General features: G+C 43.0%; 5 protein-coding genes across 5 annotated transcripts; 3 read left to right on the top strand and 2 right to left on the bottom strand.

The window, feature by feature from the left end:
• Positions 1-34,430: 34,430 nt before the first annotated feature.
• rab38c (RAB38c, member of RAS oncogene family) lies at positions 34,431-41,193 on the bottom strand (the record flags this gene model as incomplete). Its single annotated transcript, XM_083760456.1, has 4 exons — positions 34,431-34,604; positions 37,684-37,821; positions 38,593-38,723; positions 41,001-41,193. 4 exons carry the CDS (start codon positions 41,191-41,193, stop codon positions 34,431-34,433), a joined length of 636 nt encoding a protein of 211 aa, XP_083616582.1.
• A 2,837-nt stretch (positions 41,194-44,030) lies between these two features.
• On the top strand, positions 44,031-61,149 carry p2rx5 (purinergic receptor P2X, ligand-gated ion channel, 5). Its single transcript, XM_083786201.1, has 12 exons — positions 44,031-44,277; positions 49,127-49,277; positions 51,263-51,334; positions 53,226-53,301; positions 53,973-54,057; positions 54,297-54,377; positions 55,057-55,198; positions 57,291-57,424; positions 57,533-57,626; positions 57,718-57,783; positions 58,530-58,618; positions 59,546-61,149. The coding sequence occupies exons 1-12, from the start codon at positions 44,132-44,134 to the stop codon at positions 59,796-59,798; spliced, it is 1,389 nt and encodes a 462-aa protein (XP_083642327.1). The 5' UTR covers positions 44,031-44,131; the 3' UTR covers positions 59,799-61,149.
• A 1,879-nt stretch (positions 61,150-63,028) lies between these two features.
• On the bottom strand, positions 63,029-64,015 carry emc6 (ER membrane protein complex subunit 6; the record flags this gene model as incomplete). Its single annotated transcript, XM_083786223.1, has 1 exon — positions 63,029-64,015. The coding sequence occupies one exon, from the start codon at positions 64,013-64,015 to the stop codon at positions 63,683-63,685; it is 333 nt and encodes a 110-aa protein (XP_083642349.1). The 3' UTR covers positions 63,029-63,682.
• A 1,594-nt stretch (positions 64,016-65,609) lies between these two features.
• Positions 65,610-72,799, top strand: shpk (sedoheptulokinase). Its single transcript, XM_083773644.1, has 7 exons — positions 65,610-65,929; positions 66,173-66,314; positions 68,001-68,175; positions 69,509-69,661; positions 70,212-70,387; positions 71,407-71,607; positions 72,376-72,799. Exons 1-7 carry the CDS (start codon positions 65,738-65,740, stop codon positions 72,780-72,782), a joined length of 1,446 nt encoding a protein of 481 aa, XP_083629770.1. The 5' UTR covers positions 65,610-65,737; the 3' UTR covers positions 72,783-72,799.
• Positions 72,800-75,287: 2,488 nt separating this feature from the next.
• Positions 75,288-114,432, top strand: trpv1 (transient receptor potential cation channel, subfamily V, member 1). Its single transcript, XM_083766102.1, has 17 exons — positions 75,288-75,383; positions 78,271-78,529; positions 79,070-79,194; positions 79,999-80,151; positions 82,171-82,308; positions 87,063-87,361; positions 89,446-89,625; positions 96,150-96,302; positions 96,940-97,035; positions 97,820-97,890; positions 100,054-100,219; positions 101,143-101,209; positions 107,087-107,324; positions 108,024-108,168; positions 111,147-111,274; positions 112,713-112,828; positions 114,011-114,432. Exons 2-17 carry the CDS (start codon positions 78,300-78,302, stop codon positions 114,139-114,141), a joined length of 2,436 nt encoding a protein of 811 aa, XP_083622228.1. The 5' UTR covers positions 75,288-75,383; positions 78,271-78,299; the 3' UTR covers positions 114,142-114,432.
• Positions 114,433-125,488: the final 11,056 nt, after the last annotated feature.

Raw genomic sequence — 125,488 nt, 5'->3', positions numbered from 1 at the left:
TAAAAATATATATAATTTTAATATAAAAAACGATTTTTGCATCTGCCGCTTGAGATGACCTGAGATGACTTGATTGATTGACATCAAAAAGGGCCTGTCAGCTCAAACACACAATGCAATACTTGTTGTTTAAGAAGGTCTGACCAGATGCACTCCACCGTCCTCCATCTGAAGGTGTGTGTGTGTGTGTGTGTGTGTGTTTGTTGGGAGAAGACCAGGGGCCTATTTCACGAAACTTGGATTAACTAATCCAGGATTTAGGCCAAAGCCAGGCTTTTTAAATCCTGATCTTTATAGCCTGGTTTATTCCGTTCCACTAAAGCCAAGCGAGGCTCCGAATTGGTGGATTTGGCGAGCCGGGATCAGCAAGCCAGGCTTAATAGACAGTCTGGCTTTTTGTCTCTAGACCCCTTATGTGGATCACAGATTTACTGATCCTTCTTCTTCATGGGGTATTAAGGCAGTTTGCATCCTTAATAGTTGCATTACAGCCCCCTTCTGTATATCTCATTATCTTTACTAATCTATTCAAGACTTACTGATACAAGGACTTAAGCTTCTAAAATAAATACTGCTGCTGTAATTAAAGAGAGAACATACTCTCAATAGTGGATAGACTGAATGATTAACTACCCCAAAAATATAGTTTACATTTTACCACTACTATTAACTTAAAACAGAATTGTTAATATTGTAAGCATAATGATATTGTCGCATTGTGATATTTGGCCATAACTCCCTCCTCTGAGGGAGCTACCTTTGGAGAAGGGGGTTGTGGTCCAGACAGGGCCGGGTCATGGTTCATGTAGCATGCCAAAGTTTGTGCTGTTGCCATTGAGAATGCATTGGGCGTTTAAGTTAAATAACTCAGAAACTACAAAACATTTCAAAGTAAAAAGTTCCAGCATGTGTCTCCACAGTAAGCTGAATTTTACAAAGTGTGAATGGAGTTTCTAGGTGAAAGTGATTTTTTTAAGTGCCACTATCTGCCTATAAATGTCTCAAATTTGAAAGCACTATATTTCTAAAACTATGAAACATTTCAAAGATTCCTTTTCAGTCACACATGTCCACCGTAGGATGAACCTAAATAGGTTTGAATGGGGTTTCTAGGTGTAAGTATGTAGGACTAGTAGTGGGTGAAACGTTACAATGGTAATATGTTGTAAAACAATGAGTAATGGTAATATTTAGTGGTTTTCACTTTTACAAAAAAATAAAAAAATAATATAATATAATATAATAATTCTTCTTAACCGTGCACTTGCACGACAGCAAACCTATTCATGGGGAACATTCACCAAAAGCAGCTGATCTACAAGCTCACAAGCTGTCATGATGTTGTGCAGCCTATATATTTTGGTTATTTGATTTTATATAGTGCTTAAATTAGTCCTTTAATGCAGACCGATACAAATAAGGCAACATAAAACCATAATAATTGAATAAATCTGGAAAACATCATTGGTTTGTGATCAGTTTGACTGCTTAATGAACAGTAAAGACATCAGGATTAGGTTAAACCTGGCTGTTAGCCTGGTCCGGAGCAGGCTAAGTCAAAAGCATTAGTTTCCATGGTAACTTATGTAGCATCACTTTCATGAAACCGAATCAAGCCTCAACATATCCAGGTTAACTGGTTAAATTAATCTGGCAAGATCAACCAGCTTTCATGAAACCGGTTAAGCACTGATCCAGGATATATTAAGCCAGGATATGTGTTAAAGCCCGGCTTAATCTCTAATCCAAGTTTCGTGAAATACCCCCCAGGATGACGAGGAGACTTGTTGCGTCAACGTTGTAAATGCTGAGCGCTGTGCTCTGTGTCAGAGACACAGCACCACAATCCAAAAACTATCATGATCTTCATGGTGACCTCAAGACGTATGTGGACCTGGCCATCGTGGCAGGGAACGAACAACTGGACTACGGCCATCTGAACTTCGAAGAAATCTTTCAATTAGCGGAGGTGACGTTGTTGCATTATGTCCTATAATACAAGTGACTTGAACTTAAAAAAAAAAAAACTTTGGTCATTTTAACGTCTACTCAGGCTTATGTGAACACCCAGGGCAGTTCTTAAGTTGCTTGATTCAGTAATTATATATTTGATATTAATTTTAGCTGCCCTGCCCCCTTCCTATACAAACCCATCATAACTTCAAACTCCATTTGAACCATGATAGATTAATCAAAAACACCTTTTTGCTCCTCCTCACAAAATCAAAAAGAATAATTAAAAATAAATGAAAACAGTAAATGACAAACCACGGCCCCCTCACGTATTAGAAGGACAATATCAGTCAACAGAAAATAGGTCGGGTGTTTTCGATGAATCTATCATGGTTAAAGTGGCGGGGAAGCTAAAATGAATATCAAATATATAATTACTGAATCAAGCAACTTATAAAGAACTGCCCAGGGTGTTCACATAAGCCTGAGTAGATGATGCAATGACCAATTTTTTTTTTTTAAGTGAAATATCCCTTTAACCATTCGCTAAGGGCTGTGCATCTGTCACCCATTGTGATGAGTGATGACACACAAGAAAGATTATAACTGAGCAGGTGAGACGAATAACCATCTAAGTCCATAATGTATTCTTTCTGACCCCTCCCCCGAAAAGGCCTTTTTGTCCTGACCATCATCTATACACCATGGATAATTACTATGGACGTTATTCGTCTCAACTGCTCATGGTCTAGGCCAGGGGTGGGCGAGGGCCAAAATATTTACACACTCACACCACAGGGCCACAGTGCATATTACTGTCGTAGCAAAAATAGCCGATCTACAAGCTCAAAACACGGCGCAATGCGACGCGTTTTGAGCTTGTAGATCAGCTATATTTTTGCTATATTTGAATTGAAAACCTGAATATTTCTTTTTGCTATTTTTGAATTGGAATCCTGAAGAGTAACCATTTTTAATTTAATTTCAAATGCATTTAGTTATAGTTATGTTAACTTTATGAACTGTTAACATAACTACATTAGACACAAAAAGACAATAACATTTTAATACTAGTCATTAAGTACTAGTAATTTAATACTAGTCATGCGGATTTGGAATTGTAACAGCTGAAATCAATACTATATATAATATGTATTCTGATATCAAGTGAAGGTGGGGGCCGCCGGTTTCCCACCCCTGGTCTAGACATCATTGTAGCACATACAGTGTTCATGTCCATCCTGAGAAGATAAATTGATGCTTTTTGGTTCATTTCTTGTTCTCTTGCAGATCTCGTCACACCGAGTGAGAATAGACGTCCGTTTACGAGCAACGACCTGTGGCAAGGCCAGCGGATCTGCTACACATCGCTCTGAGTGTCCGTTCAAAAGGGTACGTGTGTGAAATAGTGTAGATCATCAAAAGGTTACGTCCTAGTTGAAGAGAAGTTTGTATTGTAAAATTGTAAAATAAATGAGCTCTGCCTGCCTGCCTGCCTGCCTGCCTGCCTGCCTGCCCCAGGTACGGTGCATGGTGTGTGGCTGGTGTCCAGACAGCATCGCCATCGACTGTGTTAACAGAAGATTCGAGGAACAGGTCAGCTCCATATATGGATAAAGAGTGGCAGCGGGGGAAGTGTCTTGAATGCACAGGGTTTGATGAGGGCCCAGATAGGGCCAGGCCTTCATTTTCGGGCCTGTTGAGAACTGTAGTTTTCGCCGGCTGCCGGGCGCTGCTGCACTAATAACTTTGGGGCGGGCCCGTCTAGAGTTTAAATTGACAGGTATATCAGTCAAAAGGGAGACATCGAGGATGGATGGGAAGAGGTTCTGACAATTATTATTATCCATATACTAATATTGATGACATCAGGGATCTCCATATATGGGCTTAATTGCGACAGCAGGTCACATTTACTATGATCCGCCGTAGTCTGAAACCCACCTTCTCAGACTCCATCATGGCCCATAGCACTTACCCTACCCCCTTAGATAGCATTTCTGTAGTCTTAGCTAGCATTTCATACAGACTTATAGCATGTTATGTAGACAGCACTATAATTGCATTGTATGTAGTCATAGCACGTCATAGTACATATGTATAGCATAGTAGTATATGTATAGTTTATATGTATAGTTTCATTATATAGATATTCCACTGTTACTTTCTTATCTTACGCATGTTTCATGATAAATGTTTTTATGTGATGTATTCCCATGCTTTTTTGTTCTTGCTTAATTTAAGTCGCTCTGGATTAAGAGCGTCAGCTAAATGCCTAAATTGTAAATTGTAATCCCTGATTTACTATCATCCTGATGTCACATGATGTCACAAGACCTGGGCACCATACATGGGGGCTTTCCCCTTGTATGGGGATTTTGAGTGATACACTGACTGACTGACTGACTGACTGACTGATTGACTGATTCACTGACTAATTGACTGGCTGACTGACTGGCTGACTGACGGGAAATGCACGCTTCCATAGTTATTTATTATCATCATTATTATTTTTCTATTTCTGGAGTAACCTACCTAACTTCTGCTGTGATGGCTTTGCATAACGCTTCTAGTAGCAATTGGCTGTTGTTGGTTACGTAACCAATCTATGGTTTACTATCGGTTATAAAGACATAAATTCCCTTGCATGGGCAGAAGACCAAACTATTCAAGTGTTATAGACATTTTCTAATTAGGGAGGGGCCTATGTAAGCGACTGCGGCAACCACAGTTTGCAATTTTTCAAAATTGTGACTTTTCTAATTATTATTATTATTATTATTATTATTATATTTTTATCATCATCATCATTATGATAACCTCTATAACAGTGGTTCCCAAACCTTTTCATGTCAAGGACCCCCAAACTGACACTAATTAGCCCGCGGACCCCCATTTGAAGAGACATGCCAGGGACCCCCATAAGAGAAGATTTTTACGGTTCTAGCAGTGATTCTCAACCGGTTTAATTTCAAGGACCCCGAGTTTGACATGCATTAGTCTACGGACCCCCATTTAATGACATTTCTATCTCTGGTCACAATAGGTTTCGTTGGGGTTGACATTCCTGTCATAGATTTCATAGTATCCCATGCCTTTTTGTGATCATTGGCATTAAACGCATCCTCCAGACGCTGTCTATGTGCCAATTTTGCCTGCCTCATTTTCATTTTTAACTTTTTTTCGGCCAATTTAAGTGGACCAAAATCTTTGTTTATGAATCTTTCCTTTCATTTATATTTTTTTTTATATCCTTCGTCATATATGATTTGTTATCTCCTTTGTAGGAACAACCAGCTGTACACAAAAATTAATATAATCATTTGTAACTGTGGTAATTTCATCTCTGAATGTGTTCCAATCAGTCCAGTCCAGGCATGCTTGTAGTCCATGTCCTAACTATCTTCTTCTCTGGCTTCCCTCTTTTTATTTAAAAAAAGTCATGGAGGCATGTGTGCATGACTGGAGTCATGCACACATGACATTGTGGTCAGAGGTCTCTATCGGTGGCCCAATCTTGGCTACATATGCATTTGGAATGTTTACATAGCACTTGTCCAAAATATAATATTTTCTTGTCGCATCCTTGACGTATTGTTCAAATCCCGGCAGCACAGTGTGTCCAGATAACACTGGTTTAAGTCTCCAAGCACGACTGCTGTTACATTGCTACCAATATAAATGTTACCATCGCACTCAGTGTGCAAGGATGTTTTGTGTGACGTTCTTTTTTGTGGATTTCGGATCTGCAAAACACAGCGAAAATAGCAAATACCTTTACTGCTCAAAACAGGCTATGACTGCCGTCGAAAATGTGCATGCACTGGGTCTGTCTGTATGCCTTATAATTATGCCCATACATGGAGATATCTATATCTGTCTGTCCTTGTCCCTTGTATGCCCATTATATGTTCATGGAGATCCCTGATGTTATCAGTATGGGCATATATGGGCCTGGCCATATATGGGCATACGGGGTGGAATTGGCAGTTGTGGAAAGTCCCTGTGAAGGCAGTGATAAACGTCTGTGGAGAATGTGTGAAGAATGTCTGAAGAGTGCAAATTGACGGTGAAAAGGGGTGCATACGTTTGTTAGACATCAGCCCGACAATTACTCCACCGTTGCTCCCGACATGCCCGGCTGGTTACAACTAAACCCGTGGCCGGATTGAAATTCACCTGTGGTTCCTGACACGTGTGGATGGATGGATGGATGGATGGATGTCATTGATTGGACACAAGTGTACAACGAAATTAATCTGTTGGCATCAATCCAAATGCAATACAAAGAAATTGTCATATAGTACTGCAATAGTTGTTAGTATTGGCAAGAGTAAAAACAGTAGGAAAAAATACAGTTTATGTACAGTCAGGAGTTCATATGTTGACCTTGGGGGGGGGTGGGGGGACAGACAGACTATCGTTTGCTTAAAGTGTTCAGGAGAATAATGACTGAGGGGAAGAAGCTGTTTCTGGATCTGGTGGTTGAGGTCTTGAGGCATCTGTAGCCCTTTCGCCTCTGTGAATGGGAGGGGTGGAACAGTCTGTTGTTGGGGTGGGAGGCATCCTTTATGATACTAAGGGCCTTAGACCGGCAGCGCTGCTTATAGATGGACTCTATTGTTGGCATTGAAGAGCCCATGATACGCTGCGCAGTTTTCACCACCCTCTGCAGTGTTTTATTTTCCGCAACAGTACAGTTGCCGTACCAAGCTGTAATGCAGTAGGTGAGTGTACCCTCGATGGTACAGCGGTAGAAGTTCTCCAGAGTCTGGTGGGAAAGCCTTTCCTCAATCTCCTCAGGAAAAAGAGACGCTGGTGGGCCTTCTTTATCCGGGAGGAAGTGTTTTGTGTCCAGGAGAGGTCTTCCGATATGTGGACCCCCAGGAACTTGAAGCTGCTAACACGCTCCACCTCCACACCATCGATGAGGATTGGAGCGTGCTGCCCCCCTCTGCTCCGTCTGAAGTCCACAACCAGCTCCTTTGTCTTGGAGGTGTGGAGGCGAGGTTGTTTTCTGCGCACCACCTCACCTGGTGTTGTACCTCCTCCATGTAGGCACGTTCATCGTTGTTCTTGATGAGGCCAATCACAGTAGTGTCGTCTGCGAACTTGATGACATGGTTTGAGCCATGTGCAGTCGAAGGTGAAGAGGGAGTATAGGAGGAGGCTCAGGACACAACCCTGCGGGAGACCAGTATTCAGGGTGATGGTTGAGGAGGTGAGGTTACCTATCCTGACCTGCTGGGGTCTGTTCACAAGTCCAGTCCAGTATCCAGTTACAGAGCAGGGGGTCAATGTCAAGGTAGGTAAGTTTTTTAATCAGTTTGGAGGGGATGATTGTTTTGAATGCTGAGCTGAAGTCTATGAATAGCATTCTCACACAGGTGTTGTCAGTATCCAGGTGAGAGATGGTGAAGTGTAGGGCTGTAGCAATGGCATCCTCTGTGCTCCTGTTTTCCCGAAAGGCAAACTGGTCTAGGGTTTGTGAGATGGTGGATTTCACATGAGCCAGGACCAGCCTCTCGAAGCACTTCATTATGATGGAGGTGAGTGCGACAGGGCGGAAGTCATTCAGCCTTACAGCAGAGGGGTGCTTCGGTACCGGTATGATGGTGGTGGTTTTAAAGCACATACTGTAGGAACAACCGCTTGGGCCAGGGACAGGTTGAAGATGTCAGTCAGAACCCCAGATAGCTGTACGGCACAAGCCCGGAGGACCCGTCCAGGGATTCCGTCAGGCCCAGCAGCCTTCCGTGCATTTGTCCTGCACAGTACTGCCTGCACGTCAGTAGTGGTGAGTATGAGGGGCTGGTGGTTTGCAGGGAGGACAGCTTTGGTGGCTGTCTCCATGTTCTCCCTATCAAAACGAGCATAGAACGTGTTTAGCTCGTCAGGGTCACACACAGCAGGTTAAAACTAACCTGTGGCAGGTCAAAACTAACCCGTGGCCCCTGACATGCGTGGCAGGTTACAACTAACTCATGGCAGGTTAAAACTGACCCGTGGCTTTCTGTGAGGTTAGGTTTAGGATTGGGTTTTGGGAAGGGTGTCGGACGCATGACTGTAGGACTGTTAGTACGTTGGACTAAACACATGCACACCTTTGAAAAGTGGACCGACAAACTAATAAAATGGCAAGTGTGGGGAATTGGCTCAGGTAGAGCCTGGGAATTCGACAGGTACAGTATGTGGGGACTTAAGCTCATAGCGACCGAAAATTGCAGATTACTATTCCGATTACTATAGGCGTGACTAGATTGCTATTCCGATGACTATATGCCGAGTCGTGACATCACGCCTTGTGACACGCTCCGACCGAACGACTGTTGCAAATGAACCAAGTTGGTACAACACATGGATCTCCATGTGGAGCTTCAATTATATGGAGCCGGCGAGCGAATCTCCATCTGACCTCACTGACACCAGATTAATAGTTTAACTTGTGCATCTCAACTGTGCCATATTCAGAAGCTCTGTTGTTTCAAGATTTTATTTTTCCATATATGGGCATTCCCAGATGATGCCCTTATACAATCCTTAAAGGAGAGGAAGAACATCTTAAAATAAAGTAAGTAGCGGAGCTCTACATACTGGTGTGGCCTGAATATAGGCATTGAGATGTGCACACAATCTTCTCTGTGAACTTATACAATCCTTATAATGCCCATATATGGAGATCCCTGATGTCACCACCAATATTCAGGCCATTATGGGAATGTCGCAACGCAAGTCACACTTGCAAATGAACCAAGTTAATTTGGAAGTGTGGAGCTGACTATCACCTGGATCTCCATATAGGAAGATCACGACACTGACCTCATCAAACCCTGGATATCCATACATTGAGAAGACTGGATCATCACCTACACCTGGATCTCCATAATGAAGATCACAACACTGACCTCGTCAAACCCTGGATAGCCATACATGGTTTGACATACTAGATCTGCGTATATGGAGCCTGCCAGCAACTCTACATCTGACCTCACTGACACCAGATTCATCGTTTAACTCCTGATTCTCAACTGTGCCATATTAAGAAGCTCTGTTGTTTAAAGGGCGAGGTTGCTTCTCGCCCTCAGTGCGTCTTACTGGTTAGGTGCACTGGCATAGCCTGACCAGAGCCTCTTCTGGTGGTTCTGGACAACCGTGTATCCAACCGACTCAAGAGTGGGCACTGCACTCCATGTGGTGGTGTGGAACACATTGTCGAATTTGAAGTAGGTGGGACCAACTGTTCTCGAGTTACATGGATTGCAGATGTACACACACTCATACAGAGTCGGTGCATTTATTGTTAAGACAACGTCTGTAAAAAACATGCTTTATAATGAGTGAAATTGCTGGAATGATTTGTTTATTTTCTGAACACAATTATATGACACAATCTTTATCCAGGGGGATATAGCGGCATCTAGCAGCAGTGATGTCAGACTTTTGGTTCTCTACTGACTGAAATAACAGATCGCAGAATGAGATGCATATTGCAAAAACAAATCATCTCTTCAATGTCGTTAATGCAACTAGCTTGTACACCATTGTCAACTTCAACAATCAGTTAGTGCATCGGGTCCATGGGATGCAACATTCATCATGGATCTGCAGATTGTGCAGAAAGGACAGCTCGGCCATAGGGGAGGGAGGGGGGGAATATTCTATTGGCGCACAGTGAGGGGATGGAGACGGGGGCTGATACGTCACACTTCCTACTCTAATAACCAACACAAATTCTTCTTCATCATCATAATCATCATCATCATCATCCAATTCGATAGCTGTATCAGCGGGCAGTTCAATTTCTATTCCTGACTGGGTCACAATTGCCTCTTCCTCCTCATTCCCTTTGATGTTGTCTTCAAGCTGTTCATTTTGTGTTTCCGGTTGGGTCACAAATGCCTCTTCGTCCTCATTCCCTTTCATTTCTTCTTCAAGCTGTTCATTTTCTGTTTCCGGCTGGGTCACAAATGCCTCTTCGTCCTCATTCCCTTTAATTTCTTCTTCAAGCTGTTCATTTTCTATTCCCGGCTGGGTCAGAGGCCACTGACATCTGCTAATGTTATGGCCGTCCTGCTCAATCACTGGAGCCCTCCTCTTTGTCACATGCGCCTTGTCAAGCTTTCCCTCAGCCTTGTCGTTTTCCACCTTTCGAATTTGACTACGTACCACCTTCCCCGTACTGGCACATGGCTCTCGTTCAGAGCCAGAGGCCCCCAAGGGTTTGCTCTCCTTCTCCTCCTCATCCTGCCGTTTTCTTTTCCCCCCAGGTTTAGAGCACGCATCCAAATAAGGTCTAGAACTATCAACGAGGCGGGGCTTGTCATCGGGGGTCAAGGCATGTACGGGGGGAACAGTTCGAATGGGTCCACGCCCACCACCGACACACTTGTGTGACTTAAGGTGGCATGACTGATTGAAATGCCTGTCACACTGCGTACATTGGTAGGGTTTTTCCCCAGTGTGGATACGCTGGTGTGTCTTCAGGTTACCCAAGTGTTTGAAACTCTTGTTACACTGTTGGCAAGGAAAGCGTTTTTCTCCGCCACACACATGCTCCTGTGTCTTCATGTTACCTGACTGACCGAAACTCGCGTTGCCCTGTTTACTCTGGAATGTCTTTTTCCCAGTGGAAACACGCTCGCGAGGCTTCAGATCAGCTGAATGATTGAAACTCTCATCGCGACCTGTGCAGTGGAAAGATTCGCCTCCGACGTCGAGACGCTGGTTTCTGCTCACGTTATGTAACAGCTTGAAACTGTTTTTACCTGACCGATAGAAACTCTTGTTACACAGTTTACAGATGTGGGCTTTCTTTCCTTTTATGGAAATCAGCTGATGTGTCTTTACTTCTGGTTGAATCAAAGCCTTAGTCGCCAATGGTTGATGAATGTGAGATCTTGATTCATCTGGTTCTCCTTGCTTCTGTCTGGTTACAGGGCTATTGATTTCTGGCTGGCTGGCTGCTGAGATATTTACTTCTGTTTGAGTCAAAGCCTTATTGGTTAACAGTTGATGATTGCGAGATCTTGATTTGTCTGGTTCTCCCGGTTTCTGGCTGCAGGTTACAGGGCTCTTGATTTGCTGGCTGTCTGCTGGGATATCTCCATTCCTCAACATCTTAAAGTAGAGGTCATTGTGGTTCCTTTTCAAATGGGTAAGGAGATAATCTCGGGATGTGAAGCACACGTCACACTCAGAACAAGAGAAGATCTGAGACTGGGAGGATTGGGACTTTGCTCCTTGCAGGAGCGGCAGTTTATTGTCAAAGTTTCCTTCTTGTTGTTTCCGACTGGCATCACAGTTCCTTAGCCTTTGGGTGTAGAGCGCATTGTGGCTCCTCTTTATGTGTTTATCAAGGAAAGCCTGAGATGTGAAGGCATAATCACACTCAGTACAATCAAAGACCTGCTTTGCTTGGAGGGGCGGCTGTTTATCGGCAAAGCTTTTTGCTGGGTTTTCCTGGATGGATGCAGAGCTGCTTATTTGTAGACGTGCTGAACTTTGTTTCGGCACTCCATGGTAGAGGTCATCGTGGCCTCTCTTCATGTGATTGTGGAGGTGTTCCTGAGACTTGGAGCCATATGGTCGCCCAGGAGATGTGAAGAACTGAGATTTGGAAGATTGGAATCCAACTCCTTCCAGGAGAGACGGGTCAGAACTTTTGTTCCACATGACCTGTGAGCGGCTGTGTAGGTGATGAAAGATTGATTGGTCTACCTGAAAATTCCCACAATCTTGATATGTGATATCTCTCACACTCTCTCTCCACCCGCTATCTCTATATGTAATGATGTACGTTTGCTTGCCTTCGCTCGATCTTCCTCTATCCCACTCATCTCATGGGACTCAACTTATATAGCTCTGTTCTGATGTCATACATACGTAATGTTGCCATGACAACAGGTAACAGCATGATGTCATGGCAGTGACATCGCCATGACTATAATAGAGCCTAGGTAGAAGGTTAAGGGCAGATAGACATAGTGATTAATAGCAAATAATATCAAATAACACCACAAACTACAGTACTTCTACCCTCAAGATACCATAGGCCAAGTGTCTCGGCTCTAATAATCGGACTCATTGTAAGTCTTGATTATACCTAACAACGCCAATTTGTACAGCTTCCTTTGCCTTTGTTTGTCAGGAAGTAGAGCATGTCTGCCCAGCAAATATTAACCATCATAAAAAGGGGTAGGGAAAAAAGAGGAAAAAAAACACTGTTCTTTTAATAATCTAGATGTTTGGGTTTTGGCTGGGTTTGTACAGATGTCTGTCTGTCTGTGTTCGTTATGCCCATATTATGGAGACCCCTGTCCCTGATTCGGTTCACAGACATTTCGTGCATTTTCAACCAGTTTTATAACACAGAAAGGCCCTTTTGCCAACCCCGCCTCGGTACTGATGAGGCGGAGGAGAGGACACTCCACCAGCGCCCACAGTGTCCCGAGCGGGAATCGAACCCAGACCTTCTAGCTGTGTGGCGACAGCACTACCGACTATGCCACCGTGACCCCGCCTAGTTCATTCTTGCCGCATCACTCACTCAATCATCAGCAATACACAAGCGGAGTTTGAAGTTGATCAGCTCTCAGGATATGCAGGGGCAAATAGCTGGACGGACGGACAGACACAGTCTGTGCCACTTTTATGTCCATATGGAGGTCTGTTTCAATTGTATATGCCCATATATGGAGATCTCTGTATTATGTCTGTGTGTGCCTTTTATGCCCATATATGGAGCATATGACATCAGGGTTATCCATATTGGCATAAAAGGGACAAAGACTGACAGATATAGACATCTCTATATATGGGCATATCTTACAACACCTACCATCAGCTCCCAGTATACTTACAGCTTCTGTATGGTATTATTGTGTGTCTACTGTTTGTTCCAGGGGTCTCCTACGCGAGCTCGCCCCAACAAACCACTACAGCACACTGGCCTTTGCTGCTTGTGCAGCTCTTGCTCTTCCTGGCCCTTTTGGGGGCACATAAACAACAAACAGCATCTGTGCCTGGACTGAGAGGTCAACAACACATCAGACGGCCAGGTCCACCCAGACAGGACAGTCAACCCGGACTGACCGGACCAGGTGATCCCAGAACAGCAGGATGCAGATTCTTTGAAGGTAGCGATTATTCATTGCTTTTGGGAAATATAATTATTGTGATTTATAAACACATATATAAGGTCCTGGGTGTCGGTATCAGCCAGAGTGCAGGAGTTTATTCCAACACTTACAACACCTACCATCAGCTCCCAGTACTTACAGCACCTACCATCAGCTCCCAGTACTTACACCACCTACCATTAGCTCCCAGAATACTTACAGCACCTACCATCAGCTCTCAGTACTTACAACACCTACCATCAGCTCCCAGTACTTACAACACCTACCATCAGCTCTCAGTACTTACACCACCTACCATTAGCTCCCACAATACTTACAGCACCTACCATCAGCTCCCAATATACTTACAACACCTACCATCAGCTCCCAGTACTTACAACACCTACCATCAGCTCCCAGTATACTTACAACACCTACCATCAGCTCCCAGTACTTACAACACCTACCATCAGCTCCCAGTACTTACAACACCTACCATCAGCTCCCAGTACTTACAACACCTACGATCAGCTCCCAGTATACTTACAACACCTACCATCAGCTCCCAGTACTTACAACACCTACCATCAGCTCCCAGTACTTACAACAACTACCATCAGCTCCCAGTATACTTACAACACCTACCATCAGCTCCCAGTACTTACAACACCTACCATCAGCTCCCAGTATACTTACAACACCTACCATCAGCTCCCAGTATACTTACAGCACCTACCATCAGCTCCCAGTATACTTACAACACCTACCATCAGCTCCCAGTACTTACAACACCTACCATCAGCTCCCAGTATACTTACAACACCTACCATCAGCTCCCAGTATACTTACAACACCTACCATCAGCTCCCAGTATACTTACAACACCTACCATCAGCTCCCAGTATACTTACAACACCTACCATCAGCTCCCAGTATACTTGCAACACCTACCATCAGCTCCCAGTGCTTACAACACCTACCATCAGCTCCCAGTATACTTACAACACCTACCATCAGCTCCCAGTACTTACAGCACCTACCATAAGCTCCCAGTATACTTACAGCACCTACCATCAGCTCCCAGTACTTACAACACCTACCATCAGCTCCCAGTACTTACAACACCTACCATCAGCTCCCAGTACTTACAACACCTACCATCAGCTCCCAGTACTTACAACACCTACCATCAGCTCCCAGTACTTACAACACCTACCATCAGCTCTCAGTACTTACAACACCTACCATCAGCTCCCAGTACTTACAACACCTACCATCAGCTCCCAGTACTTACAACACCTACCATCAGCTCTCAGTACTTACACCACCTACCATTAGCTCCCACAATACTTACAGCACCTACCATCAGCTCCCAATATACTTACAACACCTACCATCAGCTCCCAGTACTTACAACACCTACCATCAGCTCCCAGTATACTTACAACACCTACCATCAGCTCCCAGTACTTACAACACCTACCATCAGCTCCCAGTACTTACAACACCTACCATCAGCTCCCAGTACTTACAACACCTACGATCAGCTCCCAGTATACTTACAACACCTACCATCAGCTCCCAGTACTTACAACACCTACCATCAGCTCCCAGTACTTACAACAACTACCATCAGCTCCCAGTATACTTACAACACCTACCATCAGCTCCCAGTACTTACAACACCTACCATCAGCTCCCAGTATACTTACAACACCTACCATCAGCTCCCAGTATACTTACAGCACCTACCATCAGCTCCCAGTATACTTACAACACCTACCATCAGCTCCCAGTACTTACAACACCTACCATCAGCTCCCAGTATACTTACAACACCTACCATCAGCTCCCAGTATACTTACAACACCTACCATCAGCTCCCAGTATACTTACAACACCTACCATCAGCTCCCAGTATACTTACAACACCTACCATCAGCTCCCAGTTCTTACAACACCTACCATCAGCTCCCAGTATACTTACAACACCTACCATCAGCTCCCAGTATACTTACAACACCTACCATCAGCTCCCAGTATACTTACAACACCTACCATCAGCTCCCAGTGCTTACAACACCTACCATCAGCTCCCAGTATACTTACAACACCTACCATCAGCTCCCAGTACTTACAGCACCTACCATAAGCTCCCAGTATACTTACAGCACCTACCATCAGCTCCCAGTACTTACAACACCTACCATCAGCTCCCAGTACTTACAACACCTACCATCAGCTCCCAGTACTTACAACACCTACCATCAGCTCCCAGTACTTACAACACCTACCATCAGCTCCCAGTACTTACAACACCTACCATCAGCTCTCAGTACTTACAACACCTACCATCAGCTCCCAGTACTTACAACACCTACCATCAGCTCCCAGTACTTACAACACCTACCATCAGCTCTCAGTACTTACACCACCTACCATTAGCTCCCACAATACTTACAGCACCTACCATCAGCTCCCAATATACTTACAACACCTACCATCAGCTCCCAGTACTTACAACACCTACCATCAGCTCCCAGTATACTTACAACACCTACCATCAGCTCCCAGTACTTACAACACCTACCATCAGCTCCCAGTACTTACAACACCTACCATCAGCTCCCAGTACTTACAACACCTACGATCAGCTCCCAGTATACTTACAACACCTACCATCAGCTCCCAGTACTTACAACACCTACCATCAGCTCCCAGTACTTACAACAACTACCATCAGCTCCCAGTATACTTACAACACCTACCATCAGCTCCCAGTACTTACAACACCTACCATCAGCTCCCAGTATACTTACAACACCTACCATCAGCTCCCAGTATACTTACAGCACCTACCATCAGCTCCCAGTATACTTACAACACCTACCATCAGCTCCCAGTACTTACAACACCTACCATCAGCTCCCAGTATACTTACAACACCTACCATCAGCTCCCAGTATACTTACAACACCTACCATCAGCTCCCAGTATACTTACAACACCTACCATCAGCTCCCAGTATACTTACAACACCTACCATCAGCTCCCAGTTCTTACAACACCTACCATCAGCTCCCAGTATACTTACAACACCTACCATCAGCTCCCAGTGCTTACAACACCTACCATCAGCTCCCAGTATACTTACAACACCTACCATCAGCTCCCAGTACTTACAGAACCTACCATAAGCTCCCAGTATACTTACAGCACCTACCATCAGCTCCCAGTACTTACAACACCTACCATCAGCTCCCAGTACTTACAACACCTACCATCAGCTCCCAGTACTTACAACACCTACCATCAGCTCCCAGTACTTACAACACCTACCATCAGCTCCCAGTACTTACAACACCTACCATCAGCTCTCAGTACTTACAACACCTACCATCAGCTCCCAGTACTTACAACACCTACCATCAGGTTCCCAGTATACTTACAGCACCTACCATCAGCTCTCAGTACTTACACCACCTACCATTAGCTCCCACAATACTTACAGCACCTACCATCAGCTCCCAATATACTTACAACACCTACCATCAGCTCCCAGTACTTACAACACCTACCATCAGCTCCCAGTATACTTACAACACCTACCATCAGCTCCCAGTACTTACAACACCTACCATCAGCTCCCAGTACTTACAACACCTACCATCAGCTCCCAGTACTTACAACACCTACGATCAGCTCCCAGTATACTTACAACACCTACCATCAGCTCCCAGTACTTACAACACCTACCATCAGCTCCCAGTACTTACAACAACTACCATCAGCTCCCAGTATACTTACAACACCTACCATCAGCTCCCAGTACTTACAACACCTACCATCAGCTCCCAGTATACTTACAACACCTACCATCAGCTCCCAGTATACTTACAGCACCTACCATCAGCTCCCAGTATACTTACAACACCTACCATCAGCTCCCAGTATACTTACAACACCTACCATCAGCTCCCAGTTCTTACAACACCCACCATCAGCTCCCAGTATACTTACAACACCTACCATCAGCTCCCAGTGCTTACAACACCTACCATCAGCTCCCAGTATACTTACAACACCTACCATCAGCTCCCAGTACTTACAGCACCTACCATAAGCTCCCAGTATACTTACAGCACCTACCATCAGCTCCCAGTACTTACAACACCTACCATCAGCTCCCAGTACTTACAACACCTACCATCAGCTCCCAGTACTTACAACACCTACCATCAGCTCCCAGTACTTACAACACCTACCATTAGCTCCCAGTACTTACAACACCTACCATCAGGTTCCCAGTATACTTACAGCACCTACCATCAGCTCCCAGTACTTACAATACCTACCATCAGCTCCCAGTATACTTACAACACCTACAATCAGCTCCCAGTACTTACAACACCTACCATGAGCTCCCAGTACTTACAACACCTACCATCAGCTCCCAGTACTTACAACACCTACCATCAGCTCCCAGTACTTACAGCACCTACCATCAGCTCCCAGTACTTACAACACCTACCATCAGCTCCCAATACTTACGCACGACAAGCCATGCTATTATGCTGAGTTGGTGGTTCCCGTGATCAAATCCATGAGGCTGCACAAGCTACCCAGACATAATAATAATAACAACCAGTAAGACGCCTGAGGGTGAGAAGCGACCTCACCCTAAAGGACGAAGTTGCGTGCACGCATCCGCCTCGTTGGCGGCAGACTGCTGGGCGAGCGCTGGCGCTTTGACATGGGGGGGTCAGATCAACATGGAATGAATTCTATACCGGCCATATAAGGAGCATGTCTTGAGTGTACATGGTTTGATGAGGTCAGATGAACATATGGAATGTCAGAACAGGTCAGCTCCATATATGGAGATCTAAGGGTGGCAGCGGGGACATTCTCTTGAGTGTACACTGTACAGGTGTACTTGCCCAAACTGTACTGTTTGAGCAAGCCAGCAGTGGAGGACCTATAGTCTATAAACAAATACGAATAATATAGCTTCAAACAGCTGTTTTGGTACTGTAGGCTACATATCTGCCGTTTCAGCCAATCACCTCCGTCTTGTTTCAGATCTGAAGGTGGTCATCAGCGTCTCCCCCAACATGAAGAGTGTTTGTGAGGGCCAGCTGCACGGGCGGCAGGTGAACATGGTTTCTGGGGACGGACGGCAGGAGCGGCAGGTGTCGGAGGGTTCCAGCTTCACCATTGGCTGCTCCCTCCACGGACGGCGTGGGCCCGTGGAGAAGCAGAATCCGGAAGGTCCGATCTAGATGGGCTCATGTTCCTACTTATATTGGTCCCAAATGTCTTGCCATGGGCTCTGTTTAGTAGAATCGTCCTTCTCGTCCAGTTTACCCAGCAGACCTCATAGCATAGAGCATCGCTTTTTTTTAATGCATCAATGTTGTTTTTAGCAGCAAAGTTCTATTTTACTTTAGTCATAGTCTTTGGAATGAAACTTCATTTAGTTTTAGTCAAATTGTTGTCACCTGGACATTCCAGGTGACAACAAATTGAATGTTTTAGTGTACACATGTATATTGTATAATATATAATATAGTTGACATAGATACTCCACTGTTACGTTCTTAGTTTATACATGATTCATGATAAATGGTAAATGGTGCATTTATATAGCGCCTTTATCCAAGGCGCTTTTACAGAGATTGTGCATTACATTCACCCATTCATACACCGATGGCAGCGGAAACCATGCAAGGCACCAACTAGCACATCGGGAGCAATTAGGGGTTCAGTGTCTTGCTCAAGGACACTTCGACAGTAACTCTGGGGGAGCCTGGGTTCGAACTGGCAACCTTACGGTTACCATCCAGGCACTCTACCCCTGAGCCACCGCCGCCCCTAATGATAACTACTTGTGATGTGATGTATGCCATGCTTTTTATTTTGCTTATTGTAAGTCGCTCTGGATCAAGAGCGTCTGCTAAATGCCTAATTTGTAGTGTTAGTCTAGTTTTTATAAAATTTTAGTCGACTAAAATGTAATTTGACGGGCCTTAATGCCGTCTTAACGGACAATTTTAACAGACAAAAATATTCAAACCCAGGAGATATGGATTGAAAGTCTATTGCCTAACGAGACATGCTACGAGCTGGCTGCTGGAGAATGCATTTCCAGAGTCTACTACATTATAACACGCCCAACTCATGTAAAAGAAAAGGAAAAACCCCGCCCAGTAGGGGAGGGGATGGGGAGAGGAAGCCAACACCCATCCCCTCCCATATGTCTCAGAGATATAGACCGATTCCGTACCGGTTTCATGGTCGCAGCCTACGTATTTCCTGTAGGCGGACTCGACGTAGCTGCGGGGGTAAAACCCTCACCAGGCGCATCTCTTCCACTACAGTGAACGGCAGAGTGACTGATGTTAGTTTGCCTCAAACTTTACTCCTTTACCTGCTTTTTTACTAACACTAACATTACAAAGATGCCCAGAACATCGAGATGAACCTGTGTAGTTTATGGCTGCTCCAACAGTAGTGGCAACATAACAAATAAAATAAAACGGAATGTCTAATATCCACCGCGATGGCTGAGACCAGAGCCATTGAGTAATGGTTGAGACAAAGCAGTGAAGAATCCTGCAAGATACATAATTTCAGTCTTACCCAATACCCAATCTTTCTGTTTTATGAACACAAGGCTGCTGTATTTTATACCTCATACTAAGCATTTAAAGTATGAGGTATAAAGTACAGCAGCCTTGTGTTAATAAAACATAAATATTTGGTATTGGGTAAGACTGGCGTTATGTATCTTTCACTGCTTTGTCTCAACCATTACTCAATGGCTCTGGTCTCCGCCATCGCGGTGGATATTAGACATTCCGTTTTTATTTTATTTTTATGTTGCCACTACTGTTGGAGCAGCCATAAACTACAAAGGTTCATCTCGATGTTCTGGGCATCTTTGTAATGTTAGTGTTAGTAAAAAATCAGGTAAAGGAGTAAAGTTTGAGGCAAACTAACATCAGTCACTCTGCCGTTCACTGTAGTGGAAGAGGTGCGCCTGGTGAGGGTTTTGCTCCCGCAGCTATGTCGAGTCCGCCTACAGGAAATACGTAGGCTGCGACCATGAAACCGGTACGGAATCGGTCTATAGCTCAGGTGTGATTTCACCCTACACCGTCATGCATTGGCCAGAGAATGTAAGAGCACTCACCAAAGTAGAAGCTGGGGCCATCTTGTGGCTGGAAGAACTTCCCACAGGCTTTGGCGTGTACATCGGCTCCTTTCTTAACCAACAGCTCCACATAATACTGACTCCTCCTCTCAATAGCAATATGGAGAGCTGTTTGACCTGGTGGATTCACACATCAATATGGAGATATCAGTCTACAACACATGTGCACCTAAATATGCAAATAGTCTCCAGGGGTAGGGCGGGGCCCTACAAGCCTATGGCTTCTCCTTAGCTCCTTTTCGGATATTTGGACAGGATACAAGCAACAGACACTCAAAATAAGGGGAAAAAAACAAAGAAAAAAAAAGAATTTTATTTTGTTATACTGTACGTCCAACATTCTGAACTGAACTGAGAGCTGTTTGACCTGGTGGATGCACACATCAATGCATGAGTCATTCTAAGGACTTACTGTTCCCCCCTGAAATGTCAAATAATACAATACTAAATCATGCACTTGGTTGGAGAAATGAGGAAATGAATCGAATTCATTTAAAAGGATTATATTATAAATATCCGAAAGGCATAAAAATATTGATAAAAACTAAAACTAAGGGTATTTTTTCTATCATTTCAGTTAGTTTTGAGGACACACAATATAGTTTCAGTTAACTTTTTTATTTATTCTAGTTTTCGTTTTTTTAGTTAGTTTTAGTGAACTATTATAACCTTGAGTAGGACACCAGTTTTGAGATTGTGAACAGTGGTATAATTGAACAAGATCAATCTCATAGCCTTTCAGAATGTATCTGAGGCCATACAATGGAGTTGTGAGAGACAGGGTCAGGGACATAGACGGATTCATAGTCCCTGTGCACCAATCACAAAGGCCTCCCAAAAGTCCCCCAATCGAATATCGCCCGTTTTCAAGATGTTTTAGCCATTATCTCTGGAACGGAAAGTCCAATCTGCTCACTTCGTAGCTTGTTGGAAGCGTGACAGACAGGTAGCCTGGCTAATAATAAGCCAGACGCGAATCAGCCGTTGGCAAAAAATAAAATTGCCTATACAGTGTGATTAGCCAGGCTAACAGACAGCCCCCCCCCCCCCCCCCCATTAGTGCAGGGCCCCTCACTTGGCACAAGCCATAATCTGTGCCTGGTCAGGGGACAGACTGTAAGAAAGACTAGCTGAAAGACAAAAACGAGAGACACGAGCGACAAATCTTGAAAGCCTGTGGCGTGCACACATTCACCACGAGCTTGTGTAAATCTGCAATGTTTTTTAATCGTGAAAATGTGTGCAAATCTTTTGAATGTATTCTTTCACAGTGAACGTTTTTAACTCAAATATTTGCTTCTTGGGTAGTTCCTGGAACAACAACCTATTTTTCAGATGGGGGTCGGCGGCCAAATAAAGATAATCATGGGGGTCCTTGACATGAAAAATCTGAGAACCACTGAGTATAGAAACAACAAAATGTCATGATTTAGAAGACATTTTGTAGAATCTGGTCTCGGGTCTCAATCGAGAGAGAACAGCTGTTGAACTATGACAATAGACAGTGTGTCTCACACTTCAGGTACTGATGAAGGCCGTCCAGCTTCATGACATCCCCGCTGCCCGCAGCCAGCTGATGTGTCTTTACTTCTGGTTGAATCAAAGCCTTAGTGGCCAATGGTTGATGAATGTGAGATCTTGATTCATCTGGTTCTCCTTGCTTCTGTCTGGTTACAGGGCTATTGATTTCTGGCTGGCTGGCTGCTGAGATATTTACTTCTGGTTGAATCAAAGCCTTAGTGGTCAATGGTTGATGAATGTGAGATCTTGATTCATCTGGTTCTCCTTGCTTCTGTCTGGTTACAGGGCTATTGATTTCTGTCTGGCTGGCTGCTGAGATATTTACTTCTGTTTGAGTCAAAGCCTTATTGGTTAACAGTTGATGATTGCGAGATCTTGATTTGTCTGGTTCTCCCGGTTTCTGGCTGCAGGTTACAGGGCTCTTGATTTGCTGGCTGTCTGCTGGGATATCTCCATTCCTCAACATCTTAAAGTAGAGGTCATTGTGGTTCCTTTTCAAATGGGTAAGGAGATAATCTCGGGATGTGAAGCACACGTCACACTCAGAACAAGAGAAGATCTGAGACTGGGAGGATTGGGACTTTGCTCCTTGCAGGAGCGGCAGTTTATTGTCAAAGTTTCCTTCTTGTTGTTTCCGACTGGCATCACAGTTCCTTAGCCTTTGGGTGTAGAGGGCATTGTGGCTCCTCTTTATGTGTTTATCAAGGAAAGCCTGAGATCTGAAGGCATAATCACACTCAGTACAATCAAAGACCTGCTTTGCTTGGAGGGGCGGCTGTTTATCGGCAAAGCTTTTAGCTGGGTTTTCCTGGATGGATGCAGAGCTGGTTATTTGTAGACGTGCTGAACTTTGTTTCGGCACTCCATGGTAGAGGTCATCGTGGCCTCTCTTCATGTGATTGTGGAGGTGTTCCTGAGACTTGGAGCCATATGGTCGCCCAGGAGATGTGAAGAACTGAGGTTTGGAAGATTGGAATCCAACTACTTCCAGGAGCGACGGGTCAGAACTTTTGTTCCACATGACCTGTGAGCGGCTGTGTAGGTGATGAAAGATTGATTGGTCTACCTGAAAATTTCCACAATCTTGATATGTGATATCTCTCACACTTTCTCTCCACCCGCTATCTATTATGTAATGATGTACGTTTGCTTGCCTTCGCTCGATCTTCCTCTATCCCACTCATCTCATGGGACTCAACTTATATAGCTCTGTTCTGATGTCATACATACGTAATGTTGCCATGACAACAGGTAACAGCATGATGTCATGGAAGTGACATCGCCATGACTATAATAGAGCCTAGGTAGAAGGTTAAGGCAGATAGACATAGTGATTAATAGCAAATAATATCAAATAACACCACAAACTACAGTACTTCTACCCTCAAGATACCATAGGCCAAGTGTCTCGGCTCTAATAATCGGACTCATTGTAAGTCTTGATTATACCTAACAACGCCAATTTGTACAGCTTCCTTTGCCTTTGTTTGTCAGGAAGTAGAGCATGTCTGCCCAGCAAATATTAACCATCATAAAAAAGGGTAGGAAAAAAAGAGAAAAAAAAACACTGTTCTTTTAATAATCTAGATGTTTGGGTTTTGGCTGGGTTTGTACAGATGTTTCTGTCTGTCTGTGTTCGTTATGCCCATATTATGGAGACCCCTGTCCCTGATTCAGTTCACAGACATTTCGTGCATTTTCAACCAGTTTTATAACACAGAAAGGCCCTTTTGCCAACCCCGCCTCGGTACTGATGAGGCGGAGGAGAGGACACTCCACCAGCGCCCACAGTGTCCCGAGCGGGAATCGAACCCAGACCTTCTAGCTGTGAGGCGACAGCACTACCGACTATGCCACCGTGACCCCGCCTAGTTCATTCTTGCCGCATCACTCACTCAATCATCAGCAATACACAAGCGGAGTTTGAAGTTGATCAGCTCTCAGGATATGCAGGGGCAAATAGCTGGACGGACGGACAGACGGACAGACACAGTCTGTGCCACTTTTATGTCCATATGGAGGTCTGTTTCAATTGTATATACCCATAAATGGAGATCTCTGTATTATGCCTGTGTGTGCCTTTTATGCCCATATATGGAGCATATGACATCAGGGTTATCCATATTGGCATAAAAGGGACAAAGACTGACAGATATCGACATCTCTATATATGGGCATATCTTACAACACCTACCATCAGCTCCCAGTATACTTACAGCTTCTGTATGGTATTATTGTGTGTCTACTGTTTGTTCCAGGGGTTGCCTACGCAAGCTCGCCCCAACAAACCACTACAGCACACTGGCCTTTGCTGCTTGTGCAGCTCTTGCTCTTCCTGGCCCTTTTGGGGGCACAAACAGCATCTGTGCCTGGACTGAAAGGTCAACAACACATCAGAAGGACAGTCAACCCGGACTGACCGGACCAGGTGATCCCAGAACAGCAGGATGCAGATTCTTTGAAGGTAGCGATTATTCATTGCTTTTGGGAAATATAATTATTGTGATTTATAAACACATATATAAGGTCCTGGGTGTCGGTATCAGCCAGAGTGCAGGAGTTTATTCCAACACTTACAACACCTACCATCAGCTCCCAGTACTTACAGCACCTACCATCAGCTCCCAGTACTTACACCACCTACCATTAGCTCCCAGAATACTTACAGCACCTACCATCAGCTCCCAGTACTTACAACACCTACCATCAGCTCCCAGTACTTACAACAACTACCATCAGCTCCCAGTACTTACAACACCTACCATCAGCTCTCAGTACTTACACCACCTACCATTAGCTCCCACAATACTTACAGCACCTACCATCAGCTCCCAATATACTTACAACACCTACCATCAGCTCCCAGTACTTACAACACCTACCATCAGCTCCCAGTATACTTACAACACCTACCATCAGCTCCCAGTACTTACAACACCTACCATCAGCTCCCAGTACTTACAACACCTACCATCAGCTCCCAGTACTTACAACACCTACGATCAGCTCCCAGTATACTTACAACACCTACCATCAGCTCCCAGTACTTACAACACCTACCATCAGCTCCCAGTATACTTACAGCACCTACCATCAGCTCCCAGTACTTACAACACCTACCATCAGCTCCTAGTATACTTACAGCACCTACCATCAGCTCCCAGTATACTTACAACACCTACCATCAGCTCCCAGTACTTACAACACCTACCATCAGCTCCCAGTACTTACAACACCTACCATCAGCTCCCAGTACTTACAACACCTACCATCAGCTCCCAGTTATTACAGCACCTACCATCAGGTCCCAGTATACTTACAACACCTACCATCAGCTCCCAGTGCTTACAACACCTACCATCAGCTCCCAGTACTTACAACACCTACCATCAGCTCCCAGTTATTACAGCACCTACCATCAGGTCCCAGTATACTTACAACACCTACCATCAGCTCCCAGTGCTTACAACACCTACCATCAGCTCCCAGTACTTACAACACCTACCATCAGCTCCCAGTACTTACAACACCTACCATCATCTCCCAGTACTTACAACACCTACCATCAGCTCCCAGTACTTACAACACCTACAATCAGCTCCCAGTACTTACAACACCTACCATCAGCTCCCAGTATACTTAGAGCATCTACCATCAGCTCTGAGTACTTACAACACCTACCATCAGCTCCAAATATACTTACAACACCTACCATCAGCTCCAAATATACTTACAACACCCTACCATCAGCTCCCAGTACTTACAACACCTACCATCAGCTCCCACTACTTACAACACCTACCATCAGCTCCCAGTAACTTCATCAGAAGATCCTGATTGGCGACTACAATACGGATATGCGTCGTAAGGAAGCTCCTGTGTTCAAGTCATTTAGTCGGTTTTGTGATCTGCATGGTGTCAGTCAGCTAATTACCCAACCCACAAGAGTGTGTGATTCTACTCAAACTGTCATTGATCTCATTCTGACCTCGGACAAATCCAGAATCTCAAAGAAAGGGGTTATTGTATGTGGGCTCAGTGATCATTTTATGATTTTCTGTACCCGCAAAATACAAAAACTAAAGTTTGACTGTCACAAAACAGTCATATCTAGGGACCTCAAAACCTACTCTAGTGAGGCCTTTAACCTGGAACTGGAGAATCTGGATTGGTCCGATGTGCTCAGGAGCTCACTAGTCGAAGAAGCATGGCTTGGCTTTAAAACCAAATTTACATCAGTACTAAACATCATGGCTCCTTTGAGAACCGTCAGGGTCAAAACCCGCTCGGAGCCATGGATGAATTCGGACATACTGACTGCAATGAAAGCCAGAGACAACAAATGCTCTGAACTTCTTAAATGCAAGTCCAAACTAGCCAAGTGCAAGCGCTTCGACAGTGATCTCCAAACCAAACTGCACAACCTAAAAGCCCAGTGTAACAAGCTAAGAAACGGTGTAATTGCCATGACCAAATCAGCCAAATGTAACTTTATCAATGATAAAGCCGAGGAAATCAAAAACAATCCTCGGGAGCTATGGAAGTTACTAAACAACCAACTAGGCTGTGGTCGGAAACTAAAAACCAGGTTTACTAACATAAACATCAAATCGAATAACACCCTCATCACTGACAAACTCGATGTAGCCAACCACTTGAACATCTTCTTTACAAACATTGCAACAAAGCTGGTTAGCAAACTGCCCTCCCACTCTGGGCGTTTTGGTGTAGAGCACATCAAAGCCTTCTACAAAAACCTTGGTGTTTGTAAAGATGATTTTAAAATGGCAATGGTAACAACCGAGGAGGTAAAAAACTGAGTGCCCTCCAACCCCACAAGGCCACTGGCCATGACAATATTCCCTCCAAATTTCTCAGAGACTCAGCCTTTTCCATAGCTCCAGTCATCACCCACATAGTTAACCTCTCCATCAAACAGGGACAGGTCCCCCAAGATTTTAAACTGGCCAAAGTAACCCCCTTGTACAAAAAAGGGAGTAAATTAGAACCCGGCAACTACTGCCCTATTTCTATTCTAAGCTCCATCTCGAAAGTGATGGAAAAAATAGTCTATGAACAGGTTGAAAAGTATCTTGCCACTAATAAATTGCTGTACGAGTTCCAATCTGGTTTCAGAACATCCCACTCCACTGACACATGCCTCCTCTATTTGAGCGATCACATCAAACACGAGGTGGATGCTGGAAAATACTGCGGCATGGTCATGCTGGACCTCCAAAAGGCTTTTGACACCGTGAACCACTCCATACTGGTTAACAAGCTTAAAGCTATTGGTTTTGATAGCACATCAGTGAGCTGGATGCAATCCTACCTGGAGGGGAGAGAACAGATGGTGGAGGTGAACGGAACACTGTCCCCTCCCCTCCCAGTGAGCTGTGGTGTCCCACAAGGAAGCATACTAGGGCCTTTACTGTTCCTAATTTATGTTAACGACATGACTTCAGCTTGTGACTGCAACTTGTTCCTGTTCGCAGATGACTCAGCACTGCTGGTCTCGGACAGGAACAAACTGCAGGTTGAAAAGACCCTCAGCTCTGAACTCGGTAGAATCTGCACCTGGCTCGCTGATAACAAACTATCCTTACACCTGGGAAAAACTGAATCCATCCTCTTCGGATCAAATAGTAAACTCAGCAAGGCAGATGGCTTCTTGGTTAGAGTGGGTGACAATATTATCACACGAAAAGATCAAATTACCTACCTAGGTTCCATCCTGGAGGCTAATCTTTCCGGTGATAAAATGGCCACCAACGTAATCAAAAAAGTCAATCAAAGAACAAGATTCCTTTACAGGATCTCCTCACTGGTCAGCAAAAACACCTTGAAGACCTTAACAGGAGCCCTCGTACAAGGTTTCTTTGACTATGCATCCACCTCTTGGTACCACAGCACCTCAAAGGCCCTTAAAACAAGGCTCCAGACCTCCCAAAACAAACTGGTCAGGCTCCTACTTGGCCTCACCCCCCGAACCCACCTCACCCCTGCCCACTTTGACAGGCTGGGATGGCTTAGGGTCGTCGACAGAGTACAGCATCTTGCAATGGGTCTGGTCCACAAGATTCGATACACCACCAAGATACCCATGTACCTGTCTAAATACTTCCTTAATGTAAACGAAGTCCACACCCACAACACCAGAGGGAGTGCAACAAACCATGTACAACCCAGATTCGGCACAAACAAGGGACTAAATTATTTTCGCTCCTATGCCACCAAAATGTGGAACGCCCTACCAACAGTCATTAAGACATGTGAATCCCTTGACTCCTTCAAAACCGCTCTCAAAGGGCACCTACGGATGGCTGCAATTCGAAACTGGCCTCTGTAAAATCTGAATCCCCCCCACCCCCCCACCCCATTTCCCTCACTGTATATTTTCCCAGTGCTTGTATATTTTCCCTTTTTTGCTTCCCATATGATGAATTCCTGTTCTTTAGCTACATAGAAATGTCTATTTGTATGTCTCTAAATGGTTGTATGTCTTTAAATGTTTTGATGAATTGAACAATGTGGACCCTGTTGTAAACAAGTGTAATGCTTAATTGGGTCGTCCACTCACAGTTGACAGTCTTTGTATTGAGTTTGTGCTTAAAATGTACTGTAAATTCTACAAACTGTTAATAAATATTTCAATCAATCAATCAATCAATCAATCAATCACCTACCAACAGCTCCCAGTACTTACATCACCTATTATCAGCTCCCAGTACTTACAACACCTACAATCAGCTCCCAATATACTTACATCACCTACAATCAGCTCCCAGTACTTACAATACCTACCATCAGCTCCCAGTATACTTACAACACCTACCATCAGCTCCCAGTACTTACAACACCTACCATCAGCTCCCAGTACTTACAACACCTACCATCAGCTCCCAGTACTTACAACACCTACCATCAGCTCCCAGTACTTACAACACCTACCATCAGCTCCCAGTATACTTACAACACCTACAATCAGCTCCCAGTACTTACAACACCTACCATCAGCTCCCAGTACTTACAACACCTACCATCAGCTCCCAGTACTTACAACACCTACCATCAGCTTCCAGTACTTACAACACCTACCATCAGCTCCCAGTACTTCCGCACGACAAGCCATGCTATTATGCTGAGTTGGTGGTTCCCGTGATCAAATCCATGAGGCTGCACAAGCTACCCAGACATAATAATACTAACAACCAGTAAGACGCCTGAGGGTGAGAAGCGACCTCACCCTAAAGGACGAGGTTGCGTGCCCTGTACATTTTTGTACAGGGCAACAATGTGGTTATGACTTTTTGGCAGGATATCATTGTGCTAATACAAGCAAGTGCTTACTGTAGGTACAGTATGTGAACGTGTCTGTTATTTGTATGCAGCTGTGACTCTGTCTCCAAGACAAATTTTTCCCAAGGGAGACAAATAAAGACAACCTTGAACCTTGTGCCCTCAGTGATGTTGCTAGGTAATCTCTGTCTGTTGGCTCATATAATAATGGAATAAAATGCCCTTAAAAGAGTGAATTACTTATCACAGAGCTACTACTTTTTTATTTTTTTATCCCACAATTTTGTAACCCATTTTTCACCTCGGTGTCAATTATCTAATTGACCCAAGGACAGCGGACTGACCTCATGCTTCCTTCTATGCACGAGGAGTCCAAGCTGCTTCTTTTCACCTGAAAGGGGGGGATTTCCCTGGTTGGACGTAGCGCGTTGAAGGAACACGTTATTCCAACCAGTTCCCTCCCCCCCCACCGGCTGGCCAGGGGGAGGCAGTTTAGAGACCAGGATTACTGCATGTTTTTTGTGAGGTATACCTACCATAGGGGACACAGGGAGAACATGTGAGGGTACCTACCCTAGGGGACACGGGGAGAACATGTGAGGGTACCTACCCTAGGGGACACGGGGAGAACATGTGAGGGTACCTACCCTAGGGGACACGGGGAGAACATGTGAGGGTACCTACCCTAGGGGACACAGGGAGAACATGTAAGGGTACCTACCCTCGGGGACACGGGGAGAACATGCTAGGGTACTGTGGCAGTTCACCCTGCCACTAACAGCACATCACACTCATAACACTCCACTACAATACACCATGACACAATAGCCAGGGGCCTTGTTCATTAGTTTGGTGAGTGCACACACTAAAACTGGTATTAACATTGTTCCTGTGCTGTTTTCCAAATGCATTGTTATTTCTTTCTTTATTATTTACCATTGTATGTATCAAGGTTATGACTTTTGTTTCTTGTTGTGTGGATTTTGTTTAAGAGAAGAGTTGTTATATGAATACTTGTTTGAGTAATATGGTCAACTGACCAGGTGTTAGACTACATGGTGTTTATACCATTATGGGAATTATATATATTGTCTTTGGACATGGGCTAAACTGGGTTGTAACTTGTAAGTTTCAGACAGGGATGGTTTGGTCTAGTGGGAGGGGCCTGGCCTTTATAAGCAGGAAACCTGCCACTGCCCAGGAGTCATTGTAGGGCTGTACCTGGAGCTGAGAGGACCTGTAGCCAACCTGGCCAGTTTATGTGTACAGTTGTTTGACGGGAAACCACCTCCATGTTTGTTTCTCTGGACACAAATAAGGTGAATAAAAGCAATTGATTGCATCAAGTGACTTTGTCAATACTTTGAGTATTCCAACTAAGTGGAAAATGTTTGAGTAACTTTTTGAGTATTTTTGAGTATATTTTTGAGTATGAGTATTTTTTGAGTTTTTCTTGGAGTACTTTTGAGTACCTTGGCGATTTCTTTGACTTTTTGAGGACTATAATTCAAGTGCCTATGGCACATTCTACCCGCACTCAGCACAGAGTGTGACAGGTACCTACCCTATGGGGACACGGGGAGAACATGTGAGGGTACCTAACCTAGGGGACACGGGGAGAACATGCAAACTCCACACAGAAAGGCCCTTTCGCCAACCCCGCCTCGGGTATATGGGCACTGATGACGTGTGGCGTGGGAGGGTACACGGGTGCTGTTTTTCCTTTATTTTTTGACGATGGGTTCTCAGATTGTTATAGATGTGACTGTGGCTCCACGCATGCACTGCAGGCACAGGAGCATAGGGACAATAAAAGGGCCCTGTTGTTGTGAAAACTAGCACTTAAAATCACAGATACAAAAAGAGGTGTCTGAGATCCTCCAGTGTGGAAGTTATGTATTATTAAAAGTTTTTATTTTCTTTTTTTTGCATTGATTCTCACAGAGAAAATATTGATGTCTAAATTGTATTTAGATACGGCAAAGATGCAATGTTGAATGTGCTGCACCAAAATTGGAACGATACATTTATGAAAGATGCATAAACGCAATATTAGTTTTGATCATCATGGCGATCATCATGGCGATCGGCAATTCATCTGAAATGCATTCCTTCCTTTAGTCCAGGGTTTGATTTTTTTTTCACAAAACAAAACAAAAAACGACATGCCAAGCAAAAATAGCAGAACTACAAGCTCACAAGATGTCACAATATGACACGTTGTGATCCTGTAGATCTGCTATGTTTGCAAAAATAAGACTCATTTTGACACGTCTTCACAAATGTTTAATTGGTTTAATGTGGTTAACATGCATTTTTATATATCATATGTTACATTGTGATGTATATTTTATCAAACATGCAGTAAAACATAAATATCAAACATATCAGATAGTTCCCAAAAGAAAATGAATGTATTAAACTGAGTCTGGCCAGAATTGTGGTTAAAACATGGCCCCCTTCATTGACTATTTCAATAGGTGCACGCTAACCCTTCCTACACAATAGATAGATTCCTACATAATCGAAATTCTTTTTGTGTTTTTTCTTTTCTTTTTTTCATAAAAAAAATGTCTGTAATTCAGTTGACAAGCAAAACAATGACAACAGGACAGACACTCTTGCTCTCAAACTTTCCCAACAAGTTGTTGTAAACTTGTTGGGAAAGTTTGAGAGCAAGAGTGTCTGTCCTGTTGTCATTGTTTTGCTTGTCTGTTAACATTTGTCACTGTCAAAAGTTTTTGACAGTTTTTTGTTTTTTCTTGTTTATCACATTTATATACCATTTTATTTATTATTGTAGTTGGAACATTTACACTACCTGTCACTATTTTTTTCTTTTCGTTTTATATATTACTTAATTACTCATTATCTGTCAATGATATTCTGAAGGTATGTCATATACAAAATGCCTAATAAAAACAGTATTAAAAAATAAAACATAGCCCCCTGCACCGGTCATAAATATGAATGACCGGTGATAGCAGGAATCTAGAGGCATAATGATTATAGACCCCACCCTCTCCTTCCAGTCCCACGTCAACCAAATCATCCTTTGTCAAGTCCCGCCTGTGGTTGTGCCCCTCTTCGCACCCATTGGTTGCCGTTTCGTGGGTTGGACAAAAATCCAGTCTCTCCATCCACTACCATTGAAATAACGTGTTTTTCAGTTTCTTCGTATTGATATTCTGTGCATTCAATTCTTATTTTAAACATGCGGTGCAGCATGGTGACTGGGCATATTATGTTTGTTTTTAGTTTTTCCCAAAAATGATGTTTTAGCAAATTCAACATAAACGCAGCACGTAACTAGGCAGAAAGTGCTTGCTGCTGGTTAGTCAGTCAGGGACCAATCAGATGGCTGACAAATGGTGAATTATTTCGCCTCCCTAACATTGCCCGCCTTCGTCCCAACAAGCCTATCACACATTGCCGCCGAGACATTCATCCATGCCTTTATCACATCCAGACTCGACTACTGCAATAGCCTCCTGTAAGGCCAAGGTTCTCAAAAAACTACAGTAGGCCTATGTTCAAAACTCTGCCTGCTCACCAGAACCCGAACCGGGGACCACATCACACCAGTCCTCCGGGAACTCCACTGGCACAGAATTTCAAAGAAGTACAGAATTGACTTCAAAATACTCACCGTTACATGAAGCCCTCAACCACCACGTTCAAAACCACAGGAATTCACTCACCCCCAGCTCACATCAGAGCTACCCTCACCACATTCAAAACCACACACAAAAAACACCCCCCTATACATAACTGCAATTTACCTTTCTCTTAGTTTTTAGCCTTTTTAACTTTAACTTTAACTTTTTTTTTTCCTTTTTATTCTCTTTGTCCTGTAAGGCGACAGAGAGAGGGAGATGAGGACAGCCCTCCACATGGACTCCCCCGCTATAAAGAGTATAGTTGCAAGGTTGCATCGTGACCTTCAAAGCTAAACCAATGTCTTCGCAATGTTGGAGAGAACCAGGTGTGAACCAGGTGAGTCGTCATCATGCATGGATAATGGCTCCAAAAATGATGTAGTTTTTAACAAACAACTCTATCATAATACATTTTAATTCTAATCTAATATTTACATTTAGTCCTCATGATTCTATTTGTACTATAGATGTAGAAAAATGTGAAATTTTCATTTCTCAGAGGAAAAAAAAGAAATTACTGCACAATGCCACACGTTGTTAGCTTACAAGTTTTCTCTATTCGTCACACAACAACGTAGGTTACAGGACAAAAGTGCAAAAAAAAATTTAAGATAAACTTATTGACCTGTTTATTTCTAGACAGAGAAGTGCCAGTATCAGTGTCATTATTTCCAAGTAAGGATACACTCAAAACATTTCAGTTGTGTTAAGATTCTACAACTGTTACACTCGTATGTGCAAACATACCTGGTAATAAAAAACTATTCTGATTCGAACTTCTTTCCTTTAAACTTAAGCCCTATAACCACACACCAAAGGGTCAAGACGGTTTTAGCGTTGTCCTAGCGGTGTGATATGTCCTGTTGCACGTTGACCCACGTTGACCCTCGTGATTCAACGCATGGAATTCAACGGCCCCAAACCACACCAAAGGGTCGAGACGGTTTTAGCGTTAACTCCTTGCAACCGTTTTGACCCAAGGACTTGCATGGTGACCCTTTGGTGTGGTTAGGGCGTTAACAGCAAAAAACAAGGCCTTGTTTACATTAAAAGATGTGTATGCATTTCAAAACTTGAAATGGCACATTCTGCATAGTGAGTACTTCTTTCTACTTTTGGTCCCTTTAAAGTAAACGTTGATACCAAAACTTTGGTACTTTTACTCAACTAGATTTTGAATCCCGGACTTTCACTTGTAACGGACTTGTCCTATACATTGCAGTATTGATACTTTTACTATAATAAGTAAAACAATTGAGTACTTTTTTTTCTTCCCACCACTGCCCAAATCCACTATACTCCTCTCCCTGATTCTCTCTCCCTCCCATGTTGGCTTTCTTTCCACTCCCCCCCCCCCCCCCCCCCCCCCCCCCCCGATGGTCAACATGCATTAACCCATTTTGCGTGGGAACCCCTTTTGGTGTTATAGCATTACGTTGTGCTTTAGCTATTGAAAAATCGCAGATCTACAAGCTCGTAGCGCGCCACTCGGTGGCGCGCTATGAGCTTGTATAGGTCTGCTATTTTTGAAAGAAATCGAAGAGCGACTGACACATAAGAGACATTTTTTTAGAATCTGATCTCAGGTCAGAATGGAAAACTGTCAGGATGTATAGAAGACATTTTTTAGAATCTGATCTCAGGTCAGAATGGGCCATGGTCAGGTCAGGATTTGGCACAGGCCGTGCAGCCGCCCGGCCGCTGCTTCTTGCCGGCGGCGCTGTGAGACGAGAGGACCAGCGACCCGGCGGCCTCGGCCTGCGCCGTCACGGCGTGCACCTCGTTGGCCAGGATGTGTCCCACCAGGCACCGCACTGCCTCCTCGATGTTCGTGTTCTCCTATGGGAGGAGGAGAGAGACGTGGAAGAAGTAGACCATTATTATTCTGGGGTTTCTTTGTACTTTAAAGACACTCCTTGAGCTAAAAACGGCCATAGGCCCGTCTTCACAAAATGTGATGAGGTCATCACATTTGGGCCCAAGGAGTGTTTTTCATGCAAAACGAATGCTTGGAATGGGTTCAGAATCATGAATAACCCATAGTTTGACATGTCACATGCTAATTAAAGCATAATTCCTATGTGAAATAATACAGGAGCTATCATACAGTATCTTTCATCTTTTTTTAACCCATTTTGACCTGAGATCAGATACTAAAAATGTCTTCTATACATCCTGACAGTTTTCTGAAAAACCTATGTTTCTATGTCAGTCCTTTCAAAAATAGCAGACCTACAAGCTCGTAGCGCGCCACTCGGTGGCTCGCTATGAGCTTGTAGATCTGCTATTTTTCAATAGCTAAAGCATAACATAATGCTAGCACCAAAAGGGGTTCGCGCCCAAAATGGGTTTTTTAATCTCTGCAGTTTAGCACTGCTACACTTTAATGAAGACAATAATTCATGATGACGTCAGTATAGCTTTTGTGAAAGACTTTGTCTTTAGTCTTTGTCCTGTTTGCTGACCGGGTCCACGGTCCTATTTATTCCATAAGCAGCTCACGCCTCGGTGTGTAACTCATTAGATAGTCGGTGAGGTTGAGTCAAAGGCAGCTACACGTTGGACTATGTCACACCAGACTGCAGACATTCTGCTGGCTGGTGTCCGAGAGCACAGCAATCCATGTATCCTAACCCAGTGATTCTCTAGCTCCGTGGTTCCCAAACTTTGTCACGGCAAGGACCCCCATATTGACACGAATTAGCCCAGCGGACCCCCGTTTGAAAAGATATTCCTGCAGGGAATTCCCATATAAGAGAAGATCTTTATGGCTCTAGCAGTGATTCTCAACCCGTTTAATTTCAAGGACCCCCCAGTTTAAAATAGAAAGGAGACGTCGTATACAGCTCGTAGTCCCGATGCCAAAAATACTGTATTATTGGACCCCCAGTTTGACATGCATATTAGTGTACAGACCCCCATTTGATGGCATTTCTATCTCTGGGACCTCAATTTATATTGTAAAATCAATGTTAATTTAACTCTGAGAGTGTACAAATGGAACCAATTCCATTTGTACTCTCTCAAGAGTTAAAGACCCATAAGGGTCCATTTTGGTTACAAACTATCATTTAGGTGGGGACCCCCGGTGGTGTAGTATTTGCACCACCATGCCCCAAGGGGGTTTAAACTCTTAAGTGGTTACATTAAGTGGACCCGGAAATCGCCTATATCTATACAAAGCCCACAAACACATTGCGATGTGACATGTTGTCGTGTGCTTGTAGGTTTTCGACAAACCACACCAGGGGTATTCAACTAGGCAGAGGGGCCACAATTGTTAAATGACTTGAAGTCGGGGGGGCCGCCCACAAGACCATGTTCCCTGGCATGAAAGTGTCTTTGTGAGAAAATTGGAAGCAGGCGGCATGGTGATTAAGTGCTTACATGTTCGTATTAAGGACATATTTTTCCTTTCTTGTTTTTTTTAGCATCCGTCGGTCTATCAGCCGGATGCTAGAGCCTTATCAAGGGCACAGGCTCTTTTGTTGTGTTCTATTATTAATCAATAATGGAGAGTTAGAACATTATTCAGCCCGGGTCACTGTTGAGGATGAATGAATCATACTGTGTGAATGGAGATGTACAAATTGGAAGATGCACAAAACCCACTCAAGAGTAATTATCAAACCACTTGACCACTGTTTTGTTTCGTCGACGTAGATGCGGCTGACGTAGACAGCTATGATATATTTTCAGAGAATTTTGACAATGACATAGGTAGAGGATTACTGTGGATATAAAAGTGTTACGTTGTGGGTTTTACTTTATACAGTAGGTCTGACAGTGGTACAGAGACTAACAATGACGATTTTTTTGTGGCTTTTCTGCCTTTATTGATAGTTTCAAGTGGAGATTGACAGGAAAGAGGGATAGAGAGAAGGGGAGAGACATGCAGCAATGGTCGTCATGAACGGGACTCGAACACGCGGTCAGGCCAAAGCCTATAGGTGGCTGGAGCGCTAGGCCAGCGGGCGCCCCAGATCTTTCGGTTTTAATAGAGCAGGTGTCATCTCATCTATATGAAGTACTCACTTCACAACTATGGGAGCTTTTGGTTAACCAACCCATTAACGAGCTTCGGTTAACGGTTATATGAAAAACGTTCAAAATGGACATTCTTTTTTTTTAAATATATTCTTTATCCCACGATTTTGTAACCCATTTTTCACCCCTGTGTCTATCATCTAATGTGATCCTGGGCTCTACACACCCTCCACCAACCTAGTCCCCATATATGGGGGACAAGGGGAGAGCAACGGACTTGAACTCATGCTTCCTTCATGTCCAAGTTGCTCCTTCACAACTGACAGGGGGGAGTTTCCCCCCTGGACATTCTGTATATTAACCAACCATCTAATGATAATTTGGTACATTTATCTTTTTTACATTATGGAATATGGAATGTGTTCCAGCTGGGGGCCACAGGAAAGCGGAGCTGGGGGCCAGAGGTGGCCCGACGGGCCGCAGGTTGAATATCACTGTACTACACCATCGGTGTCAAATTATGCCAACAAAAAATGACTGTGCACCTTTGCTGCGCATATATAACTTTTCATGGAGCTTGTCGATCTGGTGAACGGTCCTCCCCGAACAGCTAGAGGCCGAGGTTCATGGGGTTGAAGTGCTTAACCCATTCTGAACGGGCACCCATTTTGGTGTCGGCATCATGTTATGCTTTAGCTATTGAAAAATAGCAGATCTACAAGCTCATATCGCGCCACCGAGTGGCGCGATACGAGCTTGTAGGTCTGCTATTTTTTGAAAAATCGAAGAGCGACTGACATTTCTAGAATCTGATCTCAGGTCAGAATGGGTTAATCAGACCAGTGTGTGTCCAGTGGAAACCTCGTATGAATCTGATCTCAGTTCAGAAGTGCTTAAAAAGCAATCCCACGTGCAGGCCGATTTAGCATACCTTGGCCGAGGTCTCGAAGCAGCCGACGAAGCCATTGTCCTTGCAGAAGGAGTCCATTTTGGGCATCTGGGCGACCATCTGGTCAGACTTGTTGGCCAGCAGCACGGCCGGGACGGGCACGCCATGGGGCAGTGTCACCTTAGGACAGAGCAGTGAGGCGTTGTGCACGCACGCACGCACGCACACACGCACGCACACACACACACACACACACACACACACACACACACACACACACACACACACAAAGCTCATACACAGCATGCTCTGGGTGCAGTGGTGGGAAAACGTACTATTTTCTTTTTGCTAAAGTAAAAGTATCAATACTGCTACTCCGTTATTCAGGGCTAAATCTATTCATGTGTTATTTTCTGGTAATATTCATGTCCGGTCATTTTGCATGTCCGTGGCAAAAGTGGAATGTTGACCAAAAAAAGGCCACCGCAAGCCAAAATGGCGATGACCCCTGACCCCTGGATGACCCCTCGGGCCGTGACCCACATTGAGCAGCGTGTGAAGTTCCGACCGACATGGTCGCGGACAAAGACGGCCATTGTGATCATCAACCAAGGGGCATAGCAGTGGTTCCACTGAAAAATCATTGATTTATACGAAACAAATGTTTACATCAATTAAGTTAAGCCTATTAGAATCAAGCCATCAAGGATCCTGGTGAATCATGGCCATAAAACCTTTGATTCTGTGAAAATGTATTGGATGGATTCTGTAAATGAAAACCGCCAAAGAAATGGATGGCTTGATTCTAGGCTTAAAATAATTGATATAAATATTTTTTTTGTAAATCTCTATGGGGGAAACATGAACGGCCGATTTGTCAGTGGAACCAGGAAACCACCCCCGGCCACTGCTATGCCCTATCGGGGCCCTGACTGACGTCACGTGACTGACCTTGGTGTCCAGGTCGTCCTTCCACTTGAGCACGGCCTCGAACGTGGAGGCCCGGGTCACGTCGAACACCACCAGCGCCCCGACCGCCTCCCGATAGTACACGCGGGTCATGTTCCCATAGCGCTCCTGCCCTGAGAGAGACAGACAGACAGACAGACACACACAGACAGCTAGTACATGTTCCCATAGCGCTCCTGCCCTGAGAGAGACAGACAGACAGACAGACAGACACACACAGACAGCTAGTATATGTTCCCATAGCGCTCCTGCCCTGAGAGAGACAGACAGACAGACACACACAGACAGCTAGTACATGTTCCCATAGCGCTCCTGCCCTGAGAGAGACAGACAGACAGACACACACAGACAGCTAGTACATGTTCCCATAGCGCTCCTGCCCTGAGAGAGACAGACAGACAGACACACAGACAGATAGTACACGTGGATCATAGACAGACAGGCAGGCAGGCAGGCAGGCAGGCAGGCAGACAAGACAGACTTCTTTGCCTTTTTTCACATTTTTGAAGCTCACAACAAAAAAAAAAAAAGGCAAAGGAGTTTAGGGATAAGGGGTTTAGCATGGACGAAAACAGGGCCCTAGGAGACAAATCGTCCATCTGTCACAGACACAGGCCGACGCCCGACGCACATATCGCTGCGTGACTACACGGACCAACTCGGGTGTGTCATCTTCTCACATGGATGTTCAAGTCCGTGTCATTGAGCAGCTCACACAAAGCACAGCGTTATTAGCAATGGTGGGAAAAGTACAATGTAGAACTACTCCGTCACAAGTTAAAAAGTCTGGAATTCAAAATGTACTTGAGTAAAAGTACAAAGGCATGAAAGTAGAAAGTAATCACTATGCAGAATGTCCCATTGTAAGTTTTCAAATGTATACAAATATTTGTTTAAATAGCTGATCTACAAGCTCACAATGTGTATCGCAATGGCACATTGTGAGCTTGTAGATTGAATGGCCCAAAATGTATAGGTTGAAGTGGTTACTGTATATGTTTTGTACTAACAATCAAAGTAACTATCAAATAAATGTAGAGGAGTAAAAATACAATATTTGCCTCTGAGATGGGAGTACAAGTAACAGTATTGCCGTTCACTCAAGTAAAGTACAAATAACTCAAAATTGTACTTAAGTACTTGAGTAAAGGCCCGGGCGGCTAGTGTAGCGGTCCAGGCACCTATAGGCTGCTAAGCCAGCCTGACGGCGTGTCGCGGGTTTGAGTCCCGATCCCGACGACCTTTGCTGAGTGTCGCCCCCCATTTCCTGTCACCATGTATGTACACCAGTGGTTCCCAAACTTTTTCATGTCAAGGACCCCCAAATTGACACTAATTAGCCCGCGGACCCCCATTTGAAGAGAGATGCCGTGCAGGGACCCCCATGAGAGAAGATGTTTACGGCTCTAACAGTGATTCTCAACCCGTTTAATTTGAAGAACCCCCAGTTTGACATGCATTAGTCTACGGACCCCCCATTTAATGGCATTTCTATCTCTGAGACACCAATTTACATTTTAAAATCAATGTTAATGTAACTCTGAGAGTGTACAAATGGAACCAAATGGACCCTAATTTGTACACTCTCAGAGTTACAGACCTATAAGGGTCCATTTGGTTCCAGACTATCATTTAGCTGCTGGGTACCCCCTGGAACTCCCTCAAGGAGCCCTGGGGTTCCCCGGACCCCACTTTGGGAACCACTGCTGTACACTATGCAATAAAGGCTTTCTGAAAAAATATATCTTTAAAAAGAAAGTAGTTAGAGTTAGAGTAAAGTACTTAGTTACTTTCCACCAGTGATTATTAGTAGCGAGGACAGCAGGCGTCTTCATGTGACTGATCTAATGAGCATTAAGGACCCGATGAGTCTTGGTCATGTGTTTTTGTCTTTTGTACAATGTTAGATATGATCTCGTCAACACGGTCATCATGTTACTCCTCTGATTGTATGTGCAATACATTTATAACTACTTTTAGCTGAGGACCATACACCGGGCCGGAACCCCTTCCCCCCCCCCCCCCCTCTTAGGAATCCACATCGGACCCCAAGATGTGAACCCACTACAGAAATGGAATGAGTGCAGACATGTCACAAGACTCACAACACCATTTAGTACATGAGTGTCAAACAAGACCGGTCCTTATTAAGATAGGCTATGTGTCCATTTACTGAAATTAAACTTTGAATGAAACAGTATGCTCAGCAATAACTTTGTTTTCAATGATTCAGCATGTAAAAAAAAAAGGTTTGTAGGCCTAGGCTAAGTAATAAATAAAATATACAACACACATTTTGTCATAGTTGTTATAGTAAGCCCTTCGCCCACCGTTCTAAGCATTCTTTCTTTGTTGTAAAAAGATATAGGAATGATTTTTTTTTAACAAACCAGCGATGTCCCAGAGCTGCAGGCGGACCACAGCGTCATTGTCCCAGTGCAGCACCTTCAGGGCGAAGTCCACTCCGATGGTGGCGCGGTAGTGCTGGGAGTAGATCTGGTGGACGTAGCGCTTGATGATGGACGTCTTCCCCACTCCCAGGTCCCCGATGACCAGGACCTTGAACAAATGCTCCTGTTGCATGACGGTGGAAGCCGGCACACCCATGCGAACACTCTGCTGTGCTCCGCTGCACTTTTCACAAGTGCCGGCGACTTCTTCTCGGTCAAGTTGAGACTATGGAAGACTTCAGAGCCTCGTTGTACCAGTAGCAAACTTTGCCATGAGTGACAAACCCAGCAAACGCCTTATACGGCATGTCCTTCCATTGAACTAGCCTATCTGAGACAAATTGTTACGATCTGAGGCTGCATTGAAGAAGAAGCCACAACCCACTACAGATATCTAGGCTAATCAATTTACAGCAGCAGCACCCATGCATGCACTCTGCAGTGTGCACACATGCAGATATGTGTGGGGTTCCCAAGCTTTTTCAGCTTAAAATAGACATTTGGTGTCTCCCCGGGACCCAAACATGTGATTAATCACACTTAAGCACGATTACAATATTTGTTATAAAATAGGTTGACCATAATAGTAAATACTGACATCATGCTGACATGATACTGACATGAATATACTGACCATGATACTGAAGAAAAGCAAGGGCTTTTATTCACAATCACAGCAGGCAGGACATGCGTTTCGACTGGTATTGGTCTTTTTCGACTTCAAAAAGCACTGTTTTATTTTATTCTGAAAGACTGACCATGATACTGACATGAATATACTGACCACGATACTGACATGAATATACTGACCATGATACATACTGACATGATACTGACCATGATACTGACCATGATACTGACATGATACTGACATGATACTGACATGATACTGACCATGATACTGACCATGATACTGACCATGATACTGACCATGATACTGACATACTGACCATGATACTGACATACTGACCATGATACTGACCATGATACTGACCATGATACTGACATGATACTGACCATGATACTGACATAATACTGACCATGATACATACTGACATGATACTGACCATGATACTGACATAATACTGACCATGATACTGACATGATACTGACCATGATACTGACATACTGACCATGATACTGACATGATACTGACCAGATACTGACATGATACTGACCATGATACTGACATGATAATGACATGATACTGACCATCTATACTACTTAAATGTAGAGGGGTCGTGGCCTATACTGAAGATAGTAGGCCTACACAACATTTCAGTGAGAATCATTCTGACCTACCATACCGTCCATCCGTGTAGCTCCACCTCCATCCCCATCTGAATTCACCCACGCTTCCATTCTTCCTAAACTGCAGTCTGTGTTTGTTACGAAACTGTAGTCTCTCAGTGTGTTACATATCAAACTGCAGTCTCTCAATGTGTTTGTTACGTATCAAACTGCAGTCTCTCAATGTGTTTGTTACGTATCAAACTGCAGTCTCTCAATGTGTTTGTTACGTATCAAACTGCAGTCTCTCAATGTGTTTGTTACGTATCAAACTGCAGTCTCTCAATGTGTTTGTTACGTATCAAACTGCAGTCTCTCAATGTGTTTGTTACGTATCAAACTGCAGTCTCTCAATGTGTTTGTTACGTATCAAACTGCAGTCTCTCAATGTGTTTGTTACGTATCAAACTGCAGTCTCTCAATGCGTTTGTTACGTATCAAAACGTCGTCGTCTTCTCTTGTCTCATGGCATCTGTTTCTCTCACGGATGACGATGACCCTGTCTCTCTCTCTCTCTCTCTCTCTCTCTCCTGGCTCGAATGTCCAGCCACACACACTGTGCTGTCACAATCTCTCTCTCTCTCTCTCTCTCTCTCTCTCTCTCTCTCTCCCCTGGCTCGAATGTCCAGTCACACACACTGTGCTGTCACAATCTCTCTCTCTCTCTCTCTCTCTCTCTCTCTCTCTCTCTCTCTCTCTCTCTCAAGGTTAATCACCTGCAGGGACACCTGCCTTCTTTCCTCTCTGTCACCCATCTTTCCTCCCTGTTGTACACTTATACCAGTATGTCTCTCTTGTCTTCCTCTATATCCTCTATCCTCGGCTAACATACTGTACAGTACAATGCTTGTATACTCACTCTCTCACTGTACTGTCTAGCTGTCTGATCCATTGCTTCAACAATGTGTTATTCACGCACGCACACACGCATGCACACACACGCGCACACACACACACACACACACACACACACACACACACACACACACACACACACACACACACACACACACACACACACACACACACACACACACACACACACACACACACACACACACGGACAACACCGCCCTCTAGCGGATCGCTGAGGTCAGGCCTACTGCTATTATGTCCATTAGAGACCGTAATTAAATACGGTTTATACTTACAGCGATATCATCAATATCCTTCCTGTTCTCTACCCTGGCTGTGTGTGTGTGTGTGTGTGTGTGTGTGTGTGTGTGTGTGTGTGTGTGTGTGTGTGTGTGTGTGTGACGCTCCAACATAGACACAATTAAATAAAATGTACACAGGCCTATAGACGTCACCTACGTATTTCCACTTGGCTATTCTACTACTCGAAGGAATTCGAGTCAGAGAGCACATTCATAATAAACAATAATGAATTGTATTTGTATTGCACTTTTCATTCACAGGGAATCCCAAAGTGCTACATTTAAAGGTTAAAACATAATAATCAATCATAGAATTGGGTTAAAAACAGGGTAACAAAAAAAGGTGCAAAGCGACAAAACGGTTCAACACGAAAAAGCCTTCCGAAACGGGAACGTTTTCAGGCCTGTTTTAAAACATTCCACATTGGTGGTTTATTATTATGGACCCCGGCCTCACCCCTGCCTGACTCGGTGACTTCATGCCATGTGGGTTTGCCTGTTGCGTTGAAATGTCAACCAATATAGATGTGTGAGATCCTCTCTAGCAGCCTCTGCAGTGCAGGCGATCATCCCCGAGTATATAGGCACTGACTGTCTGTCTGTCTGTCGCACCGTGCAGGAGGAATGGATTATTGGAGCAGCAGTTGTTGGAGAGGCTATTTCCACAATTTCTTTTATTTTAAAACGGAGAAATTGGTCATCGCCGAAAACAGAAGAATTGGAATACTGTTTAGACTCTTCCAAGTAGCTGTGTTGGCATATGTAATCGGGTGAGCTGCCCTTTACACAATACACACATTGACATTACTCTTGTATGAGTAGCCTAGATTAGAATGATTATTGATTTACAGACAATGTACGTTTACAACCGCAGTTTAATTAAGCTGTTTATATAGCTACTTATAGTTATAAAGTTGACTATTAAGCCAATAAACTGGAATCAACCTTATTAACCTATGCCATGTTTTGTGTTTGGGTCGGGAACGTTGAAAGAAAGTGTATAGCCAGCCTATCCCGCCCCTAATCAGTGATGTCATGATAGCCTATACAACTCTACAAAAAAGAAACCATACATCATGCTATCATATTAATTGAGATGCACCTATTAAGGATATAGCTAGGCCTATACTTTGCAGGAGGTATTTGAAGATTTCTAATTTTTCTAACTACAGTATAGGCAGGCTACTCTTGAGGAAGAACAGACCCATTCACATGAAGTCCTTAGTCATTACATTGCAGTAGGCCTACAGTGCCACATGTGCAACTCCATAGCCAGCTAATGTAAAAAAAATATATATATATCAAAAATCTAATTTCATATTTAGCCTACTTACTTACTTATACTTACTTACTTACTTACTTACTTACTTGGGCTACTATCCATTACTGTGTCAGTGTGTCACATCACTGGAGAAACTATAGCCTGTCATAAAGTTTAAAAAAAAACAAAAAAACAAAAACAAAACAAAAACGTTCAATTTCATATAGGGTGAAATGCATTGTTAATATCACACACTGCACATTATCAATAATTCTATACACTATTGAAACTTTAAATATTCTTCTAATTCCTCCTAATAAAGTATAGTTTACCAACACCATGTATATTATCTACCTGTATATTTATCTAAAAACACACTTAATTTCTATTTAGTAAGTATTCATAGCCTTAATACTGATTACCATTGTTGCTCAAACCCTTGTCATAATCCTTTGTCATGATCAATCATCTGTTTTGATTTGGTCATTTCTGTCATTGGTCGACAGCCGGGATTGCCAATTTCTGAAATATGTATAGGCTATTTCAAATACAGAATACTGTTTTGAAATGTATTGTGTTATCTTCCTCTTTCTCGCTGATCGAGCTCTCCCTCTTCCTCCATCACATGCTCATTCTCTCTCTCTCTGCCTCTTCTCTCTCGCTGATCGAGATCTTGACCGACAGCACACAGAAGAAACCGTTGCCAAACAAGAGCCATTTGCTTTTTTGATTGATTGAAGTATTGTTTACAATAGGGTCCACCATGTTCAATTCATCATAACATTTAGAGACGTACAAATATACACTTCCAAAAACAGGAAATCATCATAGAGGAGGTAGAAAGGGAAGAAAAACATATATACAGTAAGGGGGGAAAAAGGGGTGGGTGGGTGGGGGATTCAGATTTTATTGGGACCAGTTTCGAATTGCAGCCGCGGCACGTAAGGTGCCCTTTGAGAGTGGTTTTGAAGGAGTCAAGGGATCCGCATGTCTTAATTGAGCCATTGAGATGATAGAATGTTGCGTCATCTTCTTTCACTCCATCGGGCCAGTTATTTTACAGCAACGGCAGATCATGTAATCAAAGAATATTCATGTAATATTCAATATTCAATGATTTATTGCCAAAATCAACTCATAGCTGATTTGGAAGTTGTTTAACCCCTTAAACCCTTAGTTGACCTCAGCTGACCCACGGTCAACCTCCATATAGCTCTGCTAGTTTACTGCATGTTCACAATGCATCAATTCAACGCACACGTTGTGGCCTGCATGTGTGGCTTTGGATAATGTGGATTGGATATTTTTTTGCCCAATGTTTGCCCCACACACAATAGCAACACAAAGATAACAAGAAAGCGGCAATAATGCAATAATTGCAATTTGCAACAGCAATAATGCTTGCCGTGACCAGTACGTTTCTGACCACTCGTTGACGCAACTCTTTCTGATCTCAATGGCTCTGTTTACAGTTTACACTGACACTGCTATTAATGCCAGTTTGTGCTGCTGGCGTTGGGCATTTCCAGTCCACATGTGAACATATCTGGGTATGTATACCACACAACACACTATGGGTACCCAGCACCACCACCACAGACACTATCACAGACATTATGGGCACCCACCACCACCACCACAGACACTATCACAGACATTATGGGCACCCACCACCACCACCACAGACACTATCACAGACATTATGGGCACCCACCACCACCACAGACACTATCATAGAGGACATGGGCACCCGTAGTGTAAGCGGAAAATCATCTTGCGTTCTCTTGCCAGCTAGGTTTATTGTTCAGGTTCCAGTATCCACTATCCAGCCAGGTTGGCCAGGTTATTGCATGGCTGAAATACTACTAGGCTCTCTCTCTCTCTCTCTCCCCCTTTCCCTCAGTCCCTCCCCCGCTCCCTCATTCCCTCCCGTTCTCTCCTTTCCACAAGTCGGGAAACGATGCAATTTAAGTTTCACAAGCCTATACATCGTGAGGAGGAAGCCCAAAAACCTTCCGTGAGACCTTTAGGAGGGCCATTCGAGCCGCAAGCGGAGCCTGCACTACCACCGTTGCCCAGGTGGAGCCTGCAGAACAATTGCGGCTCAAGAAACCACCACTCCTGAATGAAGTGTCTGGTGCTGGGAGTCTGGTGCAACGCACAGGGTCCTGGCGGTACTCCTGGTGAGAGCAGGAGTGGACCTGGTGAGACGTAGGAGGGGCCCGGACAGGAGTCAACCCACAGAGCCTAGTCCCTCCACATGCCAGAATTGTACCTCCCAGTTCCGGCAGAGTAGTTCCGGAGTGGATCAAACGGATTGTGTGGCCTGGTCTTTCTGGTAGCTACTGGGACGTAAGTCGGGACTTGATCACCCCGGCTGGGTCATCTGAGTGAGGGGTATGATGTTTGTGAGACCCGAAACCCTGATGACCTTGGGATACATCACTGAGGATACGTCCCAGGTGATGACCTTGGGATACATCACTGAGGATACATCCTAGGTGAATCCAAGCGATGTATTTTCGTTCTTATATAGAACTTTTAAGGCATTGATCATTTTGTCAGGGATACCGTACCATATAATTTAAGAATTTCAAACATTTTGGCTCTGTCCACCGTATCAAAAGCCTTTGAGAAATCAACAAAGACTAGTGCGAGATTGATGTTGCATAGCTGTGATTCCTCAATAATCTTACGTAAGCATAGGATTTGACTCAAAGTGGATCTACCACATCTAAATCCGTTTTGATTAGAGTAGAGGCTCAACGGAGGGGATAAGACGATTAAGGATAGACAATTAAGCCTATAGCTTTCAAGCTGTGATTCTCTGGTTTGGGAATACAGATGCTCCACATATATGATCTATATTCCACCAGAAGCGGACCATATTGTGCTTGATTTATTGGCGATACGGTCACGGTGTGCTTGTGGAAGAAAGATGTAATCGATGAATTATTATCTGATGAATTGAATATGGTGGACCCTGCTGTAAACAAGTGTAAGGCTTTATCATGGTGTCGTCCACAGTAACAGTTTTTGTAGTGTGCCATTTGCAGTGTTAAACACAGCATTAACACCTCTGTAGCGCCCCATATGTGTGCATTATAGGTTCTGTGGTGCAGGCTATTGTCATGTCAGACCTCTGAACAGTGTTCGTGGCAATTAGGTTTGTAGAGGATTGGAGCAATGGCACACCTTATTGGCAATGTGTGGCCCTCAGGTGCCCCTGGCAGCCATAAACTGGGTGTGGCACCTGACACAGTAAGCTGGGTTGTACAACGTGGCCCATGGTGTGATACATTTGATGTATTCTGGTATACTTACTTTTACTTACCTTATCAATCAGTCCATATTGGCTTATAGAGGGTATGTGCATGCATAAAGTGAGTGGCAAAGTGAGTTTAACATTGTTTAACGTTGTTTCATGGGATTTCCTCTGTGTCTGTGAAGCCTTTTGAGCTGCAATGAACAGTGATATCTGCTGGCAAATCCCATTGCCATATATGGGATTTGCTGGCTCTTACATGTTACATCACACTCCACAGGAAAATCAGAGCACTTGTTTGAGCCAGAAAACCCCAGACCACAGAAAATCTACTGAACTAAGGTTCAGGTTTTTTTGGGTGCAATTGCGCTCCGAACACCTAGTGTCATTACATAGCTTGTCCAGCATTGTTTCGATTACTGAACTCGGCCAAGAAGGAACACATTGAGCCACACCAGCTACCTCCATCAAACTGGTATCTAGGGCAAATATATGGTACCATGTTACCCATACTATATTTCCAGTCATGGACATGTCTGGAAGTCACTGGGGATTAGAAAGCTCTTAATTGCTAGGATAGAAATACATCTTACGATGCACTTTTGGGAAAACCTTTCAAATGACACCAGTGCACGTTGGCCACCCATATGGTATTGTACCAACCAATCAAAATCTGATGGAAAGATGGCCGCGGTCTGCAAATGGTCAATTAGTTCCTTCACTTCGGGTCAGTGGAATAGAGGGTATGCGTGTGACTTCATCATCATTCCTGGAAGTTACGCGGGAAAGCCTACTGAGTGGAAAATCTACTTTTCTGGCCTTGATATCCAAACAGAAAAGTCCTATCTGATTGCATTAAACGACGTTAAACGACATTAAACTCACTTTTCCAAGTCACTTTGCCACTTGATTTCCCATTCACTTCATGCATGCGCATACCCTCTATTTGCTTTCTTCCCAGGTTAAATTGGAACATTCTTTTTTCGTTAATTTTTTCCCCCTGATTTTGAAAAGATTCAGATTTCATGCATAAATGTTTTTGAAAGAGTGTTAAAAAAAAACTCTAAGCTGAAGGTTTCACTGTATTCCACAGGTGGGTCTTTGTTGTAAAGAAGGGCTACCAGGAGAAAGAGGAAGCTATTCAGAGCTCCGTCATTACCAAACTCAAGGGTGTTACGCTAACCAACAGCTCCCACTCTGGGCTTCACCTTTGGGCTGCCGAGGACTACGTCATACCCCCAAATGTGAGTGAGAGAGATCATAATGTCTGTGTGTTGTGTTGTGATAAGGCGGCGGCGGTGGGCCGGCGGCTCAGGGGTAGAGTGGTTGGATGGATGGTAACCGCAAGATTGTCAGTTTGAACCCTGTGGGCTCCCCCAGAGTTAGTGTCAAAGTGTCCTTGAGCAAGACTCCGAACCCCTAATTGCTCCTGATGTGCTGGTTGGTGCTTTGCATGGTTTCCACCACCATCGGTGTATGAATGTGTGCGTGAATGGGTGAATGTAATGCACAATCTATTGTATGTAAAGCGCCTTGGATAAAAGGCGCTATACTATATAAATGCACCATTTACAATAAATTACAGAAAAAAGATTAGGCAAAATAATCACACAAATTACATATCAAGATTTCTGGATTTTCATAAACTTTATGAAAAACATAAACCTAAATCCTTTAGTCAAGTAAAACAATTCCCTGCAATCATTCATGACAAATACAGGCAGTATCTAAAGCACAATATAATTTAGAGCAATTATCGACACATTAATCATATCAAATACCAGCTCAGTGGCGTTGTGGTTAGAGTGTCCGGACTGGGAGGTCGGGGTTCGATTCCCGGCCAGGTCATACCAAAAGGACTTTACAAATGGGACCCAGTGCCCTGCTTGTCCCTGCTTGGCATCAAGGGTTGGATTGGAGGTAAGTCCCTGTGACATACTAGCGTCATGTCCAGGGGGTGTACTTGTACATCAAGCTGCCTCACGCTACAGCAACAGGAGATAGGCTCCTGCCCTGTGGGCCTCATAGCTCGGCAAGGCTTACTTACTTAATCATATCAAATATCAGACAGAATTTATGTATCGAACCTCTAAACCAGTACAATTAATTCACCCTTTTGGTTTTCTGTGCAGTCTGATCTCCCAGACTGGATTTCATTAGGAACACAGAGTCACAGACTTAGCATCATGTGTAGGAATGCAACACAGCTGTTGGTCTACACCAGTGGTTCTCAACCAGTGGTCTGGGGACCACCAGTGGTCCTTGAGGGGGTTCCAGGTGGTCCCCATGCAGCTAAATGATGGAGAGTTGGTAACCAAATGGACCTCTAGTCTAGAGATCTTTAACTCTTGAGAGTGTAAAATGTATGCTCTCAAGGGTTATTATTGTTAAACATCTGCATTACTTCTACACAGTAAGTCTACACAATTAGAGAATGTAGAATAATAGTTTTTTTGATCAACGTCTGCCTCTTATCTCTCCTAATGGTAGCAACATCAATACAGCATGGAATTGTGGACAAAATCGTATCCAACAATAACAACAATATTCAAGGTTTTGTGTCTGAGAGGCTAAATGTCATCAAATGGTGGTCTGTGGCTCAAATGCTGATTAAATAATGGACCTTGATACAAAAAGGGTTGAATTTTTTATTATAGTTTTTTCATAAATCAGTGCTATGAACACACTTTACGTCTGTGTGTTGTTTCGAAAATATTGAACCAATGGAAAGTAGTAAAAAAAGTAGTAAAAAAACGCTTTGAACAAAACCTATTAACTCCATTGGACCCTCAAACCGTCTGCTAAAGCAACTAACTCCACCACCTCTCCCCATCTAAAAGTGATTGGATCAGACTTCCTTCGGATACATGGCGAATGCATTTATTCCTTGCATTGTGCCTACACATGTTGCGACTTTCGGTCGCAACATGTGTAGGCACAATGCACTGAAGTTTTTTAATTCCCCCTCTCATGGAAGTAATTGACAATATATAAAGTCACAACACCAACTTTGATGAGGCAGTATTGCTTTGTTTTCAAAATATAAGGTTTTCTTAATTTCCTGAAAAATGTATATTTTTTCATTTCCTGAAAAAATGGAGGAATGAGCATTTTGGAGTTATGAGGTTTCCTCCCGACAGCAGAGATATATATAGTTAGGTGGTTTCTTGCCGACAGCAGAGATATACAACAAGTCATAAAACATGAATGTCTGTATTTTTCTTTGTAGGGGGAACAGGTGTTCTTTATTGTCACAAATTACATCGAGACACCAAATCAAAGACTTGGGTTCTGTGCTGAGGTGAGTATATATGGTAACGTTGCGCCAACAACAAGCAACACCACAGTCTCCTTTATAGTTCTATATGCATATTTAGGTTTTATTAAATGTTTATTTATTATTATTCGCCATGAGTTTCTACCAAGTTAGACACTATATTCCACCAGGTGCTCCACATAAAAGAAAATACAATACGACATGCACACTGTTCTTTAAATAAACACATACATTCAACAATTCTTACTATTAACCCATTTGGACTATGCATACAAATTAATTTCACCCACCTTTTTACTGTGATGTGACAATGAAGATGATTCATTCGGCACTGCCTTCCTGAAATAAAAATATATACTGTAGATAAATATGATTAATTTCAATATGCAAGCTAATTTGTAATCTCAACACATCCGGACACCATGTAATTAGAGCCTACATTACTGACAGTAAAGTAAAACATAAATCAATAAACACAACATTTCCAAACTACATTGTTCTACAATTGAACCATATAATGCTAGCTTTAGTGATATAGATTTGTAACTTATGCAGATGCAGATGCAAAAGATACGTAAAGATGCAAAGCTACAAAGTTTATTTATAGCTTTCACAGCAACTACAAACTTTGGATGCATCTTTGCATCTTCATGTCTTTGGCTTCCATTGACAATGAATGGCAGACTGTAGCTTTGCATATGCCGTTGTGAATGCAGGAAGGATCAACATAAATTATGGAATGTCAGAACAGGTCAGCTCCATATATGGAGATCTAAGGGTTTGAGGTCAGATGTAGAGTTCCTGGCCGGCTCCATATACAGTACAGTATGCAGTCTTCTCCATGTATGGTTATCCAGGGTTAGATGAGGTCAGTGTTGTGATCTTCATATCTGGAGATGGCCATATATGGTGGCGTGATGTCACAAGACGTGACCATATATGGAGGCGTGATGTCACGATGTGTGACCATATATGGAGGCATGATGTCACGGGGCATGACCATAATGGAGGTGTGATGTCATGAGGCGTGACCATATATGGAGCCTACATAAACTACACCACTGAAGTGTATAGTTTAGAATAGTCAGCAGCCCTTATAGGAGTTAGGACTGAAGCCATACACCAAATTCTTTTTTTTTTTTTTTTTTTTTTTTTAAGATATTTTTTTGCGGCTTACGCCTTTTTTATTGATTTTTGAAGGGACAGACAGTAGGCTGACAGGAAACGGGAGAGAGATGGGGGGATGACATGCAGTAAAGGCCGTGTCGGGTCCGGGAGTCGAACCCGCGGCACACTGCGACTGGATTACCAGTCCGGTGCCCAGACCGTTACGCTACGGCCTGGGCCTATACACCAAATTCTTACAGTAACAATAATGATCACACCCAGAGCATTAATCTATCAGTTTGTATGTATGTATGTATGTATGTATGTATGTATGTATGTATGTATGTATGTATTGTATGTACTGTATGTATGTATGTCAATATAAGCCACTAAGCACTAGTCGGCTATTCTCCATCTAAAACCGGGCTATAACTGGTATAAAAGTGAAAGTGTTTTAGCGGCCTAGGCTTAGCTTAGACGTCGATTAGCTTTTATTTAGTTTTTTTTAAACGTCTCCTCTTTTTTAAATGTCTATATATAGACGGTCTATATGTAGCTGTTGAAACGACGCTGTTCATTTTTAGACGTCCATTTAGACGTATTTTAGATGTCTAATAGCCACAAACAAAAATGCTCAGCTCAAACATTTGAGATGATGTCTTGTACCTAGTTTCTCGCCTTTCATTTTCTGTGTGTTACTCGCTGCAGGGTGTTTCGTTTGACATCTGAAAAAAACGCTTTAATAGATTATTTTTGACTACAGATTAGCATTTTCAAGCTGAGTAAATGGTGTCATTGTCCCTCGCAGAGCCCCAAGGTGCCAGATGGACAATGTTTAGAAGATGATGACTGCACGGAGGGTGAAACTGTAATAGCGGGCAACGGTGAGAAGATCTACCAAACTACATCCATATGTATCTGGGAGGAGAACCCTATTAATACATTTAGGCCTGACATCAAAAATATAAAAAAGTATTCTGAAAGAATATATATATAATATATATTCAAAGATTTGTGCCGCATTTTTACGATTTTTCAAAAATAGCAGACCGACGCTATGAGCTTGTAGATCTGCTATTTTTCAATAGCTAAAGTATAACATAATGCTTAGTTAAAACACCAAAAGGGGTTCCCGTCCAGAATTACATGTTATTCACATTTGTAATCATGTTATGTTCAAAGGTATCTTTTGTTTTGGGAATCTGTTAATGTAATGAGTATTACGAATCATGTTCTGTTGTAAGTAAGATAGGCATTTATAAGCTTTTAGCTTCTGCCTTATTCTCGTTGATCATCTTCACGCTTTGTTTTGTTTTTGTAACGGCTTCCATTCATTGTCTGTAAATATTGTATTTGAAACTGAAGGATGATCAAATAAACTAAACTAAACTAAATATAGAGGTAATTTGTTTCATAGTTTGGTTACATTTTCCCAGCTCAATGAACAAATATTTTTCCTTCTTTCTGTCTTTTTATTATTTTTTCTTTCTTTCATATTTTAGCAGAACCTTTCTGTTAAGATCCATACCCAAGAATCTTTCTTTCTCTTTGTCAGGATTAAAGACTGGATTGTGTGTAAACAGCACTGGGACATGTGAGATTCATGGCTGGTGTCCTGTTGAATACAACAGAAGACCAATGTGAGAATTAATCGCCCTGAGTTTCAACTATCTATCAATCAATATATATCTCTGTGAATTCACTCCTTACTATTAGAACTGGCCTAGGCCAAGGCTTTAGGCATTTAAACTGCAGAGATATGTCCCACTGCATTCTCACTACAATCGTTTGCATTGACTGACATACAGTAGTTACATAAGTCTATTTATTACTGCTACTGCATGGTTTTAACACAGTCATTCCTCTCTTTCATTTCCAGAGAGCCCTTATTGTCCGAGGCAGAAAACTTCACCATCTACATCAAGAACTTTGTCCGCTTTCCTAAATTTGAATTCTCCAAGTGAGTGCTTATTAAGTGGCGCTTGACTGCTATAGCTATACGGTTCCACACTTTTAAGAGCAGGGTGTAGAGACATGCTGACCGAAGGGGGTGTAGATATCCTGATGCCTGGTTAGAATAGCTTTGAGACTAGTGCAGGGGGACGTACTATTTATATACCGTAGTATATGGCACTGGCGAGAGAACAGTCATCTGAGATGTCCTTGACAGCAGGCCTTGCCCCGGACAGGTGTCAGATCAGAGGGGGCTATCCTGCTAGCTGGGCTGCTCCCACACTAGAAAACGGTGGTGTTGTTTTTCCAAATTCAACAATAAAAGCGTAGTGACAAACAGAGCCCATGAATAATTCATCTGTCATGTTCTCAAGAGTTATTACGCAGCCATGAGCCCGATGTTTCATTGCCATATGCACAGCCAGCGTAGTGTATAGAGCCAAATGGATTGTTGTATGGAGACTCTGCTCGTTGCTATGTTTAAATCGTGACGTATGCGGTCTGAGAATGTCATAGCTGTGACAGAGAAGTATGCATATGACATTAACCTGTTACTTGAAATGCTCGACACCGCCACGCTTGGAATGTGGCATTATATGAAGCATGATGTTACGTGCTTTGCATGTTGAAAGCCTAAATTGGAAGCGGCCTAATTCCGTGGCGTATTTAACTATTTCGTCTTATAGGTCTAATGTCCTTGACACGTCCGATGACACATACTTGAAGAGATGTTCCTATGACGGAGAGAGCCATCCTTACTGCCCCATCTTCCGTCTGGGAGACCTGGTCAGCAGGACGGGACACGACTTCCAGGACATGGCTGTTAAGGTATTGTATTAATACTCTCAGTTCGGGGCACGGTGGCACAGTTGGTAGTGCTGTTGCCTCACAGCTAGAAGGTCCTGGGTTCGATTCCCGCTGGGGACGCTGTGGGCACTGGCGGCGTGTTCCCTCCTCCGCGTCATCAGTGCCCATACCCGAGGCGGGGGTTGGCGATAGGGCCTTTCTGTGTGGAGTTTGCATGTTCTCCCCGTGTCCCCTAGGGTAGATACCCTCACAAAAACATGCCGTAATCCTGGTCTCTAAAACTACCTCCCCCTGGCCAGCCAGAGGGGAAAGGAACTGGTCGGAATAACGTGTCCCTTCCACGCGCTACGTCCGGCCGGGGAAATTCCCGTCTGTCAGGTGAAAAGAAGCAGCTTGGACTCCTCATGCATAGAAGGAGGCATGAGGTCAGTCCGCTGCCCCCCCAGGTTGGCAGAGGAAGTGTAGCGCCCAGGATTACATTAGATAATTGGCACTGGGTGAAAAGAAAACTGGGTTACAAAATCGTAGGATAAAAAAAATATATATATATACTCTCAGTTCGATTCCCACTCGGGCCTTTCTGTGTGGAGTTTGCATGCTCCCCGTGTCCCCTAGGGTAGGTACCCTCACAAAAAACATGCAGTAATCCTGGTCTCTAAACTGCCTCCCCCTGGCCAGCCGGGGCGCCTGATGGAGGGGAAAGGAACTGGTTGGAATAACGTGTTCCTTCCACGCGCTACGTCCAACCAGGGAAACTCCCCCCTGTCAGGTGTAAAGGAGCAACTTGGACACTCAGGCATTGAGGAAGCATGAGTTCAAGTCCGTTGCTCTCCCCATGTCCCCCATATATGGGGACTAGGTTGGCGGAGGGTGTGTAGAGCCCAGGATCACATTTGATAATTGACACAGGGGTGAAAAATGTGTTACAAAATCGTGGGATAAAGAAATATATAAAAAAAAGAATACTCTCAGTTCAGTCAGATAACTCACCAATAGATTAAACACATATTTATTGTGAAAACGTGCATTTTCCGTCAGTCAGTCAGTCAGTCGCGTCCGTCTGTCCATCCGTCACCGTCAGTTCTCAACAGTCCTGAAAATTAAGGCCCGGCCCTACCTGGTCACCTCATCAAACCCTGTACACTCAAGAAACGCTCCATATTATGGCCAGTACAGAATTAATGCCATATGTTGATCAGACCGCCCCATGCCAAAGCGCCAGCACTCTGCTGTCACCCAGGCAGGTAGGACTAGGACATCATCATTCTTTACCACTGTGTAAAAGGAAAAAAGGACTAAATCATATCTTGAATTTGTATCTACAGTCCCATTGCAAGTTGCTTTACTCTGTCCTCTACCCTGAGCCATCCCACCCTAGCAGAATGACTAGGGGTTAGGTTGGCTGTAGTGAAGTCGGTCAAATAGAGTAGGCAGGTGTCCGTGGAGTGAGATATTCTGAAGCCAGATTTGAATTTGTAGTTTTTCGTTTTCCTTCTATTTAGATACTTTTCAACCTGTTCATATACTAACCTCTCTATGACCTAGAAACAGGGCGGTAGTTACTGCGGTCTAATTTGATTCCTTTTTGACAATGAATGGAGCATTTACGTCATATGTGGACGAGCACATTGGCTATTTCTGTCCTACACAGATGACAATGAATGGAGAATTTACGTCATAATGTGACTGAGCAAATAGACATGTTTACGTCAGGATAATGTATCATGATAATGTGTTCCTCATAGGAATAGACTATGTGACAACCAGGTATAGTCTGGTGACCACCGGAGAGACGGGTGACAGCCGGATTGTAGACGGCACCCCGGGAGCAGTATGGGTTTGGCTCCCCAGCCTGCATCCTCATCCTTTTTGGGAAGCCCAAAAACCTTCGATGAGGCCTTTAGGAGGGCCTTTCGTCTGGGGGTCTGCGTCTCTGAGAAATTTGAACGGAATATTGTCGTGGCCAGTGGCCTTGTTTTGCTCGCTAACGTCTCTCTCTCTCTCTCTCTCTCTCTCTCTCTCTCTCTGTTTCTCTCTCTCTCTCTCTCTCTCTCTCTCTCTCTCTCTGTTTCTCTCTCTCTCTCTCTCTCTCTCTCTCCCCCCCCTTACCCAGGGTGGTTCCGTCGGAATTCTTATCGAGTGGAACTGTGATCTGGACAAGGATTACTCACAGTGTAATCCACAGTATAGTTTTACACGTTTGGACATGAACCTGAACAACTCTGTCACGTCGGGATACAATTTCAGGTATAGATATATTTTCCTATGCTGCGTATGTGTGTATTTTAAGTACACGGATCAGAGTACAGTATTTGATTAACTTGTTTTTTCCATTAATTATTTATTTCCCCCCAGATATGCCAGATACTATAAAGACGAAAATGGTGAAAGCTACCGGACTTTGTATAAAGTGTTTGGGATTCGCTTTGATATAATGATCAATGGAAAGGTAGAGTAGGATAGTGATTTTAACTTTCTTTCGTTACAATCAGTAGAGAAGTTTTGGTGTTGACGTTTAAATCTTTTGCTGTTTTTTTCAGGCTGGGAAATTCAGTATCGTTCCTACAATGATTGCCCTTGGTGCTGGCCTTGCTTTGATGGGAGCAGTGAGTATTGAAATATTCAATTTACTGTATATGTTTGTCCAATAACTCCCAAAGATTTAAGATATCACAAGAATGGGTATTTTTTTTCCTTTTTGTTTATTACTTTTTCAAATTGTACACAGAAACATTAAACGAAAACACAAATAGACCGCGAATGAAACAAAAACAAGACAAGAAGTCAATGGAATGCTTTATAATATAAAGCATTCCATTGACTTCTTGTCTTGTTTTTGTCTATGAGTTGTTCTGTGGTCTGTAAATATGGTTTCTGATCTAAATTGCATTCCTAGCACATCTATCTTATTTGGGTTTTCTTTTAAATCCCTTCTTAACATATATTTTTTATTAAAAGGACTTGCCATAATCTGATTCCATTTAATAACGTTTCTTTTTATATTTTACTTTATATAAAAAAAAACATTTTGGGCGGGAACCCCTTTTGGTGTTTTAAAGCATTATGTTATATACTTTAGCTATTGAAAAATAGCAGATCTACAAGCTCGTAGGTCTGCTATTTTTGACTATCACTGACATAGAAACATGAGGTATTTCAGAAAACTGCCAGGACTGTCCGCCTTTAATGGGTTAAGTCGTGTTTTTATTCTGCTGCTGAATTGATTTAACACTTTCTTTTCAGTTTTATGCAAAGCACTTTGTAACTTTGTGTTGCAAATAAAGTTAATTATCAATTGGGCTCGCAAATAATACAGTAGGGTTTTAAATGTCAACACTCTTCATGTCTCCAGGGAGCCTTTGCGTGTGAAATGATACTGCTCTACATGATGAACACAAGCGCCTTCTACCGAGAGAGGAAATTCGAAGTCATCGATTTCAAGTATGACTCAGTGCCAGTGGTGTTTGAAAAGACATGCGAACAAGATGAAGCCATACAGTAAAATCCTCAGTGTTCATTAAAGATGGAATGCCGTGATCCCCCCCCCCCCCTCCCTAAAACATGATCATCAGGTACTATATGATTATACTAGGAGAAATATTGTTTTTGGCTTGGTCTTCAACCAGCCAAAAGTCTGAAAACGCACCTTTTCAGACTCCATCATTGCCCGTAGCACTTACCCTAGCCCCTTAGATAGCACTTTTTATAGACTTATAGCATGTGATGTAGACAGCACTAGGATTGCATTGTATGTAGTCATAGCACTTTATAGTATATATGTATAGTATAGTATTGTATAGTATATATGTATAGTTTAATTATGTAGAGATTCCACTGTTACGTTCTTAGCTTACGCATGTTTCATGAAAACTTTTTATGTATGTGATGTAATTGCCATGCTTTTTTGTTCTTGCTTAATGTAAGTCGCTCTGGATTAAGAGCGTCTGCTAAATGCTTAAATTGTAATTGTAAATTGTAAAAGAAAAAGTGTACAGAAAGTGTTCCACCTGAACTGAAGCCGCACCCACAGCTGTTGTATGATAAAGGGAGAGGGGTTAGGGGAGGAGATGATATTGTGATGTCACTATATCGCTGTCATTTCGATTGGGCCTTTTGTCTTTCAGCTTTCAGGAAGAAACCAAAAATACACAGGGAAGACATATTTCAATATCCTAAACACACGTGGGGGTCTATTAAGAGTAATGTTAACTCCATAGACAAAAAAATCGCGGCGCTCCATCTTTATCAATTAAAAAAAAAGAAAGAGAATGTACCCAAAATGGACCCCATTGCATTTTGTACACGCTCAGAGTCGAATTGACACGTTGTGTTGCTTTTCTGTAAACCTGAAAGGATGTACTTTGACAGGAAAGAGATGGACCGGGCTAACTCGAAGCACAAGGCGGGCCACCGAAACAAAAAGTCCAGGAAACAGGTGGAGGACCCCAACTCGCTGAAGGACGGGGCAGCCCACGACGCGTCTCCCTCTTCGGACACCGAGCCAGAGAGACAGCCCACTATTCCTCGCAACACCGGACAGCGATACTCCGCCATTATCACGCAACCTGGCGGAGGAGGAGAGGCCAAACAGCAGCATCTCACTTTTGCGCCAAACACTTAGCAGCTCGATGGACAACCGAACCGCGGTGGTCTCTATACTGTGTGTGTGTACAGTGTTAATGTATAGGCACTATTAGGCAGTGGTGGAAAGTAACTAAGTACTGTACTTAAGTACAATCTTTGAGGTATTTGTACTTTTACTTACCACATTTTCGATTTCCAATACTTTTACTTCTACTCCACTACATCTCAGAGGCGAATATTGTACTTTTACTCCCCTACATTAATTTGACAGCTTCAGTTATTTCGTAGATTTGGATTATTATTTCCAAGGCATACATTGCCCACTTCAGCCCTATAAACATTTTGGCCATTTTAAAATAGCTGATCTACAAGCTCACAATGCGTCGCGATGTGACGCATTGTGAGCTTGTAGATCGGCTATTTTCAAAATATTTGTTATACATTTGAAAACCTGAAATGAGACATTCTGCATAATGAATACTTTCTACTTTTGGTACTTTAAGTACATTTTGATAGCAATACTTTCGTACTTTTACTTGAGTACATTTTGAATTCCGGACTTTTACTTGTAACGGAGTAGTTTTACATACTTGTATTGATACTTGTACAAAATGTGAGTACTTTTTCCACCACTGGTATTGGGGTGTGGTATGATGAACAAGAAACTGTGATTTTTTTCCACCTCTCTTCGATCAGCACATCTGCTCCATATTGCATTTATTATAAATGGAGTAATGCATGTTATGATTTAAGGTATCTTAGCCAGAGGGACAAGTAGGTTACTGTAATATCCTGCTGTATGCTCCTTCAAACCTTAACCAGGAACCCAGTGCAGCCAGATATACTACTGTAGGATGGACGTTTTTTTGTTTTTGTTTGGTTTCTTTTGGTCAGGCAATTGCAATTAATTGGTTTCCACTTTCTAAGGCTAATCTAATGTGCCATAATGTGTTATAAGGTGTCAAAACCTTTTCCAAGTACCTTAAATGTATAGGCTTATGATCTATGATGAAATGGAAAAATGTCTATAACATTGTTTTTAAAGTGATGATTTGGGAGACATTTATGTGGGTCCAAAGAGAGACATGGTGAAAACCTGAACACTGTGTGAAAGGACATCTCGACTGAGCCGTTGTGAAAGGGATAAGTACTTTATATCTGTTAAAAAAAGCATGCTTCATGCACTATGTTGTATCGGCTGGGATAGTTTTTATTAGTATTAGTTTTGTTTTGCTGAAGCTGTGTTGTGGCTATTAAGAACACACAGCATTGAATGAGTGAATTATTATTTATTATAACTTATTAATAAGGGCCTACATAGCATGCTGTGTACGTTTATAGATTTGTGTTCCGATATATTGATGAGTGCAATAATTTGAAATACCCTTCCTCTTTGTTGCTCCTGTTCATATTTATTGAACGGCCTATTTGTTGCCATGTCGTGTGTTTTATCCTATTGACCACATGGTCTTATATGTATCATTGAACAGGTGTTATGGCAATATTTATTTCAAAAGTCCAATAAGATTTCTTAACCATAGTGCAGGATCGAGGGACATCATCTGACATTTATTTGTGTGTACAGTAATTCTTTACATTCAGAGCTATAATTTACATACGGTAGAATATTTTAAAAAAAATATTTTATTGTCCTATAGTCCTGGCCACTATTAACCCCAAATAGCCACTGGAATTCTGTGTGTAGTTCCTTGAAGTCAATATTGTTCAATAAAGGGGTGTTTTTGGGTGTGGGCATGATTCTATCAAGGTATTTTCACCTGGTTCAATAGTCTAAAACGTCTGGGTTTCCGAGGCTAATAGTCTGGTAACGTTCACTGTTAAATAATATAGGCCTGTTCAATGTTTTAGAAGATTTGCCCACTCTTCCCCCTCAAAAAGAAAGCCTACTCTTCTGGGTGCCCACATTTCCCTACTAGTGCCCAGGTTCCTGGTGCCCACATTTCTCAAAAATATAGTGGCCAGTTTTCCCTAGTGCCCAGCTTTGCTGTATTCCTCTCACCTAATTGGTTGAAGTTGGCAACCCACATGAAAATGTATTTTGTGTGGGAGTGGGAGATATGGGGAGACCTCCGTTACTGAACAAATACACTAATAGCAATGATTACTATCAGAATATAGAAATTTACAATCCTTGGTGGTAATTTAACAGATACATTTGTGTACTTTGGAGTTAAACTGATTACAAGGACATTCAAATTGTCCCGTGCAGAACAAGGGCATCTCCGGAATACCTAATATAGAATAATAAAAGGTGAGCACAAACGAGACTGGTTATAAGTAGAGGCAATGCTGTTGTGAAAGTGATGAATATCACTGTGTTGTATTATCTGCTGCAGCTGTGTTGCAGGGGTGGGCAAAAACATGGATTCAGAGATATATAGTGATTTTTAATGCCACGAATATCAAATGGTCAAGTTCAGAATCCTTTTTTTTCCTCTCGTATTTGTATTTATTTCTTCATGCCAGAAAGACTGACTGACGTTATCTGGCACCATTGAAGTGTATGCTTGAACTTTTCATGGTCTATACCGTTAAGAATTGTTTTAAAATGTTCTAGCATAAAGCAAAGAAAAATCGCAATAAATCACTATCGACTCACAATATAATTAAGAATCGCAATATAAATGGAATCGGCACCCTAGGTATTGATATCGTATGGAATCGGGAGGTAAGTGAATCGTCCCACCCCTACTGTGTTGTGGCTATTATAACACACAGCATTGAATGAATGTAATGCCTTCTAAATCCTGAAAAACGCATCTTTCTGTCAATCGTTCTCAAAACATTTTCATGTCAAGGACTCCCAAAAATATATGTAATTGGCCACCGACCCCTATCTGAAAATATGTTGTTCCAGGGACCTCCCCAGAAGCAAATATTTGAGTTAAAAACGTTACGCTCTGACAATATATATATTCAAAGATTTGTGCCACATTTTCACGAAAATAAGCAGATCTACAAGCTTGTAGTGCGGCACTCGGTGCTGCACTATGAGCTTGTAGTAATAGCTACGGGGGTTCCCGTCCAGAATGGGTTAAGAGCCAACAAATCCTACTTTGTAGATGTTTATGCATAATATTATATTATATGTTCTTATAAAATGACGCAGGGAGCGAAATAATTCGAAATACCCTTACTCTTTGTTGTTCCCGTTGATATTTATTGAATGGTCTTTTTGTTAGTGTATAACAGTCATGTACGTTTTATCCTATCGACAACTGGCTATAGAAAAACATCACTAGTATGTCAAAAGGTCTTATGGCAGTATTTATTTCAAAAGATCCAATGAGATTTCTTAACCACCATAGTACTTTAAAATAAAAAAAGATTTGAACACAAAATCAATTATGCAGTCGATTTGATCCGTTTGGCTACAACCTAAGTTACCTACATTGCTGCGGCTTGTAACCAGCTATGGGTGTCGTTAACAAAGACCAACAGTTAAACTCTAAATAAATTAACACTCGCTGCAAAGTTTAGTGCAGGAGGGATGTCGGAAACATTTTCCTTTTTGTGTACAGTAAATCTTTACATTTTTGTCCACTATATATAGACTTCATATAATAGATTTAAAAAATGTCATTAATTGCCTATCTACAGTACAAATAGTATTAAGGATACGGAGTAAATCTAGTAAGAGAGTGGCGACACTAGCGCCACATTGTAACGATGGAATGCGGACGTGCTCATTCTATCTCAATGGGATAGTTCCAGCCATTCGGAGGAATGTTTGGAACTATAGCCCATAGGCAATGGGATAGTTCCAGCCATTAGGAGCAATGTTTGGAACTATAGCCCACAGGCACCACCCCGCTTTGTGGCGAGATCAAAGCGTTGTCGCTACTGTCCTACTCTACACTCCGTAAGACAACGCATCCGTTTCACCGTGGCACATCATCATTAGTACACGTGCACCATTCCGTAGAGGAAAGTCCAGAACAGGACGTAGGTGAAGAGACCGCCCACGAGGCCGCCGGTGAACAGCAGCCGGCGGGACTTGAAGCACTTGTTCCAGCGGCGGCCCGCCTTCAGGATGAGCAGCAGGGAGAGGAGGAAGGAGGCGACGAGGTAAAAGACGAAGCCATAGAGTCCGGTCAGGCCCAGGATGCCCGCCGTGGCCCCCGACAGGGCGGACACCGAGGTGCGGCAGTAGTCCAGCACGGCCGCGTTGCCCCGCACCGCGATCTCACTGATGAACTGGGGCCCCTCGCGCTTGGCTACGATGGCCGCCATGTTTGACGACGTCGGTCGAAAGTCCCCGTCTCTCTCTCTCTCTCGTCAATTTCCGGAGGGAAGCTGTCGCTGCTGGAAAAAGAAAAAAAAGCAAAATCCCACATCGGTTCAATGTAAAAAAAGACTGGGAATACACGTCCAAGACCTTAAACTTAAGTTTAATGACAATATTCCCGACTTATGCACCGGATGCGGTGTTGTGAAGGTAGAGAGGTACATTGTTCCTGCACTGTCTATGTCCAAATTGGAGGAGTTTTGGAGGGATGTTACACAGGAAATACAGGAGGAGCTTTTAATATTAAAATGATTTCAAAGTCGTGCGGTTTGTCACACAAGTTACCGCAGTGACATTTTGTTCTCCGCATTTGACCCAAATCTTGGAGCGGTGAGCGGCAGCCAAGTAACGGTGAGCTGCAGCCGTGCCGCGCTCGGGAATCATTCGATTCCCCCCCAATCTAACCCATTGATGCAGAGTGCCAAGCAGGGAGGCATTGGGTCCCATTTTTACAGTCTTTGGTATGACCCGATCGAACCACCGACCTCCCAGTTACAGGGCGGACACACTAACCACAAGGCCACTGTCTGTCTGGCCAGTGACTATTTCTGCTCTGCCTCTATCCAGATGGACACACTATAAAGCACACGAACGAACATTTACAAATGTTTAAAAAATATGTGTACAAGTTAAAAGAGTAATATAGCAAGCATTAACCTGGAAGAAGCCACGGACTATTTCTACAGCAACGTTACAGCATCAGGCTTTGCAGACAAGCACTGTGAGTGAGTGACCGACAACACACTATGTACAGTACAGCTAATTAGCCACGTTAGTAAATAGTAACATATATAGTACATATATTTGTACGCCTCTAAATGTTATTGATTGATTGATTTATTAACAGTTTGCAGAATTACAGTACATTTCAAGTATTACTCAATATAAAAAACTGTTAACTGCGAATGGACACGATAAAGCATTACACTTGTTTTATGATTAATTGAAAATGGTGGGCCCTGTGTAATGGTAAGTGTAATGCTTTATTGGGTCGTCCACTCACTGTTTTTGTATTGTGCTTGAAATGTACTGTAATTCTGCAAACTGTTAAATACTTAAATCAATCAATCAACATCTTTGATATACGTCTATTCTCTACATATAGGCAGCTGTGTGTGTCGTTAGCTTTATTGCTATATAGCTATAGCTAACATCTTCTCACCTGCAGCGCCCACAATGATGTGCTGTCAGTGACTGTGTGTGTGTGTGTGGTGTGCGCGTTCAGCTTCACTCCTCCTCACGAGCACGACTGTCGACGTTCAGCAACCAACTAACAGGCGACGCCGATATGTTTGTGTCTGTCTGCTTTGGGAATGTAATAAATGATATCACAATAAAACAACGGTCATTCTGAGATGCTCCACATCAGATGCGGTTCAGTTCCAAGTCGGCCATGTTGTTTTCCAAAGGCATTGTGGGTAGAAAGAAAATAACATTAATGGACGGACAACGTCATCTCGCTTACGTGACGTCATCATGATACAGGGAGACGTTATAAAAGTGTATCCTTTTCTGTTCTGCTATGATGATGAATGACGACCAAATAATGCCACTATAGTGTAGCTTTTATAAAATAGCTTTAAAAATATAATATTGGACATTTCGTCAAACGTAAAACTGTGGCCGTTGCTGTTACTGTTTGTGGGAATTTAAGACAAGTGGGTCCAATGTACCACAAACCAGGAAGACATAATACATGTAAACTGAGTCCAACTATAACCATGTCAAAGTATGTGCTGGGCTTAGATGTAGGAACCACCTCCATAAAGGCTGTTCTGGTAGAACATGGATCTAAGCGTGTGGTCGCGCAGCACTCCGTGGAAACAAGCTCTGATATCGCCGATTGTAAAGAACTGCGGGTAAGCTTTAAGTCAAGTGTAAAGTTTAACCATGTGATATCTATATGCACCTGCATGCACCACATTTGTCAGAATAGATAAATACATCTACGAGAGTCTAAATCTTAGGCTACGCCACCACAATGTCTGACGACTTGATCGTACTTTATTGTAGTGAGCACCGTACCAATCTTTTCTACAGTCTATGGTACCAATGCATGTGTTGTGTTGTGTTGTGTTGTCTGTCATGATACTATCCTCCAGGCTAAAGAGCAGGATACTGGCCAGATCATAAGAACCCTGAACGAATGCATCTCTTTCCTGCCGAGGGACAAGCGGCAGAATGTCGTCGGGATCGGAGTGTCTGGACAAATGCACGGCGTTTTGTTTTGGAAGGCAAAAAGCGGTAAGAAATAAAAAGAGAATGAATGCCATAATAAATGTCACTGCTTTGTTTATTTATGTTCTCTCAGACTCTCACTGACTGGCTGACTGGCTCTCGTCTCCTGATGCTGTCTCTCTGTGCCTTTTCTGACTGTCAGTGTGTGGTGTGTTAGTTCCCCCTGCTGGACGCTCTCAAGAGTTGCACTCAGGAGTTTTACTACATCAGGGGTCTGCAACCTTTTTCACATGAAGAAAGTTCATGTGAAAAGAATGTTTTCATTTTTGTGATAGTCAGTCTGTGCCATAATATAATTATGACACCATTTCAAACTTAAATATTCCCAGCTGATTTATTTTGATTGTCCATAGAGGCATAGAGGATACACATAACAACCTTAGAAATGCTTTCTTTCACATGATCAGGATGTAATGATCATTAAACTGAGCGCAATAATAACCCACCTATATCTCCTAGCCTGGCTAAAGTCAGACTCAATTTACAATTTAGGCATTTAGCAGACGCTCGTAATCCAGAGCGACTGACAATAAGCACAGGGCTTTAAATTCTCAGTCCAGGGGACTGATTTCATTCCTGAGGATTTCATAGCGGTCATTTAATGAGATCAGTGCAGATTTACAAAAAAATCATGTTCAGTCTTGGGATTTCTTTTGTTGCTTTAATCCCTGAATAAGCAAGAACAGAAGGCATGGCAAATGCAATACATCACATACATAAAGAGTAGTTATCATGAAACATGTGTAAGAACGTAACAGTGGAATGTCTATATAATGAAACTATACAAATAATCTATACTATACTATACTATACATATTTACTATAAAGTGCTATGACTACATAAAATGCAATTCTATTGCTGTCTGCGTAACATGATATAAGTCTGTATAAAATGCTATCTAAGTCTACAAAAAGTGCTATCTAAGGACGGAGCTAGGGTAAGTGCTACGGGCCATGATGGAGTCTGAACTCTGAACAGGTGGGTTTTCAGACTACGGCGGAAGATGTCACACTGTCCAACGGCTGATTCGCGTCTGGCTTATTACCCAGGCTACCTATCTCCGAGAATCCCTACCCCAGTCATGAGTTAGGAGTTTGAATGAATGTAGAACTATGTGCCGAATGTGGTTTTGTAGATGTGAGTGTACTTAATTTAACTGTTAATATTTAACTGTCTCTGTCTCAATATACAATTTAGGCATCACATACATAAAGAGTAATATTCAAGAAATGTGCGTAAGCTAGGAACGTGACAGTGGAATCTCTATATCATGAAACTATACATATAAACTATACATATACTATACTATACTTATATACTATAAAGTGCTATGACATGACTATGATACAATGCAATTCTAGTGGTGTCTACATCGCATGCTATAAGTCTGTATAATATCATATGCTATCTAAGTCTACAATAAGTGACTACGGCATAAGTGTCTCACACTTATGCCAGTGTGCCAGACGTGATCACCCTTCCCAGGCTGTGCCAATGTTGGCACCCGTGCCTAAGGTTGCCTACCCCATTACTACAGTGTGATAATTACACTACTAACTAAGCACATTTTTTACTTTAACTTCACTGTACAATTTTGAGGTATGTGTACTTTACTTGAGTGATTCCAATTCCCAATATACTTGTCCCTTTTCCACCACTTGGTAATCGTCATCGTTCTTTGTTCTTCCTAGCCTGTGACTGGTCCACTGGAGATTTCTTCACTTCCAAAGACTCCAGTCAGCTGATCACCTGGCAGGACGGGCGCTGCGGCACTGACTTCCTGTCCTCTCTTCCCACGCCACGCTCGCACCTCAGCGTGGCCACGGGGTTTGGCTGTGCCACTATCTTCTGGTACATGAAACACAGGTCAGTCTACTAATCACACCGCGGCGTGGCCACAGAGTTTGGCTGTGCCACTATCCTCTGGTACATGAAAACACAGGTCAGTCTACTAATCACACCACGGCGTGGCCACAGGGTTTGGCTGTGCCACTATCCTCTGGTACATGAAAACACAGGTCAGTCTACTAATCACACCACGGCGTGGCCACAGGGTTTGGCTGTGCCACTATCCTCTGGTACATGAAACACAGGTCAGTCTACTAATCACACCTCAGCGTGGCCACAGGGTTTGGCTGTGCCACTATCCTCTGGTACATGAAAACACAGGTCAGTCTACTAATCACACCACGGCGTGGCCACAGAGTTTGGCTGTGCCACTATCCTCTGGTACATGAAACAGGTCACTCATTTTCACCCCATTTCAGTTTCAATTTGATTACTTAGTGGTCGTTTTAATACCAGTAAGACGCCCTGAGGAGTTCATGTGCACACATCAGCCTGGGTGACGGCAGACGGAAGACTGCTGGGCGAGCACTGGCAGTTTGGCATGGGGGGAGGGGGGGGTGTCAGATCAACATATGGAATGAATTCTGTACTGGCCGTATATGGAGCGTGTCTTGAGTGTACAGGGTATGATGAGGTCAGATCAGCATATGGAATGTCAGAACATACAGGAAGGACGGGTGGGGAAGGGTCAACATACTGTATGGAATGTCAGAACAGGTCAGCTCCACGTATCTAAGGGTTTGAGGTCAGATGTAGGGTTGCTGGCCCGGGAATGAATTCTGTACTGGCCATATATGGAGCGTGTCTTGAGTTTACAGGGCTTGATGAGGTCAGACCAACAAGAGTTGCTGGCCGGCTCCATATATTATGCACTCCCTCACCAGGTTGGCGGAGGGAGTGTAGAGTCCAGGATCACATTAGCTGATTGACACTGGGTGAAAAGAATGGGTTACAACATCGTGGGATAAGAATGAGTAAATTAGTAAAAAAAAAAGACCACCTCAGGTGCAAACATGTTGGTTCTGTATTAAATAAAGGCTGTTCCCTCTTTTAACCTCGAGAGCCCAGATCTCCCCTTTTTTTTTTTTTTTAACCCATTCTCTCGTAGCGTGCCACTCGGTGGCGCGCTACGAGCTTGTAGGTCTGCTATTTTTCAATAGCTAAAGCATAACATAATGCTATAACACCAAAAGGGGTTCCCGCCCCCAAAATGGGTTCGTGCATGCGCACACGTGTATACTTTCTTTCTTTTTTTCAGGGAATTCACTGGTATAGACATAATCTGTAACCAATCCATTCTTGGGAAAATCTAAAAAAAATGTGTTCTCTGACCTGACTTGACCGCATGCAGAGCAGAGTTCCTGGCAGACTTCACGGTAGCGGGGACCATCCAGGACTACGTGGTGTCCATGCTCTGTGGTCTGGAGACCTGTGTGATGACCGCCCAGAACGCAGCAAGCTGGGGATACTTCAACACCGCCACTAGCCAGTGGAACGTGGACATGTAAGCATTGGTCGAAGATCGTGTTATCCACACTTTTCCTGGGCTGTGTGTGCTCCGGTTCCTGTCGATTTGATCCAATGAAAGCCAATTAAACCGGTCAGATGACCAATGATATCCAATGAAATCTACTGGAACTGGAGCATGCACACAGCCCAGGAAAAGTGTGGATAGGGTGGGGGGGGGGGGGGGGGGGGAAACCACGGCGCTCCCATCTTTAATGTCTTGCTGTATATATCACGTGCTGTTTGCATTTCCCGACTAATAAAGTATTAATAAAATAGAAAACTATAGCGATATTGGAATTGCTTTTGTGCATGTCCTGGCTGTACTATAAAGTACTTTTGTGTGTACTACTTACTGAACTACATCCTATAATTCACACTTACTTGTATACTTGCTGTGTCTGTATGCTGCACGTCAACTAAAAGCATCTGTGTGTGTGTGTGTGTGTGTGTGTGTGCGCGCGCGTGCGCGTGTGTGCGTTTGTGTGTGTGTGTGTGTGTGTGTGCGTGCGCATGTGCATTGCGTGCGTTGCGTGCGTGCCATATAGTTTGAAGGGCGCCGGCTTCCCGGTGCACCTGCTCCCTCAGTGTGTGGCGTCCGGCTGCCTGGCAGGAGGGACGTGCAGGGACTGGCATGGCGTCCCCGCGCACACGCCGGTGGGCGCGGCCCTGGGAGACCTCCAGTGCTTTGTGTACTCCTGCATGACCGCCCCGACGGACGCGGGTGAACATCATTCAACCCATTCTGACCTGAGATCAGATTCTAAAAATGTCTTCTACACATCCTGACAGTTTTCCATTCTGACCTGAGATCAGAATCAGATTCTAAAAATGTCTTCTACGTCAGTCGCTTTCAAAAATAGCAGACCTACAAGCTCGTAGTGCGCCACTCGGTGGCGCGCTATGAGCTTGTAGATCTGCTATTTTTAAATAGCTAAAGCACGACATGATGCTAACACCAAAATGGGTTCCCGTCCCAAAATGGGATAATATTACACTCCGAGAGCTTAGCTATAGCAGTGGTGTAAAGCTGATGTGTCAGTCGTTCTTCGATTTTTGAAAAATAGCAGACCTACAAGCTCGTAGCGCGCCACTCGGTGACGCGCTATGAGCTTGTAGATCTGCTATTTTTCAATAGCTAAAGCATAACATAGTGCTAACACCAAAAGGGGTTCCCGCCCCAAAATGGGTTGATTGGCACAGGGGGAGGGTCATCGTCACTGGCACACTGGCATAATAAGTGTGAGACGGAGATGTTTTTTTTTTTGTCTTTAAAAAAATAAATATTCCAAGAAAGTTATCTTCAAATTACATCCTGAACATAATTGTAACATTCATTCAAGCGCCTAACTCCTAGAATCCCTCCCCATTCTAGGAGATAGGTGGGTTATCACTTGAGTTTAATGCTCCTTACACTTTTTTCTTTTGCCATCTGGACAAAGATACAGAACCTTGCCATGGAAAAAGGTCCGTTTTAGTCGGAGTTTTGTGCCCTCAGCCATCGCGGCATTAAACAAACTGCCCCTATGGTTCTGTATACAGTGGGGAGTCTGGGGACCTCATGCTTTTGTATTGTCTTGGTGTTATGTGCTATATTATGTTGTTTTTTGATGTGGGTGTTTGAACAGACTGTGAAGACAAATATCCTTCGGGAGAATAAAGATTATTTGCATTGATCATAAGATCTTCCCCAGGAATTCCTATCAATATATACATTTTCTTATCCCTCTTGTAATTTCCTAGTTCTCAACATAAGCACCTCAGCACAGCTGACCTACGCAATGCCGGCTGGTTTCAACCCCCCAGACGTTCCTCAGCCCCTGTCGTCCATCTCTCACGTGCCCTACTTTGACGGCTCCTACTTGGCCGTGGCAGCGTCACTCAATGGAGGAAACGTCATGGCCACTTTTGTGGGAATGCTCGGCGCATGGATGAACGAGCTCGGTAGGACATTTTCACCTATATATATATTAATGTTCTTATGTTCTGAAAATGTTAAGCTGCGTTCAGACCTGAATATATATATATTCGCCTCGGTTCGCCCCCGTTTGTGCCGCGCCAGGTCGCGACTGTATGTAACCGCGCCGCTCTAACCATCCAAGTCTGAATGCAGCTTTAGAGAACATTTATATTTATAACTTTATATACCCATTTCACATGTTTGTACACCAGGGATGCACGATAATTATCTGCCCTGATACTTATCGGCATTATCACATCATCCCGATAAATCTGATTATATTAGGGATGTGTAAATGTGTCCAAAATCGATTTGTATAATTAAATATTAACGATTCATCGATTCATTGTTTTGGCTTAGGTACCAAGCTCATAGCTCAAGCTTATAGGTCTGCTATTTTTGAAAAATCAAAGAACGACTGACATAGAAACATAGCTTTTTCAGAAAACTGTCAGGATGTAGAAGACACTTTTAGAATCTGATCTCCAGGTCAAAATGGGTTAAACATGTTATAATTTAGCTATTGCAGATCTACAAGATCTACAAGCTTGTAGATCTACAAGCTCAGATCTACAAGCTCATAGCGCGCCACCGAGTGGCGCGCTACGAGCTTGTAGGTCTGCTATTTTTGAAAAAATCGTAAAAATGTGGCACAAATCTTTGAATATATATTCTTTCAAAGTGAATGTTTTTAACTCGGGCCTATAAATGTGCTAATAATATACACTGTTCTGCTATTTCTCCCCCCAAAGGAGTGGAGATGGGCGATTCTTCAGGTCTGTACGAGAAGCTGATCCGCCGCGCTCTGAGCCAAGAGAACACCGACCTGAAGGTGAGGCCCACCCTCCTCGGAGAGCGGCACGAGCCGCGCGTGCTGGGCGCCGTGCTGGACATCTCCGCCGCCAACCTGTCCCTGGGCCACGTGGCCCGGGCGCTGTGCCGCGGCGTCCTGGACAACCTCGCCTCCATGGTGCCCGCGGGCTCGCTGCGGCGGGCCGGCGTGAGGAGGGTGGTCGGGACGGGCAGCGCCCTCTGTCGCAACGAGGCGCTGAGGCAGGAGGCGGAGAGGGCGTTCTCCTCCCCTCAGCACGCGGTGGAGTACAGCGAACACGTGGACTCGGCGGCGGGCGTGGCCATGGTGTTCTGTGACAGAGTTTGACCGACGTTGTGTCTGTCGTTGCTGTCGGATTCAGGGGGTCACTCGTCGTCGACCATGCTGGCTTGTTGTTTTTTTTTTGTCGAAATGCTCTTTTTTTTCTGCCCACGGACATGGAAAACGAGCGGACAATAATATTAGCAGAAAAGCATGAAGAGATGAGGTATAGCCCTGAATGACCATAACGGGTCTGTGAGTTAACACAATCCAACGCCATTTTTTCGAGATATCTCGAGAAAAGCTGTTATTACCATCTTGGCCATTCACGAGATCACGAAGATTTGATTAAGGAGCATCAATCCAGCTTTAAAAATAATACTTTACCTTATTTTAGCTTCCGTCGCTATAGCCTCCATAGGCCTCCCATGGTAGAAACAGCCTATATCCCAATCATCTGTGCACGTGCGCAGTGTTTAACCCATTCTGACCTGAGATCAGATTCATACGAGGTTTCCACTGGACACACACTGGTCTGACGAACCCATTCTGACCTGAGATCAGATTCTAAAAATGTCAGTCGTTCTTCGATTTTTTTCAAAAATAGCAGACCTACAAGCTCGTATCGCGCCACTCGGTGGCGCGATATGAGCTTGTAGATCTGCTATTTTTCAATAGCTGAAGCATAACATGATGCCGACACCAAAATGGGTGCCCGGTCAGAATGGGTTAAAGCATTAGTGTTTAAAGTGCTCAGAATGGGATAAAGTACGATGTTGGGAGCTTATTAAACATTAATTAGAGGTCGCGATAACCATAATAATCTCTTCCGGGTCGGCCCACGGATATCGCTTCTTCTTCTCTGCTTATTATGTCGCGCGTTTCACTGGCACTGGCCTTACGCTATACCGCCTATGGTAACGGGGAGGGAATGTATGAGCTGGTCGTTGAAAATAAAACGTTTGAGAACCACTAGTACTAGTTGGACTAATATGCCATAGTGTGCCATAGTAGTAAATCAGTGTCATACATATTCTGAAGGAAACCTTGGAGACTGGCATTCAGTAAGTGGGTGTTATGGTCAAAATAAGGACATTATAATGCTGTGTAAAACAGAAAGGACAGGTCTTTGCCACGGACACATCTGTCCTTCCATGTACGGACATATTGAACCCCTCATCGGTGTTGGAAAACCTCAGCTCCAAAACAGTTTTTAAAAAAAGAACCCGTCATTATTATTTAGCCACAACACAAGCTCTTGTTAATCCCTTTCATTGGTTAAATATTTATTGCGAACGCAGTGAGCCACTTACTATGACAGCAAGGGCTGAATGTCTGTGTGTGTGTCTGTGTGTCTGTCTGTCCCGCTGTTACACCACCCGCCCGCCACCAGAGGGCGCAGCTGTAGCACACACACACACACACAGGGCGCAGCTGTAGCACACACACACACACACACACACACACACACAACCACACACACACGAGCTGCGTTCGCTTCCCGCGTTTGCGCGTCTTACTTGTATTAAAAAAAAATATATATATACATTTAACCACCAAATGACAATATAATAACATTAATTTTAAGAGCTTGCGAGCCGTGACGTGACGTGTTCTGAGCTTGTAGATCGGCAACTTTTGCTAATTTTGTGTGACACTGTAGTGTACAGTATGGCAAATTATGACATTCATTTAAAAATAAGAAAAACGTAACATTTTGAAATATTGGAGATACATGGTTTCTGCCAGACGGCAACGATATGAACGAGATGAATATACGTTTTGGAGAAAGAAAAAACTAAACAAAGTACTGCATTTTGCAAATGCCAATAACTTCAACATTCCAATTACATTTTCTTGTAATGTTCAGTCATAATTTGACTTGGATAAATGAATGTTATATTTACATTTTAATGTATTAATTAGGGCAGTGTGATAAAGTATGAGCTGACCTTTGTATGTGTTGTGGAATAATGGCTGGGCCATCACTGAAACGCCTCCAAAGCTAATCTGGCTAGTGCCTTTTTATTCATTTGATTTATGTCCTGTAATGTACACGGTCAAATCACGAGTGTACGTTTAATGCTGAGAGTGTAAAATGGATTGGGTTGGGGTGCCTGGTGCGTTGGCGGCGCAGACAGAGGCAAGAACATGAGTTTGAATCGGACTCTCTTCATGTCTCCCTTCTCTTTGCCCTCGAGCAAAATCTGCCAATTAAAATATGGTAAAAACAATAAAATGTATCACCGTACGTACGTAGCTCATATATATATATAAACATGAATTATATATTGTTACATTTAATTGCATTCTTTTGTTCATTCATTATCTCAATCTTGTAGGTTTTGTAAGGAATTCATTCTCAAGTTGAGTAGAATTACATATTTATTTCATTGTGCATTCTCGACCCCATTGATTCTGTTCAAATACAAGCAGAAGCATATTCTCTGCAGCTGATATTATGAACCCGTACAGGCTGACACTTTGTGACCACATGCTCAGTCACAGGGACGCAGACGCAGTATACACGCCGCTGAGAGCTCAATACGCAGAAAGCCACGAAGAGAGAGAGAGAGAGAGAGGCAAAGCACACAGGAAGCTCTGCACAATAATTCTGATACAAAAAGGAGAGACAGGAAAACCTTTGACTGCATTGTGTTCAAAACAGTAAGTAGTTACTTTTGATTTACTTAAAGAATGGTCTTTTTTATGATCTCACACTATTATAAATACAATGCACTTGACTGTGTTGTAGAGACTGGAATGTATGATTGAACATTGCATACTTTATTGTAAGGTTTCGAGTCTTTGCAGGGGCACTAAGCGGAGAATAAAGGAACTGAATAGTCAGGGTACCAAGTATCTTTCAGTGCTATCTCTGTTGCATGTAATAGTCTGTTGGTGTATATTCGCAAGGAGCCAAGACACAATCTATGTGTACAGGGGCTGAGGGTTTCTTTGCTACACCACACCCCCCAAGTCTTTTATTGAAGAGGGGGGATGCTTCCTCTGCATAACTAGTATCTTTAGACTAAAATACACATTTTTATTCTGTGCATTTGGAAACGAGGGACAAAGCCATAGGACGTGTCATGCACATTCGTTATGGACTCATGGCATCATAATTAAAATGTAGAGACCGGAAGTATTTATAGATACGTGACATGTATGCTTATCATCTTTGTTTTTTACGCCTTATTGCGCTATAGCCGTATAACGGTCATTGTTGCTGTCTCAGCCCGACCAAAGAGTCAATACATCAATGGTCACGGCAGCCTTTTAAAAGCTCTGAGACGTCCGGTAATGTGCTCTGGTGCTCTCAGGAGAGGAGATGGTCACTCTATCTAGGCTCCCCCCCCCCCCCCCCCACCCGTAATCTCATCACCGTTACAAACCAAGAGCATCCCACGAAACACAATTACACTGCCCTTGGATCCACACAGCATCTGGCCCAGTCCACAGACTCTCTTCCGTCACGGTGGATTTGGGACCATTTAGGAGCGGCGTTGGCTCGGCCGGTGCAGTAGGATTTTATACCATGTAAGTTAAGAAATAAATACTTTAGCATCGTATGAGTTTGTTAGGGATGTTACCGGAGGTAAAAAAAAGGATACAAAACTGTCAGTAGTAGTAACCTTATATGACCGTGGTTATCAACCCTTTTCATCTCAAGGCCCATTGTTTGTTCGGCATTTAAGCCACGGACCCAAAACGAAAAGAAATATGTTGTTGTCGTTGTATACCATTTTCCCCACACTTCCATTGATGTGGTACCATAGGAGAGATAACAAGCAAACGTTGATCAAAATTGATATAAAATTACAATATTGGACATGCTCTGATTGTGTAGACTTCTTGTAAATTAAGTAGCCCAATGCAGGCACTGTATGTAACAATAATTTAACTCTTGAGAGTCTCAAGACTTAAAGATCTTATAAGGGTCCATCTTGTTACCAACTCTCCACCATTTAGCTGGGGACCACCTGGAACCCCCTCAATGACCACTGGTGGTCCCTGGACCACTGGTTTGAAAACCACTGCCTAATGACAATGAAAGTAAGCATGTATATATATATATATATATATATATATGGTCTTGATGCATAGTCGGCTGGGGTGTGATGACATCATTTGTGGGGACAAATCAAATTCAATGTCTGTCTGATTGGAATGCCAATAATACGCATGAAAAATGCATCGTGACAGAATGACATCATCATCAATGCACAGTTGCACACACTCCTTTTCAACAAAGAGGCTTGTCTTTGTCTTCGTTGCACACACTTGATACGTTTCTTCAAACCAACTCAATGTTTTCCAAACAGATACTGACAGTTTTTATATAGTATAGTATAATGGTAGCGTTATGTTTTGCTGTGCCATCATATTCCTCTTCTGCATTCCTCAGAGGTTCCATTGAGTCAGCCTTTCCCCATTTTCTTAGTTGAAAAAGGAGAACAAGACATTTTTAGATAGATAGATTTTCAATACGACTTATTGGAGGAGACATTTGTCTCCGATCAACCTTTCTCATACATGTTCATTCTGGAGGCATGCCATACTGACAATTCTTTGTTTATTCTGAAGGGGAAAAAATTAGTTTCCATAGCAAATGTGGTGTTTACTTCTGCTAAATAAACCCCTTTGTTAGTCATCTTGGATGGGGCATCACATGTCTGCATGTCTGACAGTACACCTAAAGGCAAAGTCTATTCATGGTCAAACAGAAACTAATAAATGAGGAATTGAAGTTAGCCGTGCTTTGCCTGCATGAGTCATGTCACGTGTGTATGTGGAAGTACAAAGCTTGTTTTATGCTTTATTCCAGTGGTTTTCAACCCTTTTCATATCAAGGTCCATTATTTATTTGGCATTTGAGCGTAACATTAAGGGTATATTTGGTTTTCATTTTAGGCTCTCAAGAGTTAAGAGTTAAGTTAAGGGTCCATTTGGTTAGCAACTCTCCATCATTTAGCTGGGGACCACCTGGAACCCCCTCAAGGACCACCGGTTGAAAACCACTTGCTTTATACTGTTTTATTTAGTGATGCACCGAATATTCGGCCGCAGAAAATGGCCGAATAGTGTATGCAATTAATGCATTCAAAAGAGCTGAATAAATGTTTTATGGACCCATAATAGTGATTATTATTATTTTATTTTTTTTAAGATATTTTTTTGCGGCTTACGCCTTTTATTGATTTTTTAAGGGATAGAAAGTAGGCTGACAGGAAACGGGAGAGAGATGGGGGGATGACATGCGGTAAAGGCCGTGTCGGGTCCGGGAGTCGAACCCGCGGCACACCGCGACTGGATCACCAGTCCGGTGCCCAGACCGTTACGCTACGGCCTGGGCCAAGTGATTATTATTTAAGTTAAGTTTTGCCATAACCATTTATTTTGCCATAAATCAGGTAGCTTTAAGCCTTTAAGGTAACAGCAATGGTAGGAAATTCGGTTTTCGGCCAACTGTTTCCTATATTCGATATTCGGTTTCGGCCAAGAATTTCCCTTTCGGTGCATCCCTGAACCCGTGCCTTCCTGCGTCCTCTAGAGCTGCCCTGTGCCGTACTGTAGGTCAACATGAGCGGGCCACAGAGCCCCGGGGCTCCCGTGTTCTCCCTGGAGACCGACGATCGCACGGACGAGGAGAGAGCCCGGGCGAGAGATACCGCGAAGGACCGCGTGGCGTCGGCCCTGGGGATGGGCAGCTCTGACCCACCCAGAGCCCCCATGGACACAGGAGGACAGTACCAGGAGGACATAGAAAGAGCCAAACCCACCATTAAGTTTAATCTCAACTTCTATGACAAGTGAGTGAGAGACACTAAATTTCAATTCAAAGGAGCTTCTTTGGCATGAGAAAACACACGTTTTGCATTGCCAAAGCAAGTGTCAAAATATAATTTAAAAAAATTGGGAAAGTATATACAGTTGGAGGGGGTACAGCATTTTGTAAACGGAGCTATGTCACGAGCTTTCTTTTAAAACAAATAGCAGCAATTATTTTGCAGTCACTTTAGGACAAATGGCAGATTTCTTTTCCTCAAGACTATTTACATAGTCAGATTTAAGATGTGTTTAAAGATAGTAGCTCTATGATAAGTAATTCACTCTTTTAAGGGCATTTTATTCTCTTATTATATGAACAGACAGAGTTTACCTAGAAACTTTCAGCAACAGTACTGAGGGCACAACTGTACCTACAGTAAGCACTTGCTTGTATTAGCGCAATGATATGCTGCCAAAAAGTCATAACCACAGTGTTGCCCTGTAGGGAAACACACGTTGTAAAATAATCCCTGTTGATCCAAAAGCTGCAAACATGACTTTTTTGTTTGTTTTTTTTGTAGAGGAGATCGCAAGAGATTTGACATCGAAGCGTTGTTTGAAGCAGCGGGCAGCGGGGATGTCATGAAGCTGGACGGCCTTCATCAGTACCTGACGAAGAACATGAAGAAACTCACCAACTCAGAGTGTGAGAAACCCTGTCTATTGATGATATTCACACGGCTGCCATCTTGCCAGCAAGGTGATACCTATAGTTGACACTTCCCATAGAGAGCCCATTCATCCAAACAGAAAAGTCCTCTCTAATTATATTAAACACCGTCAAAATCACCAATATTGCAGCTGTAGGGAAAGCTTGAATTATCCTCTTTCAATCTGTAAAGTTTTTGTTTAATAAAAATCCACAGTAGACATTTTATGAGCTATACTTCCTGTCAATAAATTCCTTGCAGATGATTATTTATTCGTTGCAGATGATTATTTTCTAAGTATCAGAGTATCGCTCGTTATCAGTAAAGCAACCTGCTGTTGCCTCCTGTATTATGTGCACATTCAAAACAGGTGGTACGCATCGGCCGTTGAGTGATAGTCAACGAGCACTTCCAAACTCCAGCACTTAGAAAAAAATCATCTGCAAGGAATTTCTTGACGAAGTAGCTCATAAAATGTCTACGGTGGATTTTTATGAAACAAACACTTTACAGATTGAAAGAGGATAATTCAAGCTTTCCCTACAGCTGCAATGTTGGTGATTTTGATGTTGTTTAATATAATTAATATATAATAAAGAGAGGACCTTTCTGTTTGGATGAATGGGCTCTCTATGGGAAGTGTCACCTAGGTAGCTCGTAGTGCGGCACCCTGACCCGGTGCCGCGCTACGAGCTTGTAGATCTGCTATTTTTCAACAGCTAAAGTATAAAATAATGGTTAAAAGCCGTTAAAAGCTAAGGTGTCAAGTCCTTTTGTCCTTTTGCTTATTATGTCCTCAGATCAGTCCTATGGTAAGAATGCCCTGCAGAAGGCTCTTCTGAACCTGAGAGACGGGGAAAACAAAGTGGTGGAATTTCTCCTGGAGATTTCCGAGAGAATGGGAGACGTCAAAGACTTTGTGAATGCGGCATTCACAGACAGCTACTACAAAGGTAAACTACTCCATTCACAGACAGCTACTACAAAGGTAAACTACTCCATTCACAGACAGCTACTACAAAGGTAAACTACTCCATTCACAGACAGCTACTACAAAGTAAACTAGTGTGCACACCACAGGCTTTCAAGATTTGTCGCTCGTGTCTCTCGTTTTTGTCTTTCAGCTAGTCTTTCTTTCAGTCTGTCCCCTGACCGGGCACAGATTATGGCTTGTGCCAAGTGAGGGGCCCTGCGCTAATGGGGGGGGGGGGGGGCTGTCTGTTAGCCTGGCTAATAAGCCAAATCACACTGTAGGCCTGTTTATTTGTATATACTGTACATGTGTAAACTTGAAACATTATTGTACTGTAAAAAGGTCTCTTCCCTTGATCTTTATCTTTTTTAGTATAATAGTATTAGTTTACTATAATTAGATTATTACACGATAATCAACACTAACACTTTAATTAGAACACACCCAAATGACAGCATACAACGCACGTGTTCAATCATTCAATCAAAGCAATATTACAATATTACAATATTAGTTTGCCTCTTCTACAAAATGTTTCAAGTTACTGTCGCGAGTGCCAAGCTGTCATTCTCTTGTACTTGTATTATTTCCCACCACGGAGTAACCTCACGTCTCGGAGGACAGTCTGGTGAGACCCTGGGGGCTAGACGGGCAGTGTCGGTAGGCCAATCAGAGGCAGGCGGGGCGTTACCATGTCTATGCTCGGACGTAGAATAGATATACGCTTGGCATAACCCTGTTATTACGAATACTCAGGAACCTGAACACTCACTTCGGGTTCGTTCTTGTGGCATGTTTATGTCAATGTTTAGGCCATTCCTTCAGTTTCTCTGTAGGACATTTGGGGCCGTGCTCATGACTGGATGTCATTTCCTCTGTGTTATGTGACTCGTGATTCTTCCTCTTCCTCTGGTGATCTAAATAGTGTTGAAAACACATGTTGTGGAACACAATTTCAATGCATATTTACTGTTATCTAAAATATGTCGATGATTAAAACAAATCTAATAATTCTATTAATGATTACAAAAGACAAATACAACATTTTCTTTTTTAAATATATTGGTCGTCCAGACAAGAAGAATGGCTGGGGAGCTCTGTGATATTTCTTTTTACAAATATCTTGGAAGATGTTTTCTACAACTATAGATAAAGATAAAGAAACTATATTGTGCATTACATTTATATAGAATGGAAATTTGTCTTTCACATTTTGTCTCAGAACGTAGTATAATTTATACACGACGCACGAATAATAATTACTGATTAATAATCAGTAATAATTAATTACTTACTTTTTACTTAATTAATAAATAATTACTGATTCAAGCAACTTAAGAACTGTGAAGAAATGTTCACATAAGTCTGAGTAGACGTTAAAATGAAATACCCCTTTAAATTCAAGTCACTTGTATACTGTACAATATTATAGGACATAATGCAACAACGTCACCTCCGCTATTATACCGATTTCTTCGAAGTTCAGTTGGCCGTAGTCCAGTTGTTTGTTCGCTTCCCAGATGGCCCGGTTCACATACATCTTGAGGTCAGCAGAAAGATCATGAAAGTTTTTTAATTGTGCTGCTGTGTCCCTGACGCAGAGCACAGCGCTCAGCAGGAACTATATTGTGCATTACTTTTATATAGAATGGAAATTTGTCTTTCACATTTTGTCTCAGAACGTAGTATAATTTATACACGACGCACAAAGTGCATGATTTAGTATTTTATTATTTGACATTTCAGGGGGGAACAGTAACAGCTCTCATTTCAGTTCAGTTTTATTTTCAGAATGTTGGACATACAGTACATACATAACAAACATAATTTTAATTTTTAGTTTAGTTTATTTTCCTTATTTTGAGTGTCTGTTGCTTGTATACTGTCCAAATATCCGAAAAGGAGCAGCCATAGGCTTGTCGGGCCCTACCCCTGGAGACCATTTGCATATTTATGTGTTGTAGACTGATATCTCCATATTGATGTGTGAATCCACCAGGTCAAACAGCTCTCCATATTGCCATTGAGAGGAGGAGTCAGTATTATGTGGAGCTGTTGGTTAAGAAAGGAGCCGATGTACACGCCAAAGCCTGTGGGAAGTTCTTCCAGCCACAAGATGGCCCCAGCTTCTACTTTGGTGAGTGCTCTTACATTCTCTAGCCAATGCATGACGGTGTAGGGTGAAATCACATCTGAGCTATATCTCTGAGACATATGGGAGGGGATGGGTGTTGGCTACCTCTCCCCATCCCCTCCCCTACTGGGCGGGGTTTTTCCTTATCTTTTACATGAGTTGGGCGTGTTATAATGTAGTAGACTCTGGAAATGCATTCTCCAGCAGCCAGCTCGTAGCATGGCTCGTTAGGCAATAGACTTTCAATCCATACCTCCTGGGTTTGAATCCTGCTCACGCCATCATTTTTGTGATAAAGTAAAAGTTTGCTTTGGTTCCGACATGCGTTGCGTCGTGCTCGCGGTTATGGTTAGGTTTGGGGTTAGGGTTAGTAATAGTAATGTCCGAGTCCAACATACAGTACATGGTCACCTGTGGCTTTGTGTGGTGCCACTCAAAGTGACTACTGGGTTGGGCTTGCTGGATGCATGGCCCAGTGCACAAGAGATCCAGTATAAGTAAAAGACACAAGTCATTTACACTTGGTTGCATGCTGAAAATAGCAGATCTACAAGCAAGCATTTTGCTTGTAGAAGTGTAAAATTGTCCGTTAAGACGGCATTAAGGCCTGCCAAATTACATTTTAGTCGACTAAAATCTAATATTTTTGTCAAGTAAAACTAGACTAACACTAAAACATTCCAGGTGACAAAAATTTGACTCAAACTAAATGTTTCATTCAAAAAACTATGACTAAAGTAAAATAGAAATTTGCTGCTAAAAACAATATTGATGCATTAATAAAAAAGCGATGCTCTATGCTATGAGGTCTGCTGGGTAAACTGGACGACAAGGACGATTCTACTAAACAGAGCCCATGGCAAGACATTTGGGATCAATATAAGTAGGAACATGAGCCCATCCAGATCGGACATCCGGACGTCTCAATCATCCGAATCATCCCATTCGTCGTAGAAATCGTTAAAAGAATCAACGGATGCAGCCCTGACGGCGAGGGGGAGGGGCTCGCTCCAGGAGTAGCCGTGGGGGCTGTACGTATACAGACACCGGTAGACGCCCTGGCGGGACGCAGGAAGCTGGCGGAGCCGTGGGCGGACGGCGTTTTGGTCTATGACCGTGGAACCGAGCCCGAGATAGAAGTGACCGTCGGGGTGTTCCTTCGGGAAGGAGCAGGTGAGTATGAAGATGAAACCCTCCAGCACCTGCTGCTGGCCCTGCTGCGGGCCCTCGGAAACCCTGTTTAGGGACGGGAAGACGCTGATAGTCGCAGAACAGTCGAAGGTCCGCCGCTCGCTCCCTCTGACGGTGAGAGAGAGCGGCTCGCTCCGCCTGGTGGTGTATACTCTCTGTTCGTCGGCGACGCAAGAACCCCTACATCGGTAGTCGCCTTGGTGGGTGTGGTCTGCCGCAGGAAACAGGAAGTGGGCGGAGCGGTTGACACATGGCTGTTGGCTGTGTTTCAGGTGGTCTAACGTGAGGTAGAAGGAGCATGGATTTTTTGGGGGGTTCTCCACGAACCCACGCGGCCAAGCCTGCTGGAGGGAGCAGCCAATGGTGAAGCTGGAGCCCTCCGACACCTGCAGCTCCTGCCGTCCGTCCCCAGAAACCATGTTCACCTGCCGCCCCTGCAGCTGGCCCTCACAAACACTCTTCATGTTGGGGGAGACGCTGATGACCACCTTCAGATCTGAAACAAGACGGAGGTGATTGGCTGAAACGGCAGATATGTACAGTACCAAAACAGCTGTTTGAAGCTATATTATTCGTATTTGTTTATAGACTATAGGTCCTCCACTGCTGGCTTGCTCAAACAGTACAGTTTGAGCAAGTACACCTGTACAGTGTACACTCAAGAGAATGTCCCCGCTGCCACCCTTAGATCTCCATATATGGAGCTGACCTGTTCTGACATTACATAATTTATGTTGATCTGACCTCATCAAACCCTGTACACTCAAGACATGCTCCTTATATGGCCGGTATAGAATTCATTCCATGTTGATCTGACCCCCCCATGTCAAAGCGCCAGCGCTCGCCCAGCAGTCTGCCGCCAACGAGGCGGATGCGTGCAGCAACCTCGTCCTTTAGGGTGAGGTCGTTTCTCACCCTCAGGCGTCTTACTGGTTGTTATTATGATTATGTCTGGGTAGCTTGTGCAGCCTCATGGATTTGATCACGGGAACCACCAACTCAGCATAATAGCATGGCTTGTACTGGGAGCTGATGGTAGGTGTTGTAAGTACTGGGAGCTGATGGTAGGTGTTGTAAGTATACTGGGAGCTGATGGTAGGTGTTGTAAGTACTGGGAGCTGATGGTAGGTGTTGTAAGTACTGGGAGCTGATGGTAGGTGTTGTAAGTACTGGGAGCTGATGGTAGGTGTTGTAAGTACTGGGAGCTGATGGTAGGTGTTGTAAGTACTGGGAGCTGATGGTAGGTGTTGTAAGTAATGGGAGCTGATGGTAGGTGTTGTAAGTACTGGGAGCTGATGGTAGGTGTTGTATGTACTGGGGGATGATGGTAGGTGTTGTTGTAAGTACTGAATGGGAATAAACTCCTGCACTCTGGCTGATACCGACAATAAGCCTCTCCGACTTACGTACTTATATATGTGTTAAAATAAATCACAATAATTATATTTCCCAAAAGCAATGAATAATCGCTACCTTCAAAGAATCTGCATCCTGCTGTTCTGCAGGGATCACCTGGTCCGGTCAGTCCGGGTTAACTGTCCTGTCTGGGTGGACCTGGCCATCTGATGTGTTGTTGTAGTTCTGTTCTGGGATGAACTTGTCCGTATGAACCTTTCATTCCAGATGGTCCTAACCGTCCTGGTTGACCTTTCGGTCGAATTCATCGAAAACACCAACCTATTTTCTGTTGACTGATAGCCTATTGTCCCTCTAATACGTGAGGGGGCCGTGGTTTGTCATTTACTGTTTTCATTTATTTTTAATTATTATTTTTGATTTTGTGAGGAGGAGGAGCTGGAGGAGGTCATTTTCCAAAATAATAATACAAAATAAATGAAAACAGTAAATGACAAACCACGCCCCCTCACGTATTAGAGGGACAATATCAGTCAGCAGAAAAAAAGGTATTTTTGATGAATCTATCATGGTTCAAATGGAGTTTGAAGTTATGATGGGTTTGTATAGGAAGGGGGCGGGGAAGCTAAAATTAATATCAAATATATAATTACTGATTCAAGCAACTTAAGAACTGCCCGGGATGTTCACATAAGTCTGAGTAGACGTTAAAATGAAATACCCCTTTAAATTCAAGTCACTTGTATACAATATTATAGCCTAGGACATAATGCAACAACGTCACCTTCGCTATTATACCGATTCCTTCGAAGTTCAGATGGCCGTAGTCCAGTTGTTCGTTCCCTGCCACGATGGCCCGGTCCACATACGTCTTGAGGTCACCATGAAGATCATGATAGTTTTTGAATTGTGCTGCTGTGTCTCTGACACAGAGCACAGCGCTCAGCAGGAACAACGTGGACGCAACAAGTCTCCTCGTCATCCTGGTCTTCTCCCAACAAACACACACACCTTCAGATGGAGGACGGTGGAGTGCATCTGGTCAGACCTTCTTAAAGGGCAGCAGGTCTCGTGGGGTCAGAAGGTCAAACTGCAAAGAGCAGGAGGATGTTTGGCTTGTTGTTCGGTCATCGCTGTCTCCACCAGCGTCTGGTCATCACAGTCCAAACTCTGATGATTGATCTATCGCTGATTGATTGATTTGGGGGGGGGGGGGGGGGGGGGGTGTCGCGGTCTGTTTGAAAACCACTGACATAGAAACATCAGAAAACTGTCAGGAGTTAAGTATACTTTCATGCCATTACTTTCACTCCAGTAATTTTAGATTTGCCGGTCTTTAACTTTGTAACAGAGTTTCTACATTGCAGTATTGATACTTTTACTGAAATAAAAATAATTGACTACGCACACACGCAACCCCCCTACAGTATATCTTCACTTATCAATAAAGGCAAAAATTCCAAAAAACTAATCTTAAAGATGGAGTGCCGTGATTTTTGTACTTTTTCTGTTGTGCATGAGTCTATGGAGTTAACATTACTCTAATAAACCTGTGTGGTTATAATATTCAAATACTCTTCCCTTTGTATTTTTGGTTTCTTCCAAGCTGAAAGCCTTTCAATCAAAAGGCCCAATCGAAATAACACCATTTTAGTGACATCATAACCCTAACCCCTCCCACAACCATTTTAGTGACATCATAACCCTAACCACAACAGGTGTGGGTGAGGCTTAAGTTCAGGTGGGTGAAAACCAGGCATACCTAATGAACCGGTGGGCGTGGCCACATAAAAACATTTAACATTTTTAGAACTTTCTGTACACTTTTTTTAAATAAATATAAAAAAGTATAATCATAGTACCTGATGATCATGTTTTACGGCACTTCATCTTTAAAATAAATAAATATATAATATATATATCTGCTGTGAAAAGTTATTCAAAATGCTGATAAGAGCCCAAAGTGTCAAGGCTCATACATAGTCTGGATTTACGGTGGTGGGGTGACCACCGAACTACAACATGACGTCACGAGCCGCGGTGAAGAGCAAACCACCGCCACCGCTAAAGCCCTTCTCTCTGTTTTTACTCACCACCGCTCAATGTTATTTCAGCTCCGGTGGTCAGCTCACCACCGGAGCGGTGGTCACCTCATCACCGAAAATCCAGACTATGAATAGGCCTTTACAGTACCTGATTTCCACCTCCAGGGGAGCTGCCTCTGTCGCTGGCGGCCTGCACCAACCAGCAGTCGGCCGTAGACTTCCTGTTGGAGAACGAGCACCAGAGGGCCGACGTCCGCGAGACGGACTCTCGGGGCAACACCGTGCTGCACGCCCTGGTGGCGGTGGCCGACAACAGCGACGAGAACACGGCCTTCGTCACGGCCATGTACGACCACGTCCTCACCTCCACCGCCAGGCTCCACCCCAAGTGGAGGCTGGAGGACATCGAGAACGCGCAGGGACTGACGCCTCTCAAGCTGGCCGCCAAGACGGGCAAGATCGGGGTAAGTGAAGACTTGCATGAGTCCATACGAGTTATATTAGCCCATTTCGACCGGAGATCATGCAGCTTTATACAAAATGTCAGCGGTTCTCAAACTGCTTCATGTCAAGGACCCCAAAAATGATGGGGTTGGCCGCCGACCCCCATCTGCAAATGTGTTGTTCCAGGGACCCCCCCCATGCAGAAGCAAAAATTGAGTTAAAAAAAAAAAAGAGTTAAAGTCGTTCGCTCTGAAAGAATATATATTCAAAGATTTGCGCCACATTTTCACGATGTTTCAAAAATAGCAGATCTACAAGCTCATACAACAGCTAAAGTATAACATAATGCTTAAAACACCAAAAGGGGTTATTCCCTTAGAGTATATATGAATAGAGAAGACACCCGAGTTCTCCTCCCATCCACTTGCATTAAGTTGCTCAAAAGCACATGAGGCGATTTCACTCCTCCTTCCGTGTAGGAACAGAGTGCATTCTGGGATGGATTGGCCTCAAACACATGAACACGCTGCCGTTGTACGTGCGCGAACGCGCACGAACGCGAACGAGCGTGCTGCCGTCGTGAACGTGCACAATGATAGTCAACGGACCAGCGCGTTCATGTGTTTGGGGCCAGGCTGCAATACCTTCATTCGGCCACTATGTCCATTTCGCCTCAGGGTTTCCTCTGGGTGCCGTCTCTATTCATATATACTCTAAGGTTATTCCCCGTTCTGAATGAGTCAAAAGCCTGATTTAGCAGAGCTCACAAACCTGATATCTCCGCTGTCGGAAGGAAACCTCATAACTCCAAAATGATCATTGTTCAGGAAATGAAGAAAACCTTATATTTTGAAAACAAAGCAATACTGTATATATTGTCAATTGCTTCCATGAGAGGGGGAGAGGTGGTGGAGTTAGCTGTTTTAGACAATTTGAGGGTCCAATGGAGTTAAGAGGTTTTGTCCCAAGCACTTTTTACTACATTTTTTTCTTCATTGGTTTAATATTTTCGAAACAACACGCAGACGTAAAGGACGTGAAGACAATAGCACTGATTTTATGCAAAAATATAAATAATCAAAAACCTCAAAATTGGAGTTAGGTGGTTTCCTCCCCACAGCAACTATTATGGTTTCACCTGCAGGGCCCTGTTATTAACACAGCAACATTCTCTTATTTCAAAGTGGTGTCGCCTTCATTTGAGTGTTTTCAGTCTTGGCTAAGTTTATTGTCGTTCATAGAGGGTATGCGCGTGACATCATCATCAAACCCGGAAGTTATGCAGGAATGCCTACTGAGTGGCAAAAAACTACTTTCTGGCCTGACAGCCCATACATCCAATCAGAAAAGTCCTATCTGATTGCAACAAACAACGTTAAACAATGTTAAACTCACTTTACATGTTGCTTTGCCACTCGATTTGCCACTCGATGTGCCATTCACTTTAAAGGACAACTTTAGTTTTTTTTCAACCAAGGTTCATGTTTTTGCTTGTTATTAGAGAAACTAAAAGGTGAGTGTTAAATTTCTTTCATTTGCTGCTTTCTTTCGTTTTAGGGATTTTAGCTCTTTTTGACAAGGGGGCGGGGGCATTCGAGCATGGGGCTAAATATGTATTTTTTCACAAAATGTTATGGCAATTTCATTTTCTTTTATTTACTATAGTCCTACTAGACCCCAAGAAACTACATCTGGCCACAAAAGATCACAAGATATATTGAATGTGACAAACTGACATATTGAGCCTATACACACAGTATAAGCCTTCCCCCAGTAGGCCTCCTTTACATTCAGTAGATCCTGTGGCCAGATGTAATTTCCTGGGGTTTAATAGTAGACTATAGTAAATAATAAAATAATAAATCACCATAAAATGTTGTAATACATATTTAGCCCCATGCTCGAATGCCCCCGTCAAAAAAGAGCTAAAATCCCCAAAACGAAAGAAAGCAGCAAATGAAAAACAATTAACACTCATCTTTTACTTTCTCTAATAACAACCTAAAACATGAACCTTGCTTGAAAAAAACTAAAGTCGTCCTTTAAGCATGCGCTTATTCTCTAATCTCCATTTGTCCCCGTCCCCCCCCTCCCCCCAAAACAGATTTTCGGGCATATCCTGCGTCGGGAGTTCAAGGAGAGCAACACCAAACACTTGTCCCGAAAGTTCACCGAGTGGGCTTACGGGCCGGTCCACTCTTCCCTGTACGACCTGGCCTCTCTGGACTCTTACAAGGACAGCAACTCCGTCTTGGAGATATTGGTCTATGGCAGTGACATTCCTGTAAGTCACATTCAGTTACATTCAGTCACCTACTGTATACAGTATCATATATTGTAATGTATGACTTGCAGAGAAGAGCATCTTGTTACGAATTTCAAACAATACACCCTATAGGGGCTATATCTTGCCTTAACCCTTATCCCTAAACTAATTTGCCATTTTTAAAATAGTTCAAATAGCCCGATCTACAAGCTCACAACGTGTAGATGTAGATCGGCTAGTTGAGCTACCGGTATTTTAAAATGTTTTTCAAAATAGTAAAAAATGGCAAATATGTTTAGGGATAAAGGGATAAGATGGAGCCCCCAATGTTTCAAAATACACTAATAAAATACAAAATAAACCAGAAAATACTCCCAATACATACAATGCGCTTGCAAATGTAGTTCTGATTATTCATCGATTGGCTAACATGACTTTCTACCAGATTTTGGAGGAGATAACATTGTATATTTCAAGGCAGACTATTGATTTTACGGGAGGCCTTGAACCTCTCAAGCCAAAAGGGAACAACTTAAAGGACCACTTCACCACTTTTCAACCTATCTTCATATAATAGGTCCTCACTAATAATCATGAAATTGATGGGGAATACAAGCTAATAGCAACTGCAGGCTTTCTAGTCCTGAAAAGTTGCAAAGCGAAACTTGAAGCCATCGTTCTCACGATAATGAAAATCTAAACACTTTTGTAAAAGAATGTTGTTTAAAAAAAACTGCCCAATGATGATGTCAGGATTTGATGATGAGGAGGACGGTTTATAAACTGACCACAGCTCTCCTATGAGACACAGACTGAGTAGGAAAACAATCATGCCATTTTATCATGATTCAATTCAATCTTTATTACAGACTCACGGTCCAGATCACATACAGAAGAAACAAAAGACACTAAATAATAAAACAAATTAAAAATGTAAAGATTTAAATATACATACATACATACACAGTGCATACAGTGCTCACAGCCTGTAGAGGCAGTTTCGCCAATGTCTCCAAATCATGGAAGAGAACCTATTTGAGGTTCTCCACAGGGTTGGTTAAAGGCTCATACATAGTCTGGATTTACGGTGGTGGGGTGACCACCGAAATACAACATGACGTCACGAGCCGCGGTGAAGAGCAAACAGCTGACTGGCACTGTGCCATCTGGGTACCCTCACTAGTAATCGTAATGCATCATTACTGTATATGCAACCTTAAGTTTATGCATGCTACTCACCTTGTAGTTACTCCACAGGTGAGCAGTATACAACGGTGTACAGAAAGCTTTAAACAGTGATACTAGAGCTGGGACTCGATTAAAAAATTAATCTAATTAATCAGAGGCTTTGCGATTAATTAATCTAGATTAATCGCATTTTAATCGCATATCAATATTCAACCCGAGAACAGCGAGAAACCTTTTTTTTTATGTTTTTTGGTATCCCAGTGAATCAATGAATAGTGACTACAGGATACCACTCATTTTCAACATTTTACTGTCATTAATATACCTGTTGTGGAAATAATAATAAAAAGTCACCCCATTCTGTGTTGCCTAGAACTGGAGGTCTGAAAAAACATTAGTAACAGTAACAAGTACATCTCAGTGACATCACAAAGCTGTACTTACTTCATATTGTTACTGTTTTTTTGTCAGACCTCCAGTTCTAGGCAACACAAAATGGGGTGACTTTTTATTATTTCCAGTTTTCAGTACTATAGAAAAGCGCCCAGTGAGAAACGTTCCGCGTTGAAAAAAAAGGTGCGATTAATTTTTCTGTAGTTAATCGCGATAAATTTTTCAGTAGTTAATTAATCTAAATTAATCGCAATTAGTCCCGGCCCTAAGTGATACCTTAACATCTGAAGAGCAATTATGAAATGTCCTCATTAAAATGTTTGCCTCATGGGCATACAGTTTGCACATTTTTCTATGAATGTCTTTATCATCTGTGAGGTCATCAGAGATATAGTGGCCGAGGTACTTAATCTCACTGCAGACAAGGAGAATGTTATCACTGAGAATAAAGTTAGGAAAAACTGCCTTTTCATCCTCTTTACTTCGCACAATCAGGATGCTACTCTTCTTGGCATTATACTTAATATTAAAGTCAATACCATACTGGGAACAAATCCTCAAAAGCTGCTGTAAGCCTGCACTGTACGGGGAAATGATAACCAAATCGTCCGTGTACAGATCTGGTTCACAACAGTATTACCGATAACACAAGTAGTTTTACAGAGGTTCAGGTTACTAGATGGATCATCCATGTACAGATTAAATAAAAAAGGAGATAAAATCCCGCCCCTGTCTGACCCCATTCCCAACATGAAATGGTTCCCGATGCAGTATTGCCCCACTTCACCTGCATCAGCTGCATACCAAAAGGCTAAAATCCTGATAATGCACTTGGGTACCCCTCTTTGGCACATTTTATCAAATAACTTAAAATGGTTTAGTCTATCAAATGCCCTGGACGCATCAATAAAACATAAAGTGGACTGCTATATTTTGCTATAATGTCCTTTAACGCAAAGATACACATATCTGTTCCGTATATTCTTTTAAAACCAAACTGGTTGTCAGCTGTGGTTATATACTTTTCTAGTCTGTTCAACAGGATATTCTCCAGCACTTTGGACAGTATGCTAGCTAAAGCAATAGGTCTGTAGTTATCCATATTATTAATTGTCCCAGCTTTGTTGACAGGTACGAGCAGCACAGATAACATGGAATCTGGTAAAACACCATGGTAACACCCAGTAAGACATTAAGCAATAAGAGGGGAAAGTTTTAGACTGGCATATTTTAAATGTTCAGCTGAGATGTGATCCGGGCCGCATGATTTATTATTTTCTAGACTCAATACCGTATTGTATACAGTGCATCCCTCAGATCTAACTGCCAGGTTCTCAGTGGAGTCAACCATATCAACTTCAAATGCTTCACTCTTAAGACAGTTGAACAGATCATGATAGTGTTGTCGCCACAGTTCAGCAATATTGGCTGATCCACTCACTCCATCAATGGAGGACCGTAAGGGTGTTTTACTGTTGTTTAGCACCTTGACCTCTTGCCAGAAATCAAAGCAGCTGTTGTTGCGCAGCTTTCTGGCCTCATTTTATCCTCATTTGTAAGTGGTGCAAACCACTTCCTTAAGTGAGTATGTGTGCGGGTCCCTGCCTGGCTGGCTGGGTATGTGTGAGCACGAAAACAGCATGGTTGTAACTCTGTCATTTCTCAACCGTTTCGGACACGGGGCGGCTCGCTGGAATCGGGCCGGCACCCTGCGGATAAAGTGCGTTCCGGGGACCCCCACACGGAGTTGCACCACTTACTTTACACGGGTGTGATTTTTCTTTAATGAAGCGGACCGCATATTTATATTTAGCATTTGTGGCTTGTTTATGTTCAAGTAGACCCCTGCCTGGGCCTACCTGAATCTGCCCACACTTTAAAAGCATATCTAGCAGCCGTACAGTATGTAGCTCAGTCACATGCTCATTCCATCCCGGTTTTATGGTGTGCACCTTTTTCTTACTCTTATACATAAGGACTTGCTAGAGGCATTTAAGACATCAACAATAAGATCATAAGTAAGACATAAGTCTCTACCATGTTGCTCATTTTTACAGTCGGTGTCTCTGCAGAGCATTGCATCTCTTGGTATTACAACAGAGGCTAAAGCTTGGTCAGTAAGCAAGGTATAGTGATCAATATCACTCAGTTTTAACCAATCCAGCCTTGCAGAGACGTGCTGGCCATTGGGAAATTCGGGACAACTCCCGAACGGCCGGTCCAGTCCAGGCCGGTCTGGGCCAACCGTTTTTTATTAAAAAAAAGAAAATCATATATTTAATTTTGAAGATACACAATTATCTTTTAACAAGGTAACAGCCTATATAATCATGTTGCTTTGTGACATAATAATGTTGTGCACAGCAGCCGCTCTCAGCCATCCTGGCTGCAGCGCAGACTGCAGGTCACTGTAGGACCTAAAGTGACCTAAGATTATGCACGCCCTTGATTCGTCAGTGTTTCGTTTCGCCGGCGCGTGGCCGTACAGGGCCTCCGCAACTCCACTTCTGGGCCCACCACGTCCCTGTGTGGAGGATTTATTGTCCTCCACAGATAGCATAGGGATATTTTCAACATTCAGGGTCATTACGAATGGAATATGGTCTGAAGTGGCCAACTCATCTAAGGCCAAACGGAATCTGCTGTTTTTTGTCAGTTTTTCTGCAGTGATTCCGGAGGAAAATCAGCAGTGTTTTTTTGTCTTTTAAGGTTTTAGACAGTTATCCAGGACTATAATCAATGTGTTTAGAGCAAAAATAACTCTAAATATGCTAAATAAACCTTAAAGTACCACAACAAAGTAATTAAGATCTATTAGTCAAATCTTCGATTTCATCCATTTCTATCCAATAATAATTCACTCCTTCATGAACATTCTTTAGTACAAATAACAAATGTGAAATGAAATTACAATGGGTCCAACAAGAACATACATATACTTAGCCAGCCAGCCAGCCAGCCAGTGGCTTTCCACCAGCCAGCCAGTCAGTCAGTCAGTCAGTCAGTCAGCCTGCCTGCCAGCCAGATAGCCAGGGGCCAGCTTGGGGGCTTTCAACCCGGGATTCTGCCTTGCACTATTTTATCCCGGAGATCAGTGGTGGACTCTCCAACCCCATGAAAATACGAATGTAATGAGTTAAGCCTTTCCAGGTCTTGTTTAGGTAACCATGCACAAAATGTCACATTCCTTATCAACAACGATCCGCCTTGCTTTGTTCCCGTCACTGTGCCCCACGCGTAGGCCACGCGTGTTATATGACACCACCCGCATATTTCTATTTGGGGTTATGAACTGCCGTCATGTCCATCCGCAGATGAATGATTCCCGAGTTGTACAGGAGCGACTACCGGTAGTAGCTGTGTTGACTCCGGCATGCGACCCACTAACGGGCCGTCTTGGCTCATTCGGATGGCGACATCGGACATACAGTAGGTGCCTGCTGGCCACAGCTCTGGGTCATACATTTCTGACACATCCTTGCATTCGGCAGTGATGTGAAATGAACTAAACCGACTTTGTGCCGAGTCAATCTTCCGACAGATTACATCTCGGCCAAGTTTCTCATTGAGATAAATAGTGATGACCTATTATAATATGAAGATAGGTTGAAAAGTGGTGAAGTGGTCCTTTAAACACGTCCTAAAAGGTAAACGTAAAGTCCAAAGCTTCAAAAGAGCTGAAAACGATACAAAACATCCTCCTACCTAGAGCTTTGGCAATTAAGGTCCTCAAAGGTGGGAGCTGCGTGGGAAATGTTCAAGGTTGTCTTGTGTAGTCTACCGGTATATAAGAGTAAAACATATTTTGTCTTCAGACAATGCAGCAGCATAGATAGCATGACATTCAAACAACAAACACAGCAAACAAAAGGGACAGACTGGCAGATACTGAGTGAGCTAGGACAGGGGTTCTCAACGTTTTTGGCTTTGGCAATGTCTCTGGACCCCCGCCCCACCCCCTCCCGACCCCAAATATAAATTGACTGCTGCAATAACCTTAATAATAGAGACAATAGAGCACCGAAGTCCTGACGTCACTGTCAGTAGAGAGTGTTTGAAAAATAAACCGATCACCCCGGCCTTTTCACTCATATGGATATGAAGCATCGACTGAAGATGGAAATGTACAAATATGCCCAAAGAGTAACAAAATAAGTGTTAGAAACAACTCAAATAACCCAGAGACTACATTTCCGGGTAAGCGAGTGGCTGCATCTGCCTGTCACAACAGAAAATTAATGTTAATTACATTTATTTTTATTTGATTGATATTTAATGTTTCTTGGTTAGTACGAGTCGAGTCACCACCAGCTGAGCTTACTGTACGTCAACGAGGAATCTCAGGAACGCAATGTGTTGACAGCTGGGCGTGACGTATATTAGCAGCGATGTAGTTTCAAGGCTTTTGCGGCCACATTAATTCCATTTTCTCCAGAAACTGGCTGTATCAAATATGAATGGACATCATTAATGTCGCACAGCCACTCCCCTGACAGAAAGGCTGGGATGGTCGGTTTATTTTTCAAACACAGTTCTTATATGAAGCGACCTAAAATTGCGGAGATTTCACTGCAAATAAAAAAATACATGAACCTGTGTATTGGCGCCCTCTACTGAAAGTGACGTCAGACTTCGGTGCTCTAGACACCATAAATAAATACTATATACTACTATATTAATACTATAAATACTATATGTAAAATCTTCATTTCCCCAAATTATTTCCAAAATAATTTGGGGACCTTGAGGACCCCCCAAAATAATTTGGCGACCCCTTGGATAAAGGAGCTATATAAATGCACCAAATCACCATAACACAATTACGGTGCAACATGCATTATATTATATATATTATATGTGGCAAAATTGTGCCCCATAATTGTGACCCCACCGTGGACCCACTGCCGTGTCTCTCTGTGTTCTTATTTTGTTCTGAAACACAACAAACCATCTCCTTTCAGAATCGTCACCAGATGCTCCAGCTTGAGCCTCTGAGCAGACTGCTGGAGGAGAAGTGGAGCAGGTTCGCAGGTCGCATCTTTTTCCTCAACTTCCTGGTCTACGTCTTGTACCTGGTGGTGTTCACCATGGTCGCCTACAACAAGAAGGACAAGGTGAGCCAGACACTGAGGCAGCAGCAGGATCTGGGAGGGATTATTACTGCCAGCTCACTGAAGCACTGATTCACAAACGTTTTAGCCTGCGGGCCGCGTGACCCAAAAGAGAAATTATAGACATTCTCCCGGGACCCAAACTAGTAAACAATAGCACATCTACAAGCTCAAAACGTGATGCTCCGTGTTGTATACTATAACACATTGGCCAAATTGTCGAATAGTATATGAAAGAGGAAATGATTGTGAAAATAGCCGATCTACAAGCTCACTGCAGCGGCTCATCTGTGGAACCAAGTCAAACTAAACGTTGCCCATTTACCAACTCGCGTACAGCCGGCGGAACTGCTCAGCCTGGTATTCCTAAAGTAAAGTAAGTAAATTATACCTTAACCTCAGTAACACTATGCCTGCACCCTAAACTTATTTCCAACCTTATTCGCAGTCAAACAAAACATAGAATACAAGAACCACCTCACTGAGCGGTCGGCGTGAGGTCGGCGGGAGAAAAATAAAGATGGCGAGATTATTGATTATGGGCGACGGTATAGGCCTATACCTGGCTGTTACCTTGAGAAGCTCTTCTATAGGGTACAGACTAGGCTCACACTGATCCTTGCTGTCCGGTCCTCCGCAGCCGCCGTTCTCCATCCAGCACAACACAGACGGCTACCTCTACCTCTCAGGTCAACTGCTGATGACACTGGCATCCTGCTACTTCTTCATCAGAGGGGTAATGTGTTCACTGGCCTGCTATTTCTTCATCAGAGGGGTAATGTGTTCACTGGCCTCCTGCTACTTCTCCATCAGAGAAACGGCACAAAGATGTATTTTTATTTACTTGAGTAGTCTTTTTGCAGTGGTGGAAGTGGAAGTACTGTACGTAACTTAAGTACAATTTGGAGGTATTTGTACAGTACTTCACTTGAGTATTGCCGATTTCCAGTACTTTCACTTCTACCAAATACTGTACTTTTGCTCCTACTACATTTATTTGAAAGCTTTAGTTACTTTTTAGATTTGGATGGAGCACTTCAGCCCTATACCTGTATATACATTTCAGCCCTTTGACAATAGCCGATCTACAAGCTCACAATGCATCACATTGTGAGTTTGTAGATCTGCTATTTTCAAAAGATGTGTATACATTTAACTTGAAATGGGACATTCTGCATAGTGATCACTTTCTACTTTTGGTACTTTAAGTAACCTAGGTCAAGTACATGAATTCCATACTTTTACTTGTAACAGAGTAGTTTTGCATTGCAGTATTGATACTTTTACTTAAGTAAGACAGTTGAGTACTTTATCCACCACAGAGCCACAGAGTAAGACAGCCTGAAAACAGACAGCGGAAAACAGCCTGGTCACATGGTTCATGTACTCACGCGAGCCCATAGACTCCAATGCATTTCGTAAACTTTGTCCCCATTCAATAGAAGTCTATGTAGAAGAGCCTGGAACGGAGTTGTCTATATGCCTCTGATCCACCACTGTCTTTTTGTCCAAATCCCCAGATAGTAGACATGAGGAGGAAACGTCCAAAGCTGCAGACACTGCTGATTGACGGCTACAGTGAGATCCTGTTGTAAGTTGCCACGGCGATTGTTCACCTGTGCACTCTCTGCTTTCAAGTAGGCCTATGAAATTATCACTGGAAGAAATAGAAGATATCACATCAGATGATGAAAGAGCACACGACGACGCGTGTAATATTGTTCTGCCTGCACACAAACTATGCATTAAAAAAAAGGCCCAGTCTTTGATCATCACATCAGAGAAGCATGTGCGTGTGTGCGTGCGTGCGTGCGTGCGTGCGTGTATGCGTGCTGTATGTCATGGCCTGCTCATTATGCACTGTGTTCCTGGCAGTGTGCGAGAGCTGTGCGTTTAGAAGCGGCTTTGTGTTTTGCATACAATGTTTTTGCATCTCTCTGGGGGGGAATCATTGTTATTATATGTATATTCTGCTTCATAGTTTTGTGCAGGGCCTCTTGTTCCTGGTCTGTAAACTGTTATGTATTCTGCTTTATAGTTTTGTGCAGGGCCTCTTGTTCCTGGTCTGTAAACTGTTATGTATTCTGCTTTATAGTTTTGTGCAGGGCCTCTTGTTCCTGGTCTGTATACTGTTATGTATTCTGCTTTATAGTTTTGTGCAGGGCCTCTTGTTCCTGGTCTGTAATACTCTGTAAACTGTTATGTATTCTGCTTTATAGTTTTGTGCAGGGCCTCTTGTTCCTGGTCTGTAAACTGTTATGTATTCTGCTTTATAGTTTTGTGCAGGGCCTCTTGTTCCTGGTCTGTATACTGTTATGTATTCTGCTTTATAGTTTTGTGCAGAGCCTCTTGTTCCTGGTCTGTAATACTCTGTAAACTGTTATGTATTCTGCTTTATAGTTTTGTGCAGAGCCTCTTGTTCCTGGTCTGTATACTGTTATGTATTCTGCTTTATAGTTTTGTGCAGGGCCTCTTGTTCCTGGTCTGTATACTGTTATGTATTCTGCTTTATAGTTTTGTGCAGAGCCTCTTGTTCCTGGTCTGTAATACTCTGTAAACTGTTATGTATTCTGCTTTATAGTTTTGTGCAGAGCCTCTTGTTCCTGGTCTGTATACTGTTATGTATTCTGCTTTATAGTTTTGTGCAGGGCCTCTTGTTCCTGGTCTGTATACTGTTATGTATTCTGCTTTATAGTTTTGTGCAGGGCCTCTTGTTCCTGGTCTGTAATACTCTGTATACTGTTATGTATTCTGCTTTATAGTTTTGTGCAGAGCCTCTTGTTCCTGGTCTGTAATACTCTGTAAACTGTTATGTATTCTGCTTTATAGTTTTGTGCAGAGCCTCTTGTTCCTGGTCTGTAAACTATTATGTATTCTGCTTTATAGTTTTGTGCAGAGCCTCTTGTTCCTGGTCTGTAATACTCTGTAAACTGTTATGTATTCTGCTTCATAGTTTTGTGCAGAGCCTCTTGTTCCTGGTCTGTATACTGTTATGTATTCTGCTTTATAGTTTTGTGCAGGGCCTCTTGTTCCTGGTCTGTAATACTCTGTAAACTGTTATGTATTCTGCTTCATAGTTTTGTGCAGAGCCTCTTGTTCCTGGTCTGTATACTGTTATGTATTCTGCTTTATAGTTTTGTGCAGGGCCTCTTGTTCCTGGTCTGTAATACTCTGTATACTGTTATGTATTCTGCTTTATAGTTTTGTGCAGAGCCTCTTGTTCCTGGCCTGTAATACTCTGTAAACTGTTATGTATTCTGCTTTATAGTTTTGTGCAGAGCCTCTTGTTCCTGGCCTGTAATACTCTGTAAACTGTTATGTATTCTGCTTTATAGTTTTGTGCAGAGCCTCTTGTTCCTGGTCTGTAAACTATTATGTATTCTGCTTTATAGTTTTGTGCAGAGCCTCTTGTTCCTGGTCTGTAATACTCTGTAAACTGTTATGTATTCTGCTTTATAGTTTTGTGCAGAGCCTCTTGTTCCTGGTCTGTATACTGTTATGTATTCTGCTTTATAGTTTTGTGCAGAGCCTCTTGTTCCTGGTCTGTATACTGTTATGTATTCTGCTTCATAGTTTTGTGCAGAGCCTCTTGTTCCTGGTCTGTATACTGTTATGTATTCTGCTTTATAGTTTTGTGCAGAGCCTCTTGTTCCTGGCCTGTAATACTCTGTATACTGTTATGTATTCTGCTTTATAGTTTTGTGCAGAGCCTCTTGTTCCTGGTCTGTAAACTGTTATGTATTCTGCTTTATAGTTTTGTGCAGAGCCTCTTGTTCCTGGCCTGTGCCGTGCTGTACTGCTGTGGGAGGCAGGAGTACCTGGGCTTCCTGGTGCTGTGTCTCGCTCTGAGCTGGATCAACCTGCTGTACTTCTCCAGAGGAAACAGACACATGGGGATCTACAGCGTTATGATACAGAAGGTAGTAGCGCACGCACGCACGCACACACGCACCCACGCACGCACGCACACACACACACACACACACACACACACACACACACACACACACACACACACACACACACACACACACACACACACACACACACACACACACATAAAGTGGTGGAAAGCACATTTACTTAAGTGCTGTACTTAAGTACAAGTTTGAGGTCTGTGTACTTTAGTTGAGTATTTCCAATGCATTGTGAGCTTGTAGATCGGCTATTTTCAAAATATTTTCATTCACTTGAAAACTTGAAATGGGGTCACATTCTGCATAGTGCGTACTTTCTACTTTTGGTACTTTAAAGTACCTTTTTCAGTTTCAGTTCAGTTTATTTTTATTTATAGTGCACCGTCACCCCAAGGGGTCTCTGTGCACTTCACAACAATACACAGCAAAAAAAGAACACAATAGCACGCTAACACAATAGCACAGTAACACAATAGCGAAGAAACACAGTGAAGCATAATACAGTGTGTAAACACACATGGCTGACATAAGTACCATGCGATATAATAGGACACTGCTATACATCATCACAGATAGGTGTAGAAATGCGTTCAGAAGATCCATTAATATAACATAGGGTTTTAAAACCACAGGGCAGAGCAAGATGAATAATTATAGTGATTTCAGTTAAACTAGGGGGAAAAAGATGGGTTTTAAGTCTAGATTAAAAAAAAAAAAGACTGTGAATGACTGTGAGATTTCCAGCATCATGGGATGCCAATACCTTTGTACTTTTACTCAAGTAAAGTAAAAAAACTAATTGAGTAATTTTTTTCCTCCACTGCACACACCCCTCACTGTAGCTGGGATATGTTGCTAAATAGCACTTTGAAATAATCAATATAAATTGGGCATCTAATACGGTCTTCTTTGTTTCTCTTTTGCAGATGATCCTTAGTGACATACTGCGTTTTCTCTTCGTCTACCTCGTCTTCCTGTTTGGATTCTCAGCAGGTATTCTTGCATGTCCTCTCAAACCATTAAGTCACTTCAAAATGAGATATCCACCATCTGAAATGTCTCACAAATTGTTTGCAGGCATGAGTCACTATGAAATTATGTATAGTTGAGCTTACTATATACGATATTTGAAGGATTTTGTCCACAAAATGGTAATATACCACTTTTAGAAGCTGTAATTCACAGCATTTTCGCCCTAATCATGCATCAATTCTGTTTCCAAAATAGCAAGGTCTCTAAACTACCTCATACCTTATCAGAGACAGAGGTAAATGTGCCAGCCGATGAGTGGGGTTTCTGTAACCCAAATTCCTTATTCTTGAGAGCTGTGGAGGAACAGGAAGTTATTGTAGCGGTCAGTAAATGCAAAAACAAGACATCCACCGACTACAATGACCTGAGACATGTCATTAGTTAAAAAAATCATGTACACCATAATAAAACCATTTACATTTATATGCAACCTCTCATTCAGAAATGGTGTCTTCCCAAATCAAATGAAAAACGCAAAGGTTATCCCAGTCTTCAAAACAGGAAACAAACAACACTTTACAAACTATAGACCATGCAATTTCCTTGCTCTCACAGTTCTCAAAGATATTGGAGAAATTATTTGGGGAGAGGCTGGAACACTTTGTAGAAAAAGATTACTTATTAACAGAAAATCTATACGGTTTTAGAGCCAACAGATCGCCTGCAAAGGCACTGATTGAACTAACTGAAGAGATAATAAAAAACATAGATAAAAAGATGTACACAGTACAAAAATGGCTTGAACAAAATGGCTTCAGTCAAAATAGCAAAAACCAATCATTTATAATGTTATATTCTGGCAAAGAACAAAGCAAAAACAACAGAAAATAAATAAAAAGGGACTGAGAGAGGCTATGCAATCCATAAAAATAGAACCACACGTTGAGCAAGCAAGGATATACGGTAGGGGGTCCAGCCAGTAGTCTGTCATTACAATACATTAGCATAGAGAAGAAATCCTTCCCACTTCAGGTGCAACTGGTCTATTCTGCCCTTCACAGAGACGGATATGCCTTCATATCATGGTGTCCTAATAAGTAGGTTATGCCAATATATGAACCTTTATTGAGAAAGGATATCCCCTTGAGATGCATCATCTCGTTTTAGAGGGGGTCCAGCAACATACAGCAAATACAGAGCAATACATTAGACAGAAACGTTACAACAAGTACATCCATGCATACATGCAAAACAGAAAGCTCTCCCAAGCATGGCTGCTCCCACCCCACCTACTCACCCAGAGAATAAGGCACTTAATGCATCATGGTACTCATATAGTGGACATAGATCATAAATCAAAAAAATCAAAAATCAGAAACAAACTGTTACATATACTGTATGCACATGCAGTAAAATGATTTAACGACATGATATAGATACACAATTACAAACGTGCACATGCATAGATGTCAACTTTACAGTATATTCGCAGGTTTGTATGTAAGAAACAAACTGAGGCATATCAGAAGCAAGAGCAGGGTATTTTAAGATAAGTAAGGATAGAGACTTTAAAGATATTGAAGGAGTTGATTGATCTGAGAGAGCTGGGGAGATTGTTCCAGTCATCCGGAGCTTTGTATTTGAAAGCACGTCGGCCGACTACTTTTCTAATGTTGGTGGGGACAGTGAGATAGGCATACTCTGTATTCCTCAGATTATATGGTGAGCTAAACGGATGCAGATACTGTTTTAAATATTCAGGGTAGTTCAATTGAATACATTTGAAAATGAAAATGAGCCAATGCGAGTGCCTTCTAGATTTGAGATCTAACCAGTTGAGGGTCTCATACATAACACAGTGATGGGTCATATAAGGACACCTTAGTATGAATCTGCAGAGGTTATTATAAGTTACATTGAGAGGATAGAGGTGTGTTTCAGAAGTATTTTGATAAACGATGTCAGCGTAGTCTATTATTGGAAGGATTAGTTGTGAGATAATTATTTTTCTGACCTGAAGGGTGAAGCAGTTAATGGATCGATATAGTACTTTCAAGCTGAAATTTACTTTTTGGACAGCAGAGGTAATATGCGATTTGAATGAGAGTTGAGGGTCGAGCCGGAGGCCTAGATATTTGAATTCATCCACCTTTTCCATTTGTGTGCCATCAGCAAATGTAATATAACGGTAGGGGGGTTGGTCGTGTGGAGAAAAGCATGCTAAAGGACTTATTTTTATTCAATATGAGCTTGTTGAGGTGAAACCATCTTTGGACTGCAGCAAAGTCAGCCTGTAGTGAGCACTGAATTTGGGAAATGTCAGGTTTAGAGGAGTAGATGACTGTCATCAGCGTATAATTGAATATGGCAGTCAGAGCAAATTGTGGGCAGGTCATTGATACAAATGGAGAATAGCAGAGGCCCTAGGGAAGAACCCTGGGGTATACCTTTCTCCATAATCCTAAAGTCAGAGCGGTTCCCCTGGTATGAGACGCACTGACGTCTGAGGTGGAGATATGAGTTGAACCAAAGGACAGACTCTTTTGAGAGACCTATGGAATGACGTTTGTAGAGAAGTAAGTAATGGTCTACCAAATCAAATGCCTTAGTAAGGTCAATAAATATTGCACCTGTGCGCATACTATGTTCGAATGATGAAAATACATTGTTTGTGAATTTTAGAAGTGTTGTGGTTGTTGAGAAATTGGGTCTGAAACCGGATTGGAATGGAGATATAGGATATGGGAGTCGTTGACATACTTAGAGAGTTGGTTAAATATTAACTTTTCAAATATCTTGACTGTGCTGTTGATAATAGAGATAGGTCTGTAATTGTTGAGATCATGTGGATCCGCAGGGGGGTTACACTGCGGATTTTTTATGCAGGGGGGTTACACTGACACATTTCCAGATTGATGGAATTTCGCATGTAGTTAGAGATAGATTAAATAAATCATGTAGATAGAGATAGATTAAATAAATCGGACAGTGGAAATGAAAGAATGTGAGGAGCGATTTTCAAGAACTTAATCTCCAAACCATCTGGCCCAGCAGCACCTGGGTTTAACTCACAGATGGCCTGTTGAACATCAGTTGGAGTAATTCTAGCAAAAGAAAAGGAGCTGCCGACCCTGGAGTTATTCAAGGGAGCGTGAGAGTAGGGTGGATCCGATTGTGAGCTACAGACAGAGGAAAAGTGCTGACCAAACGCATTGGCAATTATGGAGGGATCACCAGTTATACATTATCATTGATCCTGATTAGATTAGGGCTTTTGTTTGTTTTGTTAAGTATGTTATTGATTCTTTTCCAAAATTTCTTCGGGTTATTGAAATCATTATTTAAGCAGTTTTTGTAATAGTTGGCTTCTGCATTTCTTGTTTTGGTTGTGCATGTGTTCCTTAAGTGTTTATATATGTTCCAGTCATTCGAATCATTAGATGAGCGATACTTTAGCCAGGCCCTGTCTCTTTGTTTAAATAGCTGTATCAATTCACCATTTATCCAGGGTAGGTGTCTGCCCTTGACCTTGATGGTTATCCATGGAGCGTGTTTATCGATCACTTTGTTGAGTTCTTTGTAAATTAAGTTCCAGGCATCTTTGACAGAAGGTATTAGTTGAAAGCCATTCCAATTTATATCAAGTAAATCACGGGTGAAAAGTTCATTATTCATATTTCTGAATTGCCTTACTTTAATGTACCTTGGTGGTAAACGAGGTAACTGGATCTTCCACACACATTATTGAATGATCACTGAAGCAGTCAGATAGCACCCCAGATTTTGTGATTCTGTCAGGATGAGTGACAGGAATCCAATCTAGCAGAGATCTTGACAGATGAACAGGGTCAACTCTGGTAGGCTCATCAATAAATTGAGTGAGGTTAGCACTATTAATAAGATTTCGGTCCCTGGATGAAGACTTATCAAGCCAGTTCCGGTTAAAATCCCCCAGAGTAATAATTTCGTTTGTCCGATCTGTGGAGTTTATAGTAGAAACAATGTGTTGTATAGATTCGGGGGGAGCATCCGGGGGCGGCGGGCCTGTAAATATTTGGTGTTTATTTTCATGAAACATTATTCGGGTGAATAGGCATTCGAAATGCATGGGCTTCACAGTTGGGCTAAGTGAGAAGTGTAGCCACTCCTCCTCCTCTTGTGCCTCTATCAGCTCTATACAACACGTATTCTTTAAGTTGGACAGCATTATCTGAGTCTGTCAACCAAGTCTCAGAGAGAGTGATTACATTTGGTTTGTTATAAGCAACCCATGCCCTTAAAAGGTAATTTTTTAGGAACAGGCTCCTGATATTAACATGTATAATAATTATGTAAACCTTTCATAGTTTGATTATAGAAATAAAAATGACATTATGACCATGAGTATGCATAAGAATAGAAGACATTGAGCTGGGCTGATGGTGGGAAGAGGTGTGCCTTCCTGTGAGGTTAGGGTTTGGGTAGGGTGTCTGACTAATGGTGTGTCTGACTGTTGGTACGTCTAATTAAACACATGCACCCCAATAGATTCGGGTTGACACATTTAAACTGAATGAACCTCGTGCCAATATTGCATGAATTGCGCAGTAGTATGTTGATCTAATCTTAGTAGTAGTTCCAATGTATTTTTCCCATACACTTTTCAGGGCACCGGTAATATGGTATTTGTGCAGCAACATTGACTAGTAGAGCGTTATGCTTCGTGACCCCGTTTCCTACTACCCTAACTTGTACCGGTAATAATAAATGAAGGGGTCTCCACAATGCCGAGATCTTCTCGGCATTGTTTTCGGCAAACTATGAATTTGTACATCATGCCAGTGTTGCCGTTTATGTAGCGTAAAATCAGCCTGTAAGGCATTAAACATTCTAAGATCCTGGTTGCTGTAGAGGTCACCATAGCACCGCTGCACCCTTGCCCACCCATTCCTTCTGCTATAACTAGGGATCGGCCGATATGGGTTTTTCATGGCTGATACCAATACCGATTAGTAGTAATCAAAGAGACCGATAGCCGATATTAAAAACCAATATAACCCCATAAACCGATATAATAACCCGATATAAACCGATATAACCCATTAAACCGATAAAGAACGCCGAAAACAGCGTTCTTTAAATGCATTTAAGAATATGTATCAACTCGGGGGGAAAAATACTTGTATAAGCGCAGGGAGCTCCTATATTTAACATGTTTTATAAATTGAACAGCAATTTTAAATATAATGCTATAAAATACTATATCCTCAAATGTTTTGTTCTATATCAAATGTCAATTATAATTATCTCCCACTTAGCATTTCTTATAAACTGAAATTATAAATAAAACATGACAATAATTCCCCAAAGCTTTTTGTCCCTGTAAAAATAATAATAATAAACAAAAATATTGGCCAAAATTGTTTTTTGCCCCTATTTCCAACATCGGTGATATCGGCACCGATAATCGTCCGATCCCTACTGTGACGGCCCCTGTACCTTTAAGGAATGTGCATGCTGTTCTGTGTCAGGTGTGCTTAACCCAATCTCTTTGCAGTGCTGGATTGGGAGGGCGGAGCTGGCAATCTGCAGAAGGGGAGACACCTGGCCAGTGTCCTCCCCAAACACTATTAAAGCACCTGCTGTGTTAATGTTCTGGTCTTTCCATTCCTCCTCAGGCAGGCTGCAGAGCAGCCACACCAGGGCACCTGTAGTTTTGGTTACATTTTGTTAATTGGGCAGTGTTCCCTGCCAGCTTCATTTAGAACATGACAATGAATTATTTGATTACCTTTATTAATTAATTATTGAATAAAACACTTTTTTCTGCTTTAACTCCGTCTGGTCTCCCCTCTTTGTTAAGGCCCGTGAGCCAGCCTTAACACTACTCATACCTGTCATCTCATGTTGCTGTCCCAGCGGTGGTGACCCTGCTCATAGACCCTGCCGGGACCACCAACGGCAGCACCGCCACTCCTCCCGATGCCGCAGCGACCAACGGCAGCAGCGGCGGCGGCAGAAGTCTTTTTGGGGGGGCGCCGCCACCCCCCGAGGAGAGCGGGGGCTGTCTGAAACCCACCTACCGAAACATCTCCTACACCACCCTGGAGCTCTTCAAGTTCACCATCGGCATGGGCGACCTGGAGTTCACCGAGAGGTATACGGAGCTCCAAATGGATGGAGCTTGAAACCCTTTTAGGGGCGGATTTGGGGCGGCGGTGGCTCAGGGGGTAGAGTGACCGGATGGGAACCGCAAGGTTTTCCAGTTCGAACCCTGTGGGCTCCCCCAGAGTCGGTGTGGAAGTGTCCTTGAGCAAGACTCTGAACCCCTTATTGCTCCCGATGTGCAGGTTGGTGCCTTGCATGGTTTCCTCCGGCATCGGTGTGTGAATGTGTGGGTGAATGTAATGCACAATATATGTAAAGCGCCTTGGATAATGGCGCTATATATAAATGCACCATTTACCAACCTGATTCCCTAAATAAAACCTGATAACAAGCTTATTGAGTACCCGGTATCAATAAGCTTTGGGCTTAATACATGTAATCACGCTGGCACAAACATGTCTGTCTAAAAGTGTATACCTGCCAACCAGCGCTGCCCGGGTAAACACTAAACAGAATTGATGCTTTGAACATGACGGTACGCACAACCAGCTAACAGTTTCTTATTTTCCAAAAGTAAAAAGGTCAATTGCCTTCCTCTCTGTTAGAAAAGTAGTGGTAAAAGATACTGGTTCTGTTCAGAATGTATCGTCTTCTCCTGTCTTTCCTCAAAATAATAGAAAATGCTCGATAAGAACCCGGCTCGATAAGCCTGATCCACAAAGACTAACGAGCTTCCATCCCTATACAGGTACGAGTACAAGGAGGTGTTCTACGTGCTGCTCATCTCCTACATCATCCTCACCTACATCCTGCTGCTCAACATGCTCATCGCCCTCATGAGCCGCACCGTGGAGCAGATCACCGCCGAGAGCATGGGCATCTGGAAGCTACAGGTGAGCAGGTTACCCTCTAGAGAGCATGGGCATCTGGAAGCTACAGGTGAGCAGGTTACCCTCTAGAGAGCATGGGCATCTGGAAGCTACAGGTGAGCAGGTTACCCTCTAGAGAGCATGGGCATCTGGAAGCTACAGGTGAGCAGGTTACCCTCTAGAGAGCATGGGCATCTGGAAGCTACAGGTGAGCAGGTTACCCTCTAGAGAGCATGGGCATCTGGAAGCTACAGGTGAGCAGGTTACCCTCTAGAGAGCATGGGCATCTGGAAGCTACAGGTGAGTAGGTTACCCTCTAGAGAGCATGGGCATCTGGAAGCTACAGGTGAGCAGGTTACCCTCTAGAGAGCATGGGCATCTGGAAGCTACAGGTGAGTATGTTACCCTCTAGACTAGAGCATTGGCATCTGGAAGCTACAGGTGAGTAGGTTACCCTCTAGAGAGCATGGGCATCTGGAAGCTACAGGTGAGTAGGTTACCCTCTAGAGAGCATGGGCATCTGGAAGCTACAGGTGAGTAGGTTACCCTCTAGAGAGCATGGGCATCTGGAAGCTACAGGTGAGCAGGTTACCCTCTAGAGAGCATGGGCATCTGGAAGCTACAGGTGAGCAGGTTACCCTCTAGAGAGCATGGGCATCTGGAAGCTACAGGTGAGCAGGTTACCCTCTAGAGAGCATGGGCATCTGGAAGGTGGAAGCTACAGATGAGCAGGTTACCCTTTAGAGAGCATGGGTAACTCGAAGCTACAGGTGAGTAGTTTACCCTCTAGACTAGAGCATGGGCATCTGGAAGATCAGCCCCTAGAACAGGGGTTCTCAACGTCTTTGGCTGGGGACCCCCGGAAATGCTTTGGCCATGTCTCGCAAATTTCCGGGGGTCCCAAGCCAAAAACGTTGAGAACCCCTGCCCTACCTATAGAGCAGGAACAGGTACAGTAGATGCAGAAAAATGCAAATTTTCAGGAAATTATGAAAACCTCATATTTTGAAAACAAAGCAATACATTCTCATCAAAGTTGGTGTTGTGACTTTCTATTATTGTCAATTACTTGCATGAGAGGGGGAGATGTGGTGGAGTTAGTTACTTTAGCAGACATGAGTTTGAGGGTCCAATGGAGTTAAGAGGTTTTGTCCCAAGCGTTTTCTTTTGTACTACTTTTCATTGGTTCAATATTTTCGAAACAACACACAGACGTAAAGAGTGTTCAATAGCACTGATTTATGCCCAAAAAATAATAATCAAAAACCTCACAAATGGAGTTAGGTTTCCTCCCGACAGCAACGTAATATACTATAGTAAAACATGTGAGCATATGTGCTCAGGGGAGGGAAACATTTTCCCGCGATTCCTTGCGAAGCACCGCGGAAGCATGAGCGTGCGTCACAGAGCGCATGTTCGGGTCTTATAAGTCCCGGAAAAGATGCGCTGTGATTGGCCAGCAGTCACTTGAGTGGCAGCGTGACGTAACGTGCCTTCTACACTTCCGGCGTACTTCCTTCCCCCAGTGTAAATTCTTCCGCCCCTCCTTCAACACACACGGCTTCAACGAACTGCAGCGACCAATGGCCAGTGTTGTGACTAACGCCCTTACATCGCGTTACGTTACATAACGTAACTACTATTTGCAGTAACTTGTAACCTAACGCTTTACATTTCCAATTCCATAACGGCCTTATAGTTATTGTGCGAGCGTTACCCGCGTTATGGCGTTATTGTCAACTTATGTGATCAGTGAAAAGTGATCAGTGAAAAGTCTTGCAGTTCCGTGAGTCTACAGGCGTCTCTGTGCTGCTGACTGCAGTGCAGAGACTAGAGAGTGCTCTCTGTGTTGACAGTTTCGTTTGTGCTCTGCCTCTCAACTAACTGCGGGAAAAACACAGATGTACAAGCCCAAAGCCGGCAAAGCGCTGTGCATTGCGACCGGTAGATAACTTGTAGATCTGCTACTTCCAGCGCAGGACAGGCGCATGCTTATGACGCTCTTAAATATGCATCAGCACTCAGCAGCCAGCAACGACAACGCACTAGCAGCATAAACCAATCGTCGTCAGACGGAATACACACTCAAATACGAGTCACGACACAAATTTATTGCACATCTGTGCTTGCCTTTCATCCACGCTTCTATAGCCTTTTAAATCTCATTTCCCATCCACGGGCACAAGCAGCTTCCACCCGATCTGGATGGTGGTGTTGTTTCTGACGAGGGTAGCAACTACTGTAGTTAGCATGGGAGCTAACATTAGTTTAACTCTGGTCCATATCGTTAGAAGCCAAGGAGTCCTCCTAATAACACTGGTACTTTCCATCCGTTCCCCAACCCTCACACTCGATGTTGCGTCTGCCCGTGTTTAATGGTCAGGGGTTTCACTGTCCACAGCAGGCAGACCTGTCAAAACTATGCACTTCCCAAAACTCACAAGACATGCCAGCCACCACCTATAAGTTCAAACCGTTACACACCTCTAGAATATTTGTTTCCCCAGCTATCTCATTCCACTTTCATTTATTTTATTCCATAGTCTTAGTTTTTCTCTAATAAAGTAGTTTTTATTTGTTTTCTCATGTTCCCCTTGAAAAGCGTCTTTAAGTACTCAGAGAAGCATTATATAAATAATATTATCACTATTATTATTATTACTATTTTTTAAATTGCCTATGCTTATGTAGTCACTATTCATTGATTCACTCGTATCCAAATCCATTCGAAAAAAAAGCTCACTGATGATCAGGTCAAATAGGCCTATTGATATGCGATTAATTGAGATTAATTAATCACAAAAAACCTTCTTTTAAATAGTTTTTTATATTATTATTTTTTAAAGTAAAGTAAAGTAGTTACTTTCATAATTTAATGTAAAGTAAAGTAACAAATTACTTTTTTAGATAAGTAACGATAACTATAATTCCTTACTTTTTAAAAGTAACTTCCCCAACACTGCCAATGGCGCATCTATATATTTTTTCTTTCTATGCTTCAGAGGGCCATCACCATCCTGGACCTGGAGAAGGGCCTGCCTCGCTGTCTGAGGGACAAGTTCCGCTCTGGGGTGGAGAAGGATCTCAGTGCCACGGCTGGAGGGGACCGTGACCGCCGACGGTGCTTCAGGTTTGTCTATAAGTTCAGGGGTGGGTGGGCAAACGTTGAAGATGGAGAGGGCCAACGTGTAGTTCCACACGTTGCGTATACTGTCGTAGAAAAATTGGCAGATCTACAAGTTCAAAACGCGTCGCAGTGCGGCGTGTTTTGAGCTTGTAGATTGTTGTTCAACCTTGTTGAATTGAAAACCTGAATTCTTTTTTTTTTCTTTTGCTATTTTTGAATTGGAATCCTGAAAAGTAACATTTTTATTTAATGTCAATTGCATTTACTTATGTTAACTTTATTGAAGGTAAATTTACATTGGACATAAAAAAGACAACATTTTAATAGCAGTCATTAAGCTACCAATATAGACTGAAGTAATTAAAGCGGGTTATGTTTGCATGTTTTGTATCAGAATTGTGACAGCTGAAATCAACAATACATCAGTATTCCCATATTAACCTGGGGGCCACATTAAGTGAAGGTGGGGGCTGCATGTGGCCCCCGGACCGCCAGTTGCCCATGCATGGTCTATACTAGTTGCATCTTATTCAGTGCAGAATATATGACGATGGCGGCAGGCAGTGACACTTACAAAGATGGACAAAGGGGCGCCCGCTGGCCTAGCGGTCCAGGCGCATACCACATATAGGCGCATGCCTGACAGCGTGTCGCGGGGTCGAGTCCCGATCCCGACGACCTTCGCTGTGAGTCATTCGCAGTCTCTCTCCACAGTATCCTATTCAATAAAGGCAGAAAAGCAACAAAAAAAAGCGGGCGGTGGTGGCTCAGGGGTAGAGTGGCTGGATGGTAACAGCAAGGTTGCCAGTTCGAACCCGGGCTCCCCCAGAGTTGGTGTTGAAGTGTCCTTGAGCAAGACTCTGAACCCCTAATTGCTCCTGATGTGCTGGTTGGTGCCTTGCATGGTTTCCACTGCCATCGGTGTGTGAATGTGTGTGTGAATGTGCCTGTGAATGGGTGAATTGAATCTATGTAAAGCGCCTTGGATAAAGGCGCTATATACTGTATAAATGCATTTACCATTTTTATATACATATATATCTTTAAAAAATCCAGGTGAGTATTATGTCAGTATCATGGTCAGTATCTTGGCCTTAGGATAGGGTAGGATACATTGTGTGCAAGAAATCAACTTTAAAATATTTGTAATTTTACATTGATCGCTTTCCATCCATTTCATAATAACAAACTAGTAGTGCAACAAAGGGGGGTTTAGACTCTAATAACAATGAACCAGAAACGAAGGTTTTTTTCTCTCTCGAAAACGCACGACTTACTCAACGTGAACCATATCAGACGCTGCTCCTGCGAGGGTATAGAAGTGACGAGCTCTGACACTCCTCCTCCTCGGTGGTGATCCGTCTCCGTGTCTCTGACAGCTGACTGACGTGTCGCACGGCGCGCTATAATTGGTGCACGTGTTTTCCTCCCGTGTCTCCAGGGTGGAGGAAGTCAACTGGAACAGATGGAACATAAACCTGGGCATAATCAACGAGGAGCCGGGGGACCGCGAGCGGGCCGTCCCGTCTCCCGCGCACAGCCCGGCCGACGGCAGAGGTATACGGATGGACGGAAAGATGTGTACTTGAACCCATTAAGATCAGATTCATACGAGGTTTCCACTGGACACACACTGGTCTGCTTAATGTCTCTGTGAACGATCGCATAACGTACTGCAGTGGTTCCCAAAGTGGGGTCCTCCGGGGGGTTACCCCCAGGGGTCCTTGAGGGAGTTCCAAGGGAGTCCCCAAGCTAGATGATAGTTTGGAACCAAATGGACTCTTAATGGGTCTGTAACTCTGAGAGTGTATACAAATGGAACCAAATGGACTCTTTTAATGGGTCGGTAACTCTGAGAGTGTACAAATGGAACCAAATGGACCCTTATGGGTCTGTAACTCTGAGAGTGTACAAATGTACACTCTCAGAGTTAAATTAACATTGATTTTACAATGTGAATTGGGGGTCCCAGAGATAGAAATGCCATTAAATGTGGATCCGTAGACTAATGCATGTCAAACTGGGGGGGTCCTTGAAATTAAACGGGTTGAGCATCACTGCTAGAGCCGTAAAAAAAATCTCTTAATAAGGGGGTCCCTGGCATATATTTTCAAACGGGGGTCCGCGGGGCTAATTAGTGTCAATTTGGGGGTCGTTGACATGAAAAGGTTTGGGGACCACTGCCATAACATACTACTGTATGTACACTAGTGTTGATTTTGACAGAATTTAGATTTTACTTTAGTCAGTTTTTAGATTTTAGTTTAGTCATAGTCTTTTGAATAAAACTAAATTTAGTTTTAGTCACATTTTAGCCGTTAGTTAGTCTAGTTTTAGTCAACTGAATCTGCAATTGATTCAGTCGGCTAAAATGTACTTCGGCGGGCCTTGATGTCGTCATAATGGCTGATTTTACACTTGGTTACATGCTGAAAATAGATGTAGATCTGCTATTTTCAGAGCGCAACCAAACATAAAATGACTTATGTATACTGGATCTCTTCTCCACTAGTCCTGACCTTTTAGTCTAGTTTGTATTAGTTGACGAAATTGTCAGTATATTCAGTCTTATAGTTATAGTCATTGTAGCTTTAATTGAGTGGAAAAAATGTAGTCGACACCCATTTTTCGTCAAAGTCTTAGTCGACGAAATCAACAGTGTTTTTTTTTCTCTCTGAGATTGTCATAGTAGGCGTGATGTGACCGTTTCATGCTCTGCAATTCCCCGTTTGTCCACAGGGAGGAGCTGGAGAGGAGTCTTCAGGGAAGCCAGCCGCTACACTCGGCAAAGACATCATGGCCAACGGACACAACAACAGACACAACAACAAACCACAGAGATGAGCCCTTTGTCCTCCAGTCCGGTCTGAAGCAGTGGCTCCCAAAGTGGGGTCCGGGGACCCCCCAGGGGTCCCTGAGGGAGTTCCAGGAGGGGGTCCCCAGCTAAGTGATAGTTAGGAACCAAATGGACCCTTATGGGTCTGTAACTCTCGCAGAGTTAAATTAACATTGATTTTACAATTGGGGGTCCCAGAGATCTAGAAATAATGCCATTAAACGGGGGACCGTAGCCTAATTCAGGTCAAACCTGCATGGGGGTCCTTGAAATGAAAATGGTTGAGAGTCACTGCTAGATGGGGGTCCTTGGCATATCATTTCTAATGGGGGTCCGCGGGCTATTAATGAGTGTCCATTTGGGGATCCTTGACATGAAAAGGCTTGAGAACCACTGGTCTAAAAGAGACCGCAGAGAACGTGCACCGTTTCATGGGACGCATTTCAACCAGATGTTTGAGGTGGCGCTACAGTACATATAACACAAACATTGAATGACAATGAATGGCCATCTTTGAGTGTTTGTATACAAAACGCATGCACATTGTGTAAACACAAACATTGATGGTGACGAAGGTGAGGACGCAAATTGTGATTGTGCCGGAATGAGATGATGTATGATGATGATGATGATGACGATGTACGATGATGGCGAAGATCGAGCGCCCCTCTCTTGACACACGGGTGTGATTTTTCTATTTCATTTTGATTATTGTTATAATTATTGTGTTCAGCTCTCCGCGGAACACAAATGATAGGATGTGCTACTGTCTGTGACTGTTCTGGCTGCCATTCTGTCCCAGATGAGACCGACCTACTTTAATAATACTGCCAAATCGGTGGTGAGGAAATGACTGTATACTGTTATTATTTTTACAGTATTACTGCAGTGCTGCTGAGTGCTGACACACTGACAACAAGTGTTCCCTATATATAATATAGTGATATCTGGGGGGCGCTGTTCAAATGCCAGGATAACACGTCAATGGACTTTAGGGGTGTTCATTCCAAGGAAATTTGAAATCTGAGCTTCCATCACCTGTATTGTCAGAAGAAAAGCCATCTTTTTTTGCTATTAGGCTACTATTGTTCCTATAGCCTCGGAAACCCAGAAACTTCCACTTCAATTCGGCATAGAGTAGCGCAAACATCGCTCACTCTCTGCTGATTTCTGATCGTCTGCACCTTTGTTAAATTGACACACACACGCACACATGTACACACACTCCACTCTCTCTGACCCCTTTTCCACCGGTTGGTTCCCAGTGGGAACCGGTTCAGTTCTTTTTGGTTTTTAGTCCATGAGCCAGAGCTCTAAAATTGGTGGGAAACTATGCCCTATATTAAATTGTTTATAGGATCAATACAAGTAAATTAATACATGATAACCCTTCCACAGTAGTCGCTTTATCATATTTTCGACTATTTTGCATATTTTCCTACATAATGCCTCATTTGCATATTCAAAAATGTAAAATTTGTAATACAATAAATCATTGTCTTCGTGTAAGTACTCAATTGGGGAAATCTCATGGTGATAATAATCTAATATAGGTATGGTTTTGCTCCACTCAATTCATAATTAACGTTTCAATGTTGGAGCTCTGGCTCATGGACTAAAAACCAAAAAGAACTGAACCGGTTCCCACTGGGAACCAACCGGTGGAAAAGGGGCCTCTCTGTCGCTCTAAGTAATTAGTCTCATGTCGCGCAGCTGCGCATAGTTTGCCTATGCCATAGAAAGCATATACTGTAGGTGAGTTCCAAGCTATATTGTTCCCTGCTTTTGCAAAAAAAAAAAGAATCTTGTGTGAGTGTGCTGATGAAAGCATTGTGCCTGGCCTCCCACTGTGTGCCCTTTATAGAATTCCCATTTTCACCAGAGCCAGACTGACTGAATCTATCGCAGCCGCCCTCATGCAGATTTCACAGCTTGCGTCGTCTACTGTATACGTCTCGCTTCTATTAAGACAGAGGCAGGCTCGGGATCGATGGCATGAAAGCAAATAAATTGGTGCAATTACTACCTCAAGCACTGGCTGTCAAGACAGCCTGTGCAGGACATAATGTTGCACGGAGAAGGTGGTGGGGGGCCTTTTTCTTTTTAGCAACACACTTGGACATAATACTTCCTTATCGTGGTTTACGGGACATTCTTCAGTAAGGCTTATTATTTAAGCTTCAAGATTCAACCGCGACGAATGAATGCAGAGGTCTGGTGAAATCTTTCTAAATGAGCTTTTTAGTCGCTGACCACTGTGAAATTGACGTCGTCAAAGAGCGGCGATGGAAGAAGAACGTGCATTTTGAGAGGCGATAGCCCCTCCTATGCCCAGCTTTCCTGACTGAGCAAAGTACATCTATATCTATAAATGGACCAAGTCTCTCTATGTGTGTGTACGTTCACCCCACCCACTTCAAATTTGACCGTTCCACACCCCCACATGGAGTGCAGTCCCCGGTATCGACTCGGTCGGACCCACGGTTGTCCAGAACCGCCACAAAAGGCTTCTGCCCGGGCCACAGCTGACATCACAAGGTCTCTGCCCGGACCAGACTCCATATTTGGGCATGCCCAAACCGACTTCTGACATCATTCTGACATAGACTGCATAGACTGATTAAACTCCATATTTGGGCATGCCTGACAAAGAACTCTATTTATGGGCATAATAAACGGGGATGCCGCTGACATCACCTCTGACATCACGATATAAGTGCAGTGCCCGGTGTCGAGTCGGTAAGAGCCACGGTTGTCCAGAACCGCCACAAGAGGCCCCTGACCGGGCTCTGGGTAGGGCCCCCTGCCCAGGCCCTGCCCAGTCTCCCACGGGCACTGGCCCCCCTTGGCTCCGTATAGTTATCTATAAATGCACCAAGTGCGTACGTACTTGTGTACGTACGTCTGTAATCCAAGAACCGTTCGCCCTGCCGACTTCAAATTCGACACAGGGAGTGCAGTGCCCGGTGTCGAGTCCGTCGGATAGCTGGTCGTCCAGAAGCGGCACAAAAGCCTCTGCCCGGGACCTGGACCTGATCACCCCTATATCTCCATATATGGAGATGGCACTGTTCTGACATCATTCTGACATCGGCATAGACTCCATATTTGGGCATGCCTGACAAAGAACTCCATATATGGGCATAAAAGGGACACAGGCATAATATCTAGGTGGGGGCATTAATTTCCAACTTGCATCGTTCCAAGTAGGCCAGAGCCCAACGGCACCGCTCTAGTTGAAGAGAAAAGTGAAGACGCCAAAAGTGATTGGCCGGAATGACATTTGTGATGATTTGATTGGCTGAGCACGGAATGTGATGTATGATGATGATGTACGATGATAAGAGCGCCCCTCGCTTCACACGAGTTTTTGTACACCACAATGTCGAAATATTACAAGTAAAAATCCTGTATTAAAAATGTACTTGAGTTTGTTTGCGTCCAGGACAGGCTTCACACGCGCCCCCCTCAGAACTGATAGTTCTGTATCAGGACGGGTGGTAATGGGATGATTTCTAGGTAATTCTATAGGTATCGGGTGCTCTAATTGAGCGCTCTACATCCATCCATCCATCCATGATCCACCACTTTGGTCCCGAACACTGAACACTGAAAAAACACTGAAAAAAACAGTGCATTTCAATATATGGTGTTACACTCTGGAATAATCTTGATATAAAAATGTAAGTGTGCAAAAATATGAAACAGTTCAAGCACTGCTATAAGCAGTCGACCAACTCCTGCAAAATTATGAACAGTTGATTGACTAGGATCAGTTTTACTCTGTGATGTCTTTTTTATTCTTTACTATAGAGGTCTTGTTATTACTTTCAATGTGATGGATTTACAATTACGTATATTAAGTATGTTATATAATGGTTTTATTATTTTTATTATTATTATTATTATATAAACTTTTCATTTTTGTATTATAATATATTGTTTTACAATATATGTAAAGGTAAGAAGGGGGCCGGACAATATAAGCATTGCTTCTCTCTGTCCCTTCTTGAACAAAATAATTGTTGTGATTTGTTGATGATGTAGGTACTGTTATTTGTACTTTTTATGTTCAAGATATAAAATACAAAAACGAGATACCAGTCCAGAAGTCCCACTTGCAACATCTGAAAATGGCCACAATGTCAATGTTGCAGGTATATCTCATAAACAAAATAGGCAGATTGCAGGAGGAATCCTATGGCCTTTCCTGAATGTTTCACTACAGAAGATCTCAACATGGTGGGTGGATGGGTGGATTAATGGGTGGATTACCTCGAAGCTTGCTGAGAACATCGATGCTCCCAGAGGATGGACCATAACCATTTGATCTATCCTCAGGCCTGCTCCTTGTCCTCCCTCAGACCAACTATATCAACTTCGTACACAAAATAGCTCATGATCAGATTTCCACATTAAATTAATCAAGAGCAACCCATTTCGCTCAACAACTTGATTTACAGTAGGCCTACAACAGGACAATTCGACATACATATTTATTGCCTATATGTGTAGTGCAAAACACATCCACAGTATAATGCCGATTTCTATAGTCACAGTAATATCCAAGCGGAACTTTTAGTATTGACTCGTATCATTGAATAATTCTCCACTTCTTATTTGTTATACAACTCACAACATCCAAGGAATGGCGGAGATCGTCCTCGTGTAGGCCTACTTTTATGGGAATTTGTTGAAAAGCCCAATCCCTTATTTCCATCCACAAACAGAATTCCTCCTGAGCTTCTCTCAAAAAGGGTCCACTTGAAAATAATTAACTGAAAAATAATAAAAACACGATTCCTTTACTAGTTTACGCTTACAAAGTTTACGGTCAAAAACTTGTGTCGTTCCACTGTTGCATCAGCTCAACTCTGAACTCACTTTCGCTTTTATCTGACGTCGCTGGCCAATTTCACATGCGCAGTAGCTGTTATATCACTCAAAATAACACAGTATATTTAGAAATGTATCATAAAATATTGCAACAAACACCTAATATTAGTAAACAAACCACAACAACAACAATATGCAAATACTGATAATAATAACAACACTATATCACCTTGTTATAATACAATAATAATAAACAAAAATGCAATAATATTGTTTCAGTCAGACAACTCACGAATAGATTTACCAATATTTATTACAATATAATATTTATTTATATCATATACACACAGTAAGTGTGCATATGATATTTGACTTGGCATTCGGCTCTGCTGGATTTCTCCCTGCTCGGCACGATTAAGCACCAACATAAAACATTAAGAGCAGGGAGATAGATATACAATAAAAAAAAACATGGGGAGCATAAATAGCAGAGCCCACCGGTGGTGCTGGGGTGGTGGTGGTGGGAGAAAACATCACATACAACCAGGAACCATGTGCAGAGGAAGGCAGGAAGAGCATGCAGTCTAGTGAGCTTAAGTAGCCCATGCCAATTGGTCAGCTGACTGACCAACTGGTCGGCGAATGACGTGTGGGACTTGCACACACTTATACGCCCACATAGTAATGCAGCATGTTATCCCCCTTGAGTATAGTATGGGCCTTTGAGCATGGCATGAACCCCCTTGAGTATGTCTGAATTAACTAACTCCGCAAGCTACGTCTCATAAATCACTCAGAATGTGGTTGTCAGTTTTGGCTCCTACACACAGTAATCACCCATCTACTGTACACGTCCCGTCACTTATTTCCCTTTTTGCAGACAGGAGCGCCTATTCACAGCATTGTGTGTGTTAGCTCCGTTTGGAACCTCACTCAGAGAAGAGGTTCCGTGTCAGGATATCTGTTGGATTTATTGCAATTCACCTTATCTATCCTTCCTTTGAACCGTGAGAACCCTCAATCCTTCAAGACAACCCCAAAAAGTAATCTAGTGAGACTAGAGACTGTGTAATAATTTTGACACATAAACCATTTAAAACAATCTGAGTTTTAGTGAAGTCTTCAAGGTTCACAAGCGTTGTACAAGAATGTAAAAGATGTAGGAGAGAGAATTCTCCTTAAGTGCTCTGAACCATGTCACATCAATTTGCAAACATATACACAACAACATGATTCAGAATTCAGCTGTCACATTTCAATAGGTTGAGAGGTCTCATCAGAGTAAGGTGTCATCAAGCTGTCATGAGCGTCCGATAGTCTGAATCCTGTTTTTTACTTTAATCACGTTCTGTGATTAGGATTCTGTTGTTGACGCTTTATCTCATGGGGTGAGAGAGTAGTCGGTGCCTCATCTTTAAAGGGCAAAGTTGTTGTCATGTTGTTTTCCATTTGGTACAATGGTCAATCTGGAGTGGGCGACAGCTGATAATAGAATTAATACACATGCAAATATTGATATGACATCACTGGGTGACAGGGCAATCCTGTGCACCAGATACCAGAAGATTTACAAGGTATTTTTTAACATAGTAATAAGATGTGAACATCAATAAGAAAATACCCATCAATATCCCTGTGTAGCATTGCGCGGAAAGCGGGGATGGAACTCAGGCCTCCCACTCGCCAGACCAACGCACAACCTGTCATGCCAATAGGGCTGAGCCCCATTGGCAGGGCTGTTGCTGGTCTTGGCTGGGGGCCAAGACCCAGCCCGCAACAGCCCTGCCAATCGGGCATTTTCAGTCCAGCTTTTCCTCATGGAAAAGTGCAGATATTTTACTTATAACACTCGGTTTCTGCCAGAACATTCAAATGGATATGAAACTAGAGGACAATATCTGACTCCAAGTCTTAGGAATTAATTACTGCGTGAGTATACACGCAGACAGCTGTGCTACACGTTTAAATGCCAACGTGGTCAGGTCAGTCTGCTAACCGTGCGCGGACAGGACTGATCTATGGCTGTGTATTTGGAATACATGAAATGTATGTAAGATCACAGACATTCTAGGGGTATTTAGAACAGGGCCAGTTCCATGCCTCGATCTCGGCGCCCAATGCGAGAATAGTAGAGGTATTTTGAGCCAGGTTGGGGCATCTGGTTAGGATGCCTCTCGGGCGTCTCTATAGACAGACCAAGGTACAGTTGGAGGAAACACATCGACTCACTGGCCTTGGAACGTCTTGGGATCCCCCAGGAGGGAGTCACTAATGTTGCTCTGGAGAGGGAAGTCTGGAGCAGTCTGGTGGAGCTATTGCCCCCGCGACCCGACTACGGATAAGCGGTTGTAGATGGATGGATGGATGGATGGATATTTTGAGGGCTACACAGCGCCCCTAGTGACCGGTTGGACTAGGTGGGGCAGGCTGTTCCGTCTGCCCCCCGGGCTGATTAAGAATATTGGAAAGGTTATTATTAGGAAAGCCAGCCAGACAATAATAATGGCAGACAGCAATAGCCTGGTGGCTGCTATAGGAGTGTCACAGAAAAAGTGAAACCAAGAGTGAAGAGTCACTTGTCCAACGGACAAGTAAAATGGAAAGATGTATTACTTATCCCGGACAACAGGACAAGCCTTATAAACCCTGCTGAATTTCACCTGTACCTTTAAGGGGGGCAGCGGTGTTGTGCGCAGGACCAGAGCCACTGAAGGAGAGCGGCGTCATTGAGGGGGCAGAAAACTGTGCTCGAGCGCTATTCATGCAGCCCTGGAGAGTGACAAGCTGGAGTTTGAAATGCATTGTTTTCAACGAGGGCGGCGCAAATATCAGCAATTTTAGGCAATGTGTGACAACTGTTTAAAATAAAGACAACTAAAGTATCTGTAATGTTTGTGTTGTACTATTACTAAAACACTAACCCTAACCCTAAAATAAAGAGATTTTAAGAGTATTAAAGCTGGGCTGTTGCCTATGAGTGCAAGGACTTTGTCACTGAACCGCGGGATCTTATCATTTGATCGAGTGATCGACACCAGTGTATAGGAATGGGGGAAAAAAACATTTACATTTTTCTGTTTTGTGATGTTTGTTTCAGAAACTATTGGGTTCATTTTCCCCAATGTTCTAGCCCACAACAGAAATCTGGATATAATAGGCTAAACTGATCCATTTATTTTTCTGACCCCATAAAGCCAACGCAGTTGTCACAGCCGGTCTGAACTCTCTCATGTGAACGGCGCTGGAACGCACCCACCAGTCCGTGCGCATGCTCCGGGGAGGTTAGCCGCCGCAGACAGCAGGCAGGCAGCGCAGCGCAGCAGTGATTCGGAAGCGCAGCGCAGGCGGCAGGGCAACAAACACTACACTAAATTACTACAAAAAAGAGATCTGTACAGTTATTTTTTTTTTGTATTAAGCGATGGCGACGCGCTGAGCGATGGAGCTGAACGGAGAGTAAGTATAGCCGTTTCTTTGAAAACGTATAACAGCATCCCAGTCCTGTATGCTATTTTATATCCGCGACATTTTTTATTCCATTATTTATGCCACACAAATATTGCTCAGACGGTAACAATGGCTCAGCTCTCTCTCTCTCTCGCTCTCTCTCTCTCTGTCTCTCTGTGTGTGTGTGTGTGTGTGTGTGTGTGTGTGTGTGTGTGTGATGTCTGAACTGAAGCTTTTAATGTGTACTCCATCGCTCGAGCCGGGTGGGTGGTTGGGTGTCGCTTGCCAAAAAAGAACAGGTCTACAAGCTAGCGAGAGCGACAACATAAGAAGCATAAACGCCTGGTGTGTGTGTGTGTGTGTGTGTGTGTGTGTGTGTGTGTGTGTGTGTGTGTGTGTGTGTGTGTGTGTGTGTGTGTGCGCGCGCGCCTCCTAGGAGTATAGGCTATAGGTGTTTTCTAATATGTGTCTCTAATAGCTGGCTAAATGTGTTTTTAGACTGCTATAGTGAATTGCAACCAACCAGCAAGCAAGTGGTATAGATAGGATAAAAAATGGTACCCTCATTCATTCCACTTGAAAAAAGTATACGCGTTTTGGTCACATAATCGTGACATGCGGCTTTGATTTGTGTTAGCCTGTATTCTATAATAGTAATGCAGGTGCCCCCCCCCTTCCCACTCCCCCCAGCTTCCAATCTAACATGATCACCATGACACCATCCATCCTCCAGACAAAGCATAATATATAGGTTGACTATTAATATGAATAAGCAAGTTGGGTTGTAAAGTTGAGTTGGTGAGTCTTGGTTGCATTTGATGTCATTCACACACAGGGCTTTTTCATTGTAACACTCACAGCTTTTATTGTATTGGTAATATAATAACATGCTTTACAGTTGAGGACAGAAAGAACAAACTGATTGTGATGATGACTGTTGTTTTTGGCAGCAAATGTCAATTTTCGTTGTCGTAGTGAAGTCTCTTGAATAGCTTTCATTTTGTTTTTGTCATATTTTAGTCACCCGGAATGTTTTAGTGTTAGTCTAGTTTTAGCTGTGAGCTAAATGGGAATATTCCCTCATGGGAATATTAGGTTTTGCTAAAGCTCTGGTCCATTATAAAAAGGTTTGGGCATTATAATAACGTTTAATGGGCTCTCTTTGGTCTTATGAAAGCAAAAAGGTTTCGAAATTGTGACCGGTCACATTTCAGGAATCCCAACCCGGGACGGCCGTGCACTTAACTAATGGTCGGGTCTTCTTCTTATTGATATACAGTAGGTCTCTCGCTCCAAACCTAATGTTTACAGTTTAACCCATTTTGGGTGGGAACCCCTTTTGGTGTTTTAAGCATTATGTTCTACTTTAGCTATTTTTGAAAAATCATGAAAATGTAGTGAAAATCTTTGAATATATTCTTTCAGAGCGTTTTTAACTCAAATCTTTGCTACTGGGAGGGTCCCTGGAACAACACATTTTCAGATGGGGGTCGGCGGCCAATTACATATATCTTTGGGGGTCCTTGACATGAAAATGTTTGAGAACGACTGACCTATAGAAACATGTTTTTTTCAGAAAACTGTCAGGATTTAGAAGGCATTTGTAGAATCGTCCTCAGGTCTAAATAGGTTAAGTCTGTGTTGTGTTGAAGGATAGTGAGTCTGGCTGGTGGTGGTGCGTCTATTCCAGGCTGAATGGTGTGATATAGTACAGTAGTCGATTGTAGATAATAGTCTTGGAAGCACATCCTATGTGTCAATGTTTTCACTAGACTGGACTATTGGCCAATGATGACGTTGCAAAGTACGATAATTGGGGGGGGGGGGGGGGGGGGGGGGGATTGTGAATTGTTGATTGTTAAATGTATTATTGGAGATAATAATGAAAGACAAAGTACACAAAAATGCATATAAGTGTGACTATCTGCAAAAATATTTATAAGACTGTTTTCAGAAGTGCAGTTTATATATTTCCCTTCTCATGGGAGTTTATTTAATTTAGGTCGTTTTTGCGGGAGCACAACAGCTGGGATGGGTTCCAGCTGTTTTGTTTCATGAATGCTTTTATTCTCATCTTGAGCTCAACATTAGTCCCCCAAAAGTGCAGTTTTGCATTGTAGCCGTGATGCCCTACATTTCCAAAGGGTGGATAATTCAATTACAGACCTTGTTTCCAGAGAAACGCAGGCTCCTTGATTCTGCGGTTATCATAAAGGACTCGGGGATCCCTTTTCGCTTCTGGGTGCTATTTCTCCCAACCAAATGAAGCAATCTGTTCTCTCTTGATGCCAAAAAAGGGTCAAATGCCCTTTAAAGATTAATCTGTCAAATGTCCAGAAGCATGAGATGTAAAAATTAGCAGTCGCTTAATCAGTGTACGTTTGTTTATGTCGTCAAAGGCTTAATGACTCATTCATTACTCGATAAACTGTCTCTCAGTTAAGTGCTCACAGTGCACTGCTCAACAAATCCATGTAACATCCAATAAAATAACAGACAGTTATGTTGGACATAAATCAATTCCTTTTGCTTTGACTTGTTCCTTTGAAAATTGAAATAATTTGTCTTTTTTTGTTGTTGTTGTTGCAGTTATTGATAAAGAGCTATAGGAAAAATGGCTGAATGCTATGTTGTGGTCGAGGTACAGATAATATTGGAGTTGGAGTCTTCATTCTTCATGGAATGTCAGCATACAGGAGAATGGAAACTATATGTCCATTGTCCTGGTGGACCATCATGTCATTTGCCTTTTTATATGCACGAGCTGTGTAGACCAGTGGTTCCCAAACTTTCCCCCCCCCCCCCCCCCCCCCGTGTGTGTGTGTGTGTGTGCGACGCTCGGAATGAAGAGAACGATCAGCTTGTTCTTGACTGACAGGGAACAGAAAGCCTCACTCGTCTGTCTCTCTCGCTCTCTCTAACCAACCTGTCAACCTGTTTCAGGAGCTTTTCCTATACCACCAACAACAAGGGGGCGGCAGAAAAGCCACCATTTGGGGGTGTTTTTTTTAGCACGTGATTTCAGAGTGTTCCTACCATATATGCGAGTTAAAGTCGCAGTCAGAAGTTGCGCAACAGTCCCATCTATTGAAATCCAA

Source organism: Protomyctophum parallelum (assembly GCF_964188405.1).
Source record: "Protomyctophum parallelum genome assembly, chromosome: 1".
Taxonomy (NCBI): Eukaryota; Metazoa; Chordata; class Actinopteri; order Myctophiformes; family Myctophidae; genus Protomyctophum; species Protomyctophum parallelum.
The sequence above is the reverse complement of the archived record's forward strand: the minus strand, read 5'-3'. Positions and strand labels throughout refer to the sequence as shown.

Bases quoted from the DNA above. Each gene is read 5' to 3' on its own strand.
- trpv1 (XM_083766102.1), top strand. From the start codon at position 78,300: ATGAGCGGGCCACAGAGCCCCGGGGCTCCCGTGTTCTCCCTGGAGACC. The intron at 79,195-79,998 runs GTGAGAAACCCT...TTATGTCCTCAG, and splicing joins GAAACTCACCAACTCAGAGT to ATCAGTCCTATGGTAAGAAT. The intron at 112,829-114,010 runs GTATACGGATGG...GTTTGTCCACAG, and splicing joins CAGCCCGGCCGACGGCAGAG to GGAGGAGCTGGAGAGGAGTC.
- p2rx5 (XM_083786201.1), top strand. From the start codon at position 44,132: ATGGATTATTGGAGCAGCAGTTGTTGGAGAGGCTATTTCCACAATTTC. The intron at 49,278-51,262 runs GTGAGTGAGAGA...TTTTCTTTGTAG, and splicing joins ACTACGTCATACCCCCAAAT to GGGGAACAGGTGTTCTTTAT. The intron at 51,335-53,225 runs GTGAGTATATAT...TGTCCCTCGCAG, and splicing joins GACTTGGGTTCTGTGCTGAG to AGCCCCAAGGTGCCAGATGG.
- shpk (XM_083773644.1), top strand. From the start codon at position 65,738: ATGTACCACAAACCAGGAAGACATAATACATGTAAACTGAGTCCAACT. The intron at 66,315-68,000 runs GTAAGAAATAAA...TGTTCTTCCTAG, and splicing joins GTTTTGGAAGGCAAAAAGCG to CCTGTGACTGGTCCACTGGA. The intron at 70,388-71,406 runs GTGAACATCATT...GTAATTTCCTAG, and splicing joins GACCGCCCCGACGGACGCGG to TTCTCAACATAAGCACCTCA.